Source organism: Vipera ursinii (assembly GCF_947247035.1).
Source record: "Vipera ursinii genome assembly, chromosome: 7".
Classification (NCBI taxonomy): Eukaryota; Metazoa; Chordata; class Lepidosauria; order Squamata; family Viperidae; genus Vipera; species Vipera ursinii.
In genome coordinates, this window is record NC_139521.1 from 59,269,022 (window position 1) to 59,407,333 (window position 138,312).

The 138,312-nt window shown below is 38.3% G+C and overlaps 4 protein-coding genes across 4 annotated transcripts; 3 read left to right on the forward strand and 1 right to left on the reverse strand.

Annotated features, from left to right (window-relative positions):
* The first annotated feature begins 19,636 nt into the window (after positions 1–19,636).
* H2AZ1 (H2A.Z variant histone 1) lies at positions 19,637–23,881 on the forward strand. The gene is made up of 5 exons (XM_083367860.1): positions 19,637–19,836; positions 20,464–20,541; positions 20,738–20,851; positions 22,091–22,220; positions 22,474–23,881. Exons 1-5 carry the CDS (start codon positions 19,834–19,836, stop codon positions 22,533–22,535), a joined length of 387 nt encoding a protein of 128 aa, XP_083223986.1. The 5' UTR covers positions 19,637–19,833; the 3' UTR covers positions 22,536–23,881.
* Positions 23,882–24,627: 746 nt separating this feature from the next.
* Positions 24,628–49,200, forward strand: DNAJB14 (DnaJ heat shock protein family (Hsp40) member B14). Its single transcript, XM_083366860.1, has 8 exons — positions 24,628–25,070; positions 33,231–33,405; positions 35,583–35,728; positions 38,049–38,231; positions 38,794–38,888; positions 39,831–39,940; positions 41,073–41,245; positions 43,055–49,200. Exons 1-8 carry the CDS (start codon positions 24,938–24,940, stop codon positions 43,177–43,179), a joined length of 1,140 nt encoding a protein of 379 aa, XP_083222986.1. The 5' UTR covers positions 24,628–24,937; the 3' UTR covers positions 43,180–49,200.
* A 3,590-nt stretch (positions 49,201–52,790) lies between these two features.
* Positions 52,791–61,511, forward strand: LAMTOR3 (late endosomal/lysosomal adaptor, MAPK and MTOR activator 3). The gene is made up of 7 exons (XM_083367861.1): positions 52,791–52,826; positions 54,830–54,867; positions 55,311–55,345; positions 57,172–57,230; positions 58,160–58,293; positions 59,236–59,299; positions 59,868–61,511. The coding sequence occupies exons 2-7, from the start codon at positions 54,859–54,861 to the stop codon at positions 59,939–59,941; spliced, it is 375 nt and encodes a 124-aa protein (XP_083223987.1). The 5' UTR covers positions 52,791–52,826; positions 54,830–54,858; the 3' UTR covers positions 59,942–61,511.
* Positions 61,512–61,717: 206 nt separating this feature from the next.
* DAPP1 (dual adaptor of phosphotyrosine and 3-phosphoinositides 1) lies at positions 61,718–109,724 on the reverse strand. Its single transcript, XM_083367851.1, has 10 exons — positions 109,641–109,724; positions 102,434–102,540; positions 91,814–91,936; positions 89,305–89,438; positions 79,004–79,134; positions 77,517–77,564; positions 74,266–74,328; positions 71,583–71,668; positions 66,297–66,384; positions 61,718–63,600 (listed from the first exon to the last, which is right to left on the reverse strand). Exons 1-10 carry the CDS (start codon positions 109,647–109,649, stop codon positions 63,553–63,555), a joined length of 837 nt encoding a protein of 278 aa, XP_083223977.1. The 5' UTR covers positions 109,650–109,724; the 3' UTR covers positions 61,718–63,552.
* Between the last annotated feature and the right edge of the window lie 28,588 nt (positions 109,725–138,312).

The window sequence follows — 138,312 nt, forward strand, 5'->3', positions numbered from 1 at the left end:
AGGATTTTTCCAGACTTAGACTTGATATCATTATATTTTTCAAAGCCAAGAAGCTGTCAGGATGAGGAGATGGAAGCTACAAGCCTAATGCAACTTTTCTAGGAATAAAGCCCCAATGAACGCAACAGAAGTTATTCCTGAGTACACCTCTGTATAGGCTTGGGCTATAAATGGGACATGGTTTAGGAATCTAAGTAGGAGAATAGGAAAAGTCACTCTCTAACTGTCTCAAAAGAAGTCTACTATGATACATTTTGGTTTGAACTATTAAGAGGCATGACCCTAATGCTCATAAAGGGATCACAGATAATATGTGAATGTTTTTATGTGATGATTATTAACTGATTAAACTAAAGGCTTCAGTGAGCGAAAGGTTTATCACCGTGGTCTCTCCGATTGGATTCCCCACCACATTCCCTGACCTAGTCCCCAGATTGGTCAATAGGTCCAGTGAGTAGCAAATAAGAGCAGAGCAGACCAAAACAATAGGAGCCAAACTTCAAGTCACATTGCCAATGAGAATGATTATTTTTTGTTAAATTAATTGTTGCTGATTGCATTGGAAAGTCACATGGGAAGAAGCTGTGTTTTAGGAATGTTGGAAAGTACTACAGTGGCACACACTCTCTTTTCTGATTTGTAGCAAGAATCCACCATGTTTGTTAGTCTCTCAGCATTTGCCATCCTATGTTTCTTTCATAGTCCTTCTCATGACACTTCCCTTTTCTACCTATTTTCAGTTTATTTCAACCTATTTTCCAAAGCAGGACAAGAAGCAATGGATGGAAACTAATCAAGAAGAGAGCCAACGTACGACTAAGGAGAAATTTCCTGACAGTTAGAACAGTTAATCAGTGGAATGAGTTGCCTCCAGAACTCATTGTGGATGCTCCAACATTGGAAGAGATTGGACAATCATTTGTTTGAAATGGAATAGGGTTTCCTGCCTGAGCAGGGGGTTGGATTAGAAGACCTCCAAGGTCCCTTCCAAGTGTGTTATTTTGTTATATCCCAACTTCTCTCTAAGCTAAGAATAAATAAAACCACCACTATTTCATCTGGAGACAAAGGATGCATTTATGCTTATCAATAGCGTTTCTGCATTTGTCAGTTAGAGCTACTCAACAAGCTCCTCAGTGTCACTTCTACCCTCTTTGGACCTAATTAGTTCTGTAATCATGACAGCCTTTTCCTCTGTGGGACTATTTGTGCCTTGATGTATTTTCATATAATTATTTCACCTTTTGTTTAGTTTTAACATGTAGGAAAGATGGGCAAACAGACTGCTGCTGACTGCTGAAGTCAAACTCACCCCTGCTACAGTGCCCAGATTGGTAGATTTTGTTTTCTGCTGGCTAAAGCTGAAAGGGCAATAAATCCCAAGGAGAACATCAGTCACTTTACCTGTAATGAGTGGTACACTCACAAATTAGGACATCATTTTTCATGGGAACCCAGAAAAGAAATAATAAGAGCGGGGCAGACAGTGGAGACAAAAAATGTTATAGCCGCAATGCTTGTGCCAACTGAAGGAAAGGTAGATAGCACTTCAATAGACAGTGGAAGGGGCTTAAATCACTATATAGTGATTCTCAACCTTGACAACTATAAGATATCTGGACTTCAACTCCCAGAATTCCCCAGCCAGCATGTAAGAAAAATGAGTTCATTCATTTTTAATCTATAAAGGGAAATAAACTATATGGAACTACAGTAAAAAAATGACAATAAAAGGTTATCTATAAAAGGTTATCTTATCAGTCAAAGCAATTATATATTTTTGAGATATTCTAAACGTGTGATTATTGCTAAATAGTCACGCTTACCACTACAAAAAGGTACAAGTAGGAAGGTGCCAACCACATTCATCAAAACCTAATGACTCTAACATAATATTTGTCTGTAGAATTTTGGAAAATTAAAATAGACATCCATGTCAAATAATCATATTGATAGGATATATCAACGCAGGAAAAAATCTCTACAAATTATTTTTTTCCTCAGAGAACAGTCTACACCTTAAGTGTTGGATGAGCATTAATTTATGTTAATTGTATCTTTACTTTCAGCAGAACCAAAATGTAAAGGCTGTATTGTATTGCATGTGCAGAGCCAGTTCTGTCCTATGACAAGGAATTAGTTTCTACAAATTGTTCAGACAGTGTGCTGGAGACGCCTAGTGTCCATTAAAGGAAATGCCATGGCCCTTAATCAGTAATAGTGAATATTCTTAGGCTCGAACAATTGTCAACAGATCACCAGGTTGAAAGCAAGAATTTACAGTTCCTTTTTTTCCTTCTTTTAAGTATAAATGTGTGTTTTCTAACAGCATAACATAGTGGCATAGAATTGCTTTGGGGTTTTTAATTCATGTTAATGTTGTTAGCTTGTTCGCTTCTGACAGTTTTTACCATTAAAACAGCTCATATTTTCTCAAGAACAAAACAATCTTTTTCCTCTTTTCCTCCCTCAGATTCTGGCCACCAGGAATATGCTGCCCTTTGGTCTATCAAGCAGGACTCTGATATCTACCTGTAGACATATGAAAGAATAAGATATTGGCCGTTTTTGTGCCTGAGCCAAGAAGGCTGTACAGGTAGCCCTTGCTCAACAACCCTAACTGGGACCAGAAATTCTGTCACTAAGTGAAGTGGCAAAGCATCATGTGACCACACTATTTAGTGACGGTAGTGCTGGCAATTCTAGTCATTAGGTGAGGATCATGCCATTGTTAAGCAAGGACCTCCGACTTCTTTGGCCCTGCTGCAATTGCCTCCACTTCACTTCTCCCCATCTGCCTCTCTGCTCCCATCTCTGCCCTTTTGGACACCTTGCACTCTGCTGCCACCACCCCCACTGATATTCATCATCTGCTTCCTTTTGCTACTGAAGAGGCCCGGCCAGCTGAGGCAGCTGCTGGCCCTTTGTGAGGCCTCACAACATTTTTGCAACACCTCAGGGAAGCTTTGCAAATGGTCAGCAGCTGCCTCAGCTGGGTGTGTTTCAGTGGAAGGAAGATAGCAAAGGGTAGTTGGTGGTGGCAGGAGCATAGGGTGGCTAAAAGGACAGAGATAGCAATAGCAATAGCAGACTTATATACCATGTTACAGCCCTCTCTAGGTGGTTTACAGAGTCAGCCTATTGCCCCCAGCAATCTGGGTCTTCATTTTACTGACTTTGGAAGGATGGAAGGCTGAATCAACTTTGAGCCGGTCAGGATTGAACTCCTGGCAGTGGGCAGAATTAACCTGCAATACTGCATTCTAACCACTATGCCATCATGGCTCTTTAGGCGTAGGGGAGGGTGGATATAGGCAAGTGGGGGGAATTAAGGGTAGGCTGTGGTCATAAACTGTAGATGAGTTGTGAAGCTTTCACATTTTGATCATATGACTGTGGAGGTTCTGCAACAGCAGTGACTTCAAGAACCAATTGTAACTACCCTTTGTTCAAATGGTCTCTAAATGAATGGTCATTTATTCAGCAAGGACTACACCTGCATCTTATGGGAACCTGAGCAAATTACTTCAGGAGCTTCAATTCCACTTCATTTACTGTACTGTCACAATTAAATCAACTATAGGGATTTTGTGATACTCTGTAATGGTATGTTGGAGTCACCTTGGGAGATGCTGCCCAGGGAATGATCAGCCAAGAGACAGCATCACCCACAGCTGGATAGTGGGTGGGACAAGAGGCTCAGAAGGGACCCTCTCTAATCTCTCAAGATGTAAAAGAAGCACAGGGTTAATATAGTTTCAAACCTGCAAGACTTTATCAATGTAGCTTTATAATTAAGTAGAATTAACTCATCTGATCTTGTTTCCTATCTAGCTTCTCCTGCAAGTCAAACACTAAATTGCTTAGCTGTTTTCCTATACATAAACAAAACTCCTTCTCACTTGAATATTTTTATGGTTTCTAAAATGGCCCTACGGTTGGGCATCCAAATAATATAGACTAGTGAAAAGGAATTATCTCAAGTTCCGTGGTAACTTAGTCTGTTTTTTGATCTTGAGAAAAAGCTGTTATTTAGAGCTGTAATCTAGCATATGTCTCCCAGAATCACAGAATCAATTCTACGATCCTACTTTTTGCTCCAAGTGTCATGGAATATGTATTTAGAAGCACAAAGCAAAACACTCAGAAGGAGCATGTTTATTGCAAAGATCATTGGGTTCCCATTTTCACAGGAAAGTGGATCTCCAAAGCTTGGGAAAGCAAAGCTTTTTCTAGAAGTTGAGGGCTTCAAGATGATAGGTTCCAGGGTTCTGAATTGCTGGCAATTTTGGAAGAAGCTAGGCAAGTTACTATCAGTTTATCCAGGGTTATTTCTATTATTGGGTAAAATGGACCTTTCGGGAGAATAGCATAGCTGCCAAGTCCATTGGAGAGATGATGGAGAGAGGGAACATTGAGATAATCAAAGATGTATCCCTGGTTGAGGATGGAATATTGGGGCTTCTCACTTCATTATGTTTAAAATCCCTTATTGGGGTTGCCTTTGGGTTTAATATGAGCTGGTGAGGAAACGTCTGTTATCTGCTGCAATGGGGTTGCAGTGGGTCTTGTTTGGGAATAGGGAACATCAATTTGGGTCTGATGGGATTAGCAACAAGAGGAGCCGAGCTTGATCCTGGTCACAGGGAGGAAGGAAAGGGTGCTGCAGCCTCCACTTCTATCTTCTCCATCGCTTAAGTCCTTCTTTAGATTCCAAATCTGATTATAGCAATAACTAACCCAGGTTGCCTTGTAAAATGACTCATGTACAATAAATAGGTTTATTGAACAGTCATAGCAAATGCAGTGCACAGCACAGAACAAAAGGTTGCATGAAATAAGCATTTAATATTACCCACAAAACGTACAACATTTACGGCCAGGAATTATGCCTGCTATACAACATCATTACTCCCTTGGAAACATAAAAATGAAGGTACTGTATTACAACGATAGAGGCAGCTTCTGCTCAATGTAATTAGTGTCTCCTAAAATGTGCATTGTGATAGTATGATGGTTAAGCAATGGTGGATGCTAAATAAAGGCAAAGTCCATCCTAGATTGCATGGTAAAGTTATATCATGTTTACTTCTGGCACATTCAATTATTGAAATGCTTAATAAACTGCATTGTTCAAACATTAGTCTTCAGTCCTAAACTAGTTCGTTGATCTTATTTTAATACCAATGTTTAGTACATTAAATAACTTAAATGGAGATACAGCTGGACATTTAATAATTTTGTTTCTTCTTGTACTATATAGTAATCTATGTCAAGTAATATCAATTAAAAGTTTCCGCAAGTAATATAATGAGGGAACAAGAACAAGCAAATTCACTTGAAACCATGTCCCTAACTAATTTTTGTCTTCAAGGTAGCTGTCTATTCCTGATGTTGTCCAGAAGATTTTGAGCTTCTTGGACCCCATGACCAGCAGCAACATTTAGGAGTTTTTCTACATCCCTGGAAGAGATTAAATTAGTTGTATAGATAATGGCAGAGAATGAGCAATTCTGTCCTGACGTAGCTTCTTTATTATTTCTAATACTAGAATCCATCTTTGCTCTATTCCATTTCTATTGTCTTATTGAGCTGTCTCTTTCCTGTGTCTCCATTATCTACTGAATTACTATATTTTAAGAAGTATCACTTGACATTCAGAGAAGAGAGTACTGTGGTGGTCTGAGTCATCCAAAGCTATATATGTTTTTTTTAAAATATCTCTCTTTTATATGAGATTTATTTATACACTGAATGTTGTATAAATGCATGTCGAACCAAGGCTTGCTATTCTAGAAGTATCAAATCATTCTGAGTTTTCCATGCCCTCTATGCAGAATAGAAGTCCCAACCTCACCGCTTCACAAGATAAATGGGCAACCTTTGGCCCATAATCTGTTTTAATGCTCTTTGCAAGAAATTTGTAGATTTCTGGCAAAAAGAGTGACCATCACCGTGACAAAAGTATTGATGGAAGAAGGTAAAAACTTCTGGCCCTCAGCAAACTCAGCATTCACAGGAATGCACTTGTAGCAGCCTGCCTCCAGAATGTCTTTTTTTTTTTTGCATTTGAAAAGACTGAGCATATGGCACTTCTCTGTCTCCCAGCAAGCATTATTTCCACAAAGCAGTGGAAATAACCCAGTGCTTGCTGGCCACTAAGAATGATTCACATGCCCAATGAGATAGTGCTTGATTTGTCCCTTTCCTGGTCACTTGCTGGTCACTCACAGTTAAAGGAGAGAAAAAAAATGTCAGCAAGAAGAGAAGGAGAAGGAGGGACCTAACAATGAAATGTCTTCCTCTCCTTTGAATACAGGTAGTCCTCGACTTACAACAGTTCATTTAATCACTGAAGTTACAACAGCACTAAATAAAGTTTTTCTTCTGACCGTTTTTCACACTTATGACTGTTGCAGCATCCCCATTAGTCATGTGATTTATATTTGGATGCTTGACAACTGACTCACATTTGTGACAGTTGTGTCCCAGGGTCATGTGATCACTTTTTGCAACCTTCTTGACAAGCAAAGTCAATGGGGAAAACAGATTCACTTAACAACCGTGTTACTAATTTAACAACTGCAACGATTCACTTAACGCATGTGGCAAGAAAAGTTGCAAAATGGGGCAAAAGTAAAATTAATAAATTTCTCACTTAGCAATTTAAATTTTGGGCTCAGATGTGGTCATAAGTTGAGGACTACCTGTATTCTGCTCTTGCTTTGGCCTCATCTACTCTTGGCACAGATTTCATCCTAGAAATTCCTCCTCCAGTGAAAGGAAAACCAGTTCCCCATTCTTGTTTTGGATGCTATATCAATTTGGCTATTAGTTTCTGAGAACAGAACTCCCACCAGAGCAGAAAGCAGTAGACATACCTGTCTTCAAGCCCAGTTGTCATATTCTTCAGTTTGGCAACAGCCAAATTAAAAGAGGAATGGGGGTGGCCTTTCTCAGCTGCTTGTCTAAAAGGAGAAGGCAGACAGGCAATCTAAACCCCATTTCTAAGAAGTGGGATTTCTTTGTACTTCTCTTCATGCTCCTACTCACTGACTCGTCATTCTGGATAGTCAAGAATTATGGAGGACAGTAATAGAGGCAATATTGTAATCCTATAGTCCTGGCATGCAGTTTTTAACCCATAATGCAGAGTTGCACAATCTATGGTCCAGGGCCATTTGTATCTCCTCTCCCTAGAGCAGGGGTAGGCAACCTCGGCTCTTTTATGACTCATGGACTTCAAGTCCCAGAATTCCTGAGTCAGCTACCCCTGCCCTAGAGCAGTGTTTTTCAACCACTGTTCCGCGGCACACTAGTGTGCCGCGAGATGTTGCCTGGTGTGCCGTGGGAAAAATTGAAAAGTAATTATAAAATACTTTCTTTGTGTTTATTTGATTCCTATTCAAGAGAATTACTTTATATATAGTCAATATAGGCACAGAGTTAAATTTTTAAACATTTTCTAATGGTGGAGTGCCTTGTGATTTTTTTCATGAAACAAGTGTGCCTTTGCCCAAAAAATGTTGAAAAACACTGTCCTAGAGCATACAGTACAGCTCTTAAAACAATCCAACAAAAGTTGATGCTCTAACATCATATTTAATAATATTATTTAATATTTAAGAGGAAAAAATATTAAATACATGTGGAGCAGTAATTTTAACTGTATTTAATTCCTTCCATTTAAGTTTCATTAACATACATTTAAATTAAACCCAATCATATTTTATTTTGTTCCTGGCCCCATCTCCAGTTTTTGCAGTAGATTCCCCCCATTTTCAAAGGGAAAATGTGGTCATCAATGCAGAAAGAATTTTGCAGCTCCGGCTCAAGGAAAAGTTAGACCTGAAGAATGTTAAAGATGCTCTGCCAATGAAATGACACTGTCTATCCAACCTCTACATCACAGACTCTCACACTTTTCAAAACAAAAGAAGGAACACATCTGACCCAACGTTATTGCTGCACTAAAATTATATTGTCTATGCATACTGTGAAAGGAAAGGTGTTATGTCTTTCTTTGCAGCTCATCTTCCTATTGCAGCTATTCAGTGGTACAGTTAAATAGTTCTAAACTGCTCTCAAATGGTAGTGGAATAAATGTTAAATTGAAGACACGCCCCATTCTCTCTCAGGGTGTCTATCCCTAAGTGCTGTCAAAATTGAACAAGAATTCTGGATGAAAAGAACTTTGGAACCATTTGTTTATTCTTCAAGATCTGTTCTAATAAACATATAGGAGTGGTAGGTGTAAAAATTGGGAAAAAAATGCAATATTAGATTGCAAATCAAATTTACCCTAATTCACTTACCTGAACCAGAGCATGGCCTTCTCTTCATTTTTTTCTACACCAATTCCTAGCAATGAGATAAAGTCAGAAACAATAGAATAATCTGATGTTGTTGTTGTTTCTTGCTCCTGTTTTATGAACTAGCAGCTCTCAACTAATACAACATGTGTACCAAATATAGAAGTCAGAGGTTGTCTAGGTGGAATACAGGCTTGCGGGCTATGTGTTCTTGGAAACTGTGCAGGTTTTACTGCATAGGAACCAGATTCTTTGATAAAGTGATTGGTGAAAATTTAAGATGCAAAATGTTGACATCCATTTCTGCAAGAAAAATGACAGTTTATCCTATGGACCACAGTAGTTGTCAACGATAATACAGTACTCAGCTTGCAGTGATTTCTGCAGAGCAAGTTATTTTGGTAACCTTATGCTGTAGACACCATCCAGCTTTGTCTCATGATCTTCAGTATCTACTTTAGATAGCAGAACTGCAACATCTCTGATATCCTTGAACTATGTTAAAATCTTGTGATTCACGAAATGACATGCACAATTGTTCTAAATGCCATAGTTTAGTCTACATGCTTTGCATGCAAAATGGTCCAGACTGAGTTTCTGGTACCTCCATTTAAAGAAGAATTGTAACTTGAAGCAACTTGAAGCAGTCGCTCTTAGCTCAAAGAAAGGAAAAGACTATGAAAAGGAGAAGAATCTTTTTCTGAAGCCCTGTAAGCCAAACAAGTCTAATGAGTTGCATTTGGTCTTTGTTTGAAATTTCCCCATACGTACATATTCATCTCCCATATAATGCTGTGTTTGGGAAATTTATAAATCCTGTCTAACTGAACATTTGCCAAGAGTTTCAGGAACCATGATTCTCTTAAATTTTTTAAGACAGTCAATAATATTGACAAATGTGTTAAAATGCCATTCACCGTTTTCTATATATATAAAATACAGATAGGAGAAATTCAGATACACCTACTGGTCCCTGAACCTCACAACTATGTCTCCTTTTCAATATTTATATTTCAGCATAATATGTGAAAACAGCCAATGTACATAAATCATAAACCTACATGAAAATCAGTAATCACAAATTAGGGTAATGACTGAACTTCAAATTCCAATTCTCCAGAATGTATTTAGATGTGAAAATAATTTACATTTCTATCATGCCAAGCTCTATATACTGTAAAGAAATGAAGATCTTTCATGGATATCATTTTCACAAATTCAAAGGCTGAAAACCTGGGTTAAGGATTGGTCACTCCTCAAGTCAGATATTACCTTTCAAGTACCTCTGTCCCACAATGTGCTGGGCATTGGGATATCCAAGATGAGCATACATATGAGCCACATGGAAATGGAAATTTTCATAACACAGCACAATATAAAGCAGCAGGAAAATGGAGCCACCAATAGCCGTCAGCTATAAAAAAAAGGAAAATAAATTGAAGTAGCCTGACGCTCTCTATAGATTTTTGTTCTCATTTCAGTGATATATTCTCACTTCTCTTCCTCCTTTTTCTGGAGATATATATATATATATATATATATATATATATATATATATATATATATATATATATATATATCACTAGTGGGGAGAGGTCAATGGACCTCTTTTCTGGAGTAAGTAATCCATCTCAAGGACTTGAAGTGGCTCAACATTCGGTAAGTTGCATTTGCACCCAGATCACCTGTCACAGGCTGCTTCTAAACTAAGGTGAGATGCATTATATTTCCAATGAAAATGCAGCATTTCTAAATATGTGCCCACAGATGCTCAAACTTTGTGAAACGTCTATGTGGGATATGTGTGTACTTTTGGAACAGAACTGATTCCTGGTAACTGCCTGGACAAGTCCCTTCAGTTTTCTTTGGAACATTTTTGGAACATTTTGCCTTCTTCAGGGTAACTGGCCCAAAGTCAGCCAGAGGGCTTTGTAGCTAAGACAGAATTAGAACTCAACATCTCCCAGTTTCTACCTTGCTGTCTTTACCACTACATCAAGCTTGTTCTAATTTTATTTTTTTTTTAATAAGGCATAAATGACCACCTTCAAGTATTGCCACAATAAAGTTCCTCTCAGCTGCTCCTGAGGAACTGAGAATGCACTCCTCAGCAACCAGTATCTCTAGGCCCAATGTAATTAGGGCATTAAATATGAAGATAAACTGGTTTATAATATTTATCCAAGGTCCCTGTGTACCAACCCAGAATGTACCTTTTGATACAAAATGAAATTAATTATTTATCCAGGACTACTACTTCCTTGCACATAAGCGGAGCAAAATTAGGCTTCCTGATTTTATTACTGTACAAGAGAGCAACTGCAGTGATTCCTTTGAATCAGGGATAGATGCCTTCATCATAATGAATTTCAGATTTTTTATTGTCTCTGATTTTTGGCCATACTGGCTGGGATTGACAAGACCCAGACTCATGCATTACAGCTTCCCATACTGGTCTGAGATCTTAATGCAGCCAATATTGTTACAGAACGGTTGAAAAATAGACAAAGGAACTGAAGTCTGGTGCAAACTGGCAAGGGTGTTGCAGAAGTTCCTAATTGGAAGAAATCAAAGGAAATAAAGTAAGTAAATAGGAGCCTAAATTAAGCAAAGGATTAAGAAACATATTGTTAAACAGCTTTAAACCAAAACTGGTCCCACAGAGTACAGAGGGAAAAGTTAAATACAGAGTTAGGAAAGATATTGAAAGCTTTGAGCCTATGGGTGCAAGACACAGATGTGCATGGAAAATAACAAGTACAGCAAGCTACTGAAGAACAGTAACCAGCAAAAATTCAAGGAAACAGTCTAGAAAGGGCGAGCATAAGAATACAAAAGGAATAAGAGAGAAGCCATTAAACCGAGAGACAGAAAGGGGGAAAGCAGCTAAAATCCCATTACTGCAGCTAATAATGTGTGTGTGTGCTAGTCATTTCCAACTCTAGGGGCCGTTGCTCATCTCCATTTCAAAGTCGAAGAGCCTACATTTGTCCGAGGACGTCTCCGTGGTCATGTGCCCGGCATGACTAGATGCCAGAGGCGCATGGAACGCTGTTACCTTCCCACCGTAGTGGTCCCTATTTTTCTACTTGCATTTTTTACGTGCTTTCGAACTGCTAGGTTGGCAGAAGCTGGGACGAGTAATAGGCGCTCACTCTGTTATGCGGCACTCGGGATTTGACCCGCCAAACTGCTGACCTTCTGATCGACAAGCTCAGCGTCCTAACCCACTGAGCCACCGCGTCCCTTAATAAGGGGAGAGGGGTGTTCAAAAAACTCAGAAATATTTTTTGACAGTTTGGTCAGTGTGGAAGAGAGAAGGGCAGGCAAGTTTATTTTGGAGAAAATCACCCACTAATTGACTGGTGGAGGTCAGAGACTTGAAGAGCAGGAGAAATGAAGCTGGGCGGATTTAGATAGGCCAGCATGGGGATAACCAAGAGGGATTACGCAGCAAGAATAGCCTAAAACAGCTGAATGAGACTTTTGCAGTGACAGGAATTGCTGTAGTCATTTTGCAAGGGAGGGAAAAGAATGGAAATATGTACCATATTTTAGAAGTCAATTGCACCTTTAATGAGATTGTCCAGCCTGTTGTATATAATCTGAGGAACCTCTTTTTTACAGGTTAAAAAGAGATACACTGAGCCTAATATCGTAGTGTCCTTTAAAGGTATATTTGTATCTGTGAGATATTACCTATTTCTGTATATCTGTATGGTTGCTGTTTTTTCCATAGAAGTAGTAATATTATACTTGGTGTCCAAAATTAGATGCTGATTTTTTTTTCTGTCTCTCATTGGTTACTCCAGGAAATTGTCCCTTATGGTGGCCATGCTAATTTCTTCTTTTATGAAACAAGGTTTGGTTTTTTTTAAGTATCTCTTCATGAGAGGACAAATGGAGGAATAGATGAATAGTTTTGTTTTAGGCAGAGTAACTGTGTTCTGTTTTCCCCATGTAATAAAAGAATGGGCCATTCACACTTCTTTTGTACAGGTTGTTGATAAGTTAGTTTATCACATATTCACAGGCAGTGGCTGGCAATTTATCTGAAGCCAAACAATATCACAACTAGAAAATCTCCACCTTCCACAATGGTTCAAATACCTACTTGACAGCCTCTGGCCAAATAAAATACAGCTGTCTTTTTAAGCTTGACAAACTGTGTTTTTTAATCGCCTTGTGCATGGTTATCAGCAAAGAGCTCTTGTAACAGAAAACACTGTCCTAGGGAATAGATGCCATGTTGCATATAGTTTTTCTATGCTTTAAAATATGTTGTAGTGTTTTTTCTGTGACTTTTCGATCCCTCCAGAAAGTTTTTTGAGATATTTACATTCAAACTATCCCTAGATTGAATGTAATATATTTTCTGTTTGTTTGCTTGCTTGACGTGGACACTGCCTGATTCAAATTGACTCTGGATGGTTCATAAAATAAAAACAAACAACTGTATGCAATCTACATAAAAAAACCAATGTACAAGATGGTAAATCTAGCCAATAATATACATACATCCTACAAGGAGCTCCAATTACCCAAGCCATAACCCTGGGAGAACAGCCAGGTCTTTAAAACTCTCCCTCATCTTACATGAAAAGAGGTATTTATACTGCATTTGTAAAATAAATGAAATGCTTCTTCTAGGCAGCTCATGTGTGATCTATACTTCATTTTCAACTTTTCTTGGGTTTTAGTAGCATTATAGGTAGAGCATTGCCAGAGTGACCTACGATAAGATGATCTGAAGGCATTCAAATGAAAAGTAAGGGGCAGAGTTCCATGAACTATGATTATCTGCATGCAAAACTCATGCTCTATGGTTGAGCATTGGTCTTTCTGCATCAAAGCTATAACATCTCTAAAGAAGACTGAGAAAGCTTCCTGTAGGAAAATCCTAGAATATGAATTCTAGTTGACATGGAGATCAGGAGTCAGCCTCTTTTCTGACCTGGGCACCATCAATTAATCTTCTGCAATAGCCTAGCCTCAACCCACCCCCAAAATATATCCAAAATCTTGTAAGATTCCCAAATCGCAAGATTTCCCTTTTTCTTGTTCTTGAAATCCTTTGAAACTTCATGAGAAAAGTCAAGAGTTCATAAGATTTTTGCAATTTTTGTGAATGCTTTTTTATTAAATTATTTGAACTTAATCTGACAAACCACTTGAGAGCTTGGTTCTATAGATGGGCTAAAGAAATCAAAGGACTGATTTGGTATAAAGCAATGTCTTATGAGCAGACCTGAACTCTAAGCAGACCTGAACTAGGACTTTGGTCTGGGTTAGCTACATCAGTTTTCTCTATTTTGTATTCTCTGGGTGTTCTGGACTCTTGCTTCTATCCTCTTCAGCCAACACAAATACCAGGTGGTTGGCTTGGGTGATAAGAATTTTAATCCAAACCCATGCAGAGAGTTGTCAGGTTTGAGAAATGTGTCTGACTACCGTATTAGGGATGCTAGCTAATAATTGGCAATCTGACCCAATATTTACAGCATACACAGTTATAAACATGTCCTTTTCTAATGGAAAGTCTGTCAGTCTATTTACCAGGTAGACAGATGGGCAGATAGATAAGGTAGATAAGACTAGAATTATGAAAGAAAATTCTAGTCAAAATTGCAAATATGAATGGGGTATAATTAAAGTCCTTATTATTATGCCATGAATGCTGACTGTCAGGGGAAATGGTTGGAAATTGAAGGTTCGGTAAGGAATAAAAAAAATGCTAAAGGAAGGTACAGCTTAATCAGGTTCATTGATTCTTTCCTGAACATTTCAGGCCCCTCAGTGTCAAATATGGCCATCTTAGATATCAATAGAGGCCTGGATTTCTTCTAAATCTAAGGCCCTAATCCCAATAAAAATGACAACACTTTAAAAACAGCGTCCAAAATTATGTGACAAAACTTCAGTATTCAAGAAAACAAGCACTCTTGTTTTTGAGTCATTCTTTAAACTTATAACTCAGACTAGTAGGCTCTCTTGTCCCCATTCCCCCCCATCTCTCTCCAGTTAATAATAAACGCAATAAAAATGTAAAGTTTCAGGTGCAAAAATCCCAACAATGGACACTCACCTCCCATTTGCTCCATGTAGAAGGTGAAGGTTTCTTAACCCTCTGGGGAAGATGAACTTCATTGATCCCTCCAGGACCTGCCTGGCTCCCTGCTGTTTGCTTCCGCTGTACCGTTACGGATTTCATGCTCCTCCGTGCTCTTGCATGCTTATTATTAGCCAGCTTTTTACTCCAGTGAAGCACTGCCTGTCTCATCCTCCTCCTGTAGCTCCCATTCAGACTTCATACCCAATCCCTGCTCTTTTCTTAGCAACACTTCTTGCTCTGATTTATAGCCAGCAAGAAAAATAAAATATAGCGTTCATCAAGGTGGACACAAAAGAAACACCAGATTCATCACTTCCCTCTTTCCAGCAAGTAAGATTCCTATATTTTTTTCCCCCTGGGAAATAAATCTTTCTGGATTCTGGAAATTTGTCAGGGGATACTTGCTTGAGATAAATGCAAAAATGATGGGCATAATCAAACTGTTCTGTCCAACAAGGGACATAATTTTGCTTTCAGCAATCTTCTAACATCCCCATTTATTAAAGCAAAAAACTTTCTGTGAGACATTTTTCAGCTTTACTCTGATTTCTTAGTAAATACCAGGCAATCAATTAAATGGTAGTTATAAGTCAAAATAAATTAGATACCAGTGAAAAAAGATGTGAACTATTTTAAAGAAATGTACAGTTTTCCATCAAGATAAATGCAAGCTTTCCTTTGGCTTGAATTAGAAGAATAATAACCATTCCATTAAAGTTCTAATAAGCATGTATGCGCACAGTACTGCACAATCGTTCTAATTGCATTGCTACACCAAATTAATAGTGAAATCTAAGCATTAGTTATTGCCATAAACTTTCAGAGTCTTGAACATTTTGAGGAAGCACTAGAGGATATTTAAGACCATAGTTATCCACTTTTTATTTTTTTACTTATATATTCAATTTCTATAGCCGTCCATCTCAGACAAGTGACTCTGAGCAGTGAACAATTATAAATTAAAATCAGTACAAGCAACAATAAGTATTGTAAGTATTTGGCAGCCAAGTATTTATTTTTTCAGATAATACAGTTATTTTACAAACAAACATGAAAAAATTAAAATGTCTTCAATTCTTATATACGCAAGACCAACGTTTAAAATAGTACTTATATTCTTGCACTATATTTTACTTCCAATTGAATAATATAACTTCTTGATAGGAACAGTTCGATAACTGAATCAATTACCTAGTCGGTGGCCAAAAATCAGACTAGTATTATTCAGACCAATAAATCTTATTGAAAAGCATATACTTTTGTGAACGAAATTTAACAACTTTAATGTATTAAACATTCATTGTTTAAACAAGTGTCTAAAACCTTTTGATGTATTTAAATTAGGCAACCTCTCCTTTGATTGTGCTGGTAAAACTTATTATTTCCTTATTTGAAATCAGTAATGGAACATCCTGGAAGTCATAATGCTTTGATATTATTTTGTCCTTTTTTTGAATCTTGAGGTCAAATTTGTGTGTTAATTCTTTTGAGAACGTCTGTCCTAATAGTCCTATTAGAGTCCAGATTGCTGGCAAACAATGGCATATATTACATTAAAGGAAGAATTTGTGAAGGCATCTTTAATCTTGGATGTGAAGATTATTGGGGCCTGTGATGCTGTTGTTGGTGTAAATGTTAAGTTTCTTGTTGCTTATGAGATTTCATTACTGGAGATCTTAAGACAGAAATGTCGAACAGCTATCTCTTGTCTTTGCATCGAACAAAATGGTAGGTGGTTTACATAGCTTACAGGTCCACTTTAAACACTACAATTTCCTGTCCCTCTTTGTCCTTTCTTCTTCAAACAATAGTGGCACTTCTTTATTTACTACCTGTCCTTCCCGCTATGATGGTTGGGCAAATTGGTCTCTTCCTTTGCTTCATTTTATTAACCTTACTACCTCAGTTTATTATCTTAATCACCCTGACCCATGAGCTTGTTGGGGGGTTTTTTTCTCACATTAGCACCTTCCTTCTCAATTTACTGGATTATAAGTGAACATACTTGTACTTTTCTTGGTACCAAAGAAAAGATGGCTCGTCATTGTTCTCCTTTGGGATATCTTACAGCCCTGATATTTTCTAGTGGTCTCCTGCCATGTCTGACTCTGCTTAGATTCCAGGCCCAGACAAAGTCAGCCAGATGCTGCCCCTGTTGAGACAATGATATATTTCCTTATACACTTAGCTGTGCTTATTATTTAAATTTATTTGCTTTTATCAGAAGTTTAGAGAGATGGTGGGAAATTGCCATATTCAAAGACCAATCTTCTCAGTCAAGTGCCTTCAAACTATACTGAGTGTAAGTGGCTAGAATGAGAAATGAGGTCCAGTGCACATTAGGCAGAGTAAAATGTTGTTAGTTGCGAAGTCGTGTCCAACCCATCGCGACCCCATGGACAGCGTTCCTCCAGGCCTTCCTGTCCTCTACCATCTTCTGGAGTCCATTTAAGCTCACGCCTCCTGCTTCAGTGACTCCATCCAGCCACCTCATTCTCTGTCATCCCCTTCTTCTATTGCCCTCAATCTTTCCCAGCATTAGGCTCTTCTCCAGTGAGTCCTTCCTTCGCATTAGGTGGCCAATAAAATAGACTGTTAAATAGATAAGCTCTGACTGTCCACAGCTGTCCAGGAGACATTTTGGATTCTATCTGAAAATGCTACATGCTGTGCCTGAATCTTTCTATACATAAAGTATATTAATCTACAACTGAGGCATAACCTTCCTTGCACAAAGCAGTGCTAAGAAACAGTGTTGTAGGGAGACCCCCAGGTTCATGTCCATCATTTGTCATGGAAGCACACTGGATGACTGTGGTTCAGTCATACTCTTTCAGCTAAAGGTATTTCAGTTTTGTTCTTGTGGCAAAAAATGGAAACAGTGAGCGCAATATATATTATGTTGAATTCCTAAAGGATGGAACTAACAAATAACAAGCATAATAAAGTTTCCTTTTCAAAAGAAAGGCTAAAGTTAATGACTATGATTAGTTACTTGAATGCCCAATATATTTTTAAGAAAGACTCTAATTAATCACCTCCAATCTATTTTTACTGCACTGCATTGAGTGTACAGCAACTAACATACAGCAACTAATTAATGTACATGGATTAGATTTGTACAAACATACAAAATGGCTACTGGCTAGCGTATGTCATATAAACTCAGCTCCTGATATAATTTATGTTCTGAGGAAAAAAGCTGAAACCTGGACTAGCATACCCATACCTTTCTCCTTGTTGTTCACCCCTATTCTGTAAGCATACATGATGGGTTTCCCAGGACATGCTGATTCATAAATGACCCAATTTAAATATTGTAGGGCAGGGGTGTCAAACTGCTGGCCCGCAGACCGGTTTCATCATACCAAAGCAGCACCCACCCCACTGCTGGCAATGCAGAGTCGCAATACGTTGTGACATGTCATGTGACGTGGCGAGTTTGACACCCATGTTGTAGGGCATGCAAATTTTAAAGGACTCAATGTTTACAGCATTAATTAAAAAACTGAAGGTTGATAAACATATTTTAAAAGGACTGGGTGTATTTTCAGTGTGATTTACTTTTTTCAATTTTGCTTTTTTAAAGTGTGAATTTCTTAGCTTTTGTTATTTTACAAATACAATTTTATGCTCTCAAAATTCAGTTTTTATATCCCCAGCAGAAATACTTAAAATTGTCTCTTCTTCGATGGTGAAGGAGTTTTACGATGAGAGAAAAGAAAGGGGGTTAAAGAAGTATCCAATTTATGTTTTGAGGGAGGGTTCCTTTGTGCTCTCTAAACTTGCTTGTTTCTTTGCAGACGTTTCATTACCCTAACTAGGTAACATCATCAGTGCTAGTAAGGAATGCTGTTTGCTGTTGGGTTTATATTCTGGTGTCTTGCCTGTCTGGGTGGGTGGGGGCAGTCAGGGATTCTTTGGTTGGGCTGTTTAGTAACCGTGGCAGTTTCTTGCTTGCTTGTTGGTCTGAAGATGACCCTGGAGTTAATCTATGCTGATCTGAGGGCTGATTACTGGTGGGGAGGTGCTGGAGTCTTTTTTTTCTTTGGGGCTGGTTCATTATCTTTTGCATAATGTATATCTGTTGTTAATATCTATGTGTATGTTGATTGATTTGTTAAGAGTGCTGGGCTTCTAGAAATTCGCTGGCATTTTTGGATTTGGACTGGTCTAGGATTGTCACATTTTCCAAATTGAAACTATGGTTAAATCTGTCTATATGTTTTGGAATTAAAGAATTTTCTTCATGCCTTTTCACTGCCAGTTAGTGTTCATGGATGCATTCTGCCAGTCTTTTGCCTGCTTCTCCTAAATAGTGGTTGTTGCAGTTTTAGATGAGTCCTGTTTTTTTCTTCTGGGGCAGTTAGGTCTTTGGGTTTACTTAGGATGTAGGGCAGTGTAATTCTTTTTAGGGTATGTGTTGTTTGTGCTGTATTGGGTTGAGCAGGATCGGGGACTTTTTGATGAAGTTGTGTGGAATCCATTTTGCTGGAATGTTTTGCATAGATGCTCCATTTCCTTTTTCTGCTATTCTGGGTTGCTGCAGTGAGTTTGGACTCATTTAAAGTCCTTACAGTTTCTGTTGTGGGAGGTTGGGTTGTTGCTTTGGTAGTGGAGCACCTGGTTAATACAGGTGGTGTTTCTGTAGACCTGCACTGTTTTATTGTTTTAAAACGTATTTTACAATTTATCTATTTATTAAAAACAAAGGAGGAATGCTTCCCACACTGCAATTAACCTTAAAAGATAGGACAAGAAGTACCGGATGTAACCTTATCAAGGAGAGATCCAACTAGAAGTAAGGAGAAATTTCCTGACAGTGAACGGCTTTCCCTCCCGAAGTTGTGGGTGCCCCATCACCGGAGGTTTTCAAAAAGACCAACACATTTCTCTGGCATGGTCTCCTGCTTGAGAAGGCGGCTGAATTAGTAGACCCCCCACCCCACCCCAAGGTCCCTTCCAATTCTGTTATTCGAGGTCCGGGTAAAAACCAAGGCGACTTGCCACGCTGCTTATCCACTCTAGCTGAGAGATCTAGCAGCGAGCGACTGGAAAAGAGGCGGAGCTCGCAAGCAGCGATTCCGCACGAGTTTCTCCGAACAGTTTTAACAGTCCGTGGGGTTTTTTGTTTTTTGTGTCTCACTTCCTATTGGTCGACGGAGAGCGCAGGACGCATCGCCCCTTTGTGACGATTGGCTGGGCTTGCCAGCTCGGATTCCCGGATGTTGAGACGTTACAGACGGGTATAAAGGGCCGGGAGAAGGCGGGAGAGGGTGCAGTTTTGAACTGGCGCCGTCGCAGAATAGCAGCGGCTAACAATCGAAATACCGAGTAGCCGTCTTCTTTGATTGGCCCTAAACGATTCCCTTCGTTTCTCCTCCCGCTGGTGGACAGGCCTCATTTAAAATGGTAAGGTAGCCGTACGGCTAAGGTAGAATTGGGAAGCGCGGGGCGGGGGCGCCCGGCTGAACTCGCGGATTCTTCTCCCTCAAGGGGCCCTTCGGAAGCGAGACAGCCGTATCGTACTCCCCACAGAGTTCGGGTTTGAAAAAAAATTGGGGAAATGAGGAAAAAAAAACCGGGCGCGGTCATGCCCGAACGCTACTGCGGTGGTCGAGCGTTTTATAGTTCTTGAAGCGCATGCGCTATCGTACTGTCTAGGAACGGTGGTGAAGCGCGTGCGCGGCGGATCTTTCAGCGGAGGGTGGGGACGTCGAACGTGATTTGGCTCAACGCGCATGTCTTGTCTGCGCGCTTCCGAGGCTCTGGATCAGGGGTCTTCAAACTTGGCCCTTTTGTGACTTGTGGACTTCAACTCCCAGAATTCCTCAGCCAGCCATGCTGGCTGAGGAATTCTGGGAGTTGAAGTCCACAAGTCACAAAAGGGCCAAGTTTGAAGACCCCTGCTCTAGATCTAAATTCTGCGGAACAGCCGCGGCCGAGGGGGAAAGAATATGTGGCGTTAGTAGGCACTAAACGTTTCACGGTGTAAGTGATTTCCTTTCCTTCCACCCGACTCTCCCCAAATGGCTATAGGCTGGAGGAAAAGCTGGGAAGGACTCCGGAAAGACGAAAACCAAGACGGTATCTCGTTCACAAAGAGCCGGTTTACAGGTGGGTAGGCACGTAGGAGTTTTAGGATAACCGTCTTACAGAGTCGATACATTTTGCGTTTTCCGGAAAGAAATATTAAATATTAAAATATTCCTTAATTCTTTTAAGAATTTAAATAGCTCGCGATTTTTTTAAAAAAAAAACAAGACTTGAAACAAGTATTTAGGTGCTGAGTTTTTTTTTCCTTTGTGTACAGTTTCCTGTTGGTCGTATTCACCGACACCTGAAATCGAGGACAACAAGTCATGGACGTGTGGGTGCTACAGCTGCTGTGTATAGTGCTGCTATCTTAGAGTACCTCACAGCTGAGGTGAGAGCTTGGTTAGGGTAAAAGCATTTTGCGTTATAGGACTTATGGGATGTAATTGTATTTTATCTTTACAGTAGCAGTATTAGATTTCTTTTTCTGTTCCAAAAGACAGGCTATAGTTATCCTAGAGTTGCATAGAAACAAGTGGATGCAAATAAAAACAAATATTGTTTCAAAAGTCCCTAAGCACTTTTCTCTTAAGCATAGCTGATATATCTTGAGGTTATAAAGGAAGAAATTCAGTTGGGGGTGGGGGGAAACATCCAAATTGAAATGCAAAAGGGAACTGAAAAACACAATATAGTATGTGGCCTTCCAAAGTATGGAGCAATAATTGAGCATAAACTGTTGATGTTGGCTATTAAAAACTTAGGCAGAAGTAGTTTGCCTACCAATTTACAAACAAATTGAGATAGAGCAAGCACTAGATTACGAACTTGTATGTAGTTATGATATTGGCTAACCGTTTGCCAGCGCAAAAAAACTTAACTATAGGGTGTGCATGAAATGTTTTTCAAATCTAGAACCTTACATTTTGGATTTCTCCCAAATTGTTCAAGATCAGACACAGTCTGCAGAACCAAAACCTTAAATCTTATTCAAAGCTTTAGATTTAAAAAAAAAAAGATGACAGCTCTACTGTCCTTAGCCATTCCCACTTGTTTTGTTCTGCAATCACTACATTGGCTTTTTCCATTCTTCACTACCCCAAATCACTTGTCCAAAGCAAAGCAGCCGTGGTTGGTTTGTGTGTGTGTGTGTGTGTGTACACATAGAACAAAACACCCCAAACATATTTTTCAATGAGGCACTTGCTACCTCAAAATCACTGTTCCATAGGATGTTCTCACATTCTTATAATGCTATGCAGTAGGCTGATTGCCTTATGGCATTACATACCTCAAGGGGAATGTGCCACTCTCCAAATTCCTTTCCAGCATTTCTGATATGCTCCAGGACGATGGCTTATCAGACGTCATTTGTGGGGACCAGCTTCCTTAACCCCTCTAGGTCAGGGGTTTCAAACTGCCAGCCCACGGACTGGATGCATCATACAGAAGTGGTGCCCACCCCATTGCCAGCAATGGCAAAATCGTCCCGATACATTGTGCAACATCACATGACATCGCAGGTTTGACGTGTCTGCTCTAGGTCATTGAATCCTCAATAAGACATGGTTATTTGGTATTTTAAATGGGAAGCTTTGCATTTAACAGTTTGTCTTGGTTTTATCTCTAGGTTCTTGAGCTGGCAGGGAATGCATCTAAAGATTTGAAGGTAAAGCGAATTACTCCTCGTCATTTGCAGCTTGCAATAAGAGGTGATGAAGAACTGGATTCATTAATCAAAGCAACAATTGCTGGTGGAGGTATGTGCTGATTTTACTATTTTGTGGCATCTAGTTGATGATGCTTTAACCTAGGGGTGTCAACCTGCCGGCCCATGGGCCAGATGTGTCACACGGAAGCCTCACCCACCCCATTGCCGGCAATGGCAAAACCGTCCCAATAACTTTGCGTGACGCCACATGATGTCATGAGTGACATTTCTGCTTTAACCTAATGATTCTGTGCTTCTGTTACTTGACTGATGAAAAAATCTTTTCCTTTTTTTTCTTTCAGGTGTAATTCCACATATTCATAAATCTCTCATTGGAAAAAAAGGTCAACAAAAAACAGTGTGAAGGATTACATATCAGAACTTTCAAAAAGCTATGTTGTCCATTGTTAGTGGATTTCCAGTGGACTTCATCTGTGAAATACAATTTTGCCTTTTTTTAATGAAGATGGAGCCCATCAAGCTTCTAACCAAAATTCTGCATTGAAGTCTTAATCTTATTTAAGTGTTACATGGCTTCAGAGAAGCTATTGTCTGTAGTGGTTCTTGACTGTTTTAGATATGTTGGATTTTAATGGGATTGTTGACATTGTTGCTAATCTGTAATTTTAATACATTGAGTATTCAATTATACTATGAAATTTAGGACAGATTTGGACATCAGCATTGCTAATTAAATGAAATTATAAAAAAAACTTGAATTATAAAGCTTTGATGTCAATCTCTTGTAGTTAAGAACAAAAGGTTCCAAAAGAGAAACAAAAACAGCATTGTTTGTCTTTGTACAGAACTTTAAATCTGGTAAAGGAGCTAAATGAATGGATTGCTTTAAGGCAGTATGTTTGAACCATTTTTAAGTTGCTGAAAATATGTATGATTAGTTAGGTCAAATTCTTGAAAAGCGCTTTAGAGAGTAAGCTATGTATTTATATTGTTTGTTCCCCATTTCACAGAAACTGCTGATCTTAGTACTAATGTGCATGCACTATGCTAGCACATATAATTAAAACCCTAGCAAAACTGTTCCATGACCAATCACTGCCAAAGGAATTGCATTAAGCCATATGACTTATGGTTTCGGTTTAATGTGTAAAGCTAAGCATTGTGACTTGCATGCCACATCTGACCTGGGTACTGTCCATGCTGTGCCTTGTTCTAATGTTTAAAACTAATCTTCAGTACTTGTAGCTGTGTTGCTTCAGCTACCAGCTGAAATAAGCATTGTTTAGATGAGTCCATCCAGTTCCCAAACTAATATGCTAAAATTGAAATCTCCAATTGTACTTAATGGATATACTTGGTATATAATCCCTTCACTCACCTAAAAATACATGCCTTAGAATGTTGTATAATTTTTAAAAAACTGGCATTTCGTTACTTGTATCCTGAGTTTCCTGGGAAGAAGGGCTATATTACTTGAATTACTATATTTCTGCCTTGTCAACCCTTTGTCATATAATAGTTTTATCATTTGTTTACAGAAAAATGTACATTCTAAGTTTATTAAATTAAAACCAAATCATAAATATTTCTATAGATTTTCAATTAGTTTAGATTTAGTTGTTGCTAACAGATTTTTAACCATTATGGTTGTATTGACCCCCAGTTAAGTTTGAAATATAAAACAGGTATTACTTTACTTACCTGGTCTAGTGGGAATCTATAATGTACAAATAAAGTTACTGAAAAATACTTTTAATTGTGATGCTTACTTGATAAAGAAGCAAGTGGCTTTGATTTCAGCATACAGTACTGTAATGTGGGAAAGTACTGAGTTGCATGAAGTGAGCCAATAGGTCTTGCAGTTCTAAACATGGCTTGTTAATGCCAACTGCCTTGCCAAGAAAAAGTAAAGTACATTATCAGCTGTCTTAATTCTGTCTTTGTGGGATGGGAGTTAGTCAAAATGGTCCTTAATATTTACTAATTTGATGAAGTTGTCTACGATTCCTGAAACATGAATTAATAAACTGCTTGAGGTGTCAGTAAAATTGCTTTTTACTGTCAAAGCTGCTATCTTGTTTCAAGCATCTGGAAGAGTTTTGGAGATGCTTATAGGGAGCTGAAAAATAAAGTTTGGGTAGTACCCATCTTAATACTGCTACCGTAGTAAAGCCAAATTCAAGGCAGCTTGCAAATACCTCAAGAGCAAAATGAATTGTAAAAATGACAGTCTGTTAATCTCTTACCGAGAATTAACAATAAGCAAAAGACTGAATAGGAATTGAACCGTTGAAACCTTTTAAAAGTAGCTTTGGTTAAAGCTCCGCAGAGGCCTGTCAAACGGAGCAGGCCTGACCGGTGGTAGGCTGTAGCTACGTGGACGCTCGCGCGCTGCCCGCCACCGGCTCTGCGTGAAACCGACCGAGCAGCGCGCAGAACCGGCATTTTTAATCCCCGGCGCGTGCGCAGAGACAGCTCCGCTACCGGCTGCAGAACTTCCCGGAAGCGAGAGGAGCAGAAGCGGCTCTGCTATTTGTCGGCCTAGGGGCTCTTCGGGGTCTCAGGCGCGACGTTTGTGGGCACCGGGTCCTTGGCGAAGGGTGGACGATGTACCGGTAGAGCGCCGGCGGCAGCGGCCTAAAGTAAATTTAAGGCCGTGCGAGCGAAGTCGTCGCCGCCGCCGCCGCCGCGTCAGCCCCGGCGCCCGGTTCCCTCGGCACCCGTCCGGCTGGCCCCGCAGCTCTGGCCCCGTCAGGTCCCTTTTCTCTGCGCTGCGGCGGGCGGAGGCGGCGAAAAGAAAAGCCGATGGAAGGGAACCGGGACGAGGCGGAAAAATGCATCGGAATCGCACGAGAGGCCCTGGAAAGCGGCAACCGAGAACGGGCGCTGCGCTTCCTCAATAAGGCTCAGAAGCTCTATCCGACGGAGACCGCCAAGGGTAGGCACGGGACCCCCCCCCCCCCCATAAGCCAGCGGGGAACTGGTAGAAGCCAGCCCTGCGCCCTTGCCTTGCAGAGCATCCCCGCCGCTTGAGACGCGTCCGTCTCGGCCAGGGCTCGGCAACCTCGGCTCTTTTATGACTCGTGGACTTCAACTCCCAGAATTCCTCAGCCAGCATAGCTGGCTGAGGAATTCTGGGAGTTGAAGTCCACGAGTCATAAAAGAGCCGAGGTTGCCGAGCCCTGGACTCTCGGCGAAAGGACGGCCCGAGGCCTCTCGCTCTCTTCCTGGGTGGCTTGGCCGGAGCGGTTGGGCTCTTGACACCAGAGGAGAAGGGAGAGCAAGGAGCAGGCAGAAGCTTCCGGTGGGTGCTTTCGTCAGGATCGGTCGGGGCTCTTTAACAAGGTTCTTAGATAAGCTCTCCTATCCAGCGTTTCCCAACCTTAGGAACTTGAAGATGCGTGGACTTCAACTCCCAGAATTCCCCAGCCAGCTATGCTGGCTGGGGAATTCTGGGAGTTGAAGTCCACGCATCTTCAAGTTCCTAAGGTTGGGAAACGCTGGACTAACCCACATTCAACCCACCCCCCAAACTGTAAATATACTAAAAGCAACGTTTTGGCCCGTTCATGCAATGCTGTAAGCTAAAACTCAGATCATATTATGGTTTAATGAGATATATAACTCAGCCTTGTTATCACTGCCACTCAAGAGTGCTTATAACAGAACGTTACATGTTGGTCTGCTTATTTACCACCTATTCTGAGAAGGGTTTGAGTCATTGAGGAGGGCAAGTGCATCTGTTTGGAGAAACCAATCCTGAGAATACTAATACATTCAATAGATTATTTTAATAGTGGCCAGAGTGACCCTGCCAGATAGCTGTGGATTTTATTCCAGAAAGTTCTTTAGAGCGCAGTGACTGCTTGAGACTCTTGAAAGCAGATGTATCTTTTTCCCAGGATTTCATAATTGCTTTAAAGAGTTGTACCTGGGTATTTTCTTTATAATCCCACGTGCTCCAAAGCACATTTTTAAAGCTGAATTCAAACAATTTCTATCCCAAAGAGAGAGGTAGGCTGAGACAGCTGTAGATTGCATAGTAAGTTCGCATTTGAACTAGGTATTCCCTTGTGAAGAAATTCTGTCATCATGTGATATATCATAATTTGCATTCAAACTCATTATGCTATTCCCTTTTGAGATAAGGAAAGTTATGAAAGAGCAAACAATTTTTCCTTGTACTGTGGCCAGATACCATTTCAACACCCCCATTTAAAGTCCTCATCTTCTTGTCTACCCATTTACTCTTATTCATAAATTTATATTCTAAATGTATTTGTATATTTGTGTTTACCTTATAATTGGTAGAATGGATGCCCAAAGCTCTTATTGGCTTATAAAATACCGGTAATCTTCAGTTTAGAGATCATAGCTTGCCTAAAGTAACGTGAACATACTTGGGGGTTAAATTTGACTTTGGTTGCAATTGTGGCATATTGGCCAGAATGTGCCAAAACTATTTTGGATAGTTAATATTGATAATATCAAAATTATCTTGATATTGGCAAAGAATGCTACATTAACAAGGACATAATGAGTGCTGGTAACTTAAAGAACACAGTTTGTTAGTTAATTAGTGGTATATTATGTTTTATGAGCCCATAAAATTTGGGTAACCTACTAAACCATAGTGTTTATTATTAGGTATATATTTTTATTTTTATTTTATACAACTCAAGATGATGTACATAATACTCCCACAGAAACAATTCTGTAACTGGCACAAAAAGGCATCCAGTTGGCATAAGAAAGGACTAAAATTCACATTTCCCAGCTTCTACTTTAACATTTTAACCACTACAGCAAACAATTTAATTGATTAAATTAACTGTGGATAGCTATTTCATGTGAGCATAAGTACTGATGTAATGAAATGTGCAAACTCATCAATATTCAGTGAACTATGCTTATATGTAAATACTTTAGTGTTTTTGCAACTTTCTGTATTTTCCACCCTCCTATGAGAGGATGACTAGTCCTACAGCCTTGTAGTAGCCTTTTTTGGTTTTAATTTTTACATAACTCACTGTCCTCTGTTCTTCCATTCCCTTGGCCAGTGTGGTTTTATTGACAAAATCTTAGAAATGTAGCCATGATTCCTTTAGATACAATAAAGAGAAATCTGCATTCAGGATGGCATTATAATTGGTTAAGAGGTTTCAAGTTTTTTATGTGTTTGTAGAGGTGAATGGTAAAGGATAGTGAAATTTAGGTGTTCAAAGTTTCCATGAATGTGAGATAGTTACAGCAAGATAGCCTAGGTTTTATATACATGTGTATTTTTCAATATTTCACATTTGTTGGTCATGGAGAAGGAAAATAGAAAACAGTGAAGCAGATTTCCATGTGTGTGAAACATGTCTTTGGTAGCCCTAATGCTGGAAAGTTTATTCTTTTAAAATAGGAACTTAAGTGTTTAAGATACTGAATATCTTCAGTGCCAAATTCTTCAGTGTGCTGATGCTGATGCTCCATCCTGTTTTCTATTTTCTTGGTTTATTACTGATTTATTTCTAATTTCCTCTCTGCTGAATCTTCACTATTGGCTTTCTGTTCTTCAAGTCAGTTTCAAACTATTACTAGAAACATTTTTAGAGAATAGCACGATTTGTAATGTAACTAGGCTGTGGGATATTGGCTGAATAGATGAAATGCAGAAGTACAATATATGAAAACAAATATTCAGTTTATGCAACCACCATCAATGTATGAATCTGTGTGGGTAACAATGAATAAATCAAGATAAAAACATCACAACAAATAACTAATATACTATATACAGCAACTGAGATAAAAATCCATCCAATACAACAAAACTATGATACAGGCTCAACCAAATACTCAAGAACCTAAACTCGGTAGCAAAACCTTTTTCAAAACCTTATGAAAGGCCTCTAGGGTCAGAGCAAGTATAATCTCTCCAGGCAGGGAATGATATTCCAGAGCAGAGGTCCCCAAACATTTGGGCACCAGGGACCGGTTCTTTGGAGAGAGGTTTTTCCGAGGACCGGAGGGTGCATGGTTTTGTGTGCTGCCTGCATCTTGCAGAAGGGGCTTTGCTTGTTTGTACAGACCTGTACTGGTCCACAGACCGGGGGTTGGGGACTCCTGTTTCAGAGGCCAGGTGACAAGACAGAAAAGGCTCTCTTCCTGGTTCCCACTGACACTATTGAATAGATGAAACCCAAAGCATGCCTCTCCTGCTGGATCTAACAAGACTGGTTAATATAACCAGGGAAAGGTGGTGTTACAAGTAACTCATTCCCATGTCAAAGAAGTTTATAGGAAGCAACTAACTCTTCTAACCAAAGTTGCCACCTGCTCTTCAAGCAGGAGCCATGAATCCAACCCTAACCCTTGTCACTGACCTCTAAATCAGGGGTCTGCAACACCTGGGCCATGAACTGGTACCAGTCCATGGCCTATTGGGAATCAAGCCATATCTTTTGAAAGCACCTGTTTTAGCTTAACCTACAAGTTTTCTGTGATTTTATTTTTTTATTTTAATTCATGAGGGACTGTTTATTTTTTCACAATGTTGCTTAAAGCCAATGACTCTGGCAACAACCATAGTGCAAATTGCAGTAAACTGAAATTGGATCTTTAAACTAGGTGTAAATCAGGGGTCTTCAAACTTGACCCTTTTATGACTTCTGGACAATTCTGGGAATTGAAGTCCACAAGTCATAAAAGGGCCAAGTTTGAAGAGCCCTGGTGTAAATTTTCATAGTGTTTCAGAGAGAAATCCAACTGCCATTAGATACTTTATTTTTACATCATTCTGTCTGATTATACAACGACATTCTGCAAATAACAGTGCTGAACTGAATGGCATAACATGTTATATTTGCTTTGAAATAAATCCACATAGCTTTCACATTTACAAATATATTAGGATCAGGTGAAATGTTGGAAGCTGAAGAATTCTAGGTGAGGAAAAACATGACGACAGAAGCCTGTAAATGGTTGGCAATTTCAGTTAACGATTCCTCATTTAAATAGCTGGTTGGCAATGTTGTCTATGTATTTCTTGAATGACTTGTTAAAGGCTAATGGATGGGACTGCAGAAATTCTTTTTGTATCCCATTTGGCCTTAGTCTCAGTAATATTTTCAAGCTCATTTGATTAAAAAAAATGTTTGTTCTTGCTGTGCAAGGACTCGTACTCGCTTTTATCTTGAGGTGCAACTTTGAAATGTAGGTCAATATAGACTTCAAGAAAATTTTATAAATTCAGCCAAACCCTAGCATAGTTCTATAATATAACATCCAAACAAATGACTAAATTTGCAATTTCACAGTCAAGCAATCAACTGACAAATATTCTTATAATTGTTGAAACACATCAAAGGAATCATAAGAGTAAAAAGGTTTATTAACATTTTCATTCTAGATATTGCTTAAAAATGTATTATTCTTTTATTATAGTTTATGGTCTTTACTTGGCAAAGGGAAGGGACAAAAGAGAATATAATGTATTAAGAAAAAATATTGGGTATGTTTCAGATATTCTCTTTTTTATTCTCAGATCATTATTTGGAGCTCCGAAAAATGTTTGAATTTAAAATAATGATTTCAATTCTGTTAATTTGATTTTTAATTTCTGAGCTGTTAATAAACATACTGCAAACAGCAAGAGTTGCCATTGGAGATTTCAACAAAGCTTCTTTCCTTAAAGATTGTAAACTTCCCTACTATCTTTTTAGTAGTAGTTATATTGATAGAAATTAGTAGGTAAGGATTTTCAGAGTATCATGATCAGCATTAAAACCAACTAATGTTTTTACCTAAAGCTGTTACTTGAAGCAGTCATTTATTTAAAATGGTGAGTTTTTTCCACTTACGTATAAATGGAGCTTTTTTCTGTTTCTCTTCTTACATCATTTGAAGCTCTATATGTTTAAAACAAGGGACGCGGTGGCTCAGTGGGTTAGGATGCTGAGCCTGTCAATCAGAAGGTTGGCAGTTTGGCGGGTCGAATCCCGAGAGCCACGTAACAGAGTGAGCGCCTGTTACTCATCCCAGTTTCTGCCAACCTAGCAGTTCAAAAGCAAGTAGAAAAATAGGGACCACTACGGTGGGAAGGTAACAGCATTCCATACACCTTTGGCGTCTAGTCATGCCGGCCACATGACCATGGAGACGTCCTCGGACAAGCGCTAGCTCTTCGGCTTTGAAACGGAGATGAGCACCGGCCCCTAGAGTCAGAAACGACTAGCATGCATCTGCGGGGGAACCTTTACCTTTATGTTTAAAACATGGAATAGCTAAAGTGAAATTTGGTTTAAATCATCATGTATAGCAGGCATGTCAAACTGCCGGCCCGTGGGCTGGATGCATCATGCCAAAACCGCGCCCAGCCCATTGCCAGCAATGGGGAAAAAGTTCTGATACATCGCGTGACGTCGTGAGTTTGGCATGCCTGATGTATAGTATATGCTAAAATGTATTCAATCTAGTGTGCTCTAATGGTTAAGGTGCTGAACTAGGAGCAGGAGACCAAGTTCTAGTTCACCATCTACCACAGTAGCTCACTGAATGTCTTTGGGGCAGTCACACTCTCTTATCTCACTCCACCTCACAGCTAGTCATTGTTTTCTAACTGTTTCTTCAGAGACTCTCTGAAATTACAGTGGTGTTGAAAAAGCACGTTTATGACCACTCTTTGAACTTGAGGCTGTCACAGCATCCCCATGTTCTCATAGAAATGATCGGAGCGCTTGGCAACTAGAATGGCAACTTAAAAAGCTGTAACAGCCCACCGTTATTTGCAACCTTCCCTACTTAGTTTCCCACAAGCAAAGTCAATGCAGAAGCCAGCAGTATGTCACAAGTCATGGTGATTTGCTTAAGAGCTGCAGCAGTTGTAAATTGGTCATGTGAAGTTTCAGTTAACAACCACTTGGCTTAGCATTGGAGTTGATGGTCCCAATTGAGGTCAGTAAGTGAGGACTAGCTTTTTCCTTCCTGATGTTTTCCCTGCAGTTTTTTTTTATCAACTGAGTATTGATCTACTGCTTGTGAGGGAAATTGACCAATCAGCTTGTTGCCCAAGCTTGACTGTGGGCTGAGAGAGACTGACTGGCCCAAAGTTACCTAGCCAGCTTTCATGCCTAAGGCAGGATTAGAACTCATAGTCTCTTGATTTGTAGTCTGATGCATTAACCCCTAGACCCAAGTGAAGACTACCTGTGTGAAGAAAAGTAGAAGACTGCCATCTTGAACCCTGGTATAAACAGGATGGTATATCAGGGAATCAACCAAATAAATAAGCAAACTAATAATTGCATACTGTGTGAAGGGATGAATAAAAATATAAGGGATGCCTTAGGTCAGACATGTCAAATTCGCTACGTCACGTGACATCGCGTAGTATTGGGACGGTTTTGCTATTGCCGGCAATGGGGTGGGCACAGCTTCCGGATGACACGTCCGCCCCATGGGCCAGCAGTTTGACACCCGTGCCTTAGGTCGACAAGAAGAGAAATTCACCACGATGCTAAATGTATTCGATAAGCTGTTAATTATATGAAGTTCAGGGTATAGCAATAGATTGTATCTTAATCTTTTTACTAAAACAAGAAACAGTTTACAATTAATATATTTTAAATTGGGAATGTTAAGACTGTAACACTACAATTGCCAAATAGTTCATTAGTTCAGAAACATCCTTGTATAGATAATATTTTGGTTTTTTTTAGTTCCATCATGTTAACACCTCGATAGCAAGCATAGAAATGTGAATGTTTCATTTAGTTCAATAAAAATTGTATAACTGCATTGGCTACCCTAGGGATATGTGATTAAATTAAATAACTTCATTATCTCACATTTCATTCATATATGCATGTTTACACAAGTCTGTTATTGTTAAAATATATTATAATTAAACTCTAATTGATATATAGCACAGATTTTTATAATTATCCTTGGTTTTCTTTTATTACCATCCTAATTTAAACTTACTAACTTAACAACTGTAGTGACTTACTTAACAACCATGGCAAGAAAAGTCATAAAATGGAGCAAAACTCACTTAACAAATTCTTCACTTAGTAACAGAAATGTTGGCCTCAATTGTACTTGTAAGTTGAGGACTACCTGTATACACTTACTTATAAATGAGAAACTTCTCCAGCATTCAGTCTCTCAGAATTTCTAGCTTGATGAATATGGGCTGCTTTTATATACATTGTTTATATTTAATATGCCTTTTAAATTTTCATTAATAAATTATCGCATACCTGTTACAGTGATAAACGCTGTATTAAATGATTGTACAACCATTTAGATATAACATTTTACGAATAGATGTCTGCAAGATGATTGGCAGTGCCTACTTTTATTGTAAGCGAAGAGGCTGATATTCTTTGCTGTTTCTTTCAAGAAAGAGTAAGCCTACAAATCTATGCATGCTTACTCAGGGGATAAACTCATGGTAAAGGTAAAGGTTCCCCCACACATGCGTGCTAGTCGTTTCCAATTCTAGGGGCTGGTGCTCATTTCCGTTTCAAAGCCGAAGAGCCAGCACTTGTCCGAGGACATCTCCGTGGTCATGTGGCCGGCATGATTAGACGCCAAAGGCACATGGAATGCTGTTACCTTCCCACCGTAGTGGTCCCTATTTTTCTACTTGCATTTTTACGTGCTTTCGAACTGCTAGGTTGGCAGAAGCTGGGACGAGTAACAGGCGCTCACTCTGTTAACGCGGCACTCAGGATTCGACCTGCCAAACTGCCGATCTTCTGATCAACAAGCTCAGCGTCCTAACCCACTGAGCCACCATGTCCCTTATAAACTCATTATACCCAGTGATAATTACTTTTGAGTAAACAAATATAGACTTGTGCTAGCAAAAACAAGTACTATAATTAGGCAAAAGTCAGATTTTTTTAATGTATGTCTCTGTGTTACTAAAGATTGGAGCAGGGAACTTTATTCTTATTTATAAATAGTGTACAGTGTACTGTACTGTGTGCATGTGTGTGTATTTCTATACAAATACTTGACTTTTATATCTTCTCTTAGAAGAATATTGAACTGGCATAAGACATGGAAATATTTGAATGTTTTATTTGCACTTTTTTCTCTTTAGTGTTATTGGAGGCAATTATGAAGAATGGGAGTACAGCTGGAAGTGGTACTCACTGTCGAAAACCAGCAAGTAAAAATGATAAAAGTAAAATTAACAACATGAAGGACAGCAGTGCATCTGCTGCAGGTGAAATTGGAAAGACTTACACCAAGGAGCAAATTGAAGGAGTACAAAGGTATTGATTGCTCTATAACACTTTATCTAAAAATGCTAGTACAATGCTGCCTATAGGTAATTTAAAAAGTACCCGATTGCAGCCTGTGTCGCTGTGTTTTCAGGAGGTTGGTATAGTCAAGATACTACGCTGTTTTTAAGTCAGTTCTTTGGGGGAAAACTTTTATCGCCTAAATGCTGCTATGCATGACTTAATTTCATGAATTCACCTTTTGAACAGTCTCATAGCGTTTGACAAACTAATAATAAAGTGCCTTGGTAATATCAAATAAAGCCTGATGCAGTTTAGAATAGATTACTTGTCACTAGAGTTTTTGTTTGTGCTATAAACAAATTGTGCATTTACAATACATATATCAATATGTTGAATGGTTTCTTACATTGAAGACTTTATTTTGAACATACATATTTCATAATTATGGATGTATGTTAATCATTTCATTTTTTGTATATTCTACGTTTTGAGCTTTTATCTGTTTATAATCACATTAGTAAAGCTTTATTTGAAACTGAACTAGGACAAATTGTTTATACTTTTAAGTAAGCTCTTTCTTGATCTTCATCACATCTTTCCTTTGGAGTATTTGTGCATTCAAAAGGAGGTAGGCATGTATGGGATAACATTTTAAAGTAAAAAATAAGCAGAATGCAATTAAATTATGTGGTAAGAAAGTTAATGATGAAGGGCATTCAAACGTGTGCTTTAAATTATTTTAAAGCACTAGCTACATGTTTGTTCTGACCTTTTTTCAACACGATTAGGGAAATTACATTTTTTACTACAATGATTTTAATGTCAGAACAACCCTGAATAATATGATAGTAGACAGAACGAGTGAGTTTTGTAACTGAGTAGGAATTTTACATTACCTTTATCAATGTAGGGTAATCTAACACTGTTTATTGCCACATCAACATTGGTTTGTCTTGTTTTCAAGCAGAAAATATTTTAAAGATATTTCAACAATACTTGGAACAAATTATGCTCAGTCTCTGAATGGTAGTAATAAGAAATGTAAGAGAAAATAGGGCAGCCGCTCAATTCGTGTGCCTGAGTTTAGCCATTTGGCTCTCCTCCGTTCTAATAATGTGTTGGCAGGCACAAATATAAGCACCCAACGTAGGCTTGTTTTTTTTCTCTGTCTTCTGTGTCCTATACACAAGAGACAGTGCTCCCTTCCAGATTGTTGTAGCTCTTCAACTGAGTGTTGCTCAGTGACAGTTTGACTCAAGTGGGAGCTGGGAAAGATGCAATAGCTCTTTACTGATTGCATAAGTACTAAGCAGTTATGCACGAAGAATAAGGAGAGAGCAAAGGACTGCTCATTTTGGTTGTGCAAAAGAAATCTGATAATATCATAGGAGCTAAGTTTCATTTGCAAACTTCTAAAAAATGAACTTGGTTTTCTAATAAAGAAAAAGAACGTCACAACTAAATAGTAATGATTGCAATTTTGCTCTGACTAATCCCAATCCATTGATATTTTTTTTTACGAATAAAGCAAAGTCTTTTTATATTACAATAAGGTAAAGTGCTCTTTCACTGAGGGAGAAGACATGGAACCTTTCCTTCTTGATTGTCTTCATTATTCTGGTCCATTCTTGAAAAGTAGTTGTGCTATCTACCCCTTAGGTACTCTTTATTTTATAGTCTCTAGTGTTTGAAACATCTTTCTTAGTGGTTGCATCACTGACCTAATAATACTATAATATTGAATAATATTGAAAATACAACTCATGTAACTTGTCAAGTGACTGGATCTGGATGTGCCTGTTATTTTCTAGATGCTTTACTCTATAAAAATAAATTATAAATATTAAACATATTTTTATGTATGGGTTTAAATATTTGCAAGTCTTTGAAAAAATAGAAATAGTAGTTGTTTCCCAATTGTTCTATCTGAATAAATCTTAACTTCTGAAAAGTGGTTTTTCTTGTTAATCACAGCCACTTGCATTTCAGGTATAAGATTTGGCTGAAATCATAATGCTATAGATATGTGTCACAACACACCTGTTAAAATAACCATGAAGTCTAAGATAAAAATATTAGCTCTATAAACAGTAGGAAAGTTATGTAACCTTGAAAATTAAACAATAAGCTTCTCGCATTGTGTTTTGAGATTTAATGTGCATTAAAGCTTGGTCTCTGAAGAATTACTTCTTGTTATTCTGCAGCGTAAAAAAATGTAAAAATTACTATGAGGTCCTTGGTGTGTCAAAAGAAGCAGGTGAAGAAGACTTGAAGAAAGCTTATAGAAAGCTTGCTCTGAAGTTTCATCCTGACAAAAATCATGCACCAGGAGCAACAGAAGCTTTTAAAAGTAATATTTCATTATTCTTTTATAAGAAAATACTCCAAGGCAGAATTGACTATTGCTGGTGCCTTACTGATTAGGTTACTTATACATCTTTTTAAAGCAGGATATATCCAGAAACATATTCTAATGGCATTTTTAAAAAAAATCTGTGTGATTTTTTTCAGTCCAATTTCATTTTTTTGTTTGCCCAAGATCAGGGATAGGCAACCTCGGCTTTTATGACTCATGGACTTCAACTCCCAGAATTCCTGAGCCAGCTGGCTCAGGAATTCTGGGAGTTGAAGTCCATGAGTCATAAAAGAACCGAGGTTGCCTACCCCTGCCCAAGATGGATGAGGCAATGGACCAGTCAATTCTTCTATGGGGAAAATTCAGTCAGCACCACTTACAGACGTATTTGCTGAGTAGTACTCCTGTTTTGTTTTCATTCTACTATTGGATACTTGATTCCAGCCAGTATACTCAGTCTTTGCAAAGAAGCTAGTCTGCTTGAGTTGGCAAACAAAATTAATTATAAGCTGTGTGCTACTACATTTTAAGTTCTGAATACATGAATGAAATTTATCAAACCAGTTCTGTCAAAAGGTACTGAATTACATAATGCAAATAGAGGACAATATTACAACTTTCTTGCAGAAAAAGCTGTAATAATGCCCTATATAACAGGGATCTTCAAACTTGGCCCTTTTATAACTTGTGGACTTCAACTCCCAGAATTTCTCAGGCAGTGTGCCTGGCTGAGGAATTCTGGGAGTTGAAGTCCACAAGTCATAAAAGGGCCAGGTTTGAAGACCCCTGCCCTATATAGCAATCCAACTACAGCTTTCTTTTTCCAGCCTTCTGCTTTAAAAAGAAATCCACTGGAGTTTTTTTAATCCCCATTCTCTGTAGCTGCTCAGTCTATTGTGTTTTTTACATTGGTTGTTACTTCTTTTGAACATGCTAAAATAAAGAGTTAAGATTACTTTCTAGTTTGTAAACAAAAGAATAGGTATGTTGTAAGACAGTAAATCCTTTGAAAACAGGTTTAGGAACTGAGCAGGCACTAAATAACAAAGTCGTTATTTACAGTCAGTTTTGAGAGCAAATCTCCTTTAGCCTTCTAAAAAAATTAACTGCAGCTGCACTATAATAGAATTGGACTTTGTTTAAAATATATTTGGAAGGAATCTGTTTTCAAGATGATGGATGCTGTCTAGGGTTTCAGAGATTCTTTAATGGATTCTGCTAGATTCAAAGAAAATGCTGAAATGACAGCAGAAGAAAGACAAGGTGGAGAAAATCAGCTTTGCACTTCTCGCTGATCACCTATTAAATCCAGAATTCCCTCTGGAGGGAAGGAAAATAAAGGAACGATGCTTTGGAACCAGAATAACACTAAGCCTCTCAAAACAGTACTTATGAGTTTTTAAACCAAATTTAGCTACAGCTAAATCAGCCTCTCTAATTGTTCTAATTGGTAAATAAGATCTAATATAACTTTGCACATCTCAGGAAGAATGCTTTTTGAAGGCAAAAATATCTTAGGAATTCTAGGTTAAATTAAATAGCAAAATGTGATCAGATATGGCAGGAAAATCTATCCATCACCTTCCTTCCAAAGAAAAGCTTTTCAAAAATTAGTTTGTCATGTCTCAGGAAGGACTAAAACTTCATTCGTATGGTGATACTTTTTAACCTTCATTACTGTTATTTATTTTTGGCATCTTATGAAACTTACCACATTTTCCAGGATAGTGTGCAGAAAACAAACATAAAAGCAATTTATGTTTGAGTGTAAGTTTAAACAATGTAAAATTGTTACAAAATAGAACTTGCATCATCTTGAGAATTTTTGTACACATTACAAAACTAAGCCCTTCAGGCTATGCAGATTTTTAGAAACATATAACAGGAATGGTGATAACATTGCAGCAACTTTTTATTTCGGGGGGGGGGGTGTTCCCCAGTTCCCAAAAGGCAGAAAAATAGTATGCAGCAAATCTCACGCTAAATTTTCAACAGCATGGTTGTTTTGATTTGTGGAAAAGGATATTGCAAATCATGCTATATTGAATTTTTGCTTTCTGATATAAACAGGGCATTTTTTTGTCATAGAATGCCCAGAACGGAGTTCCGGCACCTTTTTTTGGGATGGAACCTTGTAGGGTAGGCAAGGCGGGTTGTATGACGTCTGTGAGTTCCGGCACCTTTTTGTTTTTTACAAAAAAGCACTGCATATAAACATACTCATTTTTTACACTTTGAATTGCTGGACAATGGTAGTCATATCTGTATTCATTTCAGATTTTTTTCCTTTTTTTCTTTTACATTTTATTTTCAGAAATTGGGAATGCTTATGCTGTGCTAAGTAATCCAGAAAAACGCAAACAGTATGATCTCACAGGCAGCGAAGACCCCTGTAATCAACCAGGAAATGGTAGATTTAATTTCCACAGGGGATGTGAAGCCGATATCACCCCAGAGGACCTCTTCAACATGTTCTTTGGAGGAGCCTTTCCAACAGGTCTGTTTAGCTGTTAAAAAATAACATTCAGACCTTTTTTTTGTCAGTCATAAAACTGATTAAATCTCTATCCTAAAATAGCATTCATGTGTAGCATCATAACAAATTAATTAAATGTTGTGTGGGTTAATAACATTATCTCTAGGACAAAAATAGAACAATTGAATTGCCTCATGCAAAGATGCGCTACTTTTTGATCAACCATAGAAATGGATAATTAACATTTGTACAATTGAGATTGAGAATTGCAGTGAGCAAGATTGCATGCAGAATGGATGAGGAAATATCACAGTTTAATGGCAACATTTTCAGGATTTTCTTGGCAATTAAGGGACAGAAGATAGCTTAAGGATTTTTTCTTTCTTTCTATGCTACAGTAAATCTATTTTAAGGTTTATGCTATAATTTTTTATGTCTTCTACCCATAAATAGCATCAAACAGGTTTGACAGATGTGCTTGAAGGGGGTTCTGCAGGCTGTAATTCCTAGATTCAAATGAAAGGTTTCTAAAACTTTAATTTTGTATTTAAATTCTATCAACTCCATCTGGTTTTGTTTATAGGAAGTGTACATTCTTTTTCTAATGGACGGTCTGGGTATAGTCACCATAATCAGCATCGTCATAGCGGACACGAAAGAGAAGAGGAAAGGGGTGATGTAAGCTTCTTCCAAATAACTATTTCCTCAGTCTAATCTGGGATGCATTTCTATATATTAAATTTTCTAAATTTTTTTTTAAAAAGGCACGCCTGTAACATTTAATAAATGAATGTGCAAGTAAACAAAAATTGAAGTGCTAATAATTTTAATATAGTCTAATGTAAATGTTGGGTTCATATGTCTGCTTTCTGAGGTATAAAGCTTATGTGGGTTCCCCCGCAAGCACCCCAGGCCATAGGGAGGGAGGGAAGAGTTTTGTTTAATTCAGAGGTTTGAAAAGGACATTTCTACCACAGAACCACACTCCTTCCTTTAAACAGTTCTTCAAAGATTTTATCTGATCACCTTAACTATATTGCAGCCTGGAAAAAAAAGCTGTAGAATTCTGGAATCTGGCTGTTTAGTGATATGGGAAAACAATATTCGATCAGTTTCAAGCCTTGATTTTGTAGATTTGTTGTCTGTACTGCTTTCTCAGTCTGGATCGCACATTAATAACAAATGTTCTGATTTCAAAATTCCATTATCTCAAGGAAACTTAACGTTTCAAGTTCAGAAGACCTGCAAAATGGTCGAAATGGTGTTTTGAATTTGGAATTGCTTGTACTCAGAACATTTTACATATGCCTATTTGCCAAACTGGATTGTTGAAATTAGAACACATTTTGAGCAAGCCTATTTTAAAATACAAGGTAATGGTTTTAAAACATTTGTAAGTTACAATTAAACAAAATTAAATTTAAACATAGTGGATTATTAATAACACAAGATTTATTAAGATGCACATATTTCAGAAGCTTTAAAGAAAATTTATAGGGATCCGCTAACAAGTACACAATTTCTGTTTAGCTTTTGTGGGCTGGATAGATTCCTTTCAGTCTTAAAAAAATAACCACATATCCTGCAGTTCTTTTCATTGATTTCTGTTTTGTTTTCCAGGGGGGGTTCTCCATGTTCATTCAGTTGATGCCAATTATTGTGCTGATCCTTGTTTCTTTACTTAGCCAGTTGATGGTATCCAATCCTCCTTATTCCTTATATCCAAGATCGTAAGTAATAATACATTTATAATTATCTTTATTGCCCCTACTTTGTTAACAATTACTGTCTATAAATAATTCTCATTTATTTATTGCATCTCTTTTTACCATTCTTGCCTTTCATTCCCTCTTGGGCACTGTCCTTATAATAACAACTGTTATATAGGGTGTATACAGGATATTTAATTTTTGGTACTATATTTGATGAACCTGAAATGGATTGTGGTTCACAAATTGCACAAGACTCTTTGTTCATGTTTTGCAAAAGAGCAAATTTTCTGTAAAATTGCTATTTAAAATTCATTCTGTTGATTCTACATTGTTTGGTCTTGTTTATAGCAACTTTTTTTCTTCTCTTGTATGCATCAAATCAGTGTAATAACCCTATTTTGTAATAAGGAGAAATGCAATCTTTTCCTTTTGTACAATTCTGTAGACATTGATCTAAAAATCTGATACAACTAATTAAAAATCCAGGTGTACTCTATGCTTGATAGTGGTAGATGATGCTACCTAAATAAATGTCTTGAGCATGAGAAGATTTAAGTTAGAAATGGAAAAGTTACAGTAGACATTCTATGGTTTTGTTTTATTTTGCTTATCAGTTTTACTAGCTGAGTGGCTCTGGGCAGTTTATAGATAAAAGCTATAAAACCCAGATGAAAAGACACGATTAATAAAAGCAAAACCGAGTTTAAAAGGCGAAGGAGCACCTTCAAGCCTCCAATCGTACCTCCAAGGTTACATGCCACTATTGTTAAAATCAAAAGTTTGATTTTTGGAATTGGAATTCCGGAGGCGATGGAAAAAAATTGTGAAAAATAATCAACTTTAGTTGAATTGTTTTAAACAATTGGTTTTCATATTTCATATTTCTGATAGGCAAGTGTATACTACTTGATTTATGTAATGGTATATAGCAGTAATTGGCAAATGTTGCCATATTAAAAGCTAGATTCCAGTTGCATGCTGGGATCGTGCCTCTGGCTTCATAATTATTGAGGCAGTGAATAAGGCAATATTAGTGGATTTGCAACAATAATTATTTGCTTGGAAATTAAATGGTAAATGAATAACATACATTATAGATGCTTTGAAGTATCCACCCATGCTGACAATACATATGGAAATCTTTTTACAGGAGTTCAGGGCAGACAATCCAGATGCAGACAGAATATCTGCGTGTGGTTTATTATGTCAACAAGGACTTTAAAAATGAATACAAAGGTCCAAATTTGCAAAAGGTGGAAAAGAGTGTGGAAGAAGACTATGTCTCAAATATTCGAAATAACTGTTGGAAAGAAAGACAACAAAGTAAGTTTTACAGCTGACATTAAACACTTTCTCAAACATAGCTAGAGTTATTGGCGAATTCCCTGAGCAATGTTGGAGGGAAAAATCCCTTCAAATTATCCAGAATTCTGAGATTACAACAGCAGAATTCTTCCAGCGCTACTTTTTTGGTATTTAATATAAAACTAGAAGTTATATAAATTCCATGTATCAGTTAAAAAATTTCCAATTCTGTTTTACCTCAGTCACCATCCCTTCGTGATTCTCTTGGTTTGCATTCCCCACCTTTTCTCAAATATGGTATGAGGATAATGTTGGACCACTATTGATAGTTCTTATGTATATTATTAAACTAATTTATTGTAGAACTGCCTTCTGTTATATTAATTTGGTTTTTTGAAAGTACTAGAATACAAATAGAGTAAAAGCTTTTGAAAAGGTCATGTAAACAATCGTGTAAACTAGCAGTTCCTCTAAAGCAGGGGTGTCAAACTCAATTTCATTGAGGGCCGCATCAGCATTGCAGTTGCCCTCAAGGGGCCGGGTGGGTGTGGCCTACTGGGTGGGCGTGGCTAGAGTGTGTATGGCCTATTAGGTGGGCATGGCCAGCTCTACATCATTCGCATCAAGGGTGCCTATGGGGGCCTGGGCAGGAGTGGGACAGATCTGAGGGTCTCTGGCAGAAGGAGGGTCTCTGGGCCAGGGCCAAGGCAGTGGGGGCCGTTCCCTCACTGTTTCCAGGATGGCTTCACGGGCCACATGAAACCACTTCGCAGGCCGGATCCAGCCCCTGGGCCTTGTGTTTGACATGTCTGCTCTAAAGCATTGTAACATAGCAGTGTTGGTGACCAAGAAGCATTTTTCCTCGCTGCTATTGCATCCTTGAAGTCATTCAATAAGCTTCTTCTGAGCAGCATAGCTTTTAACATTTTGGGAATTGTAAGAGTTCAATGCTGTTTTTTACTAGCATTTGTCATCATTCGGACAACATAGTGAATGCTGGTGAACAAAAGGAGTTGTACAGAATGTAATTTGGTACGAGTTTAATGACATTTTTCTTCTAGATTGAAAATTATAGTCAAGATGTTTGGCCAAACCTTACTAGCCATTTTTGGTTTGGCAATTCTATTTCCTCTCTTCATATACTCACCAGGTAAAGACAGGGAACTATGCACAAGACATATGTTTCTAATGAAGAGGAAAAAAGCATGGTCCCATGATGCTTAGGATGGACGATTCTGCAGCAATTCCTAATGAAACATTTGAGCTTGATTCCAATAGCAACACCAATTATCAATGGCAATAACTGATAGCATAAGCAAGTGGTTTATAAGCCACTTTTAAGCGTGGTTAAATAAAATTGGGTTTTCTGGGTACCCTTCAGTTTCACTATGTGAGTTGTTATTTACTAGGCAAGAAATTAGGCTACAACCTTGTTAATATTTTGGTGCTGTACAGTTGAGGCTATTCATATGTAAATTTGTATCTTAGTAGCAAAATTGTAAAACATTTTTAAAGCAATATGTAGAAGATTAAGATCAAAGCAACATTTCCATTCTCCATAATTTGGATGGGCATCTTTTTCTCTGTCAGATCTGTACAAACTATATTTAATGGAATGATAATGTTTCCTTCCTCCATTTCTATTTTTAATGAAAACAGATATAAAAATAGTTCACATTTAAAAGTGAATAGATTATGAAGCAGAAGAGACCCTTTGGATAAAAATCATCTTAGTTTTGTTACTTGGTATTATGTGGAAGAACCTAGACTGGGGGAGGTCTGTTTAAATTTCATTTTCTGACATATTTTTTCCATTTATTTTTAAAGAAACCGATTTACTCTATGCAGCAAAAGTTTATCGGGATGATCGCCTACGAAAGAAAGCAGAAGCTATTTCCATGGACAACTGCAAAGAACTAGAACGATTAACCAGCATCTATCAAGGAGGATGAGCTAAATTTTTGACCTATGCTGCTGGAAATACATGCTTTCTAAGAAAAATACTGTTTCATCATGACAACTGAAAAGGAGAGATGTAAAAAATTCGCTCTGTAGCTATTCCCAAAAACCTTACCCTAAAGTTTCAATATCATTTAATAGCCTCTTTATGTAGTCTGAAATAAAGGACAAAGATGGTTTACATCATTTAATTGTCCTTTATATTTTACTCCCAAAACCTCTGTGAACTTTTCCACAAGAAAGAAAACATTTTGGACAAGCTGCTCCACTAGAGATGTAGATGTAGTGGTTCTCTTATTAAAATACTTGCCATGTAAATATATGTGAGACAATTACTTATATGTATATAAAATGTTTATGGACATCTGAAGGCATTTAGAATATTAAAAGTTTTAATAGATGGAATACATAATATGACTACATTATTACTTATTCAGATGTCAGGTATGTGGAACTGAAGAAGGAAATAGAGGTTTTAGGTCTCTTTTTTCATTTATTTTCTCCTCGTCAACAAAATTAAGATCTGTGCTGGAAAAGAGAAATGTTGTATATTGAATGTACATGAGTTCCTAATAGCAGAATATTTTGGTGTTCCAAAAAAAATCAGTTAAGCAAAAGCTGCTTTTCAAACTCTTCAGTTTGATTTTTATTTTACTTTTATTTTTTAAAACATAATCATTCAATAATTTTTGAAGTGTTTTTAACCAGCTCCAGGTCCTATTTTGGTATCAGAAGTTGGTTAAGAAAGTTGTTCTTAAAGTTCAGCTTTGTGCCTTTGTTTTGTGGTTAGTTGGTTCACTTTATGTCTGAATTATTATCAATACTAATAGAAGCCATGGTCTAGTTCAAGGATGTGAGTTAAAGTCATAATATATCAACTTCAGGCCATATGTATATGAAGGGTGGCACTAATGATAAAAGTGATCTGCTTCTAAAGATCATATATGAAATATTGCTTATGTAATCACTTTTGCCAGTTTAAATTTAATGTGATTTTGCAAGAACTTAAGATAAAGACTTGGAATTTCAGAACTGAATTTGTATGTTTATAAGCTACCATATAACTAATACGGAAAAATATTTATTTTTGATTAATTTTTATACTTTGTTCTAAGGGCAGCCAATGTGGGAAAAGATTAGAAAGTAGCTTTCAAAGGAATCAGCACATCATTGTAATATAAAGATGCCATTTTTAACTGAAAGATGGTACTTCAGAATTATTTCATTGAAACAACTTGCATTATGATCTGTGGCGTATAAAGTTTAGTTTTGAAAACTTGAAATTTGTCATAGGTGGCACTTAAAATTTCTTAAGTCTTGACTCATAAGGTCACATGAACAGTTTCATTACTGCTACGGAACAAAAGCCCAACCAATGCGCGGAGGGCTTTTCTTTTAAACAGATAATTATAAAGCCACTTTATTTCAGAACTATTTTAATAGTACGTCAGCGTTTTTGTAAAAAGAGAAAAATGTGAAATGAGTTTTGGATTTAAAAAGGGTTCTGGGAACATTCCCATCATAGCATTTTTAGGTAACAAGTTTCTTTGTTGTTCTGAATTAGTTTCAAAATGAAATTCAGTTATGAGCTGCACTGAAAAAAGCACGCCTACTGTAATCTATTTTCCCTCATCTGCATTTCAAATGGTTGGACAAATAGTATATCTAAGATTCTGTCAAAACTATTTTCGTTATGTCTTCAGTTTTATAGAGGAATAAACAATACAGATTCCCTGTAATTTTAGTTATCTATTTTATTAATGAATTTGGTTTATATTGAAGAGCACTTGGGCTTTATAGAGTTGCAGAAATATTTTTTAAATTTCCTGCTGAAATTACAGGTGCCATTATCATTTTAAGTTCCATACAAACACACCAGGCTTGGTCTCTGACCCTTCCTTATAGGAAGAAATGGTAAAAGGATAGAAATAGCAAAATAAAGTAATGGTAAATCAAATTTTTAGAATTTGAATATTCAAAATTTTGTAATTTGGTTCTAAAATCAATTTAGGTAGCCCCAACATCTCATAAATGATTCTTCACTTAATTCCAAGTAAATATGTTACAATGAATTCTATATTTTCTATAAATTAATGATTGCAGGTGTAGGTACAGTTTTATAACATCCACACATGATTATTTTTATTTGAATTTCACTGATACTGGAACTGCAGAGGAGCCTAACTAAATGTTGTGTGATACGTTTTTGCAATAATATGCTCAAAAATCATTAAGCAAACTTGGACAATCGAGTAATCCGAAGTTAAATGCATTCATGGTATAGGAATTTAACAGATTCTGCACAGAGATTGATGACTGAGAGCTTAATTGGGCAATAAGGCAGCTCTCTTCGGGCATACACAGCTATTGAGAATATCAGGGGGTGCTCTAGGAGCATTTTACATTTGCGTAAGTCTCTGGCCAAGCAACCAGAACCTGAACTGGGATAAACTAAAGCTCAAACTTCAGAAACCGTTGGGGGGGAATAAGAAAGCTTTGAAAACCTGAAGTTTAACCTATAGGTAAGCTGAATGAAGATAAAAGAAACTTCTATGGCCATCAAAAATATTTGATAATTTTCATTTGGTAGTTGATTTTCAAGATTTTCATTAACATTTCCATAGTGAATCCATGGGCTTGGATCTAAAGATGCATAGGAAGTTGTATTTTAAAGTGACTCTCCTCTTTATATTGATTCTCCTCACCTGCTGCAGCTCAGAATATTAATACCTCATCTTAATCTCTTAAGAGCAGGTGTTTGGAAAATTGCTAGTAAGAGTAGTAGAAAGCCTGCTTGTTCAAATTGTGTCTCTTAATCCAAAGCCCAAAGTGTTGAAGTAAAACTTGTTCTCAAATAGTATATGGGTTTTGGATCTCCCAAGGGTGAACTACTAGTTCATAGCAGACTAATTAGCCCTATTAGTTTATATGCAAACAATATACTAGAATGCTTATACTTATGAATTGTATTAATTTATTCCTCTGGTCAGGAATAAATGGATGTAGAAAATTATGTTGATTATTTGCAGCATATCTTCTTTTATGTTTCTAGAATAGGGATGATGTTTGCTTTATATGAAATTGATACATAATTAAGTTTCAGCATTCAAGTACATTAATTCTCCTAGAATATTTTCCTCTAGGATTAATAAGTGGAAAGCATATTAAATAGCATTAGTAATAATGGAAAACATGGACAGTATTTCACTTTAAACATAGCTTTCAACTATAATTTTAATCAGGATTTATAATGACATTACTAAAGGTCTTCATTCCTAAGAAAGTCTGTTCTTTCACACTCCAATTTAACTGGACTATGCCCTGATTGCCTTACACTTTTTATTTTTAGTTGAAAATAGCCTCAAGGGCTATAAATTTGGTGACAGAATTTTGCCAGGTACAGAAGTGTTAAAATATTTTCATGAACACCCTAATCTCAATCTATTCATTTTATTACCAAATCATGTTTTTTTAGTTTTGGAAGAAAAAAAGTGGTTTAGTTAAAGAACAAAGGAAAAATAATTTTAAAAAGTCTTTTGCCATCACAGCTATTCCAACCAAAGATGAAGCTTCTTTTGAATGAACAAAAAGCTGGAAGATATGTTTATAGTTCTCTTGCAAATTTGTCCAGTTCTGTTTTCCATACTACAGGTTACTTAAATTTGGAACACTTGGTTAAGACATTTTTTATTCCTTTGGCCCAAACGTTTCATGAATGGAAGGGTTACTGGCTTCTTTTAAGTTGCTTTGATATATATATATATATTAAAAGTTGCAAGCTCTTTTTTCTTTCTTTAGAATGTCAGTTGGATGTATTACAATCTGTTTCACTGCTTTAAACATTGCAGTATACAACACTGTTTCCAGTTTTCAAGGCATTAGTTATAACTACACCAGACAATGTGGTTATGATTTAGTGAGCCATAATCCTTAACAAAGCTAAGATGGCCTTCCTGTGTTAAAAAAAATACAAAATCATTCTTATTAAAAAAATAGTTTAAAACAAATATAAAAAGCTCTCTTCTAATATTGCTAAGCACATTGATTTGTGCCTTAAATTGTAAGCCGCCCTGAGTCTTTGGAGAAGGGCGGGATATAAATAGGAATAAAAAAATATGGCAAGAAACAATCCATCAAAATAAATGGAGCAATTGAGGGAAAATCATATTTGATACACAGATCTTGCAGTACAAGAATTATTTTCAGGAATAAAAATTCTATTAATAGCAACCTTTCATGAAAGTTTAAGCATGTGCTAAAACATGGATGATTGCTTTCTGTGAACACAAATCAACTGCTGAGGTTTCTGGATGGGCTTTTCTAAATCAGCCCCATGGAAAATTAATATAGGCCGTTCTACAAAAGTGCCTAATAAATTAGGCCCCCAAAGAGTTAGATCATCTGTAGCCTATGTAATATTAATATTACAACAGCTTTTCTGATTTGCAAAATAACAGCATGCCTCTAGATAATATGCCAGCTTTGTTACAATTTTGATTTAAAAGTTATTTGCCTTACATTAAGGATTATGTTAAGGTTGCATATTTATATTTATTTATTTTTGTTAGCTTATGTGTTTTATTTCTTTTCACGGCACCAAAGTCTTTTGGTTTGGGAACTGCTGCTCTTATAAATGACTAGGTATGTATGCATCTGTATATTGCTGTATTTCCTAGCATCATGCCTCTAACTTGTGATTGTATAATATTGTATGACTAAATATGTCCAGAGAGTAGCACAAGTCGTAGGGATTTCGATGTCATAACAAGAAAAAATGCCTGGAAATTGCCATTCCTTTTCTTTCCTTGATAATCTTGCTCACTTTCAATTGGGATACATTAGCTGAGAGGTGAGGTCTGAACCTTCACTGCAATGAAACTGTCTTGGCTTATGTCTTTGCTCCCACATAATGCATATAAGGAGACATGAGCAAAATTTGTTGATCACTTACAAAGAGAAAATAGAAAAACAGAAACTGCCTTAATGGTTGCTCAGCGCAAAGGTTGTATGCAAATTCATCAGTAAATATTACCTATGCTCATAATGATAGTTTGCAGTAAGAGCCTCTATCTATGGCTTCATATCATGTAATTAGCCAATTTTAGTGCTAGTTCAGGTTCTTCAGGTATGTTCAAATGTCTGTACATCTGGGTATGGGAGGACATGCTGGACGACAAACAATCAGAACTAAGAAGTCAATTCTCTTTCCTCCTAAATTTCTATAAAAATCTGTTCTAGACAAATTTCCTGGAGGAGATATTCCTGTAGCAGAGGGGAAAAAAGTTTGGTCATAGGAGCAAACCTCTGCTTATGAAACTTAAGACTTCACCCTCTAGTTCTTACAGAATCTGTTAATTAAAACCTCTGTGGATTTGCTTTTTTCTAAAAGCTACACATATTTTTCCATTTGAGTAAAGTTATATAATACAGATGTCTTCCCAACAGACATTTCTTAACGGTTTGCTAATTTTTCACATAACAATCTGATAACAACTACAGTTTGCTCATAAGGTTTTATAAAACGTGATTAAATATGCAAGTTTCAGTTGGCAAGGGCTCAGCGAGTATAAATTTATTGTCAAGTAAATATCTTTAGAATTTCCTTGATCTGTTTTGTCTGTTTAAAAATCTAAATGGAGTTCAGTGTTAATTCTCGAAAGACCTGATGTTTTAAAATTAAGCTTTAAAAATCTATCAGATGCCCAGTAACAAAAATCCTTTAAAATTTAGAATGGCATCTTACAAAATAGATCTTATTTTATTTATCTGTACATTTATGATTAGGAATAAAGAAAATTTTAATTTGTAATGTACCTAATATCTGACTTATCAAAATAAAACTATTTTCAGTGTGAATAGACTGTATCTAATTATTCGCCCGAACACATTCAGATAGTAGCACATTACATGGAAGCAACAGCACAGAGAGAGTGTTTGTAAAGTTCTCTTAAATCCTAAATCAGAATTTACAATTCATAATGGTTAAACCAAAACTGTTAAGTCTTAAGTTAAACCATCAAGTTAATATGGTTTGTTTTGGCATACTATATCAATATATGAGCGTGTTTGTCGAATACAGTTTAACCTGTTGGGCAAACAAGTCTTGTTCTTCTAGAACAGGGGTGTCAAACTGCCGGCCCACGGGCCGGAGCGTCACGGAGAAACCGCGCCCATCCTATTACCGGCAATGGGGAAAAGTTCCGATACGTCGTGCGACGTCATGAGTTTGACATGTCTGTTCTAGAAGAATAGAATAAAGCTGGAAGGGACTTTGGCGGCCTTCTAGTCTAGACCCCTACTCAAGCAGGAGAACCTACCATTTCAGAGAAGTGACCTACTCTAGTCTCTTCTTAAAAATTTCCAGTGATAGAGCACCCACGATTTCTGGAGGCAAGCTGTTCCACTGGTTAATTGTCCTCACTGTTAGGAAGTTTCTCCTTAATTCCAGGTTGCTTCTCTCTTTGATCAGTTGTCAACCATTGTTTCTTGTCTTGTCCTCTGGTGTTTTGGAGAATAGTTTGACGCCTCTTCTTTGTGGCAACCCCTCAAAGACTGGAATACTGCTATCATGTTCCTGTTTTTTCTTTTCTTTGGACTAGCCAAACCCAAGTCCTGCAGTCGTTCTTCGTATGTTTTAGTCTCCAGGTGTTTGATCATTTTAGTTGCTCTTCTCTGAACTTTTTCCAAGGTCTCAATATCTTTTTTGTAGTATGATGGCCAAAATTGTTTGCAATATTCCAGGTGTGGTCTTCTATTCAGATTCCTTTTATCTAATGGGATTAAAGAAATCATATGATTTTAAAATATTCTCAGTTTATATCCTATACTATAAAAACAGTTCCTTGCATTTACAGAAGAAAATTTGATCAACAGAATATCTGTTGCACTTTTCTCCACCTGCGCAGCTACTAGTCTTGGTTTCCGTGCTATATTCCAAAGACTCTCCCAACCTTAAGAAATTTAAAAGGAAGAACAGAAAAATGATTACACTAGCTAGCAGCAAACACATACAGATTATATAGATCTGCCAGAGATCCAGGAAGAGCCTTCTCTGGCATTGCCCCTATTCTACAACCCCGTCCCCAGGTGAGGCAGGCCCCCACTCTGGCCTTTTGGAAAATTCAGCGTGAATATAGTTCTGCAGCCTTAATTGGGCTGCAGAAGACAAACAAAAAACAAAATATAACAAAGGATAACAAAATTTGAACAAAAGAATAAAAGGACTTTTTGCATGACAGAATTAGACTTCATATAGCAATAGTTGCTAATAAGAATTTGGCAACTCTGTTCATAATGGAAGGTTTCTAGCTTGAAAGTAGACAACAAATCATTTCTCCTTCATTGAAAGCTTAATCTCTAATTGGTAGTAAAGATCAGGGCTTTTCTTATAGAACGCTCAGAACGGAGTTCCGGCACCTTTTTCTTTTACAAAAAAAAGCACTGGTAAAAATATACCACCAAGTAAGTTCTTAAAGAAGGGGCAGTGAATAAATATATGGACTAAGGTCTCAAGTTCATTCGGGTCTACAGTTTTTATTAAATTTTATGAAACTCCCATCTAGTACTATCAAAGGTAGAACATTAAAGTGGGCCAAAAAAGAAGGCTCTGCAGAGTGTTGAACAAACCAGATTGAACAGACAGTTTGCAGGTTGAAAAAGTTTTTATGAAGGAACGCATCCTTGTAAGTTGCCTATAGTGCTCAAGTCTAACACACAATGGCAAAGGGTTTTGCAAATCTTGGGTTTGGCTTTTTCTAGGCCTGTAGGTAGCAAGGAGTGAGTAGAAAGAGCCAATAGAAAATAGAAATTTGAGCCAGTAAGAGAGCGCAAATCCGAATCCTCACCTCCAGTAGGATCATTCCTGTTTCCATGCAATTAAAAAATTTGGAACTGAACGTGGAACAGTGCTCACAAAGCAAAAATGAGTGAAAAACAGTCAGACTATATAGATGTAATTCATTCAATATAATTACGTGGAGAAAGGATTCTTTTCATAGCAAAATGCTTTCAAGCAGCCTGTCCTATTTAGAGGCCTTTGGCTCATTTTGCAATGGAGTCCTGGTCTCTTCCGATACATCTCAAATTATAAAACACTGGCTTCCCTTTTTTCCACAATTTTAGATTGCTTTTGCAAATTTTTGCTTCTTTTTAAATCTTTATTGAATATCTATGCAATTCATTATAGTGGAGAAAGCTCTGTTTCTCACAACAAAATAGCTTTCCAAGTGTGGGAAGAATCCGAGAAAGAAATCTTTTGAGAAATATTAAAAAGGCAGAATATATTTCCCCAAAGGTAGAATATATTTCCCCAAAGGATTTTAAAGGCAGAAACCCAAACCCACCCACCCCAGTCTCTCTGCTCCAAACAGAAACCAGGTCTGCAGAAATGCAGATGTGATAATCTTGTCAGAAAGATTGGAGTCAGGAAGCTGGGATTAGAAAGAAAGATCTCTAAAAGAATAAAAGTTTGTGCTAGACCAAGTTGGAAGGGATCTTGGAGGTCTTTCCTCACCCTTGCTCAGGCAGGAAACCTTACACCATTTCAGTGGTATAAAACTTCCAGTGTTGGAGTATCCACAACTTCTCGAATCAGGTTGTGCAACTGATTAATTGTTCTGTCAAGAAATTTCTCCTCGGTTCATGGTTGCTTCTCCCCTTGACGAGTTTGCATCCGTTGCTTCTTGTCCTGCCTTCAGGTGCTTTGGAGAATAGCTTGACTCCCTCTTCTTTGTGGCAGCCCCTGAGATATTGGAAGAGTGCTATCATGTCACCCCAGGGGTCGACAACCTCGGCTCTTTTATGACTCGTGGACTTCAACTCCCAGAATTCCTGAGCCAGCATAGCATAGCCAGCATAGCTGGCTCAGGAATTCTGGGAGTTGAAGTCCACGAATCATAAAAGAGCCGAGGTTGCCGACCCCTGCCCTAGTCCAAGGGTAGGCAACCTCGGCTCTTTTATGACTCGTGGACTTCAACTCCCAGAATTCTTGCGTCAGCGATGCTGACTCAGGAACTCTGGGAGTTGAAGTCCATGAGTCATAAAAGAGCCGAGGTTGCCTACCCCTGCGCCTAGTCCTTCTTTTCATTAATATCCAATTCCAGAAACCGTTTTTTTATATGTTTTAGCCTCCAGTCCCCTGCTCCTCTTTATTGCTCCTCTTCCCTGCACTCTTTCTAGCAGCTCAACATCTTTTTGACATCGCGGCAACACATCTTAACACGGGCAGGTCAAGCGAAACTATTCTACACGTACCCAGGTACGTGGATTGCTCACACGTTAACCTTTTTTTTGATTGTTTCCATCCATCCCCACGAGCCCCTCGAACTCCTGTTAGGCTCCATCCCTTTTTTTTTTTTTTTTAGTATCTCTAGCAACGCCCGAGGCTGCCGACAGGCTCTGAGGAAGTCACGCGAGAGACGGAAACAGTCTTCTGCCCTTTTTAGTATCTCTAGCAACGCCCGAGGCTGCCGACAGGCTCTGAGGAAGTCACGCGAGAAACGGAAAGAAGTCTTCTGTCCTTTTTAGTATCTCTAGTAACGTCAGGGGCGCCTGACCGGCTGGGAGGGGTCACGTGAGAGACGGGAGTCGTCGAGAATCACGTGACGGCAGGGACCGGAAAAACGATTCGGACGCAATCTAAGGTCGGTCGGCTAAAGAGTTCAATGCCGGAAGAGAGGGGAGGTTTGGATGCGGGGAGCGGTTACCGTTATTATGAAGGCTGCGGGGCGAGTTGCCCTTCTCACGTGTTTAATTTCGTTATTAGCACTCCTTTTGCTCCCCAGTTTTGGGGGGATTAGAACCTTCTTACCCCTTTCCCGGCTTTTCCGGTGGGACAAGAGTAGTTCGGGGCTGCCGGGTCGGACCCGGCAAATGCCCGGCTTCTTCATCGCCCTTGAGAGCTCGTTGCTCTTCCGAAGATATCCCGATGGTCTCTCATTCTGTGCGTCCGCCTTATGTCTTGCCTTTTACTTTCCTTTTCTTCCCCCCGATAGCCGTGCAATTTACTTTGCAATGATAATGAGCTTATTGGGATTGCTTTTGGGTATCTTTTCTACTTGCCAGGCAATGGGCAAATCTGGGATTACCTGTTGGTCTCTCATCCAAATACTAACCAGGCGTAACTAACACTGCACTTTTTCTGAGCACAGATATCAGAGACAATTGGCCAGGTCGTACCACGCGGGCAGTCATTCTTTATTTCAAGATCAACTGGTCTTTTAATTCACAGTGTGTTTGACTTTTCCAAATCCAGAATTCAAAAATAATTTTTCACAGCTGTGCATTACCCCTGGATTCACAGTGATCCCTGTGGACGTGGTCACTGAAGTTTCTCTGGGTTTCATAATTGGGTTGATGTTTGCCGTTATCTGTAGGGGATTATCCTTTCTTTTCCAGCCTTCCGTTCATTTATATATATTGAAGCCTAAGAAAGCAAAACTTTCCACCTAAGAGGTAAAAGGTACTATGCCCGGTTAAAGTAATTGATACCAAATTTGAGAAGCACAGATTGACTCAGTGCAACTTTTCCCCGCTATTTTCTAGGGAAATAGATGTCAGGGCTGTATAGAACTCTAGATTCAAAGGGAAAAAATAAGTTGAACTGTTGACAATTCATATTTTCATGAATGTTGTGAAAAAAAATCACCCACTCAAATTAGAAGCCCAAAGCATTTGAAGATGAAATGTGCTTACTGGGAGATAAAATAGAAATGGAATTTGGAAATAGATTCTGCAGAAGGAGAGAGGATCCCAAGTGCAACACTTTGAAACAGAAAGATAAAAGAACAAATACAATTACACTGCAACACTTCTCAAATTGATAAGCCATTAAATTGACTCCCCTGTTAAATTGCATACTTGTGGTAGCCCTCCGGATATTGACATGTACAATAAAAATATTATTTATGTTGTAGTCTTTTACATCATTCAGTTTGTCTTTCCTAGAAAGACAATTGCCTAGTTTATTTTAACTGACTCCAGCCTGGAGTCAAGTATGGACACTTAAGTTATACAAATTCAGCCATTTGTCTGAAATGGTATAGGGTTTCCTGCCTGAGCAGGGGGTTGGACTGGATGACCTCCAAGGTCCCTTCCAACTTTACTGTTGTGATTATGATTAAATATAATCCTGTCTATTAACTGCATAAAGAATCATACTTAAATATATGGGTATGTATATCTAATTTTATTATACCTCCACATGAGTTTGTATAGTGGATCTCAGAAAAGGTATGTTTGAATGAAGGTAGTATTAACAATTATGACATGCATGCCCATACACTTTTATAAGTTAACATGACTAAACATATTAAAAACAATGAAAAAATTAACAAAGGGTAATTGTCTGCAAGGCTGAACAGGATAAACTCAGGCAAAACAATAAAAAACGTATCAGTGGGCCACCTAACCTCCCAAACCCAAAACATTTTTTTACCTTTGAATCCAGATCATTGTGCAGTCCCAGTCCTTGGTGCTCTCTGAGCTTGCTTGTTTTCTTGCAGACGTTTCATTAACCAAACTAGGTAACATCACCAATGCCAGTAGCTATGTTTTGTTTGCAATAGAAATAGCAAAGAATCTGATATCACTTTAAAGGCGAACAGATTATCTTTTCTAAAAATATATCATTTTGGCTTTTCAGTGGACTGGCAATTCATAATTTTTTGAGTATCATGGCAGATGTAAGTATGAAATGTCTTTTTAATTATTGGTAACTTTTGTAAGAAGTTACATACTGAACAATTTCTACTAATGTTTATGGAATATTTATTTAGCTTATTCTAGTCTATAACCTATATTGTATTAGTAATTCATGAGTAATTGGTTCAGATACAAAGCACAATAACCCCATATGGTAGCTCAATAGTACAAATGCATTCAAAAATGTGGCCCAGAATTTGGGATTGAGAAGGTTGAGTAGTACTTCTTAGCCTATAGTGATTAAGCTTATGATCCTGGCAGTATTTAGGAATTACTGCCAATTCCTAAACAAATATCATCCTTTCTAATGACAACAAAGCATTGTTTCTCTAAAATCTATCTTAATTCAAACATTAAGGAGTGTGGTCTTTTTATAAGTAATATAAGTGGCTAAAAAACCCCTGTTTGCTTTGTTTCACCCTAGGATTTAAAAAGGTTCCTGTATAAAAAACTACCAAGGTAAAATACTTATTATTTTTATACCATATAAGCATGTAAACTTATCAGCGTAAAAATTCCGTACTCTGAGTGATTTCAAAAATCTCTAATAGTCTTGCAAGTCTTTCCATTCTTTTCCGATGATAACTTTCACTCGAATGTTATTGCAGGATGACATTAGTTTTACCAATGAGTCCTCTAGTATATGAAGTATCTAGATGCAGGTCCGTCTGGCTGCTCCTTCTAATTCTTAGATCAAATGTGTAACTGCTTCAGGGCAATGCCTGAGAAAGCCAAAGAGTTAGGCTACTCCCAGCTGAAATAAATAGCATAAGAAGTATAGATCTCTCAGAGGATTTTGAATTACTTTTTGAATTGCAAATTTGGGGTGTTTGTGCTGGAAAGGGAAGAATGGTAATGGCTACTTTTAAAGCTAAGATTTCTTTTTTGACAGCCCCAAATTACAAACTGCAATCTGATGGGCTCGATATATAGGAGGGTTTTTGGTGTTTTGTTTTGTTTTTTGCTATCCTATTCCTTTCTGTTACAGCCCTTGCTGATGTAGAACAAGAATGATAGTATAAAAGGAGAATAAGAACAGAAATACAGATCACCCATTTCATAGTGGAGATTTTTTCCCCCCCTGCTTGTTGAGAGCTGTAATTTGTGAAAAAGCACATGCTATGCTTGCGAACATTCCCAGGCTCCATTCTTGTTTTTCTATGTAGGGCTAGAAAAACCTCAAAACTGAGATCCTGGAAGTCAGTGTTAACAGTGGTGGGCAAGGTGAAACAATGCACTTCCCTCAGTATAAATACAACTTTCTGCAGTCACAAAATACAGGTAGTCCTCAACATACAACCATTCATTTAGTGACCATTCAAAGGCACAACCATTCCTCACATGTACAACCATCGCAGCGTCTCCAGAGTCACATGATCAAAGTTTGGGCACTTGGCAGCTGGCCTGTATATATGACGGTTGCAGCATCCCAGGCTCATGTGACCACCATTTGCAACCTTCCCAGATACTTTCCAAAAAGCAAATTCGATGAGGGAAGAAGCCAGATTTGCTTAAGAGCTGCAGTGATTCACTTAACAACTGTTGCAAAAAGGTTGTAAAATAGGGTGCAACTCACTTAATAATCACCTTGCTTAGCAATGGGAAATTCTGCTCCCAGTTGTGGTTGAAAGTCAAGGACTACCTGTATGGAATTCTTTGGTTGCCAGCAACTGTTTAGTAAACCTAATTTGCAAATATTATATGGCCTCAAAAGTGCTGATAATATTAAACAGAGTGAACACAGTCTATTTCAATCATGTTTTCCTCCCTTGCGTTCTGATTAGAATTCATGGATTTCAAAGCCTGTCTCAAAGACATAAAATCTGTTTAGCTTCAGAGTTACACTTCAATAAGCAAGCACCTTCAGACCATTTTTAGGAATAAAAATAATGTTTACAAAATAATGTTTACTGTTGAGAAAACTGTGATTAGCAGAAATTATTTGACATGAGCTCATCTCAAGAGATTCAGATATTGTACTGTGACCAGGAAAATAAGATTTGAGTTTTCAAATACCCAAAAATCTAATTGGATGAGATTTACCAGTCACACACTCTTAGCCTAAACTACCTTCAGGTTAATTTTTGTGATGATAAAATGTGGAATTGCCTTAAGCTACACTAAGGAACCCAAAATTATGTTTAAAAAATCAAATTATTTTATAAACTTATTAAGTTTTAAATTGCTATGTTTATTAACTAATTAAAAGCAAGGAGGCAGCAAGCTCAAATGGCTTGCTGTTTTTCTAGACAGATGACTAAGCAATCTCCTTTTATTTTTTTTAGTGTTGAAGGACTTCATGCTATTGTAGTGTCAGACAGAGATGGTGTACCAGTAATTAAGGGTAAGGAATAATCAAAGATGGATAAATTGGTAAAATGTCCCTTTGCAAATTGATTACTGCATGCTTGGTATTGAACTGCTAAAGAACAACCTTGCAATCCAACTGTGATGACAAAAGGAAGATGTTTCATCCTTCTTATACCTAAGGTTTAATGCGCCGCTTCAGCCTGATTCCAAACTGAAATTTTTCAGAACTGAGCTAGCAAGCATGCATCTGCATTTCTCATAATTTTGTTACTTCATTCTTGTTGGCCTTTAGCATAGTTGTTGGTCAACTGGAAGCATAATGCCAGTTTATCAGCCATGACACACTTCCTTAATGTGTCTTACGGAAACTTTGACTTTGGGGAAATCATATGCCAGCTTTTTTGTGGGTGCTTTGAGTTTGAGTGACAATGTTCTACGAGCGATGAGTGAAAACAACTCATACTATAAGCTGTGCTGCACATTAAACTGTATACTAAAGCTCTCCTAAAAAAAGGAAGAGGTTTGTCAGATCTCCCAGTTACTTTTGATTTGTAACTTTAAAGTGTATTAGTCGACTATATATTTAGGATTTTAATTAATAGCATTTCAGAAAGGACTGCAGTGGGTCGGATTTTGAAACATACTGATGCAAGAGCCACTGTATTCCTTGCTCTTCATTGCTGCAGTCATAGTTGTTCCATATTAATATTCATGGAAGAGCCAATCCTGTTTCCCAAACTTTCTCCAAATAAATGGACCATTTTTCATAGGTCATGCTGAATCTCCACACCCAAAGGGTGCTCAAGCTAGAAAAAACTGACCTATGCTTTTTGACAGCAGTACTTCTTTTAAAACTCACTAGACCTTGTCTGGATGTTGAGGACTTATACTGCTGTCCAAGAAGGTGACGCTTTGCGTTTCTGCTTATTCAATGAACAGTTACAAAATACCTTCTTCTTCTAGTTGCCAATGACAATGCTCCTGAGCATGCTCTTCGACCCGGTTTCTTGTCAACATTTGCACTTGCGACAGATCAGGGCAGCAAACTTGGGCTTTCCAAAAACAAAAGCATAATCTGTTACTATAACACTTACCAGGTAAGAAATTAGCAACAAGATTGCTTGTTAGTGAGAAATGTCAGCAGGTAAATAAATGTAAAAATGCTGCCAAAAAGTTTTGAACTGGATCAGTTCAGGTGCCATAGAAAATTCTGTTCAAAATCTATCACTGTTTGGTGTTTGGCATGATGCAGGAACCTAAGTAACTATGGGCTTAAGTCAAGCTGGTTTTGTGGTTTTGTGTCTGTGTGAATCTGGATTCAGTAGTTTAACAAAGTACTGTATGTTCAGGTACATAGCTTATCACAATACCCAGCCAGTATAAAAGGTTTATACAATTTTAAGAGAAACCAGAATGTTCTTTCGAAATAGGGTATTGTGATGTTTCATGTACAGGTAGTCCACAACCTATGACCCCAGTTGAGCCCAAAATTTATGTCACTGAGAAATTTGATAAGTGAGTTTTGCTCCATTTTATAACTTTTCTTGCCACGTTTGTTAAGTGAATCGCTGCAGCTATTAAATTAGTAACATGGTTGGTAGGTGAGTCTGGTTTCTCATTGACTTTGCTTGTCAGAAGGTTGCAAAAGGGGATCACCAGGACACTGTAGTCGTCATAAACATGAGTCAGTTGTTGAGCATCCAAATGTAAATCACATAACCGTAGGGATGCTACAGAAGTCATAAGTGTGAACAATGCTCATAAGTCACTTTTTTCAGTACCTTTGCAACTTCAAATGGTCACTAAGCAAACTGTTATAAGTCGAGGACTACCTGTTTTTAGATTAGGTGTGACCTGGGTATGTACCTATGAATGTATTCAAAAGATATTATTAGCACTTTCATTATTTTAAAGGAGGGAATAGAGAATGGCTAATTGCTAATCTGCCGGCTTGCAATACACAACCCAGACTTGTAAACTGACCATAACAAAACACTTACGGTACGTTGAATGTTGAAGTTGTATTTCTTTTCTTGTAGGTGGTTCAGTTCAATAAACTTCCTTTGGTAGTGAGTTTTATTGCCAGCAGCAACGCCAATACAGGTACATTTTCAAAATTGAAATCAGCATTTCAGTACTTTGATTTAAATGATAAGGTCTGTGCCCATTTTTTAAGCTATATATAACTTTTGCAAAGAAGTCTGAAATTATTCGTTCCTGTCGTAAGGAGTAAAAGCTAGACCTAAAGAAAGCCTTATACCAAAGCTTTCACAGATTATCTTTGGTCAGCATTGGTGGCAGAACCAAGTATTTCAATTTTCCTCCCATAGAAAGGGAACTATATGTCGTGCTAGCAATGATACTGCTCCTCACCGAAGGAACAACTTTTTCCTAACTATGAAAGTGAAGTAACTCCCACTTGGGCCAGTTCTGGATTCAGTAGTGCCTCTGAACAAAATCTAGGGCAGGGATGGGCAACTGTGGACCCTTTGCAACCTGTGGACTTCAACTCCCAGAATTCCTGAGCCAGCCTCTATTGTAAGATGTAAGACTGCCCTTCCAAAACAGTAGTTTAAGATGGAATTTAAATCTTCCCATACTTCCTTTCCTTTCTGCCTGAGAAACGACAGTTATTCTTTATATCTCATCTTCTTTGCCTATCTTTATGTAGGACTGATTGTAAGCCTGGAAAAAGAACTGGCTCCTTTGTTTGAAGAGCTGTGGCAAGTGGTGGAAGTCTCTTAACTCAATATTTATATCCAAAGCACAGAAAGTCTTTAATATGAAACTGGGAAAGATTCAGTCATTTTCACACTGTATAATGAATGTCTTGGGGAAAATGTCACTTTGTCTTATTATATGTTAAAAACTGTACTGGACTGAAATATAAGGTAAGATTGGGATAAATGGGCTGTAGTTTTTCCTATATATCTTAGGTTGCTGGTTGTATTACTGAGTATAACAACTCCCATGGAGTTAACTTCACGCTAGCATATATTTCATAGTAGAAAAAAATACTTTTTGTGTATAATATGCCATCCACAATTTTTTCACTCTACCAGCAATATGTTGCCTCTGTTTAGATAAATGGAGACTAGTGGAAACATACATTTTGCGGTCAAATCTTCCTTTATGTTTAGAAGAACATTATGGGGAAAACTTATGTTAATATTGGTATGCAATCAATGGTTCTTTGTTTGGTTAACAGAATTTTAAACTTCAAGGTAGCTATTTGTCAACAATTAATTTGATCAGTGTAATGTGCATTCTCTTCCTGTATTCTTTGTAAAACTGATGTTTTGAATACATATAATTATGGTACTTTGTTGACTTATCTGGCTTTGTATGTTCCTAAGCAAATCTGAATAAAAGATACAGGCAAGATGTATAGTCTGATCATTATCACAGAGATAGATATTGCATATTAGCATTATTGCTGTCTTTAATATCAGTATGTTGATTTATATAGTGCTGTTGCCTTGGAGTAAAAAAAAGCCATGAAAACCTAACTCGGAGTATTTTTTAGAGAGAAAGAATTTTGAAAGTTGTAAAGTATAAGAGGTATAAGAGTCATAATACATAAGGAATATGCTATATGGAAGAAAGCCACTTTGACGGGACATTAGTAGCTACATATACGATTGTACTCTAACCAATAGGCTTCAAGAGAAAAACATCAGGCATATAGGTGGAGTCTAGACCAGAGCATTGTTTGTCAATCATGGCAGCTTCCAGATGTGTAAACTTCAACTCCTAGAATTCCATAACCAGCAAGGCCGTTGCTCAGAAATCCAGAATTTAAAATGTACACACCTGGAGATTGCCAAGATTGAGAATGAGTAGAGTAGCTAATGTCCAAGATCCATTCTAACTCTTATGATTTGGAAGTATCCCCAATTGAAAAACATTGAACCAAGAGAATACACGAGTACTTTTTTTCAAAATCCAGTAGTGGAAATCTCATTTAAATTAAGACCAGTATCTAGCATTAGACCCCGCTGAGAAAGGAAGATTAGTTATATAAAACTTGGAAATATTTGTATTATCACTATTGTCTTATCCACTGCACAGCTATATTGTATTTTCTTTTTGTTCCTGGTTTATTAGAAATTTTATAATAAAAGTATAAAATATGATACAATTCTTCCCAATATATATTTGTACGATCCTTCATTCACTCTTGTTTTTACAAACTCTTGACAACTATGTAACACTGGAAATGTTCCTATTGGTAATACATAAAAATATTAAATAAAACATACAAGAAAACAAATGTTTTACAAGATTAAAAAAAATACATGAAAATGTTAAAAAATATGAGAGCCATAGCTGGTTGTATATATTTTGGACCTCTTAAATGGTATTAACTCTAAATAGTAATGAATGGAAATTAATTACTAATTCTACGTGTATGCCTATTTGTTCCCTCATATGTATTGTGTTGTTTTATATTTCTTGTTGTGCTGCTTTTCTTTAAAACCAAGTTCTCTGGCCTCTAGAATAGGTTTGAGTTAGTGGCATACTTAGGGGTCCTCACTAGTGGACCGTGTGGGGATTGCAACTGGGCCCTGGAAACAACCGGTGAGCACACACGCATCCTTGCTTGTACGAGCAGTGGGTGAGCACGTGTGCACGTGGCCTTTTTGCATGCTCAGCAGGTGCACATGTATGCCACTCATGCAGATGGAGCTGCATGCACACGCATGCTTGCCAGCCGTTCGCACAGAACCATCCCCTCTTCTCCCCCTCCCCCCCCCCCAGTCCACTGAGCTGGAAACGTTGGGGAACTCTGGCATAGAACATCATAGTCTGTCAAATGCATACACTAACAGAAAAAAATATTTCATCATTCCAAAGACATTAGCTGACAACTGGAGGTAATAAAATGCTATGCAGATTTATGATTTGATTCTGCAGGTCTCTTACGATCTTGCAAAGGAGGTACGTTCTCACATGACTTTATGCTTTAAGTATGCTAAATATTTGCAGAAAATGTATTGCTGAACCAGGATCAGAACACATATATTAGATGTGCATTCAGCATAAAGCTTCCAATAGATATCAATTTTTACTATAGGGTAAATATATTTAAACAATGTAGATGTTACCATCTATATATGTCTTGAGACACAAATGCAGTTTCTTTTTGTCTTAGAAAACAGCTACATAGATCTATTTGCACTGACAAAATGACAAATGCCATTGTGGCATTTTGAGTCTTTGGAGTAAATTTAAAGCAGCAGTAATTGGTGACAAAAGTACAGCCATTAATGAATGAGGGCCATGGACACAGAAAGAAGCTTTTAGAAAGCACAGTGCTAACAGCTTCTCAGACCTGGAACTGACTTCTAAAGTAGCATCTCATGTGTCACAATATACAGCTAGTCCTCGATGTATGGCCACAATTGAGCACAACGTTTCTGTTGCAATGCAAAACAGTTGTTAAATGAGTTGAACCATTTCTGCCATAGTTGTGAAGTGAATCACTGCAGCTATTAAGTGCATCATGTGGTCGTTAAATGAATCTGGCTTACCCCATTGACTTTGCTTGTCAGAAGCTAGCTGGGAAGGTTACAAATGGTGATCACATGACCTTGGGCATAATTACATGCCAGTTGCCAAGTGCCCAAATTTTGATCACGTGACACGGCGATGCTGCAACTATCGTGTGAAAACCAGTCATGAGTCACATTTTACAGTGCTGTTTTAACTTTGGCCGGTCACTAAACGAATGGTTGTAAATCAAGGGCTACCTGTAACTCCCAATGTTAAAAAAATACCTTGATCATAGAAATTTGTTCCCCTAGCAGTACATTATCTATAACGATTGCTCATCAGGGAATTCAAACTGCAGTGGTTCTGAGAAAATGATTTAGAAGGGTTAACAAGATTCTTAACACCAATCAAAGCCACAATCAAAGCTATTTAAAAAACAACTGTGCAGGTAATGTGTCTTAACAGACCACAGTGCAAATGGTTTGAAGCATACAGAATGGCAGCCAGGGATGAGTGGGTACACAACTAGTTCAGGTTCATGCTATGAAACTTAAGTACTTTCACTGAAACTGCTTACATACAAAGAACTAGTGAAAACCTGGCAGCAAAGGCAAATACAGAATGCCAGTAATCACTGGCCGTATCCAGAATAATGAAATGTTGAATGGGTGAATATCCCTCTTCCAAGGTAATCGTCTTCTGCTTTAACAGTGTTCAAGAATTTCCTAGAAATAGCTTGTCAGCAAGTCGGCAACTGCAGAGTTTAAAAACCTCTGATCTGGTGCAGCACTTAACGCTGAAGGGAGCATGAATATGAACCGATGTTGGTTGCTGCGCAGTTAGATTTGAAGCCGAAATTACTATGGCCTGAATGAGGCATCATGCTGGCGTTTTTTCCTTATCTGGGACTAGGAGCAAAAATGTAAAGGAGAAAATATTTGCTGTTGAAATGAATTTATAAATTAAAGTAAATTAAAATACTATGTAATTTGAGAGCTTCTGATATCCTCTGCATATTGCTAGACTATACCTCCCATCATTTCTAATCAGTTCACTATAGTATATATCGTATACAAAAGGTAGTCTATCAGGGTGGGCAACTATGACAACTGTACAACCTGTGGATTTCAACTTCTAGAATTTCTGGCTGGCTCAGGAATTCTGGGAGTTGAAATCCACAAGTCATAAGATTGCCATTGTTGCCCACCCTTGTAGTATATGGCAATTAGCAGTAATTAGAACTCTACCTCACCCACAAGACCTATTTGAAAGTATAATTTGTTCAAAATGCAGTGGGTCTCATATTAACATAAGGTTACCATGATCACAATATCAATATTGCAGTTGCTGAATTGGCTGCCCAGAAATTTACAGCCTTGGTAGCAAGTTTGGGATTAGCCTCCCTTCCTCGTCACTGGCCTTCTGGAAACAGTGAAAATGAAAATGAAAATGCAAGTCTTAAGAAGGGCATCTCTGGATTGAAAAGCAGTCAGCTTTCCATTTGTATTTATTATATTGATATTTATTAATATTACTGACTTACTGTTGCAACAAATATTCAATTTGTCTTATAAATGTAAGCCACCGGGAGCCCTTTTTATAGCTGATTATTAAAAAAGTAAATGAAAATAAATAAACACTGCAGCAGGGCCAATAATGGAGAGGACTTCTCAACTTTATATATTTTAAGCAGGATTGATTGAATAAAGATGAAAGTATAGTTCGATAAGACACAAAGATATCAGCATGTGGGGGTGGGGGAAGGTTGAGCATTTCACAACTTTTTTTTTATTTCTCAGATTGAAACATTAAACTTGGTGAATTCTTACCAATTCTATGCATTTTTTTTTATTTTAAAAGTAGTCACTAAGTGGCTTGAGCTTTTCATTAGACTATTTTAAATGTTTTACTTGGAAAATGTAAAGCAACTATTCTGCCTTGATCATCCCATAGCCTTGCTGATTTCGAGTAGCTTCAAACAAATAAACCATTCTGACGAAACTACTGTCCAACTGCAAATTTAGCCTCACTTCTGTTTTCTCATTCCTACCAGAAAGGCAAATCACTCGCTTTTTCTAGAGCTAAGATTCTCCATTCAGCATTTAATCCAAATAAATGCCTCACCTATACTACCCTTCCCATTCACTAAAAGCCTTTTCTTGTGTAATAAAAGCTTTAATTCATGTGATTAGCCACAATGAGCACCATTGTGCGGTATTAAAGGATGACTTAAAAGTCCAAATAACAGCTTTGGGGACAGGGGAGTTTCATTATGGCTTAGGCCCGGGATATTTACAGGACCGTCTGCTGCCAGGAACGACTTCCCATCGCCCTGTGCGCTCACACAGAGAGGGTCTCCTCAGGGTGCCGTCGGCCAGACAATGTCAGCTGGCGACCCTCAGGGGGAGGGCCTTCTCTGTTGGGGCGCCTGCCCTTTGGAATCAGCTCCCCCGAGAACTTCGGATGGCCCCAGATCTCCGGTCCTTTTGTCGTGACCTAAAGACATACCTTTTCCAATTGGCCGACCTGGACTGAAGACGGGGGTTTTAATTTTGTTTTAATTTTTATTGGTTTTTAGTGGGGCTTTGTAAATTTAATCTCTTTTAATATTTGTATTTATTGTTTTATTGTTGTTAGCTGCCCTGAGTCCTTCGGGAGATAGGGCGGCATATAAGTCCCATAATTAAATTAAATTAAATTATGACTGAATCACCTACACTAGCTAAGCTCAGGGAAGACTGCAAAGACACACTACAGAGAAAAGTGAAATTGAATGTGCTCTATGACATGTATAGAAGCATTGGGCCCTAATGACTAATACAGTTTCATTTCCTTTTGGAAAAAGAACATAGGAATCTACCGTATATAAGTCACATTCTTGAGTGATCTAATTTGGTATTGTTTGTATAGAATATTATTGCTCTTAAGATCTATTTGTTATCTGGAGTTAGAAAGGATTGAACTGGAGCCAATGCAGATAGTCCTCGACTTACAACCACAATTGAGCCAAAACTTCTGTTGCTAAGCAAGACAGTAGTTAAGTGATATTCCGTTTAATGTGAATCACATTTTATGACCTTTTTTCTACCATTGTTAATTGAATCACTGCAGGTAAGTGAATCATGCGGTCATTAAGCGAAACTGGCTTCTCTCGTTGACTTTGTTGTCAGGCGCTCCCCAGGAAGGTTGCAAATAATAATCCCAAGACCCCAACAGGCTACAACCATCATAAATACATGCTGAATGCCAAGCACCCGAACTCTGATCATGTGACTATGGGCGAATGCTACAACAGTCAAGTGTGAAAAGCAGTCATAAGTCACTTTCTCAGTGCTGTTGTAACTTCAAATTGTCACTAAATGAATGGCTGCAAGTCAAGGAATACCTGTATAAGCAAAGAAGCAACCTATGGCTTTTTGTAGTGAGGAATGTATAAATGTCCATGGATATGGGGGTTGTGATTTTCTCTTTTTAAATACAGTATTTCTAAGGCTCCCATTGTAGGATTAAATTAGAGAACTCAGCACTCCCAGCATGAACTGTTATATGCCACTGTATTGCTACCCATTTAATTTTAATCAAATCATCACGGGCATTTCCTTACCAGTTTCCACTGTAATATTTTAATCCACTCATCTGCTTCTACTCCAGTCTTTGCATACAGATAATACGTCCGCATTGGAAATACTAAACTGTAAAATATAAAATTATAAACATTCTGTGTCACAAATGTAAGGAAACCATAATCCTATCCGAAACTGATACTCCATTTTCCCAAAGTAAGTGAAGCTAAAAATATTATTTTTACTTTTCTTCTTAATAGGAATAGAAAGTAATTGAGGTAAATACTTGAAATTTGACTAAAGCGAACCGAAATCCGGATGGCCCCCGACCTCCGCACCTTCCGGCGCGACTTAAAAACTTACCTGTTCCAGCAGTCCGGCCTGGCCTGATAGCTCTAATTGGGGTCCCAGTTTGTTTTTTACTATTGTTTTTTTTCACTATTGTTCATTCTGTATACCTACCTTATTCTGTACACCGCCCCGAGTCCCTCGGGAGAAGGGCGGTTTATAAAAACAAATAAATAAATAAATAAATAAATAAATAAAATAAAGCCTTATGATAAAAAAGAATAATAGCATTAGTGGTTGAAACAGGTAAAAACTTATCAGCATTAAAAGGTGCATCCAAAGTGCTCCATTTAATGTGAATCAGACATATGTAGGGCCTACCAGAGTACGACTCTCATCAAGCCTAATCAACGTGTTTGAGGAGGGGCTCCTACTTGGAGAAACCATATTAAGCATGTCCTGAAGGTATGGTTACTTTAAATTTTTTTTAAAAAAAGTACAGGTAATCCTCATTTAGTGACTGCCTCATTTAGTGACCCCTTGCAGTCGTATTGGTGGTGAAACAATAACTTTACAAACAATTCTCACATTTACTACTTTCAGCAAAGGAAATCTGAAGTAAGATCATAAAAATTATTACAGTTTTACTTAAAGACTCCTTTGCTAAACAATGTTGCTGGTAACAATTGTGCTCGCTAATAGAGGATTACCTGTAAGTTAAATGCATATTTTGTTATAATTAGATTTATAGAATTGAAAAGGATTAACTCGGCTGAATTGAAACACAAGTGTGGCGAACCCAGTGTGTTCCAAAGGTCAAGTTGTTGTTGTTGTTAGCTGCGAAGTCGTGTCCGACCCATCGCGACCCTATGGACAACATTCCTCCAGGCCTTCCTGTCCTCTACCATCTTCTGGAGTCCATTTAAGCTCACGCCTACTGCTTCAGTGACTCCATCCAGCCACCTCATTCTCTGTCGTCCCCTTCTTCTATTGCCCTCGATCTTCCCCAGCATTAGGCTCTTCTCCAGGGAGTCCTTCCTTCTCATTAGGTGGCCAAAGTACTTGAGTTTTAGCTTCACGATCTGGCCTTCTAAAGAGCAGTCAGGATTGATCTCCTCTAGGACTGACCGGTTTGATCGCCTTGCAGTCCAAGGGACTCGCAGGAGTCTTCTCCAGCACCACAGTTCAAAGGCCTCAATTCTTTGGCGCTCAGCCTTTCTTATGGTCCAACTTTCACTACCATACATTGCAACTGGAAAGACCATAGCCTTGACTATACGCACTTTTGTTGACAGGGTGATGTCTCTGCTTTTTAGTGTGCTGTCTAGATTTGCCATGGCTTTCCTCCCCAGGAGCAAGCGTCTTTTAATTTCTTGGCTACAGTCCCCATCTGCAGTGATCTTGGAGCCCAGGAAAATAAAATCTGTCACTACCTCTATTTCTTCCCCATCTATTTGCCAGGAATTGAGAGGGCCAGATGCCATGATCTTGGTTTTCTTAATGTTAAGTTTCAACCCAAGTTTTGCACTCTCCTTCTTCACCTGCAACAAGAGGCTCTTTAGTTCTTCTTCACTTTCTGCCATTAGAGTGGTATCATCTGCGTATCTTAGGTTGTTGATATTTCTTCCGGCAATCTTAATTCCAACTTTTGATTCATCTAGCCCTGCCTTTCTCATGATGTGCTCTGCATATAAGTTAAATAGGCAGGGCGACAGTATACAGCCTTGCCGGACTCCTTTCCCAATTTTGAACCAATCAGTGGTTCCGTGTCCAGTTCTCACTGTTGCTTCTTGACCCGCATATAGGTTTCTCAAGAGACCAATAAGATGGTCTGGTACTCCCATCTCTTTAAGAACTTGCCACAGTTTGTTATGATCCACACAATCAAAGGCTTTAGCATAGTCAATGAAGCAGAAGTAGATGTTTTTCTGGAACTCCCTAGCTTTCTCCATGATCCAGCGTATGTTGGCAATTTGATCTCTAGTTCCTCTGCCTCTTCGAAATCCTGCCTGCACTTCTGGTAGTTCTCGATCCACATACTGCTGAAGTCTAGCTTGTAGGATTTTAAGCATGACTTTACTAGCATGAGAAATGAGTGCAATGGTGCGATAGTTTGAACATTCTTTGGCACTGCCTTTCTTAGGAATTGGAATGTAAACTGATCTTTTCCAATCCTGTGGCCACTGTTGAGTTTTCCAAATTTGCTGGCAAATTGAGTGTAGCACTTTTACTGCATTGTCTTTTAAGATTTTGAATAGCTCAGCTGGAATACTGTCACCTCCACTAGCTTTGTTGTTGCTCAGCTTTTCTAAGGCCCACTTCACTTCACATTCTAGGATGTCTGGCTCGAGGTCAGTGACCACCTCATTGTGATTATCAGGGACGTTAAGCTCATTCTTGTATAGTTCTTCTGTGTAATTTTGCCACCTCTTCTTAATCTCTTCTGTCTCTGATAGGTCCCTGCCATTTTGGTCCTTTATCATGCCCATTTTTGCATTAAACGTTCCCTTCATTTCTCCAATTTTCTTGAAAAGATCTCTGGTCCTCCCTATTCTATTGTTTTCTTCAATTTCTTTGCACTGTTCATTTAAGAAGGCATTCTTATCTCTTCTAGCTATTCTCTGGAATTCTGCATTCAATTGGGTGTATCTTTCTTTTTCTCCCTTGCCTTTCGCTTCCCTCCTTTCCTCAGCTATTTGCAAAGCTTCCTCAGACAGCCATTTTGCTTTCTTGCATTTCTTTTTCTTTGGGATGATTTTGGTTGCTACCTGTTGTACAATGTCACGAACCTCTGTCCATAGTTCTTCAGGCACTCTGTCTATCAGATCTAATGCCTTAAATCTATTTGTCACCTCTACTGTATATTCAACAGGGATATGATTTAATTCATACCTGACTGGCCTAGTGCTTTTCCCTACTTTCTTCAGTTTAAGCCTAAACTTTGCAAGGAGAAGCTCATGGTCTGAGCCACAGTCAGCTCCTGGTCTTGTTTTTACTGACTGTATAGAGCTTCTCCATCTTTGGCTGCAGAGCATATAGTCAATCTGATTTCTGTGTTGACCATCTGGTGATGTCCATGTGTAGAGCCGTCTCTTGGGTTGTTGGAAAAGAGTGTTTGCTATGACCATCGTATTCTCTTGACAGAATTCTATCAGCCTGTGCCCTGCTTCATTTTGCACTCCAAGGCCAAACTTGCCTGTTATTCCAGTTATCTTTTGGCTTCCTACTTTAGCATTCCAATCCCCCATGATGATAAGAACATCATTTTTTGGTGTTAGTTCTATAAGGTGCTGTAGTGCTTCATAGAACTGGTCAATTTCATCCTCTTCAGCACTGGTGGTTGGGGCATAGACTTGGACTACTGTGATATTGAATGGTTTGCCTTGGATTCGAACTGAGATCATTCTGTCATTTTGAGGATTGTATCCCAGTATTGCTTTTCCTACTCTTTTATTGACTATGAAGGCTACTCCATTTCTTCTGAAGGATTCTTGCCCACAGTAGTATACCTGATGGTCATCTGAATTAAATTCACCCATTCCTGTCCATTTTAGTTCGCTGATACCTAAGATGTCAATGTTCAGTCTTGTCATCTCTTGTTTGACCACGTCCAGTTTTCCTTGATTCATGGATCTTACATTCCAGGTTCCTATGGAGAAAAAATCTTTACAGCATCGGACTTTCCTTTCACCACCAGACATATCCACAGCTGAGCGTCCTTTCGGCTTTGGCCCAGTCGCTTCATTCTTTCTGGTGCTACTAGTACTAGCCCTCTGCTCTTCCCTAGTAGCATATTGGACGCCTTCCGACCTGAGGGGCTCATCTTCCAGCGTCATATCGTTTTGCCTTTTGGTACTGTCCATAGGGTTTTCATGGCAAAGATACTGGAGTGGGTTGCCATTTCCTTCTCCAGTGGATCACGTTTTGTCAGAACTCTCTGCTATGACCTGTCCGTCTTGGGTGGCCCTGCACGGCATAGCTCATAGCTTCATTGAATTACGCAAGCCCCTTCGCCACGACAAGGCAGTAATCCATGAAGGGGAAAGGTCAAGTACGACCAGGTAAATTATGGAAACAGCTATTGACCTTCCTTGTTAGGATGATTAAAACCGCAGCTTTTTGTTTCAGTCTTAAGCAACATATATCCTTCTGAGGTAGGTAAAATGAGGACCCAGATTGTTGGGGGCAATAAGCTGACTTTGTAATAATGCCGCTTGGGGTGGGCGAAAGCCCTAATAAGCAGGCATATACATAGAATGAAGGCTATTGCTAAGCACATTGGTTTGTGCTTCTTAGATTGTAAGCCATCCTGAGTCTTCGGAGAAGGGCGGGATATAAATGGGATTAAAATAAATAAAAATAAATATATGCAAGAGGAGCTAAGCTATCAAATAGCATGCATGGGTAGACTGCTCTTTCCTAATTAAACTAGAATTCTGGGAATTCAAGCACAGCCATTTTCTAAAGCTGTTCAAAAAAAAATAAGAACAAAAGGAGAGCAGGAATCAATTCTGATGGCACATTGTCAAATCAAGGAAAAGCAGCACAATGTCTTAGTTGAATTTATGAAAATTTAGGACGCTGAGCTTGTCGATCAGAAGATAGGCAGTTTGGCGGGTCGAATCCCGAGTGCCGCGTAGCAGAGTGAGCGCCTGTTACTCGTCCCAGCTTCTGCCAACCTAGCAGTTCGAAAGCACGTAAAAATGCAAGTAGAAAAATAGGGACCACTCCGGTGGGAAGGTAACAGCGTTCTGTGCGCCTTTGGCGTCTAGTCATGCCGGCCACATGACCACGGAGACGTCCTCGGACAAGCACTGGCTCTTCGGCTTTGAAACGGAGATGAGCACCGGCCCCTAGAGTCAGAAACGACTAGCACGCATGTGCGGGGGAACCTTTACATTTACTTTAAGAACAATTTGGGTAGCAGTGGGGTGAAGAGGAAAAGAAGAAAAGGTTTCCGCAGAATAGCGCTGAGAAACTTTTAAAGAAAGAAAGGATACATTAGGAAACCCCAAAGTTGTATTTAAACGTCAACTTACCAAAAGCAATTCACTTTCTCTTGGGAATAGTCGAACTGTACTGCCGAGCATTCAGTTAAATCCAGTGCTCTGATTGGCTCTGTGGACTTGAAAAATGTTGTTTTTGAAACAATTGCTCTGATTTATTATTTAAAATTATTTAAAATGATTACCCACCTTGCCCCATCACAGACGTCGTGTAAGAAACCAAACAGTAAATAAGACAAAGGCTATTTTGCAATTTCAGTTTCTCCTTCCGTTCCCTTGGCTCTTGGTGCTTCCCCTGATTATATGCAAGTTAAATCTAGTCCTGTAATCCTCCACAAATACACTTGCACTAGTCCAGGGGTCGGCAACCTCGGCTCTTTTATGACTCGTGGACTTCAACTCCCAGAATTCCTGAGCCAGCTATGCTGGCTCAGGAATTCTGGGAGTTGAAGTCCACGAGTCATAAAAGAGCCGAGGTTGCCGACCCCTGCACTAGTCTGAAGTATCGCCTTATGTGTAACCTATGCTGTACGGGGAAGGGGGCTCCTGAGGGGGTGGGGGAATAAAAAAAATCAGATATCAGTTGCAATACACATAAAATGGGTTGGGCTTTGGTCACATGGTTGTGGCTATCTTATTGACTTTAAGGAACCCTGTATGCCTAAAATGGATCGATTCAATTCTGTTAAATTGAAACTGTCCAGAGATAGTTTCTTTACAAGTGGCAACATGGATGTCTAGGAGTGTGTGGGTGTACACGCACTCAAATTTTCCTTGAGCAAGACAAAAACTGCACAGAAAAGAATTTCCATTTAGACTGCAGATACCTCCCAAGCTCATTTTGGGCAGCTCTGGATCTCTCCAAAATTTTGCTGAACTTTAAAGTGGAAAATGTAGGATAGGCAGTGAATTGGGCCCACGAGCCCTTCCCTTGCCAGCCATCTTGTGGGTATGTGGTACCCAAATTGCAGTATTTCTGTATTTACATCATCTATGTTGTCATTTGTTATCAATCAATGTCCATAGATATGGAAGGTTTCAAAGGAAAACACTTCCCTTTAGTTTGTGAGGAGAAAGGTTGGCTGATGTGCCTCCACTGAAGTGGAAAATTCACAAGGAATGTAGTGTATAAAACTGATCTTGTACTTTAAAAAAAAAATCAAATCACCTCTTTTTTTAAAGGACTGTGAACAGAATCTGAAAATCCCTGATTTACCACTGATTTAGTTTAGTTATTTTGGACATAATCATATGGCCATAAATGATAATAATAATAATGTCATATGTTCTGTGCATCATTAAAGGTAAAGGTTCCCCCGCACATGCATGCTAGTCGTTTCCAACTCTAGGGGGCGGTGCTCATCTCCGTTTCAAAGCTGAAGAGCCAGCGCTTGTCCGAGGACGTCTCCGTGGTCATGTGGCCGGCATGACTAGATGCCAAAGGCGCACGGAATGCTGTTACCTTCCCACCGCAGTGGTCCCTATTTTTCTACTTGCATTTTTACGTGCTTTCGAACTGCTAGGTTGGCAGAAGCTGGGACAAGTAACAGGTGCTCACTCTGCTACACGGCACTCGGGATTCGACCCGCCAAACTGCCGACCTTCTGATCGACAAGCTCAGCGTCCTAACCCACTGAGCCACCGCGTCCCTTCTGTGCATCATCTCATTGTAAAAAGGATGCAAATTTTGTAATTACATAGTTTCATAATTTAGGATGATAAGATCAGTATACTCATAGCATCACATGCACTTTTTGGCCTCATCTGGTAGATGCCTAGCAATTTTAAACAGCTGTGTGAACTGCAGGATGAACAAGATGATATTTCTGGATGCTGCTAGAAAGCAACCAGGACTGCCTACAGCTCAGCTGCTATGAGTTGCTCACTAGCAAGTTTGATTTAATACATTGCAAAAGACTTAGTACAGGGGTAGGCAACCTTGGCTCTTTTATGACGCGTGGACTTCAACTCCCAGAATTCCTGAGCCAGCTGTGCTGGCTCAGGAATTCTGGGAGTTGAAGTCCACGCGTCATAGCAGAGCCAAGGTTGCCTACCCCTGACTTAGTACAACTGGATGAAAAAAGAAAACCCTAGAAAAATAAATCCAACATAGGTGGATTTGCTTTCTCCTCCAATAGTAATGAATGTAGCTTATCCTGCTATAGCTTTAGGCCTCTTGTGAGTACATTTCTGTAAAGGAAGGGCAGCCCACATTTTTGGGCCATACTTTAAAAATTCTTATTGGCCTCCAATGCCCGTAGGATCTGTATCACATCAACTGTTGGGGTGATACCAGTGGGGCTAGGGCAGCCCCATTTTGCAGAGTTGAAATGTACGTAGCAAATATTATTAAACCTTGAAGACACTTAAAAAAACTATTTTGGTGTCCAAAATGCATAATTACAGCACCGAAAATAATTTTTGCCACTAAATTTCAGGGGAGAATTTGGGGCTAGGGAGGAATGTGCAGTCTGCATTTCTTTACTCTGCTGTAAAGGAAGTACAGTCATTGATGGAAGAAAGGTGGCATGTAAGTGTAGCCCACTAACTGAACTGACACCATGGAATAAAAATGCCAGTGAGTACAAAGTCCATGTTGCCTGGCACTCAGTTTCACAATAGCTATTCTGGAAACATGGGACGAAGAGTATTTCCAGTACCCAGTTGATTCCTTTGTGTTAGCTCTCATGAGCAAACAAAGTAAAACACAACTCACCGTTTGATCTTTGTAGTATTTCAGCTCATTTCTATGCAATGTAAACCACCTAGTTTTCCAGTTCTAAAAGAATAAAAGGGAAATTGAAAGAAATTCAACACAAAAAGAGCAACACGTACTAGAAAAAAACTTCTCTTTCTTCCCTTTCTCACCATGATACAGGTAGTCCCTGACTTGTGACTATAATTGAGCCCAACATTTCTGTTGCTAAGTGAGACACTTGTTAAGTGAGTTTTGTCCCATTGTTCATTTCTTGCCACAGTTGTTAAGTGAATCACTGCAGTTGTCAAGTGAATCTGGCTTCCCCATTGACTTTGCTTGTCAGAAGTTTGCAAAAGGTGATCACATGACCCCAGGACACTGCAACCGTCATAAAAATGAATCAGTTGCCAAGCATCCGAATTTTGATCACAGGACCATGAGGTGTTGCAACCATTGTAAGTGTGAAAAAAGTCACAAATCACTTTTCCAAGTGCTGTTGGAGACTCAAATGGTCACTAAACAAATAGTTGTAACTTGAAGATTACCTGTATCTAACACACATAGCATCTCTCATTCTATTCTAGGAGCCATACTCAATGAGTGTAGGTGGACAGGAAATGCAGCTTGTATCAACAGAATAAGAAAGAAACAGTTAAATGAGACTCGGAGATACCACAGTGTAGCCTTCCCTAAACTGCAACATTTCACATGCTAAAGACATTTGGAATGTACCAGGTTGGAGAAGGCTACTTCAGATGAGGTTTAGGTGGCACTGGAAAATAAGGAAATGCAATGGTAGGATGGCTCAGAAGAAGATTCTAGAAGTAAGACAGATTTAGTAAGTGAAAAAGAAGAGGCTGTTGCAACCTCCTACATGACATGAGATGTGAACAGGAAAAGACAACAGATGAATCTACATGAAAAAGGAGAAGTGAAATTGAGGCCATACACAGCCCACATGAGATTGGAGATTAGAGAAACTTTAAGGGTAGTCTTGCCAGTAAACTCATAAAGAGCCTGGAAAAAGGCTGAGATTGGCTACTTGTTTCTCTGATTTGAGAATATTCAAAAGTCAATTCAGCCAATACATTGAATATACCATAACTCTAAATTTGATAGATAGCTGGATCTAAAATTAAGCACTAATTATAACAACTATTTGTAGTCACGTAACTCAACCATTCAAAACAAAATACTTTTTCCCCCCTCTTACTATGAATATGTGTGCCTATGGCTTGATAAAGCCCATATCTGTATGTCCTGCATGCTGGCTAGGGATTCTGGGAGCTAAAGTCCACAGAGTTTAAAGTTGCCAAGGTTGAGAAACACTGCTTAGAGCAGGGGTGTCAAACTCAATTTCATTGAGGGCCGCATCAGCATTGCAGTTGCCCTCAAGGGGCCAGGTGGGTGTGGCCTGGGTGGGCGTGGCCTACTGGGTGGGTGTGGCTAGAGTGCGTATGGCCTGCTGGGTGGGTGTGGCCAGCTCTACATCGTTCGCATCAAGGGGGCCTATAGGGGCCTGAGCAGGAGTGGGACAGATCTGAGGGTCTCTGGCAGAAGGAGGGTCTGTGGGCCAGGGCTAAGGAAGTGGGGGCCGTTCCCTCACTGTTTCCAGGATGGCTTCACGGGCCACATGAAACCACTTCGCGGGCCGGATCCGGGCCCCGGGCCTTGTGTTTGACATGTCTGGCTTAGAGGTTTTCAGGGTCTATGCTGTGATCTCAGTCTGAAATCAGGAAAAGTAAGGTGGCCACATCTGATTCAGAAAGGGACAATTGTAAGAGAATCGGGGTGGGGGGGAGAGATTAAGTTTAAATAAGAACTTTGGGAAAAAAGGATAAATAGTGATTTAACAAATTAACTTTTACAAATATAAGTGAAATATAAACTGATCAGAAAAGATGTTATAGGTAGATGTCATAAGATGGATAAGCAGTATAGTATTTTTATAGCATATAAAATATGAAAACATTGGGATGGTGTATTAAAATGGAAAATTTGGATATTTAGATGTTAAATACTGAGAAAATTGTGATTGATAAGAATTGTTTGAATATTAAGGAGAAATTAAGCTTAAAGATTTATGAAAATAGGATATATGGTGAACCAATAAGTTGATTTTTATAAAAATAACACAAGATAAGAAAAAAATGTCACATATGGACGCTTTTATTGTTGGTACAAGCATGGAAGAAAATGTTCATTTTTAATCATTTATGCATTGAAAATATTAAAAATACTTGTTTAAGGCTGAAGAAGGAGAATACTATTGGGAGAAGAGAATATCAAAGAAATATACTATTCATCAATATACTAATTATGGAAGTATAAAAATTAATTATTATTGACTGTTAATTAACTACTAGTGTATTTTTTTAAAAAAAAATATGAACCAAGACAACATGCTGTACACTAAGGATTGTTATTGTAAAAAAAATCAATAAAACATTTTTTTTAAACTGGGAAATGAAGAGACAATTCTAAAAATGGTACCGAGAGAGGAATATGTGAAACAGCCAACAGATTTTTGGCAGAAATACTGCTCAAAAAACTCAAGGTGGCATCCATAGACATAATGGATGACTCTCAAGGTTGACTCAGCCTTCCATCCTTCCGAGGTAGGTAAAATGAGGACCCAGATTGTTGGGGGCAATTAAGCTGACTTTGCAATAATGCCGCTTGGGGGGGATGTGAAAGCCCTAATAAGCAGGCATATACATAGAATGAAGGCTACTGCTAAGCTTGTAAGCCGCCCTGAGTCTTCGGAGAAGGGCGGGATATAAATGGAATTAAAATAAAATAAAATAAAATAAAAATAATGCACATAAAAAAGGGGGCAGCACACTCTTGCTGAAATCTGGGTTTTTCAGCACTTAAGGTGAAAGTTCAAGAAAAAATGCATTTTTAAATAAATATACCATTTGCTGCCTTTTCAAAATGAGCCACCAAAGGCAGCTTCATATGGTTCTCTGCTTCATACAGCTTTCACTAAGATAATATCCCCCAGGAGCATTCAACTATAACTCCCATCATAGCAGGAAATTATAGGGGTAATAGTCCAACATGAGGCTAGAGGCTGCTATGCTAAGGAAAAATAAGTTCCTTAAGAAGACAGCGATTCTTGGATATATTATATATGTATTCCAGATCTTATTTTGCTCATGCATTTCCAATGTAATTTTCAAGCACTGCTCCTTAGCATGTTTAACAGGATGGTTTTTAATGTGTAAGGGGGAAAAAACCAATAGAACAACTTTTAGATTGCTTACCTTAACTATTTTGCCTTGCTTTGTTAGGTAACCTTCTTTAGTCCCTAACTGCAATGAAACACAGGAAAGTTTGTTAGGATGGTTAAGAAGGATATCAGGGAATAGGGCTATGGTGGCGAACCTATGGCACGCAAGCCACAGGTGGCACGCAGAGCCCTCTCTGTCGGCGCACGCGCCATCGCCCCAGTCCTAGGCCATCAGCTGGGTTTTATAAAACCTTTTCACTTTAGGCCTCTGCCGCCGTGTGCAAAAAAAAAAGGTTCAATCAATCAATCAATTTTAACTTCTCACGGGGAAAAAAAAGATCTTGCAAAGTTGAAATTGATTGAACTTTTTAGTCCCACCCAATCTGCCATTACCACTGTAGCCATGCCCACTGAATGGGTCACGCCCACCCAGCACCCAACGATACATAGTAAGTGGGTTTGGGGTTGCAGTTTGGGCACTTGGTCTCTAAAAGGTTCACCATCACTGGGTAGGGGAAGGGAGGAGACAGGTAGATCTTCATCTCAAACATGAGTCTTTTCAGAGTCTTCCTGTGACTGACACAGCAAAAGAAGTTGGTAGTTTTCAGCTGTAATTGTTCCTTTTCTCTTATCAATGAGTTATCTGCTCCCTCTCCCAAGAGATTCATCTCAATGTACCCCTATGCAAAATTTATTTTGCCAAAAAAATGGTGAATTATTCCCTCTGGCAACATGAATTAAAGTGGGTGCTGACTATAATGTACGAAATACATATTTTAGATGGATCAGACATAAACCATAGGTAACTGAACATCCTTTGTTCATCAAAATTCATATGGTTTATCAAATTCAGTCAACATACATATACAATACCCCAATTAGGGCAAAATGAAATTGGGTCATCTGCAATTCACTGCATTTTATGATCCCAGCCTTCATGTCCATGAATCTTTATGCTATTAGATATATTAATTGCTGAAAGGGGGTGCAGTGGCTTAATGGTTAAAGATCCTGAGCTTGTCAGCTGGAAAGCTAAATGCCCAGGTTCAAGATTCAATCACTGCACAACTGGGTGAGGTCCTGTTACTTGCTCCTACTCCTGCCAACCTAGCAGTTCAAAAACATGCAAATGCCAGTGGATAAATAGATACTACTTCAGTGGGAAGGTAACAGTGTTCTGCCTCCGCATATAGTCAAATAAATATAAATATATATAAATATAAATATACTGGCCATATGACCATGGAAGAGTCTTTGGACAAAGCTGGCTCCCTTGGAAATGGAGATGAGCACCGCCTCCTTTACCTTTAATTGGTGAAATGCACCATTTTCTCACTAAGACCATCTTTGCCAAACTGATGTCTTCTAGATTTGCCAAGTTTTCAGCCCCAAGAATTTCCAGCATGGATGCCTTCCTCTAAAGGATTCAGTTCAGCTCTAATCAAAATCTTATTTACTGATTCCATAGTAAACTATGGAAAGCGTTCTTTTCTCCAACCAGTAGGAAAAATAGGAACTCACCGATGGAGCACTGGAAATGAGGTCAAATTCAGTCCTTCCGGTCTGCATAGCCGTGTGGACTCGCACAGATTCATAAATGGAAGGCTCTTCTACTTTCTTGGGATATGGATGCTTCAGTACAATCAAAGTCCCTATGAGAAAGAAAATCCTAAGTAGCCCATAAAAATGAATTGAGAGCCTTTTCCCTTACATAACAGAATGCACGCAAAAAAGTATGAAACGTGATCTTAGAAAGCCATTCCAACATATCACTTACTACGTTTTCCCAGATCTAATCTAGCATCCTTCTCCATTTTTAAAAATTTAACACTTTGATAATTTAACAAAGTATCAAAACATGTTTCGCTATTTTGTTTTATATTTCTCTCTTTATCTCAGATTCAACAAAAACCTACTGGCATCTCCTTCAGGTTCACCTTAACCCAGTTCTGGGTTTCACCCTCACTAATCTAAAAAATACAAGTTGCAAAATATGTCAACCTACAAGGAAGTATCCCTGCACTTTGACTTATTTAGGCATGGAGCTTCTTCCCAGCTAAATAATAAATAAAGCCTCAACAAGGTGCAGTACATACAGTAGATACCTTACTTAATTGTAAAATCTAAACAAGCTACTACATGAAGAGTGTACCAGGGAATCCTAGAGTTGTCGGCTACTTAGGAATTGATCAAGCATCCCAGTGACCAGCAATTTCTATACTGTTGCCAAGAAAACTACATGGCATCTCCATGAAATCACCGGCTGAATTTGACTCAAAGGACATCTTACTTATTATAGAGTCCTTGATGCTCTCTAAGCTTGGATCTTTGCTTGCAGACATTTTGTTACCTGGCATAAGCAGTACTAGTGCATGTTTATACATAGTAATTTGATCTGCCAATGTTAGTTCCTTGATTAGGGTACTCTTTTCTACTTGATTGATAAACAGTGTTATTCCCTGTTATCTGGGTGAAGATGTGTTCTTGTCTTTTTGTTTCCTTTTTAGCTTTTTTATTGTCTATTTTGAAAGGTGTGTAAATTTGGTTTGTCTCTATGTATCTCTTGATGACTGATTTGTCTCAGCATGTAGGAATTTCCTAACATTTTTTTATTTATCTTGGTCTGGGATGCTTACAGTCTCTCAGTTGAAACTATGGTTGGGTCTACCCATAGGTTATGAAATTAAGGACTTGTCATGTTTTTGCTTATTTTTAATAAATATTTAAAATGTTCCCTTTTAAAGTGCTTTTAAATATTGCTTGATATTATAAAGGTTTAATCCTCAAAAATCAAATGAAATAGTTGATATTTCAAATAAAATTATCCATTATCTGTAACCATGAAAGAGTTTCATTCCAGATTGTTCTCTGGTCTATGGAAAGGGAAATATAATCTATTGATGCAGGATCCAATCTGGATCAGTCACCGGGACCAGAGGTTTTGTCTTCCGAGCTATTGGACTCATGCTGGAGCCCATTTTTAGGGATCTTCTCTTTAGCACACATTGTGTTAGGGAGAAGTTCCCTGAAGATGGGTTCCAGCATGAATCAGAAAGCTCAGAAGACAAAAACCTCTGGTCCCAGTGACCGACACAGATTGGATCCTTGGACATTTATTCAATCTACTTTGTGGAGTTTGGGCTATTATGGTAATTCTTTTTTTTCCTGCTGTTAACTTTCCTTTTCTATGCATGGCTTCATATAGAAAAATAACATGGAAGGGATCATAGCTACTATGAGGTCTAACACCTATCTCCCAGCTGGTGGCACTTTCCATTTTAAGAACATGAAAGGAGTTTCACAGAGCCAGCAGAATCTGATTTGGGAGCTGGTAAACCATAGGCCAAGTCTATCATTCAACACAGGAGATCAAATTCACTATTATATAGTGTGAACTTCTTGACTGTTAACAGATATAACAGATGGCAGGATAGCTGGTGATGAAGAAAAACTATAATAATGTACAAGGTACATCAGAAATATTTAAAACTGAATGAACAATAAACTATAAGGAGGAGAAGGAAGAGAAAGAATAAAAGCAGATTTCCTAGGCAATAATATATAGTACATTTTAGATACAGGCCATGAGAAACAATTTCTGTTAGTTTAGGACTGGGGTAGATGATCTTTTTAAAAGAGTAAGGCTATTTCTACGGTTCTTGAATAAATAAAATTCTAATGGATGATACCATAATCAGCAAATGGGGAGAAGCTATTATTTGAAAAGGGCAATTTGCATCACTACTCATAGGATACCAAGTATTTTTCCCATCCAAATATGAATGGAAATTAAATCTGCCTAAGTTGGTATCTAAGGGACGCAGTGGCTCAGTGGGTTAGGACGCTGAGCTTGTCGATCAGAAGGTTGGCAGTTTGGCGGGTCGAATCCCGAGTGCCGTGTAGCAGAGTGAGCACCTGTTACTCATCCCAGCTTCTGCCAACCTAGCAGTTCAAAAGCACGTAAACATGCAAGTAGAAAAATAGGGACCACTACGGTGGGAAGGTAACAGCGTTCCGTGCACCTTTGGCGTCTAGTTATGCCGGCCACATGACCACGGAGATATCTTGGACAAGCACTGGCTCTTCAGCTTTGAAACAGAGATGAGCACCAGCCCCTAGAGTCGGAAACGACTAGCACGCATGTGCGGGGGAACCTTTACCTTTACCTAAGTTGGTATCTACAGGTAGTCCTCGACGTACGACCATAATTAAGTTCAGAATTTTGGTTCCTAACAAGGTGATTATTATGCCCAATTTTACAACATTTTTTTTGCCATGGTTGTTAAGCAAATGACCGCAGTTAAGTGAACCATCTGATCATTAAGCGAATCTTGCTTCCCCCATTAACTTTGCTTGTCAGAAACCAGCTAGAAGGTTGCAACAGAAGTTCACATGATCCCAGGATGCTGCAACCATTATAAAAACATGATGGCTGCCAAATGCCCAAATTTTGAGGACATGATCACAAAGATGCTGTGATGGTCATAAGGGTAAGGAAAGTTGTAATCAGTTTTTTGAGTGCCATTGTATCTTTGCTCACTAAATGAATGATTATAAATCAAGGACTACCTGTATCAAGCCTCTGATTTTGCCCATGATCTGATTGATTCTATCTTTGGAAACAATGTGCAGGTAGTCCTCAACTTACAACCATTTGTTTAGTGACCGTCCAAACTTACAACAGCACTAAAAAAAGTGACTTACGATGGTTTCTCACACTTATGACCATTGCAGTATCCCCATGGTCACATGATCATAATTCATACGATTGACAACTGACTCATATCTATGGCAGTTGAAGTGTCTTGGGTTCATGTGATCACCTTTTGCAACCTTCTGACAAGCAAAGTCAATGGGGAAGCCAGATTCACTCAACGAGCATGTTACTTAACAACTGCAGTGGTTCACTTAGCAACAGTGGTAAGAAAGATCGTAAAATGGGGCGAGACTCACTTAGCAAATGTTTTGCTTAATAACAGAAATTTTGGGCTCAGTTGTGGTCATAAGTTGAAGACTAACTGTATTTTGGAAGCATAAAGAAACAGATTTTTAATTGTACTGTTATTAATGAAGGACAGCAAAGAATAAACTAGGAGATTTCTCTTTAGTTCTAGGTTGGTTGAAGTTGAGGGCACTTCCCTCTCTGCACTGTTCTACACATTGCATTTATATACAGGTAGTTCATTTAGTGACTGTTCAAAGATACAACAGCATTGAAAAAAGTGATTTATGACCGTTTTTCACAGTTATGACTGTTGCAGCATCCCTGTGGTCACATGATCAAAATTCTGCCACTTGGCAACTGATTCATATTTAGGATGATTGCAGAGTCCCATGGCCATGTGATTCCCTTTTGTGACCTTCTGACAAGCAAAGTCAATGGGGAAGCCAGATTCCTTTAACAGCCATGTAAACAATTTAACAATCGCAGTGAGTCACTCAACAATTGTGGGAAGGAAGGTGATAACATGGGGTAAAACTCACTTACCAACTGTCTCACTTAGTAATGGAAATTTTGGGTGCAATTGGGGTCATAAGTCAAGGACTACTTATTGTTCATGGTGGTATGCAGCTTTTAGTTGTTGATTAGGGTGTTAATGGATGGCTATTAAGTTGTTAATTGTTGCTTCCTTGTGCCACTGCACCCTTGGCTCCAAAGTACCTGATAGGCTGGTGGTAAATCAGCACTCCTATTAACTGACAAAGGGCCCATTTCCAAGGCTTCAGTAATTTCTCTGGCTATTTTTGTCCCTGTTCAGCCAACAATCATAGTTTGTGTTGACTATTAAATTTGTCAAAATGGTGGACTAGGTAGTGAAGACTTAAATACAAGAAGACAAGAAAAAAGACTGGGACTTCTGATTTGATGTCGTGGTATGATGGATGTAAGAAGACGGGGCTCTGTCTTCCACATTCAATTTCTCCCTGCTAGGGACCCTTAAAAAGGGTCAAAAGTTGCCCCAGAGAGGCGATGAAGAAGGAGGGGACCTTCATTGATCGTGGGAGGGTGGCAGCCCTTCTGTTTGATCTGAGGAAGTCCTCCAAACCAGTGGGGGAAAGATTGGCTACATTCATGTGGCCACTCAGAAGCTGCTGACAACCAAAGAAAATAAGCACTAATGAGTAACCTTCAAGCAATGTGGATGGAACTGGGTGAGACCCTATCCTCTCTTTATGCTTTGGGTGATTTTTTTTCTTGGAAAAAAAATCACCCAAAGCAAATAATCCTCTCTGAGGAGAGAGGGTAGGGGAATTTCTGCCCCTTTCCCTCAGGAAAAGAAAAGCGGCGAATTAATTGCTTGGGAGAAAATAGAGAAAATTACAAGATTAATTTGAAATCAATACATATATATACCTTTGAAATTTGGGGATTTTTTTTGTAAAAAAAAGAGACTCAAAAAGCTTGTAATATAAGTTTGGACTTTAAAAGGTAGAAGACAGTGTCAGCGACATTTAATGGTGAACCACAACACTACAATTTATTATCTTTAAGGGAAACTTGGCTTGAAGCCCAGACCCAGATAAGACTTTGGTTGTCCTTGGAAAATTACACTTTTCTAGACTGTAGCTGGGAAAAGGGAAAAAAACTTTTGGGCTGATTATCTGTGTGGCAGAGACAATAAACTATTTTGAAACTGGCCTGCCTGGATCATGAATGTAAATACTAATTGGCTTTTAGAACTGTGTCGTGGAGCTATTTACCTGTAGAAGAAACATGCATTATGGATTGAGATCATGGAATATTTTGGATTATAAATCTTTGACTGATGAACAACTTTTAATTGCTTTTTTCTCTCTGGATAGAAAGGACATGTTTTGCATTGGACAGAAAAACTTGAATTTTGCTTATATTTGCTTAGGGGAGGCTTAAGAATGGACCAATAGGCTAGCTGGATAACTTGGAGCTCAAATGACAATTGACTGAAACTTTTTAAACCACTAAATAGATTGGACTATAGAGACCACATATAAAAACAAAATGGATCTTCCATACTCAGCTTTAAATGGTAAAAATCATCTCTAACACTTATCTCCAAAGTTCCTACATTGATGTATCAACAAGAAAATGTTGACGAAGCTCAGAAAGAAATTCTTTCTATGTTAAAATTAATACAAGAGACAATTGCCTTAGCTCATGGTGAAAGTAAAAATAACACAAAAGAGATAAAAGAACAATTTTCTAATCTAATTCCATAAATTCAGAAAACACTATAAAGATGGAACTTGTAACCCAGAAAATTGTAGGAAAATTAGAGGAAATGGATCCAAAGATGGAGAACCTAAAGGAAGGTATTAACAAACAGACTCAGACAAACAAAGAATTAGAAGATGTAGCGATAATACCAGAAACAGAAAAGACATCTTACTGTCAAGATCTCAGAACACTCTTGAGGATAAGGAAGAAGAGCCAATCGAATGGAAGACAAAGCTGTTAGGAGAATTGTGGGAAATTGGAGAAGGAGGGAGGCTGTTTAATGAATATCAATGGGCTGAGCAATCTTCCAAAAATACTTTAATCAAATTGTTTTACTTATGGGGAGGTTTGGGGAGAGGGGAGGGGGAGGGGAGGGGTTTTGTATTTAAAAATGTACTGTAAAACTTTTCAATTAAAAAAATGGTTTTACTTATTCCAAACAATATACACAAAAACAGAGGAAGAACTCTTGATGATTCAAAGGCATTGACCTGGAAAGTTAGTTGGCAAAGGAAGAAAGCTAGAATAAGATTGAAAAAAATAGAGGTCCTGACCCATTAGGATATCATACTATTAAAGAGATGTTTGAATATGGCTAATAGAATAGATAATTATTAGAAATAGAAGTGCTATTAGAACTAGAAAGATAGGATTTATAACTAGAATTTTACATTTTGGTATGAGAAGGGAAATATGAAAATGCTAAGAGGTTTTGAACAAAAGAAGCCTTTGGTTGCCCAAATATAATTTATTATGAGAAAATTATAAGTGATAGAGATACCTTGAAAACTGATGGGAAATCAAAAAAAAAATTTAAAAAGCAGAAAAACAGAATATTGATTGAGCAAATGGATATTAAGTGCAAATGCAATTGAGATATGTTTTGGTTAGAAAAGATATTTTAAACTGACACTACTGATATTCCATATAATATTAGAAAAAAGTAACAAAGATGCTGATATTCAATTGTTTATGTATTAACAGCAATAAGAATTGTATTAGCCTAGTATAGAAAATGTATAACACCAAAAGAAGAGAGGAAGCACTGGATGGTGTAGTATTGTACCTAGATTGAGGAAGTAAATATATACCACTGAATTACTGATGGACCCAGACAACACGTTGTTTATTGAGTACTTATGATTGTAAAACTAGAAAATTAATAAAATATTTATCAAAAAAATAAAAAGAACAAAAAACTGGATGATCACTGCAGGGTATTTGTCATCTTAAAGCATACCCAATGATTTGCATGTGCCCTATAAATCAGGGAATCCTCAAATTGTTTATATTGAATCCCGATATCACAGTGCCTGATCCTAAGTATAGAAAAGCAAAGCATTTGAAGGGTTTGAACAAAAGTATAGTAGGACCAATAGGGACACGGTGGCTCAGTGGGTTAGGACGCTGAGCTTGTCGATCAGAAGATCGGCAGTTTGGTGGGTGGATTCCCAAGTGCCGCATAACAGAGTGAGTGCCTGTTACTCATCCCAGCTTCTGCCAACCTAACAGTTCAAAAGCACATAAAAATGCAAGTAGAAAAATAGGGACCACTACTGTGGGAAGGTAACAGCGTTCCGTGCACCTTTGGTGTCTAGTCGTGCTGGCCACATGATCATGGAGACGTCCTCAGACAAGCGCTGGTTCTTTGGCTTTGAAACGGATATGAGCACCGGCCCCTAGAGTCGGAAACGACTAGCACGCATGTGTGGGGGAACCTTTACCTTTACTTTACCTTATAGTAGGACCTAATCTGTGCAAAGGGAGAATTCTCTTAAAACAAAAAGCACACAGAAGTGATTTTGTCAAAAAAACAACAACAACAAAGCAGAACAAAACCCATTCAGAGAGCTTATTGCTCCTCATCATCCTTTCTTTTCTCAGAATGGCCAGATACTTTAAAGTTTAGCATTCTTAAATCTCAGCCCATTGATCTTGCTTGACACATAATGAGTTGATAATGGGAACCTCTTCTTCATCTGGACCTGCTCCAGTAGATGTTGCTCATCAAAAATCTGAACCATATCTTGTGTTAAATAGCAACCTATTTAGGGACTGTAACAACAGAGCTCAAGTTTCTAGGCACTGTGTAGGTTGGGGTCAGTCAATGAGTTTTAACACTTGTATCAGGAAATAGACTTGACACTTGAACAAGATTAAACCATTTCTGGCCTTTAACTCAATTGCCTCCCTATCTTCTCAAATGCTTTCTTAAGCCACCCAGAATGATCTATTCAAGTATTTACTTGTGTAACAAAATTAAGTAAGGATAAAATCAGTACTTATCCCAAATCTATTACATACGGCATTTTAGCCAAACCAAACTAAACTATAAGCTTTTTCAGCTCAGAATTCTGATAAATCCAAAAAGATTGTGAACAAGAGGAAGAAGAACACAGTTTTATTCCTTTGATCAAAGAAATAGCTAGCTGGGTGTCCCAATCTCTTGTCACACACAGACACACACACACACACACACACACACACACACACACACTTTGAGACAGAGGGCAGAAGGCATGTCCTGATCAAAAAGGTTCTTCCTTTTATAACTAATGCATTTTTTCCCTTAACATTGCAAGGTTTCTGCGCATCTAAAGATTTCTTCTTTTGTTTGAATTTCCTTATCCATCAAGCTTGTTGCACTCCTGCATCTCTTTTTTTTTTAAAAAAAAAAGTTTTTTATTTTTATTTTTTCCAACTCTCCCCATACATATCAACAAATATACTGTAATATTTTATCAAGTATTAACATACATTCTTTTTACATTCTTATCTATCAGATACTCTTAATCACATAAATACACATACACATACATTTTGGTGTTGCTCCTCCATTTCCCCTTCAGAGCTTCTGTAAGCTCTGAATACACAATAGTTCAATAGCGGGCAACTAGCCTAGAAACTTTCACTTATTACTTTGCAGGCAGAAAAGCAAAGGACACATTTGAAAGCTACAGGGAGAAGAGAGAAGCGAAGTGATACATTTGTGAGCCAAGTGGGGGGGGAAAGGGGGAGGGAAAGAAAGCTACTATATGTTGCAAGCTATAGCAGTAACATTTTTAAAGTAGCAGAAAGCTTTTTCTTTTTCTTTGGTCATCACAATTTAGATTACATTGGAGCATGTACAGAAAGCAAAAACAAACGGCTGGACTACGTTATACATGAAAGATGGATCGTACTTAAAAGATTACATTTTGAAAGATTACATTTTGATCCTTTCAAAACCATTTGTATCAAGAGGGTGTTATTTAAACTTTTAAGCTGTATAAGAACGGATCCAAAGATTTCAAAAGAAGAACTGCAAAAGGAATGACTTCTGTGGAATCGGTCCAGCAAAACCAAGAGTGCAGTGATTTTAACAAAGTTATATAGTTATTAATAGGAAAACTACTGGTTATGCAAACAGCCAGTGTGTGCAACCTTTTATCTTTTATTAAAAGGCAGCAGAAAGAGCTGAAGGAGAGCAAAGATACTGAAGGGAAAAGTATTAAACTTAATTAACTGTGTGTGTATTGACCACTTCTCCAACTATTGTATTAGAACTATTTTTTTAATTAAATTTATATCTTTCTTTTCACTAGCAATACTATTGTTTGCCACTAGACATTCAACAAATAAGGGACAAAATTACATGAAAAACATAACACATATCTATTTTGGCGCTTGAAAAAAAGAAGAAAGCATTGGAATCATCCAACTTTGCGACTTCTCCCTTTGCAAGGGGATCCCAAAACTGCAACTGTCTCCCAAGAAAGCCCCTTTCACATTCATACAGAGCATGGTTCTTCTCTCTAGATGGTCCTAAAGTCACAGAGAACCTTACAGAACATAACCAAAATGCTGGTTGTTAAGTGAGTCGTCATGTGATCACCACCCAATTTTATTACCTTTTTTGCAATGGTTTTTAAGCAAATCCTGTGTTCTTTAAATAAATCCAGCTTCCCTCACTGACTTGTCAGAATTCCCCTGGGAAGTCACAAATAGTGATCACCACCTACCTCAGGACACTGCAACCGTTGTAAATACATGCCAAGCACCCAAAATCTTGCTCATGTGACTATAGGGAAGCTGCAATGGTCATAAGTGTGAGGACCTGGTCATTAAAAAAGTGCTATCATAACTTTGAGCAGTCACTAAATGAATAGTCATATGTTGAGGACTACCTATAAGCTGTTTTGCTTCTTTTTCATTTGAGGCCATTCTTTTCCTTGGCCTGCCTTTGATGGCAAAAGACTTTAAGGAACCAAAAAGCCTTTTCTGTCAAGCATTGAATTAAATGCATTGTGATTTCTAAGCCAACTTGTGCTCTACTCTCCTAGATCTTGAATCCACAATGTACATAACATTTATCCTATTAGGAAACATCTTCTAGTATGCAATATAGACTAACAAATTACTGTTGCAATGCCTGAACATCTGGCAGCAAAAAGTAATTATTAGATATTAATTTAAATATGAACTTTGTTGGAGACAGCAGAAAACTATAACACAAAAGGGGAGAATTGATCTGAAGATATTAAAAAAAAGAGGTTAGGTTTAAAGTAAAACTGCACTATAAAATCTTTAAATTCAATTTTCACAATAAAATATTCCAAAGGAAAGAGATAAAGAAAATTATGATTACCTGTCTCGCTACCTATTAAAGGCTGATTCGCAAAATGCATGATCAGTTCTTTCAAATCTGAAAATTCGTTGAAGCCAAACTTGTATGAATTCCCTGTGTATTCCACATGAAAATGCTTTACGGAATCTTTTGCTCTGAAACAAAATAAAGGAGGGGATTAACTGTATGAACTGTTCATACTGGTTCCAGAAGACCATTAAATAAGAGAGTTAGCAACAAGAAACTCCCTTATCTTCATAAGGAATTTATTCATGTTTTTCTTTCATTCCCAATAGTCTAAGCCTATGGTACTCCCTGCCATCCATCCTTCAGGAAAAATTATAAGCTTCATTGTGAGAAAGCTAAGTTTCATCTTATATTAATCCACTTATTATTTTCCTTTGAAGTGTACCAGCCTTCCTTAACCTGATGCCTTCCAAGTATGTTGAACTACACGGGGCCGTGCTGACCAGGAACTTTGGAAGTTGGGAGCCTTCCATAGAGTTCCGAACCAGACTGAAAGCAGTTCCATGCTTCTATGTCCCCTTAACTTAATCAGCACTGGTGAGCTGACCTGATTTCCTTGTGACTCAACTGCCTTATAGGAGCAGTTACGAAGCTCTTGATGATTTTGAGATACGGTAGCTTCCTTTTTTCCCACTGCAGAGAACTATTGATTTACTCCTCTTTCAGTTCCTCATCTTCAGATGTTATGAGAAATGCTAGCTTGATGCTAACATTTGAGGCTCTCTCTCTCAGAAAAGAGCAGGAATAAAATCGTATTTTCAGGTCTTGTTCTCAGAATTTCAAATAGAAGAAGGTTTTGACATTTGCCTATCTGTCACACCTGTCAGAATCCATTTATATCATATTCATAAATGGAATGTTTCAAACATTATTCCATGGATTCTGCCATCTCCCGAAGAGAAGAGGCTAGATGTGTATTGAACCGGTATTAGGCATTTCAAAGGAAAGGAGAAGCCTTTTGAACTGGGGAAACAAAAGGGGGGGCTATCATCTGGCTTGTGTCACGGAAGAGAGCAATAAACATGAAAAGTCCTAAGTTCCTTTTTCCCACGAGATGGATGTTACGAGAGAAAGGATGGGGGACTGACCAAATGGGGTTAAGGGGGGTTAAACCGGGAACTCTTTATAAGGGTTTACTTCGTGGGATAATATTAAGTCCTGTCTCGTTTCCTACAACCAAGCATGTCATAGTAAAGATTCTTTTTGGAATAGATTTGACTCCAAGAATTTTGTCTTCCTAAGATGTGGTTTGGGGTGATTTTGAGATACGGTAGCTTCCTTTTTTCCCCACTGCAGAGAACTATTGATTTACTCCTCTTTCAGTTCCTCATCTTCAGATGTTATGAGAAATGCTAGCTTGATGCTAACATTTGAGGCTCTCTCTCTCAGTAACCCAAAAGAAAAGAGCAGGAATAAAATCGTATTTTCAGGTCTTGTTCTCAGAATTTCAAATAGAAGAAGGTTTTGACATTTGCCTATCTGCCACACCATTTATTCTGTACCTCTGACTATCATCTCTATAGTTAAACAAAATGCACTTATCTCTTATCCATTGATAGGAACACTAAGCATATAACATCACTAAAACCAATGCATTATCCCTGGAGGACATGAGTTTCAGACTGTAAATCTCAAAATTATAATAAATGAAAGGTCATTCTAGTTTGCAGGTATTTGAGACTTCAGCATTTTACAAACTAATATGCAAACAGTCCTTATGTTTAATGTAAGCTGAATATAAGTTTTTCATGTAAGCTGAAATCCAAGCAAGTACAGGTAACCTCAAAAAAAATGTCTCAGAGGTCGCATGTAGTCTGTAGTTCATGAATTTCTAGTTCTATGCAGTTAGTCCTCAACTTACAAACACACTTGGGACCAGAATGTCCATCACAAAGCAATGTGTTAAGTAAATTGTGTCCATTTTTACAACTTTTTTGCCACTGTTGTTAAGCAACTCCAGCTTGCCTCCTTGACTTTGCTTACTGGAAGCCCCCTGGGAAGATTGCAAATGGAAATCACATGATCTTGGGATATTGCAACTGTTGTAAATACATGCCAGTTGCTAAGCACTCAGATATTGATCATGTGACCACAGGGACCAAATGCAACTCACTTTTTTCAACACCATTTAACTCAAATGGTCATTAAATGGTTGGTCATAACTTGAGGATTATCTGCACTATGCTTAACAGATTACCTGATTAGTTATGAGTATTTAAATTATACTACTTTTGATTTTTTAAAAATTTTGTATTGCAGTCAAAGTTAAATGTTCCTTAGTTGTAGCTATTTCACTGGTGCCCATATGAATTGGATTTTGCCAACTAACTTGTGCAAATTGATCAATAATAGAGTCAAGAGGGTTGGGTGCACTACAATCAGACTTTGCTTCTTGTGCCAGCTGCTAAATATATGACAGTAGTGGGAAAGAAAGCAAATAGTGAATTCAAAATATGTGCAGGCTCACAGGAAAATAATGTAAGAAATATTCATAATACTATACCTTACAGAAAGAGAAAAAAGAGTAGTCTTGCCATTGCTTTTTCTCAGGAGATAGCTTCCATCACTACCATTGGAAAGAAGAAGAGCTTCTGCTGCATGCCGTGTGAGATTGTCATGATACCACCTAATGAGACATCAAAGTTTGTATTCCATTAAATCCATGTCTACTACAGCAAGTGTGAAGTCCCATGCAGCTGGGCATGATCAAGGAACCAAGAATTACACAGATTTCAATAAAGTGACTTTAACAATAATAATAGGGAATTTCCAATTCTCCTTGATTAGTGAATTCATTACGGTGGGGAGTCTCAGAACTTTTTGAATTATTTCTTCCCTGGTTTATTGACATTCGGATTTAGCTACAGTTTATGAAATGAGTTGCCAACAAGTTCATATCTTATCTCTTGGCTCTTTATAGTTGAAATTCATTCTATTAAATTCCCTAGAATCTCTCAAGAAAAGTGGCAGAGCAAAAGTGTCATGAAAATCTCATAGGTATAAGGCACACTGCAAAACAAGGACATATTTGGCATATCTGCCAAATATCCATGTGGATCCCTATCCATCCAGGCCACTCCCATTATGATCCATGTCAAATCTGCAGAAGGGATCAAACTGGTCTGTCCGATGAAGCAAAGTCCTGGGGCTTATGGTGCAGTGGAACGATGCTGTTTTCATCATTTAATGAAGCAGTTGGGGTGTGAAGATGTCTACTCAGCCAGACTTGGGTTTGTGGATGCTAAGCAAAGTTCGGTGGAGTACCAGAGCCACCAACTTCTAGAGACAAATCAGTCATATTATCAGAGAAAGTTACTGATACTAAGTTGTAAATTAATGAAACAGGCAAAGATGCAAATTATACAATACAATGGGCAACATGTGATGTGTTTTATAATGGCTATCAATAAAATGAATTTCTGAAGTACAAGGCAAGGATAGTTAGACAGTTAGAACAATTAACCCGTGGAACAACTTGCCTCCAGAAGTTGTGAATGCTCCACCATTGGAAGTTTTTAAGAAGAGATTGGACAACCATTTGTCTGAAATGGTATTGGGTTTCCTGCCTAAGCAGGGGGTTGGACTAGAAGACCTCCAAGCTCCCTTCCAATTCTCCTATCCTATCCTATCCTATCCTATCCTATCCTATCCTATCCTATCCTATTCCATTCCATTCCATTCCATTCCATATTTTCTATTCTATTCTATTCTATTCTATTCTATTCTACTGTATTCTATTCTGTTCTGTTCTGTTCTGTTCTGTTCTGTTCTGTTCCGTTCCATTCTATTCTCCTCAAACACTATAAAGTAGCACTTTCAAAAAGACCAATCTTGGTAAATTCCCTCCCACCTATGACTTCGGTATATGTTATCATAAAATTATATGAAGACTACAGTATTTTTTTTATTGTAAAGACAATTTTCTAGCATATATTATGACTGGAAAAGTGTTTTTTGAAATGTCTTCTGGAACTGCAAAAACCAGAGAAACAACTGAATAAGGTTTTGAGAAGATGCTTCCTTCCCCTTTCTAACATTATTGAAATAAAATTGCACAGTATATATTAAAAAGGGCCCTGATTTATACTATACAGAAGCCTTGGATTCTGCTTCTTATGGCCAAACATTTAGAATATCTGAAGGCAAACTTTTATTTTATTGTTTGAACAGTTGTTGTTGTTAGCTGCGAAGTCGTGTCCGACCCATCACGACCCCATGGACAACGTTCCTCCAGCCCTTCCTGTCCTCTACCATCTTCTGGAGTCCATTTAAGCTCATGCCTACTGCTTCAGTGACTCCATCCATCCACCTCATTCTCTGTCATCCCCTTCTTCTCTTGCCTTCAACCTTTCCCAACATTAGGCTCTTCTCCAGTGAGTCCTTCCTTCTCATTAGGTGGCCAAAGTATTTGATGTTTGAACAGTAAACATACTAATATGGCCTTATTTCTTCAATTATAACTATGCTTATTATTTCAATCTAAGAAGTTATTCTTGTCCCAGTTAGTCTCTCAGGAATTGATCTGATAGGTTTATCTGGTCCATAGTAAAGTGTTGAAGATATTTGCAGGATCAGAGCAATATACTGAATATTGCTATCCTAAACTAGAGCACGTAATAACAACAGCCAGTCAAGAGGCCAGCCAGAATAATCTGAGATGGAGAAGGCTACTCTGCATCTTTCTCCTCCTTGACAGAAAAAATACTACCATAAAAACTTACAAGCTCAGATTTTGTTCACCCTTCATCACAACTCTTTGATGAGAACAGTTGTGATGAAATGTGTACCTGGAGAAGGGGGGGGGAATTCCAGCAACAGCACCATGGTTTCCCAAGAGGAAACAGCAGATCAAAAAATGAACCCAAATTAAGAGTCCCAAACTGGATAGGGAGGATGGAAGAGATTGAGGGTAGCCACAGCCTAGAATCTCTTAGGATATGTCTATTAGGTTAGATGGTTACAGCTTTAGTCTGGGAAAGATTCTGTCCATTAGATGTAAGCAAATGAAGAATTAGACTAAATTGAATTTCACCGTGTCAGCTTTCAGCTTGAGCCTGATACCATCTCATTCTGCCAAGTGATAAAGCCACCCTATTCAAGTGATCTTAAGTGTTTGAAGCCATCACAGTAACTTTCTAAATCACAATTTCCTGAAGCCATCTTTTCAGACATCTGCTTCCTCTTTTAGAGAAATGAAGCAATCTATGTAAACACATATACTGAAATCCCAGACCAACTTGTATATACATTTCATACATGTCAGTTTGCTCCATTTAGGCAGTTGGTGTGAGACATTATGGTTAAAAATGAGTATTATCTGAATCACTTCCAGTCAGGATCCAGGCCTTGCCATGGTACTTAAACAGCAATGATTGCATTCGTGATTATTTTTTACAGGCTTGGGATGGAGGTAATGCGTTTATCCTGGCATTCTTTGATCTCTCAGTGACCAATACTGGTCATGGTATTTTTCTGGACTGGCTCAGGGGATTAGGAGAGGGAGATACTGAATTACATTGCTTCTTCTTTCTTCAGGGCCGATTCTAGTCAGAGATTCCTGCTTTGTGGGTCCCTCAGAGCTCTACTCACTCCTTGCTTCTATTTACCATCTATGAAGCCATTGGGAGAAGTTCTGTAAACTGTCAACCCTAAATGTGATATCAGTACACTGATGGCACTCCATTTTACATCTCTGCCTGGGCTGACCAAGCATTCTTTCCCAGTGTCTCTCATAGAAAAAGAGTTATTCTACAAACCACACATAGGATGTTGCCTCAGTAGATCAGATAGTTTTTCCATCTGATCTGATATTTGTATTCTCTGATGGGCATCAGCTTTCCATAGCCTCATGCAGAGATATCCTTTAATTGGAAAGGCCATAGAAATGCATAGAATATGCACTAAGATAGATAGATGAATGGCTCTCTTTGACAAGGTTCAGGGCTTAAAGCAGAAAAAAATAGATGGTCAAGCTGATATGGCCTAAATCATGACACAGAAGTTATATGAGAGAAAAGAGCCAAACTTCATATATTAATGCTGATGTGTAGCTTAATAGGTATAAAGAAAAGGGAAAGCAAAGTTGACAATTATGATAAAGAGGATTGATTGCACATTTCAATTATAGCTGTCTTTGAATCTATTACTAAGAACATCCATGACTCATTCTTATTATTTACTTTCTTTCCAAGTACTTTTGAAACTAACTTATGAAATAGTGCTTTGTGGTGTCCCTAGCCCATTAGTCTATTGCTTTAGTTGCCAGCAGGATTAGTTAATACCTGTCTCCCTGCCACTTCACATGTAATGCAGTATGTAAGAATATATGTTTTATCCCACTGAGCTGGCATTTTCACCTCATATTCATGTCTGCATTGATTCTGTTTCCCTTGCAGAACAAATTTGCATGCCTCTTAGAGCTCTACAACCCCATCATTTGAAAATACATTAATCTTCTAACAACAAGTTTTGCATTTGACAGATCTGATTTGCTCATGAGCTTTTTAAGGCTATGAATATATAAGTTTAACCAGACAACCAAGTATGTTGATTTCAATCATTCTTGTCATGCAAGCCATGAGATAGTGTCTGTTTTAAATAATTGAATAGACAAGTGGCCTTCATACAGGAAAACAGACTTATTGTAAAGGTACTTCAGCCAAATATTTAGCAAATATGAGGGCATGTGCAATGACTGCTGATAATGTGTATGGCTTCCTTAGAGAGACACAATATACTGTATGTTTGAATGTTAGAACAAATTGAAGGTGAAGACCACTAATTCAGTATCACTTTATAAGCATTCAGAGAATCTGTCTCACTTCTACTCACTTCTCAGTAGAATCATGTAAGTTTTTGTCAGATCAATTAAGTTAATTATTCTAAATTAACTTCTTGTATGTATTTCAGTATTGGAGTATTTAAGGAATGGCTAATGCTATTTGGAAAAACAAACCTTGCAAATAAGGAACCATCATTACTCCTGTGAAGGTAAGTCTTGTCTCCTTAATGTAGTCTTTTGGGGAGAGTGTCAATGAAGACAAGAATGATCTTGAATGGTTGGGTTTTTTTAAAAAAAGTTCTTGACCATTGACCTAGCGCAGCTGCGGTGGAATAAAAAGATAAGGGGTCTCCTGGATCAACAATTAGTTTAAAAATTGGAACCAGAGAGTTTTTCCACATTTGGATGTATCTTTTAGCTTTCTTTTCAAATTGGTGACCATTTTGAACACATTTTGTACTAATATGCAGACAAGGTCACATGTTACTCACCAGTTACCCATCAAGTTGCTTATCTGATTGATTGTTGTCTCCAGGGAGGTGGAGGATTGATTTTACTGTTTGTATATTGGGTTTTTAATTTTTGTAAGCCACCCAGAGTCACTGAGAGTGAGTGGGCTGACATATAAATTATCTTTAATAAATAAACTAGTAAAGGACAAAAATTTCCCAGTTTTTAATGTAATTAATTTTATATTAATAATGTATATATTGATAAATTTACTTTCATTTATTAAATTTATATTCATATTTCACTGAGAGCAAAGGATTGGTGCCTTGCCTTCTCCAAGGCATTTAATAAATTAATATTAAATATATCTGGAGCTTGGACACTTTAGAATTAGCACAGAACAGACAAATAAAATTCAAGCCATGGGTGACAACTGAAAGATCAATTCTCATTCCTGCTTTACTGGAAAGTTACTGAGATTTCTTTAAAAAATTCCTCATCTGACATCTCATTTCTCCTCTGAAAGCAGCTGGGCAAAACAGCTAGGCCCTTCTCAAGAAATCTGTGCTGTTCTACACTTATGTAGCCAAGAAGATGGAATTTATTCTACTTTTGTGGAAAACATTCAAGAGCATTCTTTTATAAGGCTTCTCATGATTGCTTTCAAATTTTTTTCAGATCATCTGCATATCCAGCCACTGCAGCTCCCCAATGGACTCACCAGGAATGTTCTTTATGGATGCTCAGTTACATCTGGGAAAGCTCTCAAAGAACTTGTGAGGAGCCTTCAGGATGAGCTAGCTGCCTCAATGCTTTCAATAACATTGTCTTGCATGTGCTAAGGTTCATTTCAAAGAACCTCTTTAAATGCTGTGGATAACCACAGTCTGCATTGTATTTATACAAAGATAGACTTGTTTAATGACTACAATTGCTAAGTGAGATAATGACTGCTTCTGATCTTACCTCAGCTTTGCTTTGCATTACAGACCTGCAAAGGTTGTAAATGCAAGAATTGGTTGTAAGCTTACTTTTTCATTACTGTTGTAACTGTAACAGTTGCTAAATCAGGCAATTACTAAACAAGAACTATCTGGATTGTGAAAGGCTAGTCTCAGCAGGCATTTTACCAAGGTCATTAGCCATCTGCTAATGTCTTCCACAAAAGCAGATGCCCTCCAGCAAATAAATAATCAGTTTCCTGAAAGTGAGGAGATGGAGCTGAGACACTTCATATATAACAATGATCTGACATCCAATACAATGTACTCACATATATAGAGACTGCAAAGGCACATAGTAAAAAAGAATGGAAATGTTAAATAAGAATCAATACATTGGACTAGCATTTGACCCAGGTTCAAGCCCACTCTCGGCCACAAAAGCTGATTAGGTGACTTTGAGCCATGCACAGTCTCTAACACATTTACACATCCATGTCTTCACTGTTGTGTGTTTCTGATTGCATGCAAAAAATTGTCTGAATGGGTTCCATAAGAGGAAGCTTCAAAAATGTCAATTCACTATTCCTCTAAGAAAGATCTATGAAAGGACAATTACAGCCCAGAAGCCCAATTCCTAGAAATGAGAAAATGAGCATCACAAGCTTCACAGAACTTCAGCAATTCAAACATGATTTTTACCACTGCGAATCCAGTGAGACTAAGAAATTCTAGAAATGGTCTTTTATCACAGAGTCTTTTTATCTCAAGATCATTTCAAAAGAACACCGATAAAAATGGCCAAACTTTTTTCTACTGGCCACTTAGGCTAATATTAGAAGAAAAAAAACTACGTATTTCAAATGGAACAAATTCCAAAAGATAACTATATATTAATCTATCATAGCAAATAAGGACAAAATGACTCTTATGTGCTGTCTGAATATTAACATGGATTTTCACTTTAAGCTCATAACCACTTATTGTACAATGAAAATATATAAGAAATAAGTTTAATTTTAAACCTTGCCTAAGTTTCTAAAGAAGAAATTTCCACCTGGAGAGAGAGTTGCTCTTACAGTGTCTATTCTAAGTAAGAAGCTTTTATTGTATTTCCACAGTTTGTAAAGCTACCATTATGACCCTTAACTTTCCAAAGAAAACTGGAGTTTAGTCTTGCAAGAAATAAATTGCTTATATTTTTGATCAGGACTAATGAAGAGATCGTCTGACCATGAATTTTAGGATTTTTCCATACAGCAAAACATGCTTTATTTTGTGTTACATGCAATTTGGAAAGTACTTAATCAGTTGATTATTCAGATTTTTTTGGGAGGGGGGCTAATATAAGCCCTCCCCCGAAAGTAGACGGCCTAACTCTGTGATGAGGAAAAGCTAAGGGGGGAGGGGGATCTGACCCACAATACCGGTATACTGGTTCCTTACCACTGCCCAGCTTGTTCCACGGCCTCATGGCAGTGGCATTGGGTGCAACTTCGCGAGATCTTTTTTTGTGAGAAATTGGAATTGATTAATTGACCTTTCCCCCCCCCAAAAAAATCTTCCTTTGTTTCCCTGCACGTGGCGGCAGCAGATCGTGAAGGAGAAACGGCACGGGGCTGGGAGTCAGGTAAGCAAGGAAAGGCAATTCCTGGGGGAAGCGAGGATTTCTTTCCTTACCTGCCCCACTTGTTCTGAGGCCGCTTTCAGCCGAGACGCGTTGCACTCGCCAATGGCCCGACTGCCCGCTTCACCACCCACCCTTACTGAGCCTCCAGCACTCCACCTGCCGCTTTGGTCAGCCTGGTGGGCCCCACCTCGGCGCCCTGCCCGCTGCTGCCCAGCATGACCAACCCGGGGCTGCAGGGGCTGGCTTGGCATGGGAAAGGCACATGTCCACCCTCCCGCCACCATGCAGGGTAAGGTTGCCGCGACCACCCCCACTCAGATGCCTGCACCTCCCCCAAGCATATATTTTTTTACTAACCTGCCTTTCAGCTGCATTGCATTTCTCCGTTCACTTCTCAGCCATCGCCGCGTGTTTGTGGGACAAAAAACCCCCCACTTCAGTCAGATTTTCTAACTTCTTGTGCAATCTCAAGAAGTTAGAAAGTTTGATTGAACTTTTTTTTTATTGGTAGTCCCACAAACACATGGCGAAGGCCGACAAGTGAACGGAGAAACACTATGCAACTGAAAGGCAGGTTAGTAAAAAAAAAAAAAAGGCTTGGGGGAGGCGAGGGCATCTGGGTGGGGGCAGGCCCGGCAACCTTACCCTGCGCAGCTTTGGCAGGTGTCTGGCAGGCGGAGGGAAGCAACTGGTCCACCACCACACTTTTGCCACCGTGCTGCTTCTCCACTCCATGCACAGGCATCGCCCGACCCCCGTGCACTTGTGGCCTACCAGTGCTGGTACCAGCAAAAAGTATGCCTTCCCTGAAAGTAAAACCTAGTGTTTACTTCAGAGCCCAAAAGAAAGTAAGACTGGGTCTTACTTTTGGGGAAACACAGTAATTAACTAGTGCAACACTAGTTTGACTTTTACTTAGTCTATTTAAATTTAACTTGCATTACTGCTAATACTACAACTACATGTAGCCTCGATTTATCATCTTTCTTTTAGTGACTGTCTAAAAAATGCCCTATGCACGGTCACCCACGCCCTTGTCACTTCTCGCCTGGATTACTGCAATGCTCTCTACATGGGGCTGCCCTTGAAGTGCACCTGGAGGCTTCAGCTGGTGCAGAATGCGGCCGCACGGGTGCTTATGGGAGTTTCTCAATACTCCCATGTTACACTACTCCTGCGCGAGCTGCATTGGCTTCCGGTTGCCCTCTGGGTGCGATTCAAGGTGCTGGTAATTACCTTTAAAGCCCTACATGGCTTACGCCCGGGGTACTTGCGAGACCACCTGCTGCCATTGTCAATCTCCCATCGCCCGGTTCGCTCCCACAGAGTCGGCCTCCTCAGGGTTCCGTCGGCTAAGCAATGCCGGCTGGTGACCCCCAGGGGGAGAGCCTTCTCTGTGGGCGTGCTGACCCTCTGGAATGAGTTGCCTCCGGAGTTGCAGACGGCCCCTGACCTTCGGTCCTTCTGCCGTGACCTGAAGACATGGCTGTTCCAACAATCGGGCCTAGACTGACTATAGTTTTAAATTAGATTTTATTGGGTTAATTGTTATGTATTTATTACATTTATAATTTAATTCTTTTTTAAATTTTGTATTTTATGTTTTTTAACTTTTTATTGTTGTGAGCCACCCTGAGTCCTTAGGGAGAAGGGCGGCATATAAATTTAATAAATTCTAATTCTAATTCTAATTTATAACAGCACTGAAAAAAGTGAGCTACAACTGGTCCTCGCATTTACAACTGTCACAGCGTCCCCATGAACATATGATCAAAATTCAGCTGCTTGGCAGCTGGCATGTATTTATGGTGGTTGTAGCATCCCAGGTCCTGTGATCACCAGTCGTGACCTTCCCAGCCAGCTTCTGACAAGCAAACTCAATGGAGGAAGCCAGATTCACTGAACGACCATGGCAAACAAGTCATATAATTGGGCATGACTCACTTAACAACTGCCTTGTTTAGCAATGGAAATTCTGATCCCAGTTGTGGTTGTAGATACGTTTCCCTCTACTTTTGTTTTTTGTTTATCCAAAATCACAAATGGTTATGTAGCAGACGTGCACTATATTTGCTTTTAGGCATCCACATTGGCAAAACTCCACACACATGTGTGCATAGATGCATGCACACAGCTTTGGAGAACTGATGGCTGCAGTTCTAACTTAAGCAGTATGAATGCAAGTCTAGAAAAAGATTGCTTAATATTCTGCATCTTTAAACCATCATTTGGAAAATGGGTGGGGGCAAATTAATGGCAAAATCATCATATTTGACTTTCAAGAACATTTTGCTGATACTATTCGGTTGCTGGATTTAACAGATTTTCCTTATCTAGGAGAAACCCCATTCTTCAGTAATACCATGAGAATATCATATTATTCTGAAAAAAGCAGAACCATGCAGTCAGTGCATGATGGGGGCTCCTATTGGCTAATACTATGGCATTACTACTGACATAAGGATGTCTTGCTATTATGAAGTACTCCCTCTCTTTTAAGTTGCAGCTTTAACACCTTTTTAAAAAAACAGAATGGCATTATTGGTATTCCATTACAGCAACAGTAGGCAGTCCCCAGGCATTTATGAATGACCCTCAAACCCCTTATTTGAAGTTTAATTAACTTTTCCACTCACAACTGCAGAAAATTGGCGACTTATTTCCCCTCCAGCCTTTGTCGGAAAATACATAACCCCTGTAGTATACACACTGTCATAAATTGTCGTAGCATTAAAGTAAAAACCCAACTTCCTGAAAAAGTGAAGGGAGAGGAACAATCAGGAAAAGAATTGGAATTGACTCCATAGGCCACAAATGTGGTTTTTGCCCACAGAAGCTCTCAGGTCATTAAAAAAAAAACAAAAAAACCCCAACCCCGCTCCATCCATCAGTGACCCACCACTGTTTCAGTAACTGAGCGTTGCATCTTGTTTTATGACATCAACAAAAAGGCTTTCCCAGTTAAATAAATGTTCCTGTAGCAAACCTCTTCTCTTGCTCAGCACAATCTCTGTCATTTCCCTAAGCATTTTCTCCCTTCCTTCTGCATTCTTTAAGGACTTGTTTTTCTAATATGGAACCCACTTAATTCTATGAGTCTGTGATTCTAAGTATCTGCCCAGTTTAAAGAAGAAGAAGGAAAAGAGCAAGCTGATTTTCTTTACTATCTTTCAAGACCCCAGTCTTGAAAGGAAAAAAGATAGGGGAGGGATCCCCAGGAAAGGCCAACTGGATAATGTCAGCTTTCGTAAGCTACCCCTTCCCCCAAGAATGAAGGACCCTCAAATTATAACCCACTGTAATCATAACTCCTTTTCTTACTCTAAATTCTGGAGCTCCTCTTCTGCTTGGCCATGAACGTGCCGGTAGCTCATCGTCCTTCTGTCTTCCATCTCCACTATGCCCATCCACCAGAGTTGTTGCAGCTCCTTTTCAAAGTACCACGGGCCACAGAAAGAAAGATAAGAGAGATGGCAAACAGGTCAACATCTTTACGTTCCAGGTTCAGCTTCTTGTTGTTTGTGATAAACAGTACCGACACCCTATAAGATGAGCAATTCTCTCTAGAGCTTGAACAGGGTGAATGAGGAAGTGAAAACAGAGTCCCTCCCTGTCTTTGACAAAGTGCCCTCCCTCACTTCTCAGGCTCAGTGCAGGGAAAAGGGGAAACTGCCTGGAGAATGCAGCTAGGGCTGTTTCATCTCTCTTTCTGTCCTGCGTCACGGTACTGCTGTTAGAATAAACTGGCAGGGAAGCCCAAGTATTTGTCAGGAAGGTTGTGCGCCCACATTGTAAAGGGAAACATCTGCTGTATACTACCACTTACCTGTTTATGGACACCAAAATGGGTTTTCCTATGTTTATGGTTTTATTATTAAGAAAACAATAACTGAATATTCATGGAAGATACAATATCATTCCAGATTTATTTTGTAAAAAATCAGGATGTACTTTTACTGTGGGGTAACAGCAAGACTCTATCATAATTTTTATGTTCTCTCACCCCACATTTTCCCTACTTTCCAAAGTTTTTACTTTAAACTTTTATCGGAATATAAAGCAACAAAAAGATTTCTTCTTTTTTAAGAGATCTGGCGTGCTTGGAAGTGGAGAAAGCTTAATTTAAATCCCTATGAAGTGTGATGAAAAACTTTCTTCCTGTTTTACTCTTCCTAACTACCTTCCATGCACAATTGCAATAAGGATAGAGAGAAAATTCCTTACAATCTTGGAAAAATGAACAATGAAAAATGAACTTAAAATGAACTTGCATGTTTTATTAAGTTTGCTTCTCTACACACACACACACACACACCATTCCCCCCCCTGAAAAACCAAAATAACCAGTCAGACTGTATCGGGATTGCTGAGCTGTTGGCTGTTGTTTGCATGCTATATCAGCTGGGTGCAGGGATGGCACTAGATTCTGCTGACTTTGCCAATTCAAACAGCAAACTGAAATAGACATCAGGACAAAAAGAATCAGTCTAGACAAGTAAAGTGATTTTCATTGGGAATTGACTTTGCTCCTATTCATTTACTTTTTCATATTTTTTCAGTTTAATACTGGAAGAAGCATATAGGCCTTTGATTTCTTTGAGAACATAGCTTTCTCTACGTAGCATAATGCTTCCTATGACACAGACCAGCTGCCCTGACTTGGCATTTTCTAAGGACCCCAATGCCATTCTAGGTACAGTTTCTCACTAGACCTATTGTTCTTTGGTTTTATATCCTTGCTTAGACCTTCCCTTTGGGCTTTGAGCCCAACTTTTAATCTCCTGTTAGTGCTGATTCCCTTCTGATGGTTTCTCTAGTAGACACAGTGGGTATCCTTCTCTCTTATAATCAACACATACACAAATACACACCATGAATTTCCCACATAGCCAAGTAGTGTCTGCAAAACAACAGATCAACAGAACATAACTAGTGGTCTTGCTACTTTGCCGATCCTTTAAGTGGAAAGGCTTTAAAATCTGAGGCTTTCTGGTGTGCAAATGTCATACTGTACTAGAATATAGTTTATTAGCAGCAAGAGACTGACTTCTGTTTCAAACTCAATTTATCTTGAGGATTATTCCTCAGAAAGAAAAAAAGAATCAAGTGGAAACAGTGCTATATAAAAAGGTCCATTGTAGAGAATCAAGTCACTAACTAATCCATCTGCTCCATGCAGAATTATTAATGCAAATAATCTCAGTTTGAGCCCTATATGAATTGATTTATCCTGCTCATATGATGTAGTTAGGCCCTTCTATCCTGGTGTGTTCCTTTGACATATTTTTGTTCAACGATAACAAATGTCACACTACCATCAGAATATTTTCGCTGTTCTAAGAGGTCTGTTTACTCATTGCACCATTAAATTGGGTCTAAGTAAGATGGATGTGAAAGTGGTAGTTCTTATACATAGGTGATTTCCAAAGAGGAAGTACTAAATATGGCAAGTCCCTTTCAAAGTGTACATATTGAATTACTTTTATTGGTAATCAAAACCTCAGCTTACTTATCTTACTCTAGCTTATTGTTTCACAGTACCAAAGGCTGCTTAGACATCATTCCAGCAGAACAGATGATAAAGTTTTTCCTTTCTTACATTCAAAAATATTCAGTTTAGAAAGGAATTGTAGAAGACAGAGAGAAACCAATGATCTGTTTTCAGAGTGGTCTACAGACTCTACACAATATCCAACAGAGACTCATCAGCAAGATAGTCCACCTTATGACCTGAAGACCACATGTAGCCCCCAACCTCACTGCTAAAATTGTGTAGCGCATAATAAAGGCATATTTTCCTATCAATATTTTGTATGCAAGGAGAGAGATGGGCAAAGACAGTTCAGCTGATTAATATTTTGATTTAAATCCTGCCTCAGTTTAGGGACACTCAACAATGTCACAGTAGAAACAACAACAGAAGAATTACAGCAACATAAAATACAGACTACAAAGCAAAAACAAAAGCATGAGAGAGAAAATAAAAGGCAATGCTCCTGAAAAGCCTTTTGAAACAGCTTTGTTTATAATGACTTCCTAAAATCTACTAAAAAGCCCATTTCCTAGCATCAGCAGTGCTACAAAAAAGCAGCATCTTAACTTCAGCTCCCCAAGTGTGAGTCAACCAGGAGACCCTCCCTACATGTTCTAACAGCCCAGGTTGAATTCAGCTGGAGATGGTGGTCCCATAGATACCCACTTGTCTAACAATAGTGCATCAAAGCCCTGCCCACCGCAGCTTTTCCCTGCTTCAAAGTAGGTAGTGAGAAGTAGATGAATGGCAAAGCATTTAAAGCAAGGCTAGAGGCTTAGTGGTATCTCAATATCAGGATGCATTTTATTTTCCTACATTCTACATTCTCCTTCTTCCTTGTGAAATGCAGTACTGGCTCCCTCAGAGAAATCAGGCTCCTTTCTTAGTTCTGTGGTTATGGCTCCCCCCCCCCCCATAAACAGGGGAAATAGAAGTTACTGCATGAGCGGTTCAGCAAAAAAAATCATTGATGCAGATTAGCCAGAAGGAAGAAGTAGAGAAAATAGGCCATTTCTAGCATAGGATATAAAAATAGCTGCCACACAATGTTGGTTATCTGACAAGTCTGCTAAAGGTATGACTATGCTGGAATGGCCATATAGAGCTATACTGTAGTAGTGCACCTATCAGCACTTTGTGCTGAGCTCCTGCCTGCTGTTGTAGGACATCCACGCAATCCTCTCAGGAGAAGTATGTCAATAGGAATGGGCCAATTGCCCCTTTTAATACCTCCTAATGCCTAATCAATACATTCAACCTGAAGTAATCCTGCCATGTAAAGGTTGAGTATACTTCAATTTAACAAGGATGTGATTTTTGGGTGGCAGCAGTTACCTGCCTTTAGCCATGGTCTTTCTTCCCATGAAATAATAATGTCAATAAAAATTATATCTAGCTATCTGGCAGCATCAAGGGGACCCTTGGTGATTTCTACAGCTATAGAAGATAGAACTTGATTTGTACTCTTCTGACAGACTATAAAATAATATCAAAGTTGTAAACTAGAGTGAAAATTGTAAAAACATCCTAATGACATATTACTTCTGCATCTTTGCCAAAAACAAGATAGCCAGAAGAGAATTCAAAGGAGTGAGTTCTTCATGTGCATTCTAAGGTCACAGAGAACATTATGTGATATTCTTTTTACTGCAAATGTATGTAATGCAGTCATGCTACATACTGTATACTACAGGTGGACTGTCAGACTGAAGACCAGCTTTCCATGTTTGAATGTTGCTTTCTGTGAGATAAAAAGCCCTAGTACAGCTGCCTCTTCCAAGAAAGGTTGGTGCAGTGGTTGGTACAGTCAGCAAATGTGCTATATGGACGGGGTGTTTTTAAATGCAGGTGATTTATTCATCATAAGCATTAATACTCAACATTAATCTTCAGCTGCTGCATGTGCAGATGAAGACTAGTAGACCAAGTTCAAGAGAAGGGAGCGTGACAGCTATTTTAGACCAGGAGGATGGCCATCTGCCAAGAAAGATCATTTCTAAGTACAGTAGAAAGTTCCAGTAGGTGGTGTTTGCATAGTATATCACTTCTGCTGAAATTTCTCTTTTGCATAAATCCTAAAGGGGCAGAGTCTTCGTAGGTGGCTTCACCTGGCTGCATTGATTTGGGTTTAGCCATTAAAGCAGGAAACTATAATGGTCTTCCATGGCAGGAGAGGGGGGTAATAGCAATAGCACTTAGCCTTATATACCTCTTTGGACCTCAGGAAGGATGGAAGGCTGAATCAACCTTGAGCCAGTGAGAATCGAACTGCTGGCAGTCAGCAGAATTAGCCTGCAATACTGCATTCTAACCACTGCACCACCACTGCTCATACAAGTGGGTGAAGATTAATCATGCCAATCCTGTACCTTATATACCTGTGTCAGTCCTAAAATATTGAGATTATAATAACATTTGCATGATAGCATCATCACTGTGGCATCATTGTGGCTTACTGCAGGCTTCAGTGGAGACACTGAAGCTGACAGCTAGATTGGAAAGAGTAGGAGAGCTCAGCTTGAAGCAGATTTTACTTAGATGCAACAAGTTTGTTGTCTCAGACTGGCAACTATACTTCAGATATAAAGGATCTTTTTTCTATACCAAAGATGAAACAGGACACAAGATAGCCATAATTTTGTTTGAATTATGAGGTTTACGGAGGCAGCTGACTAGTGTTAGCAATTGAGCTATGGATCAGGATGGGCTTAATTTGATTTATTTTTATATCATATGTGTACAGTGTTAAAAATGCATCAGAAATAAGTAATAGGAAACAGAAGTTAATTAGAGCTAACATATTCAGGTTGCAAAAATGCAGTTGACCATTACAGGACAACAAAGAGTTGTTGGTGCTGCTGTTTTAAATTTCTTTGCTGTGGTCTAATTGCCATTTAGATTTGCAGCCCAAACATGTCGATCTGCTTCCTTTTCAAATGCAATTCTCTAGAAATTCTTTCTTTAGAAAGTGCCTCTTCTGCAACCAGGTCTGCTTGAGGAGGAAATCTTCCACAAATGTTGACTGGATTTTCTTGAAATGCAAATACTACAATCAGCAGAGGGATTATCTTTAGCTTCACTATATTATTTAAAGCTTAATTGCTTTTTTGGAGTTTGTCCTGATCCTACCAATAATCAACCCCTCCCAGCTAATTCAAGTTGGTTGGGGTGAATTTGAATGCATTTACTATTATATTTATTTTAACTCTCAGCCCAGCAATAAAGAAATGGTACTGATTTGGGTTTTTTTACATAATTACTGAAAAAATTACAAGCAAATGCTAGTGCAACAGTATGCAGCAGAAAGAACTGGAAATCAGGATCTTGTTAATGTATTAGTCCATATGTTTCCTCCTTCCAACTGTTTCGGTAATGTGTTTTCCATCTCTTCCCTTTTCCATTCTGCATTGTTAAACTGAATATAAGTAAGTTAACCCCACCAAAACTAGCAGAGCAAGTTACAGGATATAAACAGAGAGCAAACGTCAAACTCTCTCACCATGATGATGTTACCTAACTTTGGGTAATGAAACATCTTAAGCAAACAACCAAGCTCAGAAAGCATCAAAGACTTCACAGTTCAGTTCCGAACTACGTATATTCTCTTTTATACTCTATTAGATATATTCTCTTCTGGAAACGAAGAGTTCAGAAAATTCCAACAGTAAAAAGGTTCTGCCTTTGAAGAAAGAAACAAAAAATAATTGAGTCACTTTTTGTGTATTGATTTTGTGCTGTGTAAGAGCAGTGGTGGGATTCAAATATGTGAACAACCACTTCTCTGTGTGGATGCTGCTTCCGGAAGTCAATTCTGGGCCTGAATAACAAAAAAAAATAGCTACCGGCTCTGCCAAACTGGTGCGAACTGGCTGAATCCCACCACTGGGTAGGAGAGTAAAGTTTCCAGGTATGAAAAAGAAACATGGCGCAAGTACTGAAGGGATAAAGATCTTGTGTCTCTTCATGCAAGGAAGAGTGTGCAAACAATACCCCAAAGGATGTGTAAGATTGCAGATTCATACACTACCCAGCAATCACAAAATACATCAATGTAACCTCAGAACCATCTGTTAGAACAGTTATTTTCTTTGCATATTATCAACATTTGCAGAGGATATTATAATCTTGTGTCATCAATGAATTGTTGTTTTTTTCTTGGAGAATAAATAAAAAGGTACACTTATTGAAAACTAAATAAAAGGATTTGATCAAGGAGGTGGACTTTGCTATACGTTTGTTGTGCAGAGTTTTTTAGAAGTTGATGTAAATGTGCACAAAATATTGTAGCGTTGTGTGAGTTTTAAAATATGCTGCATGGTGTTCATATAGTACAAAACAGATGGTGAATTTTATGTGGATGGCCCTACCTTGCAGGAAGAATTACATTTGGTGGCCTTCTGGACTGTATTTAGAGCTGTGATTCCATCTATTGAACATATAATTAGTAATATTTGGCATATAATTTCTCCATATACTAGTCAGGGTAGCCTTTCAAACGTGATTATGTGATTTTTATCTCCTCTTATTTTGGTAAGAGGCCACATAATCACTACTTACATGTATGAAACCAGAAACCAAGAGGGAACAAATGGGAATCTGAAATACCACTGGCATTTCCAAGTCACTGACAGCTTGATTTGTTGCCAGATGCTTATTTAAAGTCCCAAATACTTTTCCTGGTCATTGCACAAAAGATTTCTAAGATGAAAAGGGCCTCCATTCCATAAAGGAAATCAGAAGTTCAAAAGACCTGTTGGGTGGCATCCAGAGCATCATATACTGTATATCTCTATTCCCCGATTGTCCCCTGGCAGGACTTCTGGCCCTTCACAGTGGTTGATATGAATAATGAATCGCTGTTCTGCTGTCTTCCATTTTGGGTTAAGGTATTTGGGCCATGATAAAAACCAATACTTTGTCACATTAACACCTGCCTGCACAGCCTATCAGAGTGGTTGTTATAAATATAGATCCTCTCAAGAGGTGTAGTCTTACCTGGAACATCCATGTAGGAATATTAAAAGCTACAATTCGTGCTTGTCTATTACTTGGCACTTCTTATTGGTTTTCTTTTTCCCTCTGAGGAGAAGGAGGAAAAAAAATTGTTGTACTGACCTATGATACAATGTGCACTAAGAGAGAAATACACACTTAGATCCAGAACAGATATTATCTTGTATTTCTCCTCTTGTGATCACTAGAATCATTTATTAACTATTAGGAAATATTTTGAAGAATAGAAAATGATCTACAGAATCTGCTATATTGCTTTTTTGCAAAAACATACACATTTCTTACCCAAATCTCTTATTAAAACATCCCACCTTTTTTTTTAAAAAAAGAGTATTCTGTGCTGCATTATTGAAGAATACTTTGGAGCCTTGAAGAAAAAACAAATAGCCAATTTTACCCTGACCATTACTGCATAAAATTGTCACTTCAGACCACTTATGCTTCTGAGGTTTTGATAACATAAACTTGCATTTTCCCACAAACTGATTGCTGAGACTATAATATCTATCTATTGATAGATCAATCAATCAATCAGTCGATCAATCTATCACCTTACAGTACCTAACTACCTACCTACCTAATAAAACCAGTTCTCTACATTTTATCATTATTGTAAGCAAAGAATGAGACAGTGTCCAATCTGGGTTGGTCACTGGGACCAGAGGTTTTCTCTTTCAAGGTTTTGGACTCGTGATGGAGCCCACCTTCAGGGAACCTCTCTCTAGCAGAGTGTGTGTGAGAGAGAAGTTTCCTGAAGATGGGCTCCAGCATGGGTCCAATAACTCAGACGATAAAATCTTTGGTTCCAGTGACCAACCCAGATTGGACTTGCTAACGTTATTCTGGGACATGCCTTCATTTGTAAAAGAATGAGACTCAACAAAGGTTTGTTTTGATGGCTAGTAATGTTTCCAAGTAAATTTTATCTTGCTGATTGTTTCTATGCTGTCCAAGTGGAGAAAGCATTGGCTTGCAGCAAGTATTGTGCTTTGATGACTACTACCCACCTCAAATTCTGATGGTTCTACAAAAATGATCCTCATGTACAGAAGATCATAGCATTAGGGCGGAAACAGTTGTTGAACCTCTGAAACAGATGAGATGAAGACACACTATAGCTTGATAACAAAAAAATCTTGGATTAGAAACAGTACAAAAGGAAAATCAGATAAACCCCACAAAGAACCTTTTTTCAAATTACAGTACTCAACTATATACCACTTAGTTATAATACAGTTGCCTATCCAATGTAGTTCCCAACAAGAAAAGTCATGGAATACTGTGAAAAACATATCTGAATTGCCCTGCAGTTCATCCTTAGTATTTAATGAAACTGAGAATCAACCTTTTTTGAGTGTTTCTGGATAAAGCTTCACAAAATCTGCTACCAAGAGGTCATTTGGCCACCAACCCAGATAGATATTATAGACTATATTCTCACCATCCCTTACTGCTAGCCATTGTGACTAGATTTCATGGGCATCAATCCAAAATATCTGCAACATCTTGAGGATGCAAAACCAGTAGACAAATCCAATGGACATTTTGCTTTTTTCTCATTATACAACACAAGCAGATTATTTCAAATGATACAAATGTAAATAAATAAATAAATAAAGCCTCTCATATCTCCTTGTTTGCTGTTTTTTCAGTGATAATTATGGTAAGATATTTAAATTTAATATCTGGAGCAGTGGGATTGTGCAGTGAGCCAAAACATACAGTTATAGTTGATTGGTTGGAGAGGACTGGCTCCTGCATGAGGAAATCTGTGCTGTGATTGGTTGCTGTGGGTGTGGAGAGGGAGGTTCCATGTTTTCCTGCCTCTTTCTTCTGTGTCCCCTACGTGCACTGTGATTTACCTCATGATGTTCCTCTTTACCTGACTATCTAGTTTGCTGTGTATATAGTTGTAAAACATATTTATTTATATAAAACTACAAGTTCGTCTCAACATCTCTGACTTCATTTGGACACTTGCTGCGTAATTCCCTGACAAATTATTAATCTTAGGAAGTGTCCCCAAGTATTGCTGCTTTCTGATGAATTGTATAAATATAAAAGCTACAGGTGAAAGTAGATATGCGCACAATTCTAGGTTAATTATCTTTTAGAATCAGTTATCAGGTCTGAATATTTACTAAAGTTTGTAGGCCAAGAATTTGCTTACAAAGTTGATGGCAGAGAAGAACTGCACAGGAAAATATTTGATTAATGGGAAATAAGAAAGCATATTTAAAACAATAGATTACATTTTTTAAATTTCCTAATGTTTTTCTGCAAGTGGGCTTCCCATATTGAAAGAATGCTGTAATATTAATCCAGAAAAAATCTGGTGAAAAGAAGAAACCCCCTGGTTTTCCTTTTTTTCCTTTGATGCAACCTAAGAAAGGGCTACAAAAAGTTTTTTTCACACTGCAGAGTCATAGTTGTCTCAAAGTACTGTTGGCTTTTTGTTATTTTTCTATGCATGGCATATGTTTTGTGACAGGGTTATATATAGAGAAAAAAACCCTACACATCTAGTTCATATAAAGGGTACAAATTATGCTTTTCATATAAAAGATCCAATCTGTTATATCTGCATCTCAAAAGAAATCAGAAAGTGAGTGCTTACACAGGAAGAAAACCCAACTCAGCCCTGATGGAAATTGGGAATGTGATTCTTTCAGCCTAACTTACTTTATAGAAATATTGTGATGTAAAAAGGTAGAGGATCCATACAGATCATCCTGCATTCCTCAGGGAAAGGATAGGATAATAAGATAAGGGGAAATATTAGCAATCATTGTTGGCCAATTCGAGATATGTGGCATTGCAGAGAATTCTGGAGGGCTATGTGCACATCTGTAAGATGACAATGTTCTCAAACACTGTTATAAACAACAAGGTTCCCCCGCACATGTGTGCTAGTCGTTTCCAACTCTAGGGGCCGGTGCTCATCTCCGTTTCAAAGCCGAAGAGCCAGCGCTTGTCCAAGGACGTCTCCGTGGTCATGTGGCCGGCATGACTAGACGCCAAAGGCGCACGGAATGCTGTTACCTTCCCACCGTAGTGGTCCCTATTTTTCTACTTGCATTTTTACGTGCTTTCGAACTGCTAGGTTGGCAGAAGCTGGGATGAGTAACAGGCGCTCACTCTGTTACGCGGCACTCAGGATTCAACCCGCCAAACTGCCGACCTTCTGATCGACAAGCTCAGCCTCCTAGCCCACTGAGCCACCGCATCCCTATAAACAACAATACTGAATTTAATTAAGGAGTTTAGGAATGGTTTTCAGGCCATTAAGTAGATAAGTTCCAGTTCAATCCAATCTGATCCAGACCTGATCAGATACTGATCCTTTGGTTATTTATTGGTTATTTATTAGTGCATAGGTGATAACAGCTGTTCAAGAGCCCTACATGAGCAACACATCCATTTTCTGCCAACAGTCCATTAAGGTGGCGTTTTTTTTTAATAGACAGCATCTATTCATAGCAGATCTCTCGACCCACTTCAGAAGAGATATAATTAGACTGTATTAAACCCCATTCAAATAAACAAATCACAGATGGCGCACAAGCGAGCGAGCCCCAAATTAGTTCAATTGGACAAAAAAAGATGAGTCTTGCCTCCCTTTAACCTTTAATCTCACTGTTAGAGGTTGGAAAGCCTTTATTCCTGCCCTGTGCAATGAAATTCAGTTTGGTCTGCTCATCAGGGAAGTGTTTGTTTTCATTATATTTGTAATACTGCATGTGGCTATGGCAACATAAATCCGATCACATTACAGTTCCTTGCTAGCCTGCTCTATTTAAAGTATGCTTGGCCTATTTGTTCTCCTGCTGTAGCATTCTTTTGTTCAACCCATTTTCTCTATACATATATCCAGGGTATCAATGGGCACAGTGGGGCTCTAAAGCTATATGAATCTTTGTCTCCTGCCATTGTTGAGATGAAATAAGAGAGGTAGCCAGATTATTCATTTTATGATGAAAGGTTGAACTGGAGCAAGGTATCTCAGAGATCTGAAATGAAATGAGAAATGATAAGGTTAAACAGCAGAAAATGAGTAAGATACCTAAGGAAACTTTAATGGACCAAAGCTAATTAATAAAGAACACATTCTGCATCAAGACAGTTCTGTAATAAAATCACACTAGGAGAATGAATTGTAAAACTTTGGCAATACAATTGCCAAAGAAAGAAGACCTATTAAAATATATATTTTTTTCTTCAAAGCAGCCAGTGAAAAATTACAAGTGATGGGGCTGAGGAAGTATGAAGGCTAGTTCCCAAATCTATCAGTACTGATAGCAGCTGGTATGGTTTCGCTCAAGCACATAAACATGGAGTGGCTGACTGCCATCCCAGTTTGCCATTTGGGAAACCAGATCAAGAACTTGTTAAATGGAATGAAAGAAACCTCTGAAAGGAAGGACATTTAAAAGAAATACATTGAATCCTTCATCCTAATAATCATAGAGTTGGAAGGGACCTTGGAGGTCTTCTAGTCCAACCCCCTACTCAGACAGGAAACCCTATATCATTTCAGACAAATGGCTGTCCAGTCTCTTCTTAAACATTTCCAGTTGTTCCACTGATTAATTGTTCTGTCAGGAAATTTCTCCTTAGTTCTAGGTTACTTCCCTCTTTGATTAGTTTCCATCCATTGCTTCTTGTCTTGCCTTCAGGTGCTTTGGAGAATAGCTTGAATTCCTGTTCTTTGTGGCAACCCATGAGATATTCGAACACTGCTATCATGTCACCCCTAGTCCTTCTCTTCATTAAACTAGACATACCCAATTCCAGCAACTATTCTTTATGTTTTAGCCTTCAGTCCCCTAAATCATCTTTGTTGCTCTTCTCTGAACTCTTTCTAAAGTCTCAACATCTTTTTTACGTTGTGGTGATCAAAACTGGATGCAGTATTCCAAGTGTGGCCTTACCAAGGCATTAAAAAGTGGTATTAGCACTTCACTTGACAATGATTCTATCCCTCTGTTAATGCAGCCTAGCATTGTGTTGGTTTTTTTGGCAGCTGCAGCACACTGCTGGCTCAAATTTAAGTGATTGTCCACTAGGACTCCGAGATCCCTCTCACAGTTACTACTATTGAACAAGCTACCACTTAGACAGTACCCGTGCATTTGGTTTTTCTTGCCTAATTGTACAACCTTACTTTTTCACCACTGAATTTCATTTTATTAGATAGCGCCCACTGTTCAAGTCTGTCAAGATCCTCCTATATCTTTTTTTTTTATTGAAAAGTTTTAAAATACAGTTTTCCTTTAGAAAACCCCCCTTCCCCCTCCCTCCTCCCCTCCCTACCTCCCCCCTATCTCCCCCCCTCCCCCTCTCCCTCCTCCCTCCCCTGCCTCCCCCCCTACTTCCCCTCCTCCCCCCCTCCCCCCCCCGACTTCCCAGAGCAAAATACAAGGTATATATCTAAAAAGCAATCATAAACAATCATATACTAACAATTATAAACTCTAAAATACATCACTCTCTAGCTTATATAGAGTAAACCAATCCTTAATAATACTAAATATGTATAAAGAACTAAAATAAAAGAAAACTAGCGTCATTCCCATCTATGTTCTTCCACAATTCACTATTTCCTAAACATATTCTCATTTACACATCACAAGCACCTATCCCTATTAACCTCTCTAGCCAAAATAGGCTATAATCTTCCTCTGTAGTAAATTGTCCATTAATTCCAAATTGAAGATTCTGTTACTATACATATCATCCCAAAACTCTTAAAAACACAACTACCACTTGACTGTAAATATATTGTGGAAGTTCCATAGATTTCTACTGGTCTTATTTTTTTATCTTTTTTGAGCGTTTTAAGGCAGCACGCGTCACCCTCTGTTCTCTAGGATCATCCAAAAGAGTTGCAGCTTGATCTCCTCCTGTACCATTCTCGTCTATCTGTCCATCTTCATCCTCTTGATGTTCTCCTTCTCCAGATCCCTCTGCAGCTTCCAAAAGTGTTGATGGGGTTGCTTTTAAGACATTGTTGTAAAAATCATGCGCTTGCTTCACAGTACCCAAACAGTACCTTTTGCCTTCATACATGAAGCTCAACCCAGCTGGGATCTCCCATCTGAACCTTATATCTCTTTGCTTGAGCTCTTGCACAAGAAATATAAAGTCCTTCCTTCTCTTTAGAATCTTTGGAGGAATTTCTTTTAGAACCAAAACTTCTTGACCAGCAATCACAACTTTAGTATCATAGGCAGCTTGTATAACTTCATCTCTAATTTCCCTTTTTACAAAATAAACCACCACATCTCTAGGCAACTTTCTCTGTTTAGCAATCCACGAGTTCACACGAAACACTTTGTCCATGCCTTGTTTTATTTCAGATGCTGGATGGTTCAATACCACCTCAAAAGCCTCAGAAACCAGCTGCTTTAAATCTTCCTTAATATTCTCTTTTAGGCCTCTAATTCTAACAGCAAACTGCATCTGGTAAAATTGAGCCAGACTCAGTTCGCTATCCATTTTGTCTTTTAAATCTTCAATTTCCAATACTTTTGCTTCTAATATAGCATTCTTTTGAGTCAAATCTTCCACTTTGTCATCCAGCACCTCCACACATTTAGCTACTTTATGCACTGAGGACAAAATGTCTACCTTCATCTCTCTAAGTTTCTGTTCCATCCTTTCTTCCATTCTCTGCTCCAATTTCTCCAATTTCTCCTCCATCTGTACAAATTTAACACCCATTGACTCCAAAATTAACTGGGTATGTTTTTCAAGATCCTTCGATGTCAATACATCGGGAGAATGCAACGCCTGTAGTAATGATTGTTGTTGCACCGGAGAATTTCCAGCACTCCAAAAAGTTCTAGGGGGAGGTTTAGCCGCCATCTTTTACTTACAATTGTGACGCACTTTCACTTTAAGTTTTAAGCAAAGTCCATCAAGCTCGAGAGTAAAATAAAATAATCCTCTTCATCTCTTCATCTTTCCCTCTTGTACTGCTCTGCCTGCTCTTTTCCTTTCATAGTCTCTCCTTCAAGCAGGGATGGTCGCAGACGCCTGGCTCTGCTCCATGAAGTCCGGAGCAGAGACGCTAGCCAGCTGGGAGCAGCCCAGGCTACGGGGGAGTTCAATCCTTCAGCCGCCCAAGCTCCAAGCTCAGGCGGCCCCGGAGAACTCGACCCCTACCTGGGGGCTCACCCCCTCCTCTTCTCCCGAGGAGGGGGCTTCAAATTCACCCGAACAGCTGATCGGCGCTGTTTCGGGCGAAAAATCACACAGCTGAGCCGCGGGCAGCCCGAGAAGGCTGTCTCCGGCGCCGCGGAGCCACCGGAAGTAAGATCCTCCTGTATCTTAAGCCTATCTTATGGAGTGTTGGCTATTTCTGCCAGCTTGGTGTCATCTGCAAATTTGATGAGTTCCCCATCTATCCACTCATACAAATCATTGATGAAGATGTTGAAGAGCACTGGGCTCAGAACAGAGCCCTGGGGCACCCCACTGCACACTTCCCTCCATGTAGATGCAGTTCCATTGAGGACCATACACTCAGTATGGCCGGTCAGCCAGCTATGAATCCATCTGGTGGTGATGCTGTCTAACTCACATTTTTCTATCTTATCAAGTAGTAGGTTGTGGTCTACTTTATCAAATGCCTTATTGAAGGCCAAGTAAATTATATCCACAGCATTCCTCTGGTCCATTAATTTTGTCATCAAAGAATGCAATAATATTTTTCTGCGGACTTCTGGTGGCTGCGCGGCGCCGGAGACAGCCTTCCCGGGCTGCCCGCGGCTCAGCTGAGTAATTTTCACCCGAAACAGCGCCGATCAGCTGTTCGGGTGAACTTGAAGCCCCCTCCTTGGGAGAAGAGGAGGGGGTGAGGCCCCAGGTAGGGGTCGAGTTCTCCGGGGCCGCCTGAGCTTGTAGCTTGGGCGGCTGAAGGATCGAACTCCCCCGTAGCCTGGGTCGCTCTCAGCTGGTCAGCGTCTCTGCTCCGGATTTCTTGGAGCAGAGCCAGGCGTCTGCGACCACCCCTGCCTGAAGGAAGGACTATGGAATAAAAGGAGCAGGCAGAGCGGTACAAGAGGAAAAGGTGAAGAGGATTATTATATTTTACTCTCGAGCTTGATGGACTTTTTAAACTTAAAGTGAAAGTGCGTCACAAGTGAAAGTAAAAGATGGCGGCTAAACCTCCCCCAAAAACTCTTCGGAGTGCTGGAACTTCTCCGGTGCAACAATCATCATTGCAGGCGTTGCATCCTCCTGATGCATTGACACCGAAGGATTTACAAGATGCTCTTGAAAAACATGCCCAGGTAATTCTGGAATCAATGGGTGATAAATTTGCAAAGATGGAGGAGAAATTGGAGAAATTGGAGGAGAGAATGGAAGAGAGGATGGAACAGAAGTTCAGTGTGATGAAGGTAGACATTTTGTCTTCAGTGCATAAAGTGGCTGAATGTGTGGAAGATCTGGATGAAAAAGTGGAAGATTTGACTCAAAAGAATGCCATATTAGAAGCAAAAGTATTGGAGAATGAAGATTTAAGAGACAAAATGGACAGAGAACTGAGTCTTGCTCAATATTACCAGATGCAGTTTGCTGTTAGAATCAGAGGCTTAAAAGAGAATATTAAGGAAGATCTAAAGCAGCTGATTTCTGAGGCTCTGGAAGTGGTATTGAATCAGCCAGCATCTGAAATAAAGGGAGGCATGGATAAATTCGTGTGAATTCATGGATTGCTAGACAGAGAAAGCTGCCTAGAGATGTGGTGGTTTATTTTGCAAAGAGGGAAATTAGAGATGAAGTTATACAAGCTGCCTATGATACTAAAGTTGTGATTGCTGATCAAGAAGTTTTGGTTCTAAAAGAAATTCCTCCAAAGATTTTAAGGAGAAGGAAGGATTTTACATTTCTTGTGCAAGAGCTCAAGCAACGAGATATAAGGTTCAGATGGGAGATTCCAGTTGGGTTGATGGTGATGCATGAAGGTAAAAGGTACCGTCTGGTTACTGTGATGCAGGCGCGTGATTTTTACAATAATGTTTTAAAAGCAACCCCATTATCACTTCTGGAAGCTGCAAAGGGATCTGGAGAAGGAGAACATCAAGAGGCTGAAGATGGACAGACAGAGGAGAACGGTGCTGGAGGAGATCAAGCTACAACTTCTTTGGATGATCCTAGAGAGCAGAGGGTGACACGTGCTGCTTTAAAACGATAAAAAAATAAAAGAACAAGATCAGCAGAAGTCTATGGAACTTCCACAACGTACTTACAGCCAAGCAGTGGGAGGGGCACGACCTAAAAAAGATAGTCCTATCAAAGCAGTGCTCCAAGAGCTTTGGGATGATATGCATGGCAACTAAATTTTTAACTTGGAACGTTAATGGATTAAATTCACCACAGAAGAGGAAGAAAGTTTTTCAATATTTAAAACAATTCAAGATAGATGTTATATGTTTGCAAGAAACGCATATTAGGGTTGTGGATCAAAAGTATTTATCGAACTCAAGGTTGGGTACGCAATTTGTTGCTTCTGCAATGAATAAGAAAAATGGAGTGGTTGTTTATGTTAAAAGTGCTTTAACAGCAGACTTAATTGAAGCAGATAAGCATGGAAGATACGTTATGATAGAGTTGCTGCTAGAAGGTAAAAAGACGCTTTTAGTTGGATTATATGCTCCTAATCAACAACAAGCTGACTTTTTTAGTTTACTTCATACAAAGCTTACCCAGTTGGATTATAAATCTTTTATTTTTATGGGGGATTGGAATGGTGTTTTGGATGTACAGATGGACAAGGCTGGAGCTTTTAAGCGCGTCCCAAGTCATGCTAGACTGCCTAAATCCTTTTTTGAAATGAAGGATGACTTGGAACTGCGAGATATTTGGCGCGAGAGACATTTGCAGGAAAAGGATTATACTTTTTTTTCTGATAGACATCAATCTTTTTCCAGGATCGATTTTATTTTGTTGACTAATGATTTTTTTTAAGGACTAAGAAGGTGAAGATTTGTGCAAGAACTATTTCTGATCATAGCCCAGTTTGGCTAGAGATTGATAAGGAGAATAGAGATAGGCGCTCGTGGCGCGTAAATGAGAATTTGTTTAGAAATCAGAGAAATGTGGAAGAATACAAACAGCGGATGAAGGATTTTTTTGAAATTAATATGAATAAGGGCACCTCTATGGACATGGTTTGGGATACTAGTAAGGCCTATATGAGAGGGGTGTTGATATATATGAAATTTGTTTGGGCAGGGAAAAGGCCACGAGTTAAACTTAAGATTATGCAGGATACTCGTGAGAGAGGTGGTCTTAAAATGCCCAATCTTAAACTATATTATGAAGCTGCTGCATTAGTAGGAATAAGTGATTGGATTAATTTGACACAAGAGAGATTATTAAATCTTGAGGGCCACGATTTGTTGTTTGGCTGGCATGCATATTTGTTGTATGACAAGAAGGTAGACAATGTGTTTAGAGTGCATATTCTAAGTCAGGCATTGTTGAGAGTTTGGAAGAAGTATAGACATAAGCTAGATTGCAAGATACCACTGTGGGCAATTCCAAAACACGCAATAGAAAATATACATGCTGGTTTCAAACATGATGTGACTACGTACAAGGAGATTCTGAGCTTGGAAAGAAATGTCTGGTGTTTGAAATCATATAGCCTCTTGCGAGAAGAGAAGGTTGTTCAAACTTGGTTTCAATATATTCAGCTACGGGCCAGGTGGAAAGAAGACCAGAAAATTGGTTTTACAATGACTGATGAAAATTTGATAAAGCAAATTAGAAATCAGGGTCCAGCACATATCAAACGGATATATCTTGCATTGATAGAAATTGACTCAGAAACAGAGCTTGTTAAAGATTGTATGATTAAATGGGCCCAAAATATCCAAGAAGTTATTACAATGGATACATGGGAAAGGATTTGGGTGAGGAACGTAAAATTTACACAAGCTCAAAATCTAAGAGAGAATTTTTACAAAATGTTTTATAGATGGCATTTAGATCCTAAAAAGCTTGCAAGTATGTATCCGAATTATCAGCCTAAATGTTGGAGGTGCGGTGACGAAGACGCAACATATTTTCACATATGGTGGACTTGTAAAAAGGTTAAGGCTTTTTGGATAAAAGTCTGGTGGAACATGCAGAAGATTTTTAAACAGAGGATAAAGTTTTGTCCGCAACTTTTTTTGTTGGGAATAATTACAGATGCTACGGTTGTGGACACTAAGTTGATGATGAATTTAATTACGGCAGCAAGACTCTTAATAGGTCAGTATTGGAAGAAGGAGGAACTGCCAACTATAGAAGAATGGACTTTAAAGGTTTCTGACCTGGCAGAGATGGCAAAGATATCGGCCTATTTGAAAGATCATTTGCAAGAACGCTATATTATGGAGTGGAGAAAATGGATTGAGTATATCCAGAACAAATACGGGACTAAGAAGTTTCATGTAGCATTTGAATAAGTCTTCCTTTTCCCCCCCCTTTTTTTTATATATATTTTTATATATTTTATATTAATAGTGTTTGTAGTTATCCTATATGAGCTAGAGAGTGATAGATTTTAGAGTTTACGGTTGTTAGCATATGGTTGTTTATGATTCTTTTTTTTGTTTTTTATACCTTGTACTTAGCTCTGGGAAGTCGGGGGGGGGGAGGGGGGAGGGGTAAGGAGGGAGGGATAGGGGAGGGGGAGGGGGGTTTGTTAAAGATAAAATGTATGATAAAACTTTTCAATAAAAAAAATAATATTTTTCTGCATGATGTTTTTGACAAACCCATGTTGGCTTTTGGTAATGACTTTGTTTGAATCTAGGTGTTCACTGATTCGTTGCTTGATTATCTTTTCCAGAATCTTCCCAGGTATTGAGGTCAGGCTGATAGGTCTGTAGTTTCCTGGATCTATTTTTTTCTCCTTTTTGAAGATAGGAACTACATCAGCTCTTTCCCAGTACTCTGGTAGTTCCCCAGTGCTCCAGGGTCTTCGAAAGATATAGTTGAGTGGTACTGAGATCACATCTGCCAGTTCCTTCAGAATCTTGGGGTATAATCCATCTGGTCCTGGTGATTTGAACTTGAATAAAAACATTGAACAGAGACATAGTAGTGTAGTGTTTACTCATGTATCTGATAGTTGCAATATTTGATTTGTCCATTCTGCCTTGTGGCCTTTTGTGGCTTTTCTTCATTTTAGATTCTACTATTTTGGGTGCTCATACATAAAATTACTGTATTATGTTACAGAACACATAGTGTGCATTGTCAGCACAACCTGAGCTTAAAGGCTGAACCTAAATAATTTTTTTAGCGTGGTTCAGGTGGATTTACGGGTTTGAAATGTATAAGTTGATACTTCCCATCACCTTTTCCCCTTTCCCTTTAAAATGTAAAGTAAGCCAAGGCCAGGACATATGAACCCCTACTAATTCCAAGCTATGGGTAGATAGTTTTGTATTTTTACTCTCAGCTCATCTTGAACTGATGTGCCACTTGGCCATGTGGCAAAGTAATCACACAGGCTCTTCACTGTGCGCTCAACGCAGATCAAGCAGAGCAACCTTGACAAAATGCAAAAAGTTAGAGGAATGAGTCTCAGCTAATGCTAATGGGAAACCAAAATTTCAATAGTGTATTTAATTTGACATCCATCATCAAGATAGGCAGACAAATATTGCAGCTCAAATTATTTTTTTTAAAATATTCCTGCCAATTCATTTAATGGCTATCACTTGACAATATCTCATAAGGTATCACTAGCTGATACCCATTTCCCTTTGTTGGAGAAATTTGGTGCAGCTTTTGAAGGAAAGTTTTCCTGTGGAAGATCATAAAAAACCTACAGAATAAAGATAGTTTTCATAAGAACATGTGAGGCAGTTCTTACTGTCATTGGCAGAAATGTGCAGGCAGTGGCGTAGCGTGGGTTGTCAGCACCCGGGGCAAGGCAAGTAATTTGCGCCCCCTAACCCGTGGATTTTAGCACTCGAGTCTCTTCCACTAGCTCAGGAATTCTGGGAGTTGAAGTCCATGAGTCATAAAAGAGCCAAGGTTGCCTACCCTTGAGTTAGGTTCAAGGCAAAAAAGGGTCTCTGGAGAAGAGGGAAAATGCTAGTTTAAAACTGAAACAAGGCAACTTTAAGGTGCCTCAGCTGTGATTTAGGATGAGACAAAGAGAGGACATGGCGTTGAAAATGGTTAATGGGGCATGTTTGTTCCACTCTTAGTGGATGTCAAGATAAACCCCACAAGAGAATGACCTTACAACAGATGTGAATAGGCTTGGACTACGTTTGTAAATTGAGTGCATACATCACATGGAGCGATGATGGGTTTCATCAAGATTTATGATCCCACAATTGGCTAGTTTTCTCCATCTTGTCCTAAACCCTGGATACCAACCACGGTTTATGGCTTAGCATGTGGTGTGGGGTGACCCAACATGTTAGGCAACAAACAATGACTTCCAACTTACAATGCCTCAGCTTCCCAAGGTTATTCCAAAGCCGGAAAAGCCAACCAACCCACCCTGCAGCTTTGCCTGCTTAGGCTGAACCCCAGGAGTTCATACTTGCTGTGGCGCCTGACCTATTTTCTGCCCAGACGCTGCTTATCCAAGCCAAGCCACCTCCTTCTCTTTGGCACCTCGCCCCAAAGATTCGCCGGACTGGCTGGAAACTCTCGCTGCTGGCGACGTGTGTCGGGGGGGGGCGTCCTGATCGCCTCCTGCAGGGGGAACCGAGTGGCCACAGAGAGTCAATACGGCAGGAGGAGGAGGAGGAGGAGAAGGAGGAGGAGGAGGAGCAGCAAGCAGCCGCAGGTGCAGCGGCTGCAGTTGTTACCTTTACCTCCGGGAAAGGAGACGGGGGAGGGAGCTGGGTCGGGGGGGCGGGCTTGCAGGTTGAGAGCCAAGCGGAGGAGAGCCGCGGCGGGAGAAAGAGAGGGAGGCGAGACGCCGCCAAGCCTCCCCAACCCCACCCGAGAAAGGAGGCGATCCGCAGCCACGAGAGGACGGGATCCCGCTCTGGCTTGGCGCAGCGAATGCGGTTGCTTTCTATGCTCCGCCCACTCGCTCACTCCTCCGACCCTCGGTGAAGCAGAATCATCCCCCTCCGGCGAGCTTAATGGGCGCCCCCCCAGATGTTGCACCCGGTACGGCCGGCCCCCCCCTGCACCCCCCACGCTACGCCACTGTGTGCAGGCAGCATTTATTATAGAATCATTCTGAATAAAAACTTGGTTCAAAATGCAGGGGGAGGAATCTAAGGCTATGAAATAACTATATTAAAACATTTCATATTTATATAGTGTTGTCACACCCTAAATGGAGGATAGTCTTGTTCCAATTTTTAACAAAACTGCATAAGAGCCTTGGTGGAGCAGTGGGCTGATGCCTCCTTAAATAACACCAGCTGCCTGCAATTAGAGCAGGTTCGCATCCCACCAGGCTCAAGGTTGACTCAGCCTTCCATCCTTCCGAGGTAGGTAAAATGAGGACCCAGATTGTTGGGGGCAATTAAGCTGACTTTGTAATAATGCCGCTTGGGGTGTGTGTGAAAGCCCTAATAAGCAGGCATATACATAGAATGAAGGCTACTGCTAAGCTTGTAAGCCGCCCTGAGTCTTCGGAGAAGGGCGGGATATAAATGGAATTAAAATTAAATTAAAATTAAATAAGGGAAGTTGATGCTATTGTGTTCCTGTAGTAAACAGGAGAAGAGTACTGAAGCCAAAGAGAGATGAGATTTTGCCAAATTCATGGCACAAACAAGACTCAAATGAGGGATATGCATACCTCAGTTGCTTCTTCACCACTCTATTACAGCCATTGAGTTATCATAGATTATGGAAAAGACACCTGTTCAGGGCTTCACGTTGACCTTAATGCAGCACTTAATATTATTTGAGAGACATGTAACAAGCAATAGATTCACAGCCTCAAATCCTTATTTGCTCCTATTTTAGAAGAATAATGGCCTCTCTTCTAAAACTAGTTGACCTTAGTCTTATATCACCCACTCGAGTTGGAGCATCAGTCAAATAAATCTGTTTATTCCACCATTGTAGCTGCTATTAAAAGCTGCATTTCAGGAGTGACTTGTTATTGATTAAGAGTAATTCCTATCTAGTCTCCTGAGATATGACCGAAAAAGAAGACCTCACAGGGGATTGGAAAAGAGCCATTCTGATCTCTGATTTATGGCTTTCCACCAATGGATACTAATTCTTTTATTTATTTTTTTAAAAAATTCTGCCAATCATTTATCAGCATTTTTTGCTGTTGTTTTCTTGAAAAACCAACTGTTTTTATGTGGTTTTTCTATTCCCAATATGGCCTCTTGTTACTCTATTTTGTTTATTTTTAATTGTAACTATTCATCATTATTTGTTTTCCATTAATGTTATTTGTGTCATTTTATTTATAAATCAAAATGTAACTTGTTCACCTATTAGATTCTTATTTCTACCAAAATATTATTCAATGAAGTTAAGAATAAAATATAAAAAAATAAAACAGCAAAGTTATACTTTAAATCCAACAGTAAAAATGATTGACTAAGAACAATAACAAATCCTCTCTATTAATATAGATATATGGATTCTAGATATAATTACATGAACAAATCAGCAAATTAAATTAATTCTTTAGATTTGGATTATAGTAATGAAAAATAATCAAAAGCAGCTGCCACATAGGTTCTTGCCTATTGCTTCTTCTCTTTCACCTACCCCCAGCCTTGAATTGATTAAAAAACTGAATTCAATGGAATTCTTAATATTAAAGTCATGACTATCTTTCCAGGAGAAGCTGAAAAGTTTTACTAAAATTACAAAATGAAGCTAATTTAACCATCTTTCTTTCTGTGTTACTACTACTAATTTATTTCTGTTAATAATTTACTTTATTCAATAAATTGTTTTATTTTATTTATTAATAAAAATAAGATAGTAGTAGTCATCTCACCTATAAAATATCCAATAAAACCAGGATTACAGAAAACCTTAAATATCAGAAGTACTTGCTCATGAAAATAGCAAAACAAACTTAACATGTTCTCTTTCAGTTAACTTAATGAGCCCTAAACTTCTATACCTGTTTAAAAAAAACCTTGTTTTTGTTTCTTCTTGGACAAATGGGGTGTTTCATGAGCCATTGGGAATCTAATTTTTGATACGAATTCATGTAATTATGGTACAGGCTTTTTATTTCAAAATAAGCACTCTTGAACAACTGTGCATGCATTTCCTGGACTTTTAATAAGAAATACAGTAATTGGCAATTGCTGATCATAACCCCTAACTTTTTCTGTATTTTTGACACAGTAGGTATAGATGCACCAACATTAAATATGTATATAATCACCACTCATTATTTTAATGATTTTTGTACATCTACAATGTATGGAATGTAAAGGCATTATAAACACCAGAAGCTATGCCGATTTGTTTATTTATAGCCTTAGACCAACAATTATTGTTTTTTTAAAAACTGACAAAGTGTTGCCTGAGAAACCATAATGCCTCTAGTATAGATTTTCCTGAGAAATCCCTAGCAGACCTACCACCGTGCAACACTGTAATTTCCAGTATTGCCAGTTTATTCCAGAGGATAAAAGTTAGCTTGCACAAAATTAATGTTTGTAGGTAATGGAGATACAAAAAGACTGGCTGCTGATGTAAATGCCAAAATATAGCAATAGAAAATATGCATTTCCAATCATGTAATTCAAAGAAAGAAGAACAGCATTTTGATCTCTGGCTGTCATTCTGCCTAAACTGCAGAGCTAACACCCTGACAGATTTAATACCCTGCTTTTCTTGGAGGAAAGAAGAAGAGTTAGTAAGCGGTCTATCCTGCTTTTGAAATGTGAAAGAGATTGAAAGAGGACACACCTGTTGTGGTTGGAAAGTACCATGGTGCACAAATGAGTAAAGGTCTGGCATCTGGCAAATGCATTGCAAGCCTGACCTCCCTCTTGACTATCCCACTGCCAAGTACAGGCTAAAGTGGATTAGGGAAAAGAGAGAGGCCATAGGAGGAAACAGGACAAAATCATCTCCATCTGTAAGAAGCCCAAGGGGAACAGCGGCTTTTTGCAAGAACATGAGTCACCCTATGATAGCCTTCTGGTGGGGAAATGTGGCAGGCTCTGGACTTTGCAACATGTGTGTTACAGGCTTGCATGTTACAACTTCCTGTGCATGTGCTTTGTACAATGTACAGTATGCTGGCTACCATGGGAGCAAAAGGAAGTGAGGGCAGACTAGGAAAATTGTAAGCAAGTAGTCACATTGTTTCAGCTGTGTGACCAATACTCTGTGTAAGACAAAGTACAAGAGTGCATCCAAAATTTACAAATTACCTGCTTAATCATATCCTCAGCACATGCAAAGTTTGGGCTAAGTGAAAATGTAATCTCTAGAAATAGTAGAATTGCCACTTGTGCAATCCTCCCCACCCCACAATTGTCACTAAAATAGAAAGAAAATAGAAAATAAAACCATAGGTAGGAAGGGACCTTAAAGTCTTCTAGTCCAACCCCCTGCCCATTGCAAGAGACCTTATATCACCCTGGACAAATGGTTTCCAATCTTTTCTTGAAAACCTCCAGCAATGGAGCACTTACAACTCTAGGAAGAAAGTTTTACCATTCGTTAATTATTCTGTTAGGAAATTTCTCCTTAGCTCTAGGCTGGATCTCTCTTTAACAAGCTTCCACCCATTGCTTTCTTGTTCTATCCTCAGGAGCTTTGGAGAATAGGTTGACCCCCTTCTCTCTGTGACCGTCCCTCTTGTACCAGAAGATAGCTCTCATGTCACCCCTAATTCTTCTCTTTGTTATTTTTGACATACCTAGTTGTCATAACCAGGCATCATATGGTTTAGCCTCCAGACTCCTCTGCATTCTTTCTAGGGTCTCAGCATTTTTTTTTTAAAAAAAATTTGGTATCATGGCAACCACAACTGGATGCAGTATTCCAAGTGACACTTTACTATTGCAGTATAGAGTGGAACTATCACTTCTCATGATCTTGATGCCATCCCTCTGTTAATGTAGCCTAGGACTGCATTGGCTTTTTGGCACCTACAGCACACTGCTGGCTCATATTTAAGTGGTGATCCACTTGGACACTTAGATCCCTCTTACAGTTACTACTATTGAGCCAGGTACCACTTTAAATAAATAAATAAATAAAGCTCCACTGTAATTCATAAAATAGTAATTGAAAAAATATGCAAATTCAAATGGCTGGTTAAAAATACATTGCAAAACACAATAGAAAAAATATATGCTAACTTAAACCCTAATATTTAGCCCAGCATTCTGTTCCTACTGAATACATGCAGGATGCGAAAGCAATAATCAACCCCTCCGTTCATGTTGCCCTATAACTTTTTCGGATTATTTTTTATTTCATTATTTTTCTTTGCTTCTTGTAAGAGTCCAGGGTACTACCCATCACTGAACCGTAATGATATACAGGAGACCGTCCACGAAGAATACTACGTCAAGGAGGTGCACCGTTTCACGATGCTCTCCATCGACCACCGTGAGTCCAGGCAGGGGAGGGGGGAGGGGGGCAGGCTCGGCGAAGGAGGGCACCGGGGCACTAGGAGTCAGAACAGATTGGCCCTTCGTTGGTCGGTGAGCGGGCTGGTTTGTGACGCTGGCTGCAGGCTGACCCAGATCCGGAAGGAAGACGATGCTTCCTCCATTGATGGAGATGAAGGAGAAGGAACTCCTGTAAAAAATATATGGAATCTTTCTCCTTGCAACTTATGTAAAAATGCACGTTAAGTGCAGATTCCAACTAAATTTAAAATATCCATTTATGGCTGCTGTTTATCTATCTATCTATCTATCTATCTATCTATCTATCTATCTATCTATCTATCTATCTATCTATCTATCTATCTATCATTATCTATCATCTATCTATCTATCTATCTATCTATCTATCTATCTATCTATCTATCTATCTATCTATCTAATAGAATACTACTCAATATTCCAAGCATGGTCGCAATATGGAATACAAAGATATTTAATACTGGATGGAGATTCAGTGATTAGTCTGAATCTTCTGCATTAAATAACACTAAAAATGATATACAGCAATGAATGAAAATTACCTAGTCCATATGTATTTATTTACTAGATATATATCCCACCTTGCCTTTTTGATCTCAAGATAATATACACGGCATTTTCTCTTCTTATTTTTCCAACCGAAAACCTGTGAAGTCACCCCAGCACCTCTCGTGAAGAGGATTCACTTGAACCTTGATCTCTTTGTGACAATCCATCATCAGAACTATTACACCATACTATTACAGATTTAAATATATATTTACTGTTGTTAAACATTTCATAAACCAATCAACATTTTGACTCAAATAATTTATAGTAGCAATAGTATTAGACCTCATGTCCTTTGAAAGAGAAAATAACTAGATAGTGAGAGAGAGAGAGAGAGAGAGAAACTTAGAAATGTTTATGGAAGAAATCTAATTATAACTCAATATGTATGGGATACGCGTGTGTGCATGTGTGTATGTGTGTGTGTATGATTATGTATCTCTCTTGCAACAGACTGCAAACAGTCACAATGATATTTATTACACTCATCTATATATAGCAAATCCAGTTTCGTGAAGGCTTTGCTCTGGGGCTTTTTTAAATTTATCCTTTCAGCACCATATGATGGAGAGCACTATTTTCCCCACAAGTCAAAGAAGAAATATAAGATAGATTTGTAGCACATGAATTTTGGGTATTATAACCAAACTAAAACCAAAAATAGTTGAGTAGCTTTTAACTTAGCTGTGTAAATTCTAACTTTGCTGATTGTGAAATATTTTATGGTGACAAACAAGTTGATGGGTCTCCACCTTAAATCATCCCTTCCAAAGTTTATGTTGAGTGCTGAAATGTTTATGCTTCTTTGCAAAAGGAGATGTTTTCATGGTATATGCAAGTGGAAAATAATAGTTTCAGACAAGCAGAAGAACAAACAGATTTATGATCCCTGAATCTTAATATCAACTCTTCATAGATCGTATAGCTTCTTCTTACATCAAGAAAAACTATGCCTCTGAATTATATTAGGATGGCTTTATTCTGTTTAATATGAGCAGGAAATAATCACTTTATTTATTTATTTTATTTATTTATATATATACATTTATTTATTCATCAATATTTCACATTTTAACCACCTATTTTCCTCAAATACATGCAGTGGTACTACATCACTACATATGCATCAAATATGTATTATTTTTCATACAAGAATCCGTGCCTGCAGATTCTTCTATTAGTTTATTTGAAGCAGAGCAAATATATCTCATTTGTTTTATTCCATTTGTGCCTTCAAATACACTACAGCCCTATCTACTATCCTGAATTTACTCAACTCTTATTTCAACTCTTCCAGCCTAACCTATGCCTATGCCTACCATTGTCTATCTGATCTTTCTACATTGCTCATGAACTTTCTATTTCCTTTTGGAAAGTAGGGATAGTTAAAATTGGCAGAAACTGATCCTACCAGCTGTATCAGATTCCATTTTCTTTGTTCCTAATTTTATCTCTTTGGCCATTCATCTACTACTGTGTTTCCAATAAAATAAGACCGGGTCTTGGTGTTGGGGTTTTTTTGCCTCCAAAAGAGGCACCATGGCTTACCTTTGGGGGTTGTCTTTTATATTCACCTCTGGCACCAACAGCTCCACTCAGCTGGTCCACCTCTTCTAACCAAAGGAGCAGCTTCATTCTGCAGCTGTATTCCGGCCTGTATTTTGGAGTCAGGCCTTTCTGGAAGGCCACTATATCTGAAGACCGAGCTATGGATTCAATCCATAGCTCGGTTCTCAGCTGCAGTGACCTTGTGGAAAGGCCTGTGACTGAGAAATGCAGGAATGGCTGTAGAAGACACCACAGAAGAAATGGACCAGCAAGGAGAGGCCTGGCTGCAAGGTAAGTGGGTGTGGGGCGCATGGGGCAGCTCCACAGCCCCACCCCCACCATAGCTTGATTTTTAGGTGTGTACCTCCTCCCAAAACAAGGGCTTATTTTGGGGGGTAGGGCTTATATTAGACTCACCCCCCAAAATCAAGCTAGGGCTTATTTTTGGGGAAACACAGTATGTATCTTCAGTGATATGGAAATATGCTTATCAGTTGGTCTCCTACCAAACCACTTTTTGAGTAATTGCATTGATCGCATTTTTCCAGCAGTGTGAGAAATAATAGGAGATGGCACTTATAAAGCAGAAGGTTTGGATTGGCTCCAATCTCTACAGGCATGTTCTAACCTCATCAGTCAGGGATTAAATGTGGAGTTTGGATATTCTGTGTTTAAGGATTGCCTTGTGATTTATCTCCTGCATTTAAATCAATAGATTCAGTAGACGACAGCTAAAATACTATGATGAAGGTAAAACAAGCATCCTATAAGGTGACTGAATGCAAAATTAGCAAAACCAGCCAACAATGTAAATATATTGCAAGCTTCCTATGGGCTGGTTCCTTTCAAGATGTGACTAAGGATATGAACTAGAGTAGTAAATAAGTATCAGTGCAACAATCAAATAAAGAAGTGAGCCAAATTCCTGCAACTGGAATGACTGGGTAGCTGTTCCAAATGCCAAATGTCATGGAAAATGTCCATGGACAGTTGCCAGATATTGCTATGCCTAATTCTTTTTTTAAAAAAATGCCTCAACCTTATCTCAATTCCTCAAAAGTTTGTTTTGTTTGCAACAATAAGGCTATTATTTGCTATTACATTTTTCCAGGATTAAATTTCTGTATTTTCCAATTTAAACTTATTTCTGATAGTTTTCCATCTAATATATTATTATTATTATTATTATTATTATTATTATTATTATTATTATTATTATTATTATTATTATTATTATTATTATTATTATTATTATTATTATTAATTATTATTATTATTTATTATTATTATTATTATTATTATTATTATTATTATTATTATTATTATTAGTTATGACCTTGCTTAGCATTGTAAGATCAACAAGATCAAGTAGGTGCTGTTACCTATTGAGTTCTCAATCTTACTTCTTCTGTCAAAGTTATAATCCTCCTTTTGTTAGCCTGTTATCATGGCTTCGTTCCAAGAAAAGGAAGAATACCTCTGAAGTGCTATAAAAATGCTTTATAACTGCTAGAAAAGCCTCTAATCCAGGGGTGTCAAACTTGCAACGTCATGTGATGTGTCCCGACATATCGTGGCTTTTTTGCCATTGCTGGCAATGGGATGGGCGCGGTTTTGCTATGATGCATCCGGTCTGGGGGCTGGCAGTTTGACACCCCTGCTCTAATCGTTCATTAATTTCCTCTAGTATCACACTAGAATAAGTAAAACACCTGGGGAACAGGTGAAAAAATAGTTATAATGAGCTATAATGACAACAGGATGACTGTTTTAACACTACATATTAATCATTTTTGAACCTTTAAATCAAATTAGCAGCACTATCATCTTAAATGTATAAGAATAATTCTGGTGCATCCAATGGTCACAAGCTTTTAAGAAAAATCATGACAATTTTTTTTAATGCCAAATACATTAATTTACACTGATTCAGACACTCCTGGTTGGATTACATTTACTATTCATTTGTGATAAAGATGGCATTTTAATGCATTTCCATCAGCATAAAAGTATTTTGAGACCTGGTTCAGAAACAGTAACTTTGAGAGGGACCTTGGAGTCCTAGTGAATGATCATTTGACTATGAGCCAGCAGTGTGCAGCAGCCGCCAAAAAAGCTAATACAATCCTGGGTTGTACAAACAGAGGCATAGAATCAAGATCACACAAAGTATTAGTACCACTTTATAAAACCCTAGTAAGATCACACCTGGAACACTGCAACTAATTTTGGTCACCATACTACAAAAAAGATGTTGAGACTTTGGAATTTTTTTTAGAGAAGAGCAACTAAGACAATCAAAGGCCTGGAGACTAAAACATACAAGAATGGTTGCAGGATTTGAGTTTCGCTAATCTAAAGAAAAGAAGAAATAGGGGTGACATGATAGCAATATTCCAGTATTTGAGGGGCTGCCACAAAGAAGAGGCATCAAACTATTCTCCACCAGAGGGCAGGAGAAGAAACAATGGTTGGAAACTGATCAAAGAGAGAAGCAACCTGGAATTAAGGAGAAACTTGCCTCCAGAACAGCTTGCCTCCAGAAATCATGAGAGCTCCATCCCTGGAAGTTTTTAAGAAGAGACTAGATATTCACTTGTCTGAAATGGTATAGGTTCTCCTGCTTGAGCAAGGGGCTGGACTAGAAGACCTCCAAGGTCCCTTCCAGCTCCATTCTATTCTAATAAAGCCTTAGCAAAGGGATCATAGACCATATAGGTAGTTCTTAACTTATATCTGGATACTTAACAACCATTCTAAATTGGAGAGATTTAATAAAGCTTTGGCAAAAGGACCATATTCCAATCTACCTATTACAATCTAGCAGTTAGGAGATCTTCCCCAATGTTTTGGTCTAGACTCTAGGGCTCTAGGCCAATTGAGTGGCTATTTTACTGTATTATCTCAGTGCTAAAGAAGAAACATTAAACTGAAAGTTTTATTAGTGGCTTATTGAGACCAACAGCACTTTTCAAAAAGTCTCCAATAAGAATAACACTGAGATTTTTAACAGTGATTCAGTTTATAAGATCCCATTGAGCTCATGCATTATTCATAATATGGTTTATTTGGTTCTGACTGAGCTTGTTGAATCTAGTTGTTGTCTTATAACCCATGAATTATGATTTAGTATGATGTCCCAATCAATATAAGGTAACTTTATGCATTCAAACTATTTGCCTTCATCTAGTCTCAAATGTTCAATCTTCCACTAGAGTTCCAATTTATTGGAATAATATTTTTATGGCAGGTCTTCTGCTTTGACAATAAAAGACTTTGTTCAAGTTCTAGAATTTATGCTTGTATCCAAATAGAGAATTCACTTGTGTTCAAAACCAGTTTTTGTATGCTGCATATGTATGAAAAATTTTCTCCTTGAATTTCAGTAAAATCACTTATTTCTATCATTACTTTATACCGATGGTAGTGTAAATTCTCGATGGGCATTGCACTGATTGTTTGAATATGTGAGTGGCAGGTGCTTATTTCTTAATCTGCTAAAAGGTGTGTTTATATGGCATTTCTTCTTGAACTAAAGACAGTTGTAAGAGTGAACATGTAAAAGGGTAACCATTTCATAACTTCATCCTGCCTCAGTCAGCGTATTTCCTAAGAGCACCTGGCATGATGGTGTGACTTGATTAAGGAGAAAGACAGCACTTTTTAAATGTGTTATTTCACAAGTACTTTTGCTCCTGATGCTAACAGGGTTCAGTTACATGAACATACGTTGCACAGTATAATAGTTTGCCAGAACTTGATCCGTACTCATCCTGGAGAGGAAACACAGTCTCCCATTCTAAGGGGCCATTTAAAGCCTTTAAGGCCTTTTAATCTTACTCAGGTTAAAGTCTTGAAAGTTGTCCAGGTTTATAGTTCCACTTCTTGGAATAGGGTCTTGCTTGCAGCGAAAGACAAACTTTAGAAGGTTGATATTTAATAAGAATAAAACGACATATGTTGATCAAGATATCACCCAGAAAGCTACAGGCAGGCTTTTAAGTTCATAAATGTATTGAGTGTGATGTGTAGATGTTCAGGATTTCTTAAACAGAGAGAATAACCCAAATAAAGTTATTCAACACTAATTTCTAAACTGCATATCCAATTGAGAAAGAGACAAATGAGACTGTAAAGTACAACCATACTAATATAATTGTGATTATTTATAATACAGGTTAAGGTTTATCATTATTTGCTGTTATTCATTAAATGGAAGTCTGCATTGAGTAGTTGTGCACTTTAAACAATGTACCATGATTGAATTTTTGATAGCTAAGAATCCCTCTAACAGAAATATAGTAGCCCTCAACTTACAACCACAACTGGGACCAGAATTTCCATCACTAAACAGTGTGGTCATAAAGCGAGATGTCATGTAACCAGATCACTTAGTGATGGCAATCCCAGCACTCCTGTACTGGCCATTATAGGAATCCAGATTAAAGAATCCTTAGATCCTCTGTTTAAATACATCCAGCAAAAGAGAACTCAAAATCTCCCTGGGGAATTGGTTTCACTGTGGAATATAGAGGTTTTTTCTAGTATTCAACTGAAATGTTGCTTTCATATAACCATTAATCTACATTTTTCATTCTGGAATGATAAACAGATAATAATAATAATAATAATAATAATAATAATAATAATAATAATAATAATAATAACAACAACAATAACAACAACAACAACAACACTATTACTACCAGTAGTAGTAGTGGTAGTAGTAATAGTAATAAAGTTGTAAGGTACCTTGGAGGTCATCTACTCCAATCCCCTGCTCAGGCAGGGAACCCTATACTATTTCAGATAAATGGCTGTCCAGTCTCTTCTTAAAAACTTCCAGTGATGGAGCATTCACAGCTTCTGGAGGCAGGTTGTTCCACTGATTAATTGTTCTGTCAGGAAATTTCTCCTTAGTTCATGGTTGCTGCTCTCCTTGACTAGTTTCCATCCGTTGCTTCTTGTCCTGCCTTCAGGTGCTTTGATCTTTTCTGTAGGACATCCTTTTAGATTTTTGAAAACTGCTATTATATTACTCCTCAGTCTTTGTTTCCTTAGGCCAACATGCTCAGTTATAATTCTTCAGGCCCTTTTCTCAGGCTCCTTGTTTGTCTGAATCCATATTCAAGTATGTTACCCAGAATTGGTTAGTCAGTCTGTCCATCTGTTGGTCTAAAGTGGAGTATTAAAGCACAAACCACTGAAATTATTATTCTTTGCAAATATATTTGCTTTTCAGCCAACTATTATTCCAGAATCTTTTTTCCACAACGGCCATTATCAAGCCAGGTATCCAGTAGTCCACATCTGGGAACTGATTTTGTTTCTGATGTGAAGAACTTGATAAATTTCAATTTTGCCCATTTTTCTAACGTGTCCAGGTCATGTTGACTTTTATTTCTGTATTCTGTATTTCTGCTCTCCTACCCAATTACTTCTTTTCCAGATCTAAAAAGCAATCCATCCACTTCTTTATTCAGGTCATAAATAAAAATGTTGAAAAATATACAGCCCTGCACTGAATCTTTTGCTACCTCACGATCATTTGCTACCTTTGATATCTTTCTTTAGTTTAATGAGTTATCTTTCTCTATTATAACTGCTGATAATCTAATTAATCTGAAAACCACCCAAACAATATACTATTTCAACACTAGAGGGCTGTTTTGCATAGGTTAACAATTCCCAGAGCTATCTGTTATTAGCTCAGGCCATAAATAAAAGTGGACACTTCAAAAATAAAGTTGTGTTTCAAACTGTCATTCATTAAACATCGTTGAATTTTGCAGGAAATGTTTTAAACAGTACCCTTCAAAACTGATTTTCTGCCTGAGAATTGCTTTCCTCCTAATGAACTTTCCTTCACACTTGAAATAGCTCTTTTATAATCAGATACTGAAGTGTGAAATTGTGATGCTTTTCCTTTCTCGTCCTCTGGGGCTGAAATCCCTCCCACCTGATCTTAGATGCAGATGGTCTGAGAAGTGATTCATGATTCAAACAGATTCCCAAATTTGGGAATCCTGTATGGCTGACAGATGCGTTATGAAAGTTGTGTGACTGGCTCAATGCCTTATTCTGATTGAATATCTAGGCTGCAATATAATCAGAGCATGTGTGGTTTTTTTGGAAAAGCTGTGTTCATTCTAATCAGAACTATATTTTTATTTAGTTGTGGAATCTCTCTTAAATATCAAACTTTTAATGCTACAAATGTACAAATGTACCATAAATTCTAGCCTTATCCCCGAATCCATCACATCTACTATAGAAGAAATCATTAGAAACTGTCAGTTTTGTAGTTTTTCTTGCATATAATGTATTTTAATGGGGGTTTTTTTAAAAAAAATTGTCAGACACATGTTGTTCAACCTTCCTGTAACTCAGCATAGTTAATTTGAAATTTCATAATCACCTCAAGATTTTAATCCATTTGCACCCCAACTATTTTCACAACGCATCTTAAAGGGGGAAAAAGCCACTGACGTACTTGCAATTGCAAGCACAAAAGAAAATGCCTTTCCCAAACCTACATCTGCTTCCGTTTTCAAGTTTGCCATAGATTTACTCTTTTTCCAAGAGCAAATCTATTGCATAACAACCTTTGTCTATAGCTAAACCTAACATTGGCATCAGAAACCCTCACTTGTGATTTAAGAGGTTGTCATTCTAGCATCCCAGGTATTTAGAGATGTAGCCTAAAGCACCTGGGTATAAGAGACACATCTTTATTAGTAACGGTTCTGAAATGTTGTACTTAAAAAATAGAGGAATTCACTTTTCCCATTACTTTTAGACAGCCTGTGGCCTGATTCCCACATGCTAAACTGTAATCTTGTTCATATTTGTTTTTCAATACTATGGTGTGCAAATCAGATCATTATCCAGTAGAGATCAGCACAAATATGAACTTACTTTTATTTCACACACGGGCTATTTATTTGTTGTGGTGCTTTAAGAGGTTTGTAATATTTTTAAAGCTGTTTTATATATTATTTTCATGTGGATTTAAACATTTTTGTATACCTCTTTGGTTATGATATTTATATAAATGGAATTAAAATTAAAATGATGAGAAATTTTAAAACTGGTTTAGTAATATTCATATTGGTAATAATTGTATTAAGGCACAAGTCCAAAAAAGGGAAATATTAATAGTTTTTTTAAAAAAAATACTTGAACTTTTCTAACTATATTTCCTTTACACTGCTTTATTGCACACACTTAATTCTACTTCAACAATATCACAACAAGGATATGCATTTTTATTTATTTTTCTTAAGTATTTAAAAGTAGAAGAATGAGGCAAAAATATATTAGTGAAGATCAGAGATTCCTGCAATGAATGACAGTCAAACACATTTATTTTTACTATGTACAAATGTGGTAGTTTAAAATAGTACTTTATTCACCCGGTTGAAATGACACACAGTCTATGTATAGATAATAGTTTTGACCCAGCAAGCTATACTGATCTGACAAAAATGCTTCAGAGTTTTCTTACTCTGAACAAGTCATTATGAAAATCAATCCAGTTTGGTATTTTCTCATTGCTTGTACTTTATCTCCTTCACACCCTTTTAAAAACCTCTGAAGATGGGAAGAACATTTTTCAAGATCTAAGGTGCTGATTAACATCCCTTGGATTAATACCACAAAAATCAAAGAAAAGGTAAATGTTTTTTCTCAGATTGCTTGTTTCCTCTGTACTGACATATTATTAGAACTCACTGTAACAGATAAAGTCTATTTAGCTTACACTAGAGAAGCTTCAGACTGTATAACTTTAATAGGATTCAAGGGGAATGTTTATTGTGGCTTATATAATTAATATAATTAATTATAATATAATTAACTGTTCTAAAACAACTTTAAAAAAGAGACAGAAGCAACTTAAATTAGTTTTATTTCTCTATTTCATGATATATTAAGAATTATTCTAATTCCGTATGTTGGAAATATTT

Excerpts from the sequence above, each read along its gene's own strand:
- DAPP1 (XM_083367851.1), bottom strand. Across the intron at positions 89,439-91,813 it reads CTTTTTTCTCTTTCTGTAAG|AGCAAAAGATTCCGTAAAGC; the intron begins GTATAGTATTAT and ends ATTTTGTTTCAG. Across the intron at positions 66,385-71,582 it reads GAGAAAGTGAATTGCTTTTG|TTTAGTATTTCCAATGCGGA; the intron begins GTAAGTTGACGT and ends TATATTTTACAG.
- LAMTOR3 (XM_083367861.1), top strand. Across the intron at positions 55,346-57,171 it reads CTGTATAAAAAACTACCAAG|TGTTGAAGGACTTCATGCTA; the intron begins GTAAAATACTTA and ends TATTTTTTTTAG. Across the intron at positions 57,231-58,159 it reads TGGTGTACCAGTAATTAAGG|TTGCCAATGACAATGCTCCT; the intron begins GTAAGGAATAAT and ends TTCTTCTTCTAG.
- DNAJB14 (XM_083366860.1), top strand. The coding sequence starts at position 24,938 with ATGGAAGGGAACCGGGACGAGGCGGAAAAATGCATCGGAATCGCACGA. Across the intron at positions 35,729-38,048 it reads AGCAACAGAAGCTTTTAAAA|AAATTGGGAATGCTTATGCT; the intron begins GTAATATTTCAT and ends TTTTATTTTCAG. Across the intron at positions 38,232-38,793 it reads TGGAGGAGCCTTTCCAACAG|GAAGTGTACATTCTTTTTCT; the intron begins GTCTGTTTAGCT and ends TTTTGTTTATAG.
- H2AZ1 (XM_083367860.1), top strand. Across the intron at positions 20,542-20,737 it reads CACAAAGAGCCGGTTTACAG|TTTCCTGTTGGTCGTATTCA; the intron begins GTGGGTAGGCAC and ends CTTTGTGTACAG. Across the intron at positions 22,221-22,473 it reads AGCAACAATTGCTGGTGGAG|GTGTAATTCCACATATTCAT; the intron begins GTATGTGCTGAT and ends TTTTTCTTTCAG.